At 36.4% G+C, this 103,529-nt stretch overlaps 3 protein-coding genes across 6 annotated transcripts; 1 reads left to right on the forward strand and 2 right to left on the reverse strand.

The window, feature by feature from the left end:
- Positions 1 to 9,774: 9,774 nt before the first annotated feature.
- LOC128243073 (uncharacterized) lies at positions 9,775 to 61,076 on the forward strand. Of its 4 annotated transcripts, XM_052960575.1 has the most exons (24): positions 9,775 to 9,963; positions 33,046 to 33,156; positions 33,864 to 33,995; positions 36,688 to 36,794; positions 39,401 to 39,704; positions 39,931 to 40,011; positions 41,240 to 41,465; positions 42,066 to 42,254; positions 42,450 to 42,644; positions 42,964 to 43,145; positions 43,398 to 43,617; positions 44,153 to 44,275; positions 45,047 to 45,166; positions 45,987 to 46,166; positions 46,408 to 46,566; positions 50,063 to 50,263; positions 50,493 to 50,671; positions 51,231 to 51,390; positions 51,767 to 52,009; positions 52,714 to 52,837; positions 54,466 to 54,699; positions 55,245 to 55,399; positions 56,092 to 56,427; positions 56,633 to 61,076. In XM_052960575.1, exons 5-24 carry the CDS (start codon positions 39,472 to 39,474, stop codon positions 56,639 to 56,641), a joined length of 3,549 nt encoding a protein of 1,182 aa, XP_052816535.1. In that variant the 5' UTR covers positions 9,775 to 9,963; positions 33,046 to 33,156; positions 33,864 to 33,995; positions 36,688 to 36,794; positions 39,401 to 39,471; the 3' UTR covers positions 56,642 to 61,076. The 4 variants fall into 4 exon arrangements, with proteins under 4 accessions (XP_052816535.1, XP_052816537.1, XP_052816536.1 ...); XM_052960577.1 differs by lacking the exon at positions 45,047 to 45,166; XM_052960576.1 differs by lacking the exons at positions 33,046 to 33,156; positions 33,864 to 33,995; positions 36,688 to 36,794.
- LOC128244395 (uncharacterized) lies at positions 28,340 to 31,700 on the reverse strand. The gene is made up of 3 exons (XM_052962405.1): positions 31,603 to 31,700; positions 28,693 to 28,996; positions 28,340 to 28,466 (listed from the first exon to the last, which is right to left on the reverse strand). The coding sequence occupies exons 2-3, from the start codon at positions 28,923 to 28,925 to the stop codon at positions 28,340 to 28,342; spliced, it is 360 nt and encodes a 119-aa protein (XP_052818365.1). The 5' UTR covers positions 28,926 to 28,996; positions 31,603 to 31,700.
- A 20,766-nt stretch (positions 61,077 to 81,842) lies between the features above and the next one.
- On the reverse strand, positions 81,843 to 101,973 carry LOC128242073 (uncharacterized). The gene is made up of 12 exons (XM_052959108.1): positions 101,836 to 101,973; positions 99,825 to 99,982; positions 98,676 to 98,876; positions 98,236 to 98,414; positions 94,783 to 94,942; positions 89,519 to 89,761; positions 86,861 to 86,984; positions 86,413 to 86,646; positions 85,741 to 85,875; positions 84,958 to 85,141; positions 84,162 to 84,504; positions 81,843 to 83,920 (listed from the first exon to the last, which is right to left on the reverse strand). Exons 2-10 carry the CDS (start codon positions 99,924 to 99,926, stop codon positions 85,047 to 85,049), a joined length of 1,473 nt encoding a protein of 490 aa, XP_052815068.1. The 5' UTR covers positions 99,927 to 99,982; positions 101,836 to 101,973; the 3' UTR covers positions 81,843 to 83,920; positions 84,162 to 84,504; positions 84,958 to 85,046.
- Positions 101,974 to 103,529: the final 1,556 nt, after the last annotated feature.

Consider the following 103,529-nt stretch of genomic DNA (forward strand, 5'->3'; position numbering starts at 1 on the left):
AAAGGTTCAATCCCAGTCAGAAAACTTTCTTGTGGACTTAGTATTGTATCTTTATCATTTTTAGAGCTTTCATCATAGGTTATTTATGCTTAAACTTGTACACAAAGGGCTTTTCTCACTGGTTTGTTGGGCATTTAACTACTTAAAGAGATATTTTCTGTAATTTTTAACTATACAAAATGAAAGTGAAAACCATGTTCATCGCATCATGTTCTTGTGACCTTACCGTCGTGTTTTCTAAAAAGGGAACTTTAAGAAATTGAGCTCTATATATCTACTTGAATATGTTTGGGTTTATGAAGGAGTTTCTTAATGATGAAAAATTGTTGACTGTGTTGAGCATGCACCCTATATAAATGCATAAAGTGATTACTTTTGATTAAGTAAAAGTCTTAACACATTGGAAAGGCTATTATCACATTGGTACAGGCAAAATGAAAAACAATTATTATAAAGAGTTTAAACACAATAAGTAACTGACTGATTATGACACAAAGATTAAACATAAACAAAAGGAAAACATATAAATAGATTGAAGAAAATAATTCATGACATTATCTTCATTAATTTTCAAATGAAAATTTGACAAAACAGGAATTGTTTTAAATTGCTTAGGATAAGACTTTTAGAATAGATAATATAGATTATTATTGCCTTTTGTTTAACAATAAATTGAGTAGTGGTAACACAATACGATAGATTTATTGTCAAACAATGTGAATACTTTGTTGTTGGGAAAACCTGAAAAGCTACTGACCAATATTGTTTGATCTGGTTTTTCACTTTATTTTATCAATTCCACTTTTTTTCCATATTCAATTCAAGTAGCAAGACCTGTCCCTGTAAAGGCCGGCACCCTTTCTGGAATGCCTTGAACCGCCATGTTTGAATATGTATACCTCAACATCCATTCCCTAATGTGACACTCTTATTCAATATCAATACATACACATGTATACAAATAATAAATATAAATTTTGAGTGATACATCATAAAACTACTGCCTCAATAATGCATTTATAGAAACGTTTAAAGTTGCACTCTCACAGATTGAACATTTTGACATTTTTTTTTTTAATTTTTGTCCTATAACAAGCCAATTTATGCGAAAACACATGAAAACCGGTGATATAAGACTGCTGGCAAAATATCATATCGCAGATTTTCGTTATTAAGTTAAAAAAAGATGATTAATGCATTTTTCTTTAACCGTTAAGCGTATTAACGCTTTTTGCCATAAAAAATAAGTGTTGGAATGGAAATTTGAAAGTCTTTTATCATACACACGTTACTTCGGAAACAATAGAGTCATTGGACTGCTACATATTTGACTATCGATAATTGGTTCCAATCAAGAAACCGACTACTCATACTTCAATCGTTTTGTTACAATAACTTTATTGTCATTTTATTCCTGTAAAACACTGGCTATTCTTAATTATGTATATGTCAGGTGTATGTTTGAGGTTATTTAGTATTGTTGTTGTTTTCGGCCATATTGTTAACAATAACAGCTGAACACCTCAAATGTAGAAAATTCATTGAGCAAAAATAATCAGATGAAAGATGACAGCGGAAAAGCAACTAGCTGTTTTTTTATGATTTTTTTAATGAATGATTTTAATAATGATGTCATAATCAAACTAAAATACATATGATTAAACTAAAATAATCATTTGAAACAGTTGAAAAAATGTAAATAACTGTGTTACCATATTTTTAAAGTTATCTTGTCTCAAAAATGAATTAATGTTTAGAAAAAGGTAAAAAGACAAGACACTTTATCAAGGAATGGACATTCTTAAAATCTTGAAAAAACAGTTGATACCATTTATTATGTTTTCCTGTTTTATTTCTTTGAACATTATTTTACCAGTCATTATCCATAATTGCTAGTGAAGTGTCTGCATCATGTAAAGTAAATGAAGACAGTGTTGTGTGTTTTCAGAAATATGGTAACAATATGTGTGTACAAAGAACATTTGAAATAAACAAACAAATTTACGCTGTGGGTCTTTTTAATATCTGTACAAGTGTACAGATGAGTTATTTTTTGTTCTCTTAATTAAATTACATTGTTACAATAAGCACTCATAATTAGTGAATACTACCACACTCAAAAGGAATATATGTCATCAATACATCCATTTGACTTGTAGTCCCATGTGGCTTGTTTTATTTAATGCATACATACCAACAAGTATGTATGTTTATTGTCCTAAGTCACAATAAGGAATACATATCTCTTTAAAGTTACTTTCTCTTAATGCATCTTCTAGGGATAAACAGAAAAAAACATCAGTGGTGCCTGTATTTTGAATCTTTCAGTTTTGGTGTTTTTTGCGATTTCCTTTGCTGCGCCATTTGTCCCAGAAGCAAATAATTTGGCATATAGTGGTGTTTAGACTGTCTATAAACACAAAATCACTAAAACAAATTGTTAAACTGAACAGTTCCGTTACCTTTGTGTATCAGCTGACTAGAAAAAGTATAAATTTGACTAGTTGAAGCATTTCAGTTTGGCTCTATGTTAATTTTTATATAAAACGCTAAGCTGATAAAGTGGAAAAAATCTTATTTTGTCCTGAAAAAATCTTAAAAGGTTAGGCAGGCCATTTTTGTGGTGCTGTTTTATAGACACCATTGAAAGCTACAAGGAAAACTTTACTTGGTCAGATTATTTCAATGCATTAAGGAAATAATGGCTCTTCAAAAGTTTGCGGCTTAACATTTGATGGAAATGGCTATTTCTGCTTTTTATGAAACACCACATGTGCTTATACTCATTCTTTTAGTGTTTAATATATCATTGCCAAACTTTCAGTATGTGTTGGATATAGCCTGAAATTGAACTATAGGAGTTTTAAAGTCTGTTTTTCAACTTTTTGCAAAAATATTATATGCAAAGACTGTTTTGAAGAGATAAGCCGGGTTAGTGTCTATGTGAAACATATAGTTAAAATAACTGTGGTCTTAGGCCATATTTACATATTTTTAACAGCGGTGACTTCATTTGTTAGTTTGATAGCCTCTTCATCTGTGTCAATGTGAACAAATTGACCCTTGTGTATTACTTCAGTTAGGTGTTAATCTGTTTCAGATTGGGATCCATCACTTCAGTTTTTATCCAGGATACCAGAGTGGCATCTGGGATTGATTACTTCAGTACCAATGTCGCCAATAACGATTTATCCAGGATACTATATTGGCATCAGGGAATGATCAATTCAGTACAATATTCACCAGTAACACTTTATGCAGGATACCAGAGTGGCATCAGGGATTGATCTCTTCAGAATCATATTCACCAGAAACGTTTTATACACGATACCAGAGTAGCATCAGGGATTGATCTCTTCAGAACCGTATTCACCAGTTACGTTTTATCTAGGATACCAGAGTGGCATCAGGGATTCATCACTTCAGTACTGTATTCGCCAGTAACCTTCTATCCAGGATACCAGAGTTGGCATATGGGACCGATCACTTCAGCACCATATACCAGAGTGCATTAATTATCTCGAATCAGTGACTTCAGTACTGTAATCATCAAGAACATTTGAAATAAGAGACAAGAATTGCATATGCTTCTCAAAGTGATCTCAAAAGAGCTATAAGCTATATTGAATATCTTTTAAGTTAAGTTGGTTGAATTTTGTGAAAAAAAATCATTAAACACTAGTGTTGTTTTTTTTAAAGTGTTTGTAGAAGATCTTTATTATGCCCCCCTTCGAAGAAGAGGGGTATATTGCTTTGCACAGACATGTCGGTATGTCGGTCGGTCCGTCGGTAGACCAAAGCTTGTCCAAGCGATAACTCAACAATTCCTGGACGTATGGTCATCAAACTTCACATGAAGGTTGGGCCTGACCAGTAGATGACCCCTATTGATTTTGGGGGACATCGGGTCAAAGGTCAAGGTCACAGTGACCTTTAATGGTAAAATAATTTTAAAGCTTGTCCGAGTGATAACTCAACAATACCTGCACCCATGGCCCTCAAACTTGACATGGAGGTTGGGCCTGACCAGTAGATGACCCCTATTGTTTTGGGGGGTCATCAGTCCAAAGGTCAAGGTCACAGTGACCTTGAATGGTAAAAGGTCGTCCGAGTGATAACTTGACAATGCCTGCACCCATGGCCCTCAAACTTGACTTGGAGGTTGGGCCTGACCAGTAGCTGACCCCTATTGTTTTTGGGGCTCATCGAGTCAAAGGTCAAGTTCACAGTGACCGTGAATGGTAAAAAGTTGTCCGAGTGATAACTCAACAATTTCGGCACCCATGGCCCTCATAATTGAATTGGAGGTTGGGCCTGACCAGTAGATGACCCCTATTGTTTTGGGGGATCATCGGGCCAAAGGTCAAGGTCACAGTGACCTTGAATGGTAAAAGGTTGTCCGAGTGATAATTCGACAATGCCTGCACCCATGGCCCTCATAACTGAATTGGAGGTTGGGCCTGACCAGTAGAAGACCCCTATTGTTTTTGGGGGTCATTTGGCCAATAGTCAAGGTCACAGTCACCTTGAATGGTTAAAGGTTGTCCGAGTGATAACTCAACAATTGCGGCACCCATGGCCCTCATAATTGAATTGGAGGTTGGGCCTGACCAGTAGAAGACCCCTATTGTTTTTGGGGGTCATCTGGCCAAAGGTCAAGGTCACAGTCACCTTGTACTGTAATCATCAAGAACATTTGAAATAAGAGACAAGAATTGCATATGCTTCTCAAAGTGATCTCAAAAGAGCTATAAGCTATATTGAATATCTTTTAAATTTACTTTACAAGTTAAGTTGGTTGAATTTTGTGAAAACAAATCATTAAACACTAGTGTTGTTTTTTTGAAAGTGTTTGTAGAAGATCTTTATTATGCCCCCTTCGAAGAAGAGGGGTATATTGCTTTGCACAGGCATGTCGGTATGTCGGTCGGTCCGTCGGTAGACCAAAGCTTGTCCAAGTGATAACTCAACAATTCCTAGACGTATGGTCATCAAACTTCATATGAAGGTTGGGCCTGACCAGTAGATGACCCCTATTGATTTTGGGGGTCATTGGGTCAAAGGTCAAGGTCACAGTGACCTTGAATGGTAAAAGGTTGTCCGAGTGATAATACAACAATGCCTGCACCCATGGCCCTCATAATTGAATTGGAGGTTGGGCCTGACCAGTAGAAGACCCCTATTGTTTTTGGGGGTCATCGGGCCAAAGGTCAAGGTCACAGTCACCTTGAATGGTAAAAGGTTGTCCGAATGATATTTCGACAATGCCTGCACCCATGGCCCTCATAACTGAATTGGAGGTTGGGCCTGACCAGTAGAAGACCCCTATTGTTTTTGGGGGTCATCTGGCCAAAGGTCAAGGTCACAGTCACCTTGTACTGTAATCATCAAGAACATTTGAAATAAGAGACAAGAATTGCATATGCTTCTCAAAGTGATCTCAAAAGAGCTATAAGCTATATTGAATATCTTTTAAATTTACTTTACAAGTTAAGTTGGTTGAATTTTGTGAAAACAAATAATTAAACACTTGTGTTGTTTTTTTGAAAGTGTTTGTAGAAGATCTTTATTATGCCCCCTTCGAAGAAGAGGGGTATATTGCTTTGCACAGGCATGTCGGTATGTCGGTCGGTCCGTCGGTAGACCAAAGCTTGTCCAAGTGATAACTCAACAATGCCGGCACCCATGGCCCTCATAATTGAATTGGAGGTTGAGCCTGACCAGTAGATGACCCTTATTGTTTTGGGGGGGTCATCGGGCCAAAGGTCAAGGTCACAGTGACCTTGAATGGTAAAAGGTTGTCCGAGTGTTAATACAACAATGCCTGCACCCATGGCCCTCATAATTGAATTGGAGGTTGGGCCTGACCAGTAGAAGACCCCTATTGATTTTGGGGGTCATCTGGCCAAAGGTCAAGGTCACAGTCACCTTGAATGGTTAAAGGTTTTCCGTGTGATAACTTGACAATGCCTGCACCCATGGCCCTCAAACTTGACTTGGAATTGGGCCTGACCAGTACATGACCCCTATTGTTTTGGGGGGTCATTTGGCCAAAGGTCAAGGTCACAGTCACCTTGAATGGTAAAAGGTTTTCCGAGTGATAATTCGACAATGCCTGCACCCATGGCCCTCATAATTGAATTGGAGGTTGGGCCTGACCAGTAGAAGACCCCTATTGTTTTGGGGGGGGGTCATCTGGCCAAAGGTCAAGGTCACAGTCACCTTGAATGGTTAAAGGTTTTCCGTGTGATAACTTGACAATGCCTGCACCCATGGCCCTCAAACTTGATTTGGAATTGGGCCTGACCCCTTTTGTTTTTGGGGGTCATCTGGCCAAAGGTCAAGGTCACATTTACCTTGAATGTTAAAAGGTTTTCCGAGTGATAACTCGACAATGCCTGCATCCATGGCCCTCAGATTTGACTTGGAGAATTGGCCTGACCAGGAGATGATCCCTATGGTTTTGGGGGGTCATCTGGCCAAAGGTCAAGGTCACAGTGACCTTGAATGGTAAAAGGTTGTCCGAGTGATAACTCAACAATGCCGGCACCCATGGCCCTCATAATTGAATTGGAGGTTGAGCCTGACCAGTAGATGACCCTTATTGTTTTGGGGGGGTCATCGGGCCAAAGGTCAAGGTCACAGTGACCTTGAATGGTAAAAGGTTGTCCGAGTGTTAATACAACAATGCCTGCACCCATGGCCCTCATAATTGAATTGGAGGTTGGGCCTGACCAGTAGAAGACCCCTATTGATTTTGGGGGTCATCTGGCCAAAGGTCAAGGTCACAGTCACCTTGAATGGTTAAAGGTTTTCCGTGTGATAACTTGACAATGCCTGCACCCATGGCCCTCAAACTTGACTTGGAATTGGGCCTGACCAGTACATGACCCCTATTGTTTTGGGGGGTCATTTGGCCAAAGGTCAAGGTCACAGTCACCTTGAATGGTAAAAGGTTTTCCGAGTGATAATTCGACAATGCCTGCACCCATGGCCCTCATAATTGAATTGGAGGTTGGGCCTGACCAGTAGAAGACCCCTATTGTTTTGGGGGGGGTCATCTGGCCAAAGGTCAAGGTCACAGTCACCTTGAATGGTTAAAGGTTTTCCGTGTGATAACTTGACAATGCCTGCACCCATGGCCCTCAAACTTGATTTGGAATTGGGCCTGACCCCTTTTGTTTTTGGGGGTCATCTGGCCAAAGGTCAAGGTCACATTTACCTTGAATGGTAAAAGGTTTTCCGAGTGATAACTCGACAATGCCTGCATCCATGGCCCTCAGATTTGACTTGGAGAATTGGCCTGACCAGGAGATGATCCCTATGGTTTTGGGGGGTCATCTGGCCAAAGGTCAAGGTCACAGTGACCTTGAATGGTAAAAGGTTGTCCGAGTGATAACTCGACAATGCCTGCACCCATGGCCCTCAAACTTGACTTGGAGGTTGGGCCTGGCCAGAAGATGGTCCCTATTGATTTTAGGGGTCATTGGGCTAAAGTTCAAGGTCACAGTGACCTGGAATGATAAAAGGTTGTCCGAGTGATAACTCAACAATGCCTGCACCCATGGCCCTCAAACTTGACATGGTGGTTGGGCCTGACCAGTAGATGACCCCTATTGATTTTAGGGGTCAAAGGTCAAGGTCACAGTGACCTTGAAAGCGACCTCGACAATTCCTGGACCTATGGTCATCAAACTTGACATGAAGGTTAGGCCTGTCTAGTAGATGACCCCTACCGACTTTGGGGGTCATCAGGCCAAGGTCAATGTCATAGTAACCTTTAACGCAAAAAAGTTAACAAATCTCCCACTGATATCTCAACAATGCCTGAACCTATGATCATTAAACTTGACATGGATGTTAAGCCTGACCAGTAGATCACCCTTATTGATTTTAGTATTCATAGAGCCAAAGGTCAAGGTCACCGTGATCTTGAATGGTAAAAGGTTGTCCGAGTGATAACTCAACAATGCCTGAACACATGGCCTTCAAACTTGACTTGGAGTTGCATCTGACTTGTAGATGACCCCTTATGATTTAAGGGGTCAAAGGTCAAGGTCACAGTGACCTTGAACGAAAAAAAACTTGTCTGTGTGATAACTTGACAATGCCTGCACCCATGGCCCTCGAACTTGACATTTAGGTTTCTGGTGACCAGCTGATGACTCTGGATTTTGAGTTCATAGAGTCAAAGGTCATGGTCATAACACACTCTATCCTCACACTTTAATGGTCATAATCTTAAAACTGCCTTAACGGCAACAAATCAGCTGTCGTTTTGGTCCATGCATATTTCATTCAATAGTCCATATAATCCTGACAACATAGCGCTCAGGGGGGGCGGGGCATAATGTTCGACAAACATCTCTTGTTTCCTTTACTTAACAAATCTTTCTCATCATATTATAAATTATTGAAATTATTTTTAAACATCTTGCAGAATTGTATTGTGTCAGTATCATAGAATAACAAGTTCATGTTTTTGTACCATATGATGGCATATCTTCTTTAGCTGATAAAGCATCCTGATTCCATTATATTTCAAATTTTCATAGATATGTGTTTAATTTGTATATTAGCAGAAAAAAACAAGTTATTGGATGTTTATATTTAAGTTGTATAAAATAATGTGAGAGCGCATTATATAATGTTTGAACTTAATAGCTCAGGCACAGATTCAGCCCTGGGCTTTAGGGCAGAAGCCCTTCACAGCTGGGCTTGAAGATATGCTTAGGGGAGGGCTGGTCTTTTTTGAATTTATTTGTTAACATATGCAGGGTGGACGTGTCATGCAGAGTATCCTTTATCACTAGATCAATACATCATGGTTTATTACAGTCATCTGGTCAGTAGGCCACTAAACCCTTGCCGGGGAGGGGGGGGGGGCGCAATGTAATCATACTTATAGTACATTCTTGTTCTGATCATATTGTGAACTGTTGTTGTTGAATGTTTATAATTCAGTTTAAAGTCTCATACTTTAAATAATTAAATATTTTCATACTTTCTGCATACATTGTTATACATATATATATATATATGGAATGGTGCTAACAACATCAACTATACAGGGAAATTGTATTCATTTCAAACTGCTGAGGGGGTCAAACCATTTTCAAGGTTATTTGCAGAACCTTAAATATCTAAAATATAAACAATGCTGTTTTACATATTAAAATAGTAAGTAAACTCAATCTGTTTCGATTACCTTGTTATGTTTAAAGTAGGAATCATTCTTTTGTACTGTAAATGCTTGTATGATATTCAGTATTAGGTAAATTATTATAATTGTGTTTGTAATATGAGTTTTCTTACTTAATTCCATTGTTTGTTCATAACTTGATATTTATAATCATAGAATGCACTTCAACATTTATAGTGTTCACTGACTTATATTTGGAAAATAAAATGTTATTATTTTTATTGTTCAAAGTATGTATTATCCATCATTTAAATGTTTAACTGGTGGTTACGAAATGACCAATCGATTTGTCAACGGTTTCGAAATGAGTTAATGACTAACACAATGGTTACGTAATAACCAAGAATGAGCGGTTACGAAATGTAAGGTACGAAATGACCATAATTCATTTACATCAGGATCCCCTGAATTTCAGAAAGTCGTGACCCGGACAATTTTCTGAAAATCGGATGACCCTGATAAATAAGGGAGAGAAGGATGTAGTAATGTGAAATAGACTATAGGTTGATTTATGTATTCAGTTGTATTGGGATTTTCTGAAAATCGGATGACCCTGATATAAATAACATGAGCACATTTGTTTGCACTAATTTTAATTTTGCCAATCGCTATTATAGCTTCGCCGCAGCATTTCCACGGTTACAAAGTGTTATTAAAACTATGAACCAGAAGATTACAGTTGTAAAAAGTTTTTGATGGATTTACAAAACGTTGAAAAGCAAAAATACGAGTAACTCTTCCTTGAAATCACAATATTGAAGGTATGTTCTTTAAATCTGAGCATATATTATTACACGACCTGTAAACGCCAGCTCCACCACTGTACGGTGGTGCAAAAAAAGGGCTGTCGACACTTCCGTGGTGGAGCTGTGCCCTATGTATACATGGACAAACGTGAGTATGATTTATATCTTATTTGATAATTTCATTTAACGGACATATTTCGAAAATCGGAGAATGTGGTACCGTGTAAGAAAACTACTGTAGGCTGGTTACTATTTCGTTTCAATATTGTGCATACTGTGGTGCCAGGAGCTTTTCTCCCGAATCAGGCTTGTGCATATTTTGAGATCTGATTGCATAGCAAGTACATTTCAGTGCTTACACACCCCGTAAGAACACACGCATGCAAACATAACTGTTATGTAAAGTACCTATGCCGGAACACAACAATACTAATAAGCACTTCTTAAAAAGGAAAAATGCACATATTTATAAAAGTGGTGGCGCTGTTGCCCTAGTGGTGGCACTGTCGAGTAGTAGTGGCGCTATCGAGTATGTTTTGCGCATGAAGTAATATAAAAAGTTAACGCTTTTGGAATAAATACTTAAGTTGCTATGTTTATCATTTATTGAACATAATGCTGGTTATGCATACTACTTGCGGAAACAAAACTCTTCGCGAATTATCTTAACCTTACTGAAAACAATTTCGAAAACAAACGGCTAGGTGCTGTTAATTTACCATATAACTATAAGTATCTACCATGTGTGTCCGGTACGGATAGAAAAATCTGACCCGAGTGCACGCGCGTAAGCCGGTCACGCAGCTTGACCGAAGGACGGATTTTCGGTCCGGACCGGAAAAACATGATTGATATTTTTTCTTGCAATTCTAAAATTATCAGTTTGTGTAAGAATTGACGTAGAAAACGCACTTTTGTACATTTTACCAAAAAGCACGTGAAACCTTGTTCACTGACGTCATAAAGCGCAGTAATTATAAATCACTATTGATGTCAAAAAGTAACTATTTAAATCGCGTTTTTACGATTATTCATTATCAATTTTAATTAATTGCATACTTATTTATTTGATTTCGCTTTATTGAAATTAAATAATGTACTTTTCATAAACCATACAATAAATTAAATAAGAAGAAGCGCGTTGTTGCGCGTAACTCATCTTACATGGGGGTTGTAAGATGCGTTTTTCCAGCACTGGAAAAATGACCGGAAACACACGTCCGTTATGCAAGAATACCTCCCTCATAACCGGACACACATGATAGATACTTATAGTTCTATGATAAAAATTAACAGCACCTAGCCGTTTGTTTTCGAAATAGTTTTAAGTAAGGTTAATGTAGCTCGCGAAGAGTTTTATTTCCGCAAGTAGTATGCATACCAGCATAATGTTCAATGAATGATAAACATAGCAACTTTTGTATTCATTCCAAAAGCGTTAACTTTGTATAATACTTCAAGCGCAAAACATACTTGATAGCGCCACCGATACTCGACAGCGCCACCACTAGGGCAACAGCGCCACCACTTTTATAAATATGTGCATTTTTCCTTTTTAAGAAGTGCTTATTAGTTTTGTTTTGTTCCGGCATAGGTACTTTACAAAACAATTATGTTTGCATGCGTGAGAATGTTCTTACGGGGTGTGTAAGCACCGAAATGTACTTGCTATGCAATCAGATCTCAAAATATGCACAAGCCTGATTCGGGAGAAAAGCTCCTGGCACCACAGTTTGCACAATATTGAAACGAAATAGTAACCAGCCTACAGTAGAAGTGTTCTTACACGGTACCACATTCTCCGATTTTCGAAATATGTCCGTTAAATGAAATTATCAAATAAAATATAAATCATACTCACGTTTGTTCATGTAAACATAGGGCACAGCTCCATCACGGAAGTGTCGACAGCTCTTTTTCTTTGCACCACCGTAAAGTGGTGGAGCTGGCGTTTACAGGTCGTGTAATTAAGTAGCCAGATATATTTGGCAAATGAATATTACCTAAATATCACAAATCAGGTTTACCTGTTTCATATAAAAAATAGTTATATGTCAATGAAAAATTGGCAGTCAGATGTAAGTAGTAACCTGCGTAGATGAAGAATGAGATAGCTAAAGAACTTCAGTGAACACGTTATATATTACCTTTTTGGATGTGTTTAATGTGTTGTAAACATCAAAAACATAAATATCAACATTAAAGTTATGGAAGCCAGAACTAAGAAGGGGAAAGTTATTCAAAAGAAATATACAACACACTACATATTTGAATTAGGCCAATACGACCAAATTTATGTTATACAATGGCTTATATATACATGTATGACGGAGCATATTTATAAATAGTTTTATCTATATCACAATGTTAACAATTGGGGAGCGAGACAAATCGGCCCCTTACCGAATCGGCCTACTACCAAATCGGCCCCTAAGACGTTTCGGCCCTGCCATTTCGTCCCCTTAATCTAAATGACTCGAGACGTTTCAGCCCCTTACTGAATTTCAACATTTCATTTTATACTTCCGTTTTCGGGTATTTTAAGAATTGTTATGATTGTCAGTGACTTTTCAAAGAAACATTGACCTCTCATGCATCGACGGGTACAACTTTTATGTACTATTATGAAGATTTTCTGCATGTAATTTTACAAATACTAATACAGGAGATAAACATGCTGATTAACATGGCCAAATCGAAAGAGAATACGAATGCACCATCGAATTTCTAAGAATTCAATCATTTTTGAAAGAAGCCCAAAACTAGAACAATTTGAGGACTCATAAGGCATGCAACCTTAAAAGCCGAACGTATCCGAATTAACCAGGAAGGTTTTTTGGTATACTTAAAATGTATAGTATAATAATGTTTATTCTGCATGTATTTTACAAAAACTAAAACAGGAAATAAAAGCGTGCTGATTTACACGCCCAAGCTACGGAATGCCGTTAGGGCCATCGCTTGTGAATGTGTTGATCTGATACGCGAAACTCGATAGTACGATGGTGAAAACGCGAATTCACGAAACTACAATGGTGAAAACGCTACAGTACGATGATGAAGACGCGATAGTACGATGATGAAAAAACGACAGTACGATGATGATAATGCGATAAAATATCGTGTTTTAACCATCGTACTGTCGCGTTTTCACCAGTGTAGTTTCGTGATTTCGCGTTTTCATCATCAAACTATGGCGTTTTCATCATCGTACTGTCGTGTTTTCATCAATGTACTTTCACGTTTTCACCATCGTACTATATCGCGTATTCATCATCGTACTGTCGTGTTTTTATCATCGTACTATCGCGTTTTCACCATCGTACTATCGCGTTTTTATCATCGTACTGTCGTGTTTTCATTATCGTACTATCGCGTTTTCACCATCGTACTATCGCGTTTTCATCATCGTACTGTCGTGTTTTCATCATCGTACTTTCGCGTTTTCACCATCGTACTGCCTTGTTTTCATCATCTTTCACGGGTGCTTTTATTAAGTCATTGAATCATGTCTTCAACTGAATTTTTATCAAGCATTTTGAAATGATCTGAAATACTGTTCATTAAAAGTTTAAACAACGATTGACACAATAGTAGTAGTTGTAGCAATAGTAGTGGTAGTAGTAATAGTAGTAGCAGTGGTAGCAGTAGTAGTAGTAGTTGTAGTAGTAGTAGTAGTAGTAGTAATAGTAGTTAGTAGTAGTAGTAGTAGTAGTAATAGTAGTAGTAGTAGTAGTAGTAGTAGTATCAATAGTATCAGTAGTAGTAGTAGTGTCTTTTTTACGAATGATAATTCTACTACAACTACTATTGCTTTTGCTACAGCCACTGCCACTACCACCACCACTAACACAACAACCACTTTTACCAATCACCACTACTACTACGATACTACTACTACTGCTACTGCTACTGCTGCTGCTGCTGCTGCTGCTGCTGCTACTGCTACTGCTACTGCTACTACAACTACTACTTCTTCTACTACAACAACAACAACTACCTACTTCTACTACTACTACTACTACTACTACTACTACTACTATTACTACTACTACTACTACTACTACTACTACTACCTCTACTACTACAACAACAACTACCTACTTCTACTACTACTACTACCACTACCACCACCACCACCACCACCACCACCACCACTACTACTACTACTACTACTATTACTTCTACTACTACTCCTGCTGCTGCTGCTGCTACTGGTACTGCTACCACTACCACTACTACTACTACCACCACCACCACCACCGCCATCGCCACCGCAACTGCCACTGCCACTACTACCACTTCCACTACTGCTACTACTACTGCTGTTACTACTGCTACACCTACTAGTACTAGATCTACTACTATCACTACCACTAACACCACCACCACCACCAATACTACTACCACTACAACTGCCACCACCACCACCACCACCACCACCACCACCTCCACTACCACTACCACTACCACTACCACTACTACTACTACTACTACTACTACTACTACTACTACTACTACTACTACTTCTTCTTCTGCTACTACTACAACTACTTCTACCACCACCACCACCACCACCACTACCACTACCACTTCTACAACAACTACAACTACCACTACTACTACTACCACCACCACCACCGCCACCGCAACTGCCACTGCCACTACTACCACTTCCACTACTGCTACTACTACTGCTGTTACTACTGCTACACCTACTAGTACTAGATCTACCACTATCACTACCACTAACACCACCACTACTACCACTACAACTGCCACCACCACCACCACCACCACCACCACTACCACTACCACTACTACTTCTACTACTACTACTACTACTACTACTACTACTACTACTACTACTACTACTACTACTACTACTACTACTACAACTAATACTCTTACTACTACGACCACCACTACCACCACAACCACTGCCACAACCACTGCTACTACTACTGCTACTACTACTACTTCTTCTGCTACTACTACAACTACTTCTACCACCACCACCACCACCACTACCACTTCTACAACAACTACAACTACTACTACTGCTGCTGCTGCTACTGCTACTGCTACTACTACTACTACTACTACAGTTTTCAACATGATTCATTTACTTTATAACAAGCACTCTTCTATGCGCATGCGCAACGGAAGGCGATAGTACAATTATGAAAACACGACAGCACGATGGTAAAAACGCAATAGTACGATGATGAAAACACGACAGTACGATGGTGAAAACGCGATAGAACGATGATAAAAACACGACAGCACGATGATGAAAACGCGATAGAACGATGGTAAAAACGCGATAGTACGATGATGAAAACACGATAGTACGATGATAAAAAAACGCGAAATCACGATAATACGATGGTAAAAACGCGTAAGTACGATGGTGAAAACACGATAGTTTATCGCATTATCATCATCGTACTGTCGTATTTTCGCGTTTTCGTTATCGTACTGTCGCGTTTTCACCATCGTACGCAGTTTCGTGATTTCGCGTTTTTATCATCGTACTATCGAGTATCGCGTTTCATATCAACACATTCATAGGCGATGGCCATAACGGCATTCCGTACCAAACCCAGTTCTGGCTTTCATAACTTTAATTTATATATTTATTGTTTTGATGTTTACTACACAGAACAGAACAGAACAGAACTTAAAGTTACTACACATTAAATTTATGGCGTAACTCCCATACCAATGTCAAACAGAAACAACTGACTACGCTGATCCAATTAAATGGCTCGACAATCACATGACCGTGATGACGTCGATTGATTCTAATTTAAGCATCACCTTCTCATAGTTTATTTTGTTGAAACCAATTCAAAAGCAGTTAGGTTGAAAATAAATTTTAATAAATAAAAACGATAAATATATTCCAAATTTGTTTTTTCTGTCAGATTTGTTATCATTCAAAATAGAAAAATAACAGCAAAATAAACCTTACATTTGGGAGATCAAATGAAGGTCACGTGGGTATTTTCTGAAAATCTTGTTATCACGTGATTAAATTTGAACAAAACTATGACCTATTTAAGGAATGTTTGTAATCGGATTTATTATAAAGGTAAACTACATTTTACTTCATTTATCTGATAATATAGTTATCTTGTCTGTACAATGCTTACTAGTGAAATAACAGCGTGACATAAACATGTCACAAATACTGGTTGGGTTTGGATACCGCGTTTTTTTCAGCGAACACGTCCCATTTGGGTCAAAAATAAAGTTATTTTCGCGGAAATAAGATTCTGATATAAATATGAAAATAGGGTTAGTTTTGGCAAAAATAACCTTTTTTGACAATAATTTATTTAGTTTTTACTAAAATAAAGTTATTTTCGCGAAAATAAGATTCTGATATAAATATGAAAATAGGGTTAGTTTTGGCGAAAAAAACATTTGTTTACAATGTATTTTGTTTTAACTAAAATCAAGTTATTTTTGCGAAAATCAGATTTTGATAAAACTTTGAAAGTAGGGTTAGTTCTGGTGAAAATAACATTTTTGACATTTATGTGGTTAGTTTTGGCGTGTGACTTCATTTCTTTCCAGATTTTTACCAAAATCTTATTTTCGCGAAAATACCTTATTTTAGCCATAAACTAACTACATGTTTGTCAAAAATGTTATTTTCGCGAAAATAACTTATTTTCATCAAAAATAACCTTATTTTCGTGTTTAAGTCAAAAACGCTATTTTCGCGAAAATAGCCTATTTTCGTATTTTAGTCATACCCCCCAAAAGGTCATATATAACGTGTTCGCTGAAGTTCTTTAGCTAATCCTAATCGAAAGAGAACACCAATGCATCATCGAATTTCTATGATTCAATCATTTATCTACACAGTGATACCATCCATTTGATTCAGTAATCTATCGCTTTTTCCGCAAGGGTTGTTTATAAACACATCGTTTTTTAAAAGTGTCCAAAAACTAGACCAATCTGATGACTCATAAGGCCGAAGGTATCCGAATAAACCAGGAAGTAATGTCTTGTTTACTTCAAATGCCAACCTCTGTAAATAGTAAATTATTTTGAGTAAACATTAAGGTAGGTTTATGCATATCATGGTTTTATTATACTTAAGATAAGTATTTAATATGGGTTGCCCATTCTTTGAATAAAATTTGGTCAACTGTTTTATAATTTAGATAAATTAGTCAATTGCAATTGTTTTTAATTTGGATATTGTGATCGGTTTAAAAGAAGTCAACAAACCCCGTTCTTTAGTAATCTGGTCACTTTCAGCTTTAAAAGAGGTTCCTGCATCAATTTCAAAGACTAACTGATGATTATTAATCAGTTTTGCTTAATTTAATAATATAAGGCATGTCATGATGAAAAGTGCACAGAAATTTGGCAGTTATTTTTATGTGAGCCATAAAAGGTGCACGCCTCTCTAAAGATCCAAATTCCAGGATTTGTGCTTGAACTGCTCAAAAATAAACCTATGACTTAATGGAGATTGGCGGTTATTTTTTTTATAAAAGCCATTCTAAATAATTAATTATTAAATATGTCAAACTGAAGTTTTTTAGTGTTCAGGCGCATGCTTTTGCCAATGGGATTGCCGGACAAATCCATATTTAATAACGTATGCAGGCTGGCTTATAAACAGGCACTTCACAATTTAAAATAAGTAAGCTTTTTTAAGTGACTCATGTTTTTGGACCAAAAAATTAGTTTTCACTGTAATGCATTGAAAACACTTATTTTATCATTACTCTATCTATGATATCGAAATTGCAAAAAATATAGTCATAACATAACAAAAAGTATTCTGGTTTTAGTGGAGTTGAAACCCTCGCCGGTATAGTCAAGAAAACAGTAGAAAACAGCCGGCTAGTCCACACGGCCCCCGGGACTTTAACCAAAGTGCTGGATATGTTGACCTGTTAAGGATACATTGATAAACTAACGTGATTATGTCAATCAACCAATCATGCAACAGCCTTTATTAATTTTCAACCGCTCTTAAAAATTGTGGTTATCAAAGACATTTGTTGAAGGGTTCCAGCTTTTAGTATTTTTGTTTTAACACTCCTTATGATTTGCCACAATTTATTTTGTGATTAAAAGAGTCCATTTTACAAACCATGAGCGAGTTTAATCTTCTAAACAGTTAATTGGATGCCGGGCTGTGCCCCGCTTACCAATTTTAATTGTTTATACATATAACAACGTTAACTTATCACTTAGTAACTAATCATTTGATTATGATTGGAAAGTTTCAAATTTCAACACATCAATGATTTAACATGTTACATTCAGAAGACATTTTTATGATCTGTATACTTTGATTCTAAAATCACTCCCTGTAAAAATTATTCAACTTTTCAAACATTACTACTCTTTTCGAAATTTATTGGAATTCCTGAAATGATATGACTTCAATTGCTGTCATTACTTTTCAACTCAATGTTGTGATTATTCATTTGAAATGATTTTAAAATTCACATACCATGAATGGCTGTTCTTACTTTATAACTAATTAAGTACATTGGTAGTCTGTCAATTCATGGATGGTCAGTCTTGTCATGTATTGTTCTTTAGGCCACACCAAATTAATGTTTAGTTCCTCGGATTTTTGCCAAAAAAAATTGGAGCGAGCGAGCGAAAAAAAAAAAAAAAAAAAAATTTTGTCAGTTTTCATAAAAACAGAAGCGAGTGAAGAGCGAAAAATATAGTTTTCCTTATATTCAATATATATATATAAATAAGGAAGATTGTTCAAAATAATTGCCCTTAAACCCATTTTAATGCCATCTTGAACTGAACCTGTATTAAATGGACATTGGGAAAATGTCGGAATACATACTATTTATTCATCCATGTTTAGTACAAACATTATATGGATAAATCTAATTTCTTATATAATTAAATCGTACTTTAATATGACGATCATTCATAATAATAAATAACCCTGCTTTTAGTAAAAAGTTTGAAACGACTTATATAAATCTACCTGAATCAGTTTAAAATCATATGCAACTGTATTTAGACATAACTTAGGATTGATTTTGGATGTGTAAAAAATGATCACTTACGCAGGCATCATCAAACATCAGACTCCATATACATAGACTAAATTTTGTTTTTATTATCACAGGAAAAGCAATGACATATATACATAGACTAAATTTTGTTTTTATCATCACAGGAAAAGCAATGACATGTGCTTATTAAAACAAAAAGAACAAGGGTATTTTTCAGAGTACTTTTTTTGGTTATTTAGATGTTTTTATCAATTGTATATGCCCCCGCCCCCAGTCCGGAATCGCGGGGACGTTGACTTCCGGTCTCTCAAAACCCGGGTAAAATACCCGACCTGCAGGGACACACTGCTGGTAAAATCCCTGCCAAATGGCCCCGCAACCCCCGAATACCTATGTGAGGCCCATTCCCGACTATTTTCAATATGAAGACAAAACCACATTCACTAGGGTTGTGGGGCCACCTGAAAGGTAAAAACACAGCCCATTGCCTCTGCTGTCCCCGGTATACCCCTGGAACAAGGGCGAGGGGTGGGCGGGGCAATGGTTACAATTGACAAGTGCATTACAATCCTGAATTATGCTGCAAATATAAACAAAATATAAGGTGATAAACTTAGGCTTACTTATGTTGAGGTATATCCAGACCAGTGTTTATATCGCTATTTGTGAAAAGATATTTGTTCAAAACTGTTGTTTTGTCAGAATTTGAACAAAAATGAGCTTGATAAATCAATTTGGACCAAACAATGACTCATGTTCCAGTTAAGTTGATCTTCAGCATCGTCCTAACGAGGTAAAATTTTGGTCCCTTGTATTATGACTTGAATAAAATAGTACTAAGTTGATCATTCCGATTTCCATTCAAAACGAGTCACTAATTACGCAATATAATCGCTACTAGTCTCAGATACACATGCTTTATTGCCTAATGATTGCTTTAAATAATGATCCTTTAGTGCATGAGACGATCAACAATGATATCAACATGCTCAAAACATAGTTATTGTCAAAAATAAGATTTAATTTCCAAACTTCGAGCCACATTGTTTATACCGGAAGCCGCCATTTTGATTCGGTCCCTAGACTTACCGAAATACGATTATTTACCGAAAGACGGATAAAATTACCGAAATACGCATGAAAGTTACCGAAAGACGCCTTCTAATGCATTTATTTTATTGTTTTTATATTAATATTATATAAATACATTACCAAACCAAATTTTAGAGAAAAATATTGAAATATAATGATGTAATAGGCAGTTGAAATTTCAGTGTTCGAGATCGAATTCCGCGTGCCGACTCGCCAACCGAAAGATAGATAAAAGCTTCTAAAATAATCAATTATTCCAATTAATGATGATCTCATAATATTCATATAACTAAAACACACTCATAAAAATGAAAAAGTTCATGAAAATGATGTATTGTATGGTTTATATCTCACAGAAAGGAAGAAAAGATTAAATAAAAAGAAGAACGGAAATAAGGCCACACCAAATTGATATTTCGTTCCGCGGATTTACCGCTCCTATTTTTTTGAAAATGTAAAAAAAAAAAGATTTTTATTTTTTTGTGCGCCCGCACCTCCATTTTGATCGCCATGCAGATTTTTTTACCGGGTAATACTTTATTAAAAGGCTAAAAATAATCAAGTATAATTTTTCTACGCTAGTTTTCGTGTTTTTGTAAAGGGAAGTTACCGATGCGTAGTGTTTTTATACTGTATATCGATCGGTTTAGCATCCATGTTTCAATAAATACAATCAAAATTCATAATCATTTTCATAATACAACAACTCATAAGTTATTTTTACCTGCGTTAAATCGTCTTTCGGTTGGCGAAGGGAGACAACTATTTCACGGACATATTGTCTTTATTCAATTGAACAATAAGTAAATATTTTCATGAACTTTTTCATTTTTATGAGTGTGTTTTAGTTATATGAATATTATGAGATCATCATTAATTGGAATAATTGATTATTTTAGAAGCTTTTATCTATCTTTCGGTTGGCGAGTCGGCACGCGGAATTCGATCTCGAACACTGAAATTTCAACTGCCTATTACATCATTATATTTCAATATTTTTCTCTAAAATTTGGTTTGGTAATGTATTTATATAATATTAATATAAAAACAATAAAATAAATGCATTAGAAGGCGTCTTTCGGTAACTTTCATGCGTATTTCGGTAATTTTATCCGTCTTTCGGTAAATAATCGTATTTCGGTAAGTCTAGGGACCGAATCAAAATGGCGGCTTCCGGTATAAACAATGTGGCTCGAAGTTTGGAAATTAAATCTTATTTTTGACAATAACTATGTTTTGAGCATGTTGATATCATTGTTGATCGTCTCATGCACTAAAGGATCATTATTTAAAGCAATCATTAGGCAATAAAGCATGTGTATCTGAGACTAGTAGCGATTATATTGCGTAATTAGTGACTCGTTTTGAATGGAAATCGGAATGATCAACTTAGTACTATTTTATTCAAGTCATAATACAAGGGACCAAAATTTTACCTCGTTAGGACGATGCTGAAGATCAACTTAACTGGAACATGAGTCATTGTTTGGTCCAAATTGATTTATCAAGCTCATTTTTGATCAAATTCTGACAAAACAACAGTTTTGAACAAATATCTTTTCACAAATAGCGATATAAACACTGGTCTGGATATACCTCAACATAAGTAAGCCTAAGTTTATCACCTTATATTTTGTTTATATTTGCAGCATAATTCAGGATTGTAATGCACTTGTCAATTGTAACCATTGCCCCGCCCACCCCTCGCCCTTGTTCCAGGGGTATACCGGGGACAGCAGAGGCAATGGGCTGTGTTTTTACCTTTCAGGTGGCCCCACAACCCTAGTGAATGTGGTTTTGTCTTCATATTGAAAATAGTCGGGAATGGGCCTCACATAGGTATTCGGGGGTTGCGGGGCCATTTGGCAGGGATTTTACCAGCAGTGTGTCCCTGCAGGTCGGGTATTTTACCCGGGTTTTGAGAGACCGGAAGTCAACGTCCCCGCGATTCCGGACTGGGGGCGGGGGCATATACAATTGATAAAAACATCTAAATAACCAAAAAAAGTACTCTGAAAAATACCCTTGTTCTTTTTGTTTTAATAAGCACATGTCATTGCTTTTCCTGTGATGATAAAAACAAAATTTAGTCTATGTATATATGTCATTGCTTTTCCTGTGATAATAAAAACAAAATTTAGTCTATGTATATGGAGTCTGATGTTTGATGATGCCTGCGTAAGTGATCATTTTTTACACATCCAAAATCAATCCTAAGTTATGTCTAAATACAGTTGCATATGATTTTAAACTGATTCAGGTAGATTTATATAAGTCGTTTCAAACTTTTTACTAAAAGCAGGGTTATTTATTATTATGAATGATCGTCATATTAAAGTACGATTTAATTATATAAGAAATTAGATTTATCCATATAATGTTTGTACTAAACATGGATGAATAAATAGTATGTATTCCGACATTTTCCCAATGTCCATTTAATACAGGTTCAGTTCAAGATGGCATTAAAATGGGTTTAAGGGCAATTATTTTGAACAATCTTCCTTATTTATATATATATATTGAATATAAGGAAAACTATATTTTTCGCTCTTCACTCGCTTCTGTTTTTATGAAAACTGACAAAATTTTTTTTTTTTTTTTTTCGCTCGCTCGCTCCAATTTTTTTTGGCAAAAATCCGAGGAACTAAACATTAATTTGGTGTGGCCTAAAGAACAATACATGACAAGACTGACCATCCATGAATTGACAGACTACCAATGTACTTAATTAGTTATAAAGTAAGAACAGCCATTCATGGTATGTGAATTTTAAAATCATTTCAAATGAATAATCACAACATTGAGTTGAAAAGTAATGACAGCAATTGAAGTCATATCATTTCAGGAATTCCAATAAATTTCGAAAAGAGTAGTAATGTTTGAAAAGTTGAATAATTTTTACAGGGAGTGATTTTAGAATCAAAGTATACAGATCATAAAAATGTCTTCTGAATGTAACATGTTAAATCATTGATGTGTTGAAATTTGAAACTTTCCAATCATAATCAAATGATTAGTTACTAAGTGATAAGTTAACGTTGTTATATGTATAAACAATTAAAATTGGTAAGCGGGGCACAGCCCGGCATCCAATTAACTGTTTAGAAGATTAAACTCGCTCATGGTTTGTAAAATGGACTCTTTTAATCACAAAATAAATTGTGGCAAATCATAAGGAGTGTTAAAACAAAAATACTAAAAGCTGGAACCCTTCAACAAATGTCTTTGATAACCACAATTTTTAAGAGCGGTTGAAAATTAATAAAGGCTGTTGCATGATTGGTTGATTGACATAATCACGTTAGTTTATCAATGTATCCTTAACAGGTCAACATATCCAGCACTTTGGTTAAAGTCCCGGGGGCCGTGTGGACTAGCCGGCTGTTTTCTACTGTTTTCTTGACTATACCGGCGAGGGTTTCAACTCCACTAAAACCAGAATACTTTTTGTTATGTTATGACTATATTTTTTGCAATTTCGATATCATAGATAGAGTAATGATAAAATAAGTGTTTTCAATGCATTACAGTGAAAACTAATTTTTTGGTCCAAAAACATGAGTCACTTAAAAAAGCTTACTTATTTTAAATTGTGAAGTGCCTGTTTATAAGCCAGCCTGCATACGTTATTAAATATGGATTTGTCCGGCAATCCCATTGGCAAAAGCATGCGCCTGAACACTAAAAAACTTCAGTTTGACATATTTAATAATTAATTATTTAGAATGGCTTTTATAAAAAAAATAACCGCCAATCTCCATTAAGTCATAGGTTTATTTTTGAGCAGTTCAAGCACAAATCCTGGAATTTGGATCTTTAGAGAGGCGTGCACCTTTTATGGCTCACATAAAAATAACTGCCAAATTTCTGTGCACTTTTCATCATGACATGCCTTATATTATTAAATTAAGCAAAACTGATTAATAATCATCAGTCGGAATACATACTATTTATTCATCCATGTTTAGTACAAACATTATATGGATAAATCTAATTTCTTATATAATTAAATCGTACTTTAATATGACGATCATTCATAATAATAAATAACCCTGCTTTTAGTAAAAAGTTTGAAACGACTTATATAAATCTACCTGAATCAGTTTAAAATCATATGCAACTGTATTTAGACATAACTTAGGATTGATTTTGGATGTGTAAAAAATGATCACTTACGCAGGCATCATCAAACATCAGACTCCATATACATAGACTAATAAAAATCAAAGCTCAAATAACTTTTACAAAATAACTCGAACAAAATATCAAGATAATATTCATAATCAACAATACTACACGTCTTATGAAATAGCATATCAATTATCAACAAACACAGACAAAAACAAAGCCTCTTTACCTGTTTACATGTTTCTCCACGTTAGCCAGATCCCTCTGAGCCTTGGTCTCGTGCCTGTTGTATATATTCGTCTCAGTACTGGGCCCAGGGTTGGGATTCAAACTCGTGTAGTCATCGTCCCGTCTCTCCTCTTTCAGCTGTTTCTTGGCTTTCAACTTTTCCAGCAAGTCCTTGACCTTGACCTTTTGTGCCTTATCTTGCTCAGTGACTTTTGTCATCGACGGGTCATCCATATTAGTTGTCTGCGTGCTGTCAAACAGTTGGGTGCATGGACTATTCGGGGAATCGGACGATGTGTTATGTTCTGTGTTAGACATAAAAATAGATTGTGGAGTTTAAATTCGTATAATTCTGGAGTTGAATTTATGCTTTTATTTTTGTAGATTCATTATCTAATCGTATTGCTTTTAGCAGTTTGCTGGAATTTTATCATTCTCATCATCCGAAAAGTGTCAAGTAAGAACACTTATAGTATCTCCCAGATCAGTTTTCTTCACTTTAATTTAATTGGCGTATTTGAGCTAATTCTATCAATGACTGGAGACGGTGTTTGCTTTGACACTTGACGTATTTTAATAGGACGTATTTATTATAATATAAAATGCTGAAATTCGTTGTTTCACAGCTGTCGAAATACTGAAAATTTAAGGTTTGGTATACGATAACAAAAAAACATTAGCTCAATGAGCTATTTTCCGGCATGAATAACAATCATACATTACATATTAATGAGCTTTTAAATTTAAAGGATATAGTTTAAAATATGTACATATATTGGAACAAGAATTCACAAAAGCTGTTCCTTATTACATTCATACATAGTATTGCAAAGGTTAAGATGGATTTGAGCACTGAACATAGTGATTACACCAACTAGTTTTCCCGGCTGAACGGGCAATCCTCACGCGCACGGTTCCCTTAGGCCAGAGTTTTTTATCTTTAGATTTACGGGAGATTTTTCAAAAAGTTGGGTAAGGAGGAGGAAATAAAAATAAAAATAAAATGTCCCAAAGGAGATTCTGATGTGAACAGTATTTGACCAATTTAAAGTGTTTATTTATTTTTAATGCACATTGACAAGAACAACACCTTTTTTCAGATGCAGAACGATGATCTCCGACGTGAAGGGACTGTTTGATGGGCACCCAGCCCTGTCCCTTCCAAGGGAGCAGGCATGGAGGTTTGTAAAGAAATCCTGTCTTCGTAATCCTACAAAAATGTATTAATTTCACCTTTGTTAGTCTAAGATGTTTGTCATTTTCTCTAAAAGCAACAATAATAGTTATTTCGTGTTCATTCTTCAGAAAACTGGTAATAACAATATTATAGATTTTAAAATATTCATGATATTGTTTTCCTCACATGCCAAGATGGTTGAAACAATATTTATCATATTAACTTCATCAAACAATATTTAAATATCCCGGTAATATTACCCTGATACATGTTAGATGTTCAGCCTCACACGCTTTGCTGTTATTGACGTCGTTTGCGATAGGTATCAATGTTGTATCATGAAGGATCACGTGATCAAAATGGACCAGCCAACATTATTATTGTAAAATAAAACTATAAAATATGTTTGATAAAAAAATAACCTTCATAAACAAACAAATGTATAAACTGATTAAAGAAAAAGGAAACATCAAGATACCGTTGTCTTATACCGTTATTACAACTATTGTGCAAATATAATTGATATTTAATAATTTGTCCTCAAACTCGTAGGCTACGGATGTTTTATATCTTGGTTTACGAACCTTAGGACCCGATTCATCAAACCTCAGAAAAAAACGTTTTAAACGTGTGTAAATCATAGTTTGGTAAAGGTCCATGACATTATCAATGATTTAATTCTTAGATTTTTGCTCACATTGGAGTAGGGATATCAACAACACATATTGTTGAACCTTTAATTATAGATATTTATTGTAAAAACTAATAAATAAATAAAAAAATAAATAATAAATATATAATAAAAATGTCGAATCGAACTTTTGATATCAATATGGTCTGGGACCTCTTCCGGATAATGATATATGGTCGACTTACGGACCTTCAGATCAATGTCGTGATAACCTTAAGCTAACATTCAGCTGAATATCGGTTTCCGATCGATATATGAAAAACGCTAAGGCCTAGAGACCTTGAACTTTGTAGAGATCCCTAAAACATGACCAGTACCTTAACTATTGTTATGTCAGTTGGTCAAAGGTCGAGGTCGTGGTGACCTTAAGCTTAAAATCCTATGTCGTTCAATAACTGAAGAATGCTTATATCTACATACATAAAACTTGGTATCCTGATTTAATGCATCTGCTACTTTTTATTCATGTTTCAAAAACATTTGCGACGTCTTTGATTCTTTGCCTCAATATTAGTCTTGTGATCACTTCAAATGTATACAGGCAAGAGCTAGCTGACGTTGAGAAGGGACTGACGTTCCCCAAGACGGTGATAGCTGTGGTAGGGAACACAGGAGAGGGAAAGTCCAGCCTGATGAACGCAGTGCTCGACCATGGCAATGTCCTGCCTACTTCCGGCCTGCGGGCGTGTACAGCTGTCGTGGTAGAGGTTGATCAGAATACAACTAGCAACAGTTTCGAGGCAGATATCGAGTTACTACAGAGCAGGGTATTTAAAGTATTTATTTTGACAAATTTTGGATTGTTTGTAACTCAAATAGATTGCCGCCAAAGTAATAATTGCAATATGTCGAAATCATTTAGTGGAGGTTTACCATGCAATCTATTAGAATAATGCAATCAAGTGTTTATATTTATTTACCAAATATAATCCTATTATTGATAACATATTATTTGATTGAGAACTGGCGACTGGTCAATTACCTGCTTATTTAGTTGTATATAATATTCAAGCAATCAATGCCGGGCAATAAGAACAAATAGGAATGAAGTTCAGGGTTATGAGCTTTTAACATCAGACCATCATACGATTGTAAATGGTGTTGTTTTTTGCTGGATATTTACATTTAAAATGGTGCGAAATTCTGGTGGTATAAATGACGTTGGAAACAAGAGCCAAAGCCACTATACTCAGAGCCCTTCATAATCAACGTATTTACAGATTTTCACGATTGGTATTTTTGGTCTATTGTCATCCCTGATTTAAAGGAAAAACATGAACATTTTATTTGATGAAGATACATGTCATAACATGTGAACGTCTGTTACATTATAACTTAACTAAATCTAACGGTAAAATGTGTTTTAGGAATGGTTTGACGAGCTACAGATACTGCTGAAAGAGTTACAGGACGACACAAACAAGAAGAATGATGCGTCCGCCTCCTACTGCAAGGTGAAGGCCGTGTATGGTCGGATTGGCTCATTCGAGATCCTGTCTGAAATAACCGACGTTACCAACATGCTTGGCAGCATTATTCACATCCAGGAAAATGACGTGAGTAAAATAATGAGGATGATGAAAATGCAAATCTAAAATGTGCAGTATACCCAAAGTGATTTGAAGTTGCGTGCAGTTGAGTGCACTAATTAAACCTTTTAATATGTTGAAACTAGTAACTTGTTAATGGACATTCACTGTATATTCTTGTACATCTTAGAATACAATCATATATGCCATCACATATTTTAGCCCGAGGAATTCCGCCTCCAAATAGAAAAGTACATTGCGAATCTGGACTCACGTACCGGAGGTCAATACTGGCCGATAGTGAAGCACGTAAGACTACGAATGCCCCATTGTGATGTGTGCAGTAGTGGGACCACACTGTTTCAACCATCTTGGCATGTGAGGAAAACAATATCATGAATATTTTAAAATCTATAATATTGTTATTACCAGTTTTCTGAAGAATGAACACGAAATAACTATTATTGTTGCTTTTAGAGAAAATGACAAACATCTTAGACTAACAAAGGTGAAATTAATACATTTTTGTAGGATTACGAAGACAGGATTTCTTTACAAACCTCCATGCCTGCTCCCTTGGAAGGGACAGGGCTGGGTGCCCATCAAACAGTCCCTTCACGTCGGAGATCATCGTTCTGCATCTGAAAAAAGGTGTTGTTCTTGTCAATGTGCATTAAAAATAAATAAACACTTTAAATTGGTCAAATACTGTTCACATCAGAATTAATAAAAATCAAAGCTCAAATAACTTTTACAAAATAACTCGAACAAAATATCAAGATAATATTCATAATCAACAATACTACACGTCTTATGAAATAGCATATCAATTATCAACAAACACAGACAAAAACAAAGCCTCTTTACCTGTTTACATGTTTCTCCACGTTAGCCAGATCCCTCTGAGCCTTGGTCTCGTGCCTGTTGTATATATTCGTCTCAGTACTGGGCCCAGGGTTGGGATTCAAACTCGTGTAGTCATCGTCCCGTCTCTCCTCTTTCAGCTGTTTCTTGGCTTTCAACTTTTCCAGCAAGTCCTTGACCTTGACCTTTTGTGCCTTATCTTGCTCAGTGACTTTTGTCATCGACGGGTCATCCATATTAGTTGTCTGCGTGCTGTCAAACAGTTGGGTGCATGGACTATTCGGGGAATCGGACGATGTGTTATGTTCTGTGTTAGACATAAAAATAGATTGTGGAGTTTAAATTCGTATAATTCTGGAGTTGAATTTATGCTTTTATTTTTGTAGATTCATTATCTAATCGTATTGCTTTTAGCAGTTTGCTGGAATTTTATCATTCTCATCATCCGAAAAGTGTCAAGTAAGAACACTTATAGTATCTCCCAGATCAGTTTTCTTCACTTTAATTTAATTGGCGTATTTGAGCTAATTCTATCAATGACTGGAGACGGTGTTTGCTTTGACACTTGACGTATTTTAATAGGACGTATTTATTATAATATAAAATGCTGAAATTCGTTGTTTCACAGCTGTCGAAATACTGAAAATTTAAGGTTTGGTATACGATAACAAAAAAACATTAGCTCAATGAGCTATTTTCCGGCATGAATAACAATCATACATTACATATTAATGAGCTTTTAAATTTAAAGGATATAGTTTAAAATATGTACATATATTGGAACAAGAATTCACAAAAGCTGTTCCTTATTACATTCATACATAGTATTGCAAAGGTTAAGATGGATTTGAGCACTGAACATAGTGATTACACCAACTAGTTTTCCCGGCTGAACGGGCAATCCTCACGCGCACGGTTCCCTTAGGCCAGAGTTTTTTATCTTTAGATTTACGGGAGATTTTTCAAAAAGTTGGGTAAGGAGGAGGAAATAAAAATAAAAATAAAATGTCCCAAAGGAGAAATAAATAAAAATAAAACGGATTTTTCTCCGATTTTTTTGATTTTTTAAATCTTCTTATATCATGAAGACAAAACACACCTTGCTTGTGTCAGCTATTTCATAGGCTGAAAAAAGGGTGATAGATCACCATAAAGTTTCAAAAGCATAATTAAAAGATCCTTTTAATGACTGAAAATATTGACCTCAACACTGTGAGTTCAAGTGCTCATTGAAATTAATTGTATATATTTGTTCGAATGCATCTATGCATATGAGGTGCATATATTATCAACCCATGGATTTTATGAAACATGTCAGTGTAATAAAGAAGTTTAAATGGCCAATTCTAACATTTTGCCCACAATATAAGCATATATCCTTTCCATTGTGAAGTAATCAAACATTGAACACAGTTTCAGACATGGTATAATAAGGAGGTCAAATGTGTTTTTCTGTCTTTAACGAAATAGCACCGTGACAATTTACCGTGATGTGGTATATATAGAAAATATAACCAAAAAAAGTAGAAGCCCTGATGGAAATTCCTCTTCACTTCAAAGTTTGACAGGGCTTACGGATACACAGACAGTCAAAATCTACATTTATGTACTTCACCAAAGAAAATTCGGGAGCATTAAGATAAATTTTACAAGTGTTATATGTTTCAAAAAACCAGGTCTAAGAACTGATTTTAGAATCAGTCCTGAAAAATATCCTTCTAATTCCAGCTATGCCCGTTGGCAATGAGTTTTACTTCCTGCTCTGATTGCCAGATATCGTATGTTCAGATTTGTTCTGTTTTATCGGAAACACACACCACATGTATGTTATTATTACATCATTTTCAGTATTCTATAACGATTTAAATTCTAAATCATTATTAAACTAATTAACAACTACGAATATCACGATACCTTGTGTTTTTCTCTTCAAATATGTGATCGTGAAGCAGTGTGTTCAATGCTCCTCAGAGTCAAATTCAGAAAAAATATCCATTTTGACTATGATGAACACGATATCATTTTGCAGTTTGTGTTTGTCAGAAGCTATACATTTTTGCGCTGTAATCCATTTCATCCTTGTTAATATACGACGTGCGCCAACGACTTTTAATAGACAATACAACCCACGAATTTCTGTCTCCTTATTTTGACCGGAAGTTTCGCAATCATTCCACGAAACGCGAACAACATACTAAATCTACAAAAAAATCACAATAAACACGCTCTAACTTCACCACGGTTTGATTTAAATAATGAAACATAAACATCGGAACGTTTTTGAAGTAAAACATTTCTATATAGCTGCAGAAATTGTGAGAAATAAGGGACATGACAAAAAGTACTTTCACTTTTGACAGGACGTTGTTATGGTAACGGGTACCTGTTCTGTTTCCCCGCGTATTTCCGACTGGTTTACGTGGTTTGTGCGGTATAACATGGTTAAAAAGACCGATAATGAATGACAATTGGTACACCAGTTGGTTCTGATATATGGGTTATAGAACACTAATTTTATTTTTTTCTTAACATTGGAGCAACGTTCGTCGGAAAAAATAAAAATAAAACTACGAAAATGAATTTTATTTTTATTTGGGTTTTGCAATATTTAGGTACGGCGCTCCCGTAAATCTAAAGATATAAAAACTCTGGCCTTAGTTGACATACCACTGCTAAATGGTTAGTTCTTTTAAGAGCGTAACTTAAAAGATTATCGAAAACATTTAAATAGCAAAATTGTTGGTAGTATCATATACATGGGAAATAACACCATGGTACATTGATGTGCATTTGGTAAAAATGTTATAATTAATGTAGCTTGAAAGGAAATATCTTTTACTAAGAGGAGGTTTTGTATTTATCATCTAATTTAAAAACAACTATATTTTGCTGATATTATCAGAAACAACTTACTTATCGTACATAGGCATGGTTTCTCCCGTGATTACGTCAATCCCTACCCACAGGTAACCACACAAACCTCTGCCCGGCAACTGTTCTGACAATATCAGCACCTACCACTGTGTAAGAATGTAAAAATGTTGGTATATGTTATACGACCCTTTAACACAATAGAGTATGAACCCCAGCCGTACCAACCCCTTTGCATACTCTATTGTGTATATTTATGAACATAAAAGTGTTTTACGGTTTATCTATTTTCCGGAAATTCCACCGACATCCTTCACCTTTTTTTTGGGGGGGGGGGGGGGAGACGAAAACAACAGTTCAAACATAAATACGATGTTAAATTATCGTTTAAATATTTTTTGAGGTGTTTGTTGTTTTAAAGACAAAACAAACTACCCGGAATATTCACAACACAATTTAAAGATTAACTGATGATTTTGTAACCCACTACTCAAACTTTGTTTACAACATAGCGTGGTCTCACTCAACACCAACGACATGTCTTCAAACGAATCAGATTGGTCTCTGTTGGATTACAGAATACCCGTGTATCTTGAAACAACTTCTAGAACTAAGAAAAATGATTTTATCCACTGATTATCAACAATTGTTTTGCTAACACGTTCAACCTTTCAAATTGCATTCAATAAATGGTGGCGTAGTAATTTGGTCATGTTTTCATGCCCCGTTTAATTTAAAGAGCTTTCGGGAATTAACTGTTATTATTTGGAACATAGATGCATTAATAAAAAATCATTGCTTTATGGTCATAAAATATTTGTGCTAACATACGAGTAAATCCTAAACCATAAAAAATATCGGAGAATTTTTCTCCACGAGAAATCAGCTATTTTGCGTGAGGGGCGTCCCACGGGTTGCGTCGTAGAAATCACTCTTTTCAAAAAGGAAGTATTTAGAAAACAAGTACAAATTAAAGGACAAGTACAAGAATAAAGGAACCAAGCATTTGTTGATTTCAGTATGCCTCCGATTTAACACCCCCAATAATTTATTTGCTAGCTACGCAATTGCACTTGAATCTCAATTCCGCCCCGATGACAACGACGATTTATTCATAAATGCTATGGTACAGTGGTTTATGATAGTACAACAGGGTTATCCTTTACAGACACTTAAAGAACTGTTTTCGATACCGACTATTGAAAATTGTTTCTGGTTCTCATGATGTGACGCATTCTTGTACATTCCTAGATACGTTTAGAACAATAGACGATTAATTCATATTGCTCTTACAATAATATTCTTCCCATTTATGTATAGAGCTGCTGTAATTACTGTGCCATTGTTTCGATAACAAGGATTTGTGTTCAAATGCTAAAGGATATAATTATGCTACAATACTTAGGTTAGTGTTTCCTGGAAATTTGGCGGATCTTTGGTTCGATGCCCTCCACGTCGTAGTAAAAACAGTTTTTGTTTTAACAGGGGGTACACGTATTCCGAACTGCAACGGTTTAAGTAAGGTTTTGGAGTCTAATATGCAAGATGGCGGAGAAACAATGACAAAATAGGATTTTCGGGACCTGTTTTCGCCTGGTAAGTAGTATAAAGTATATAATTCCAAAATATCATGACGCACATTCGGCTCTACAATTACCATGCTTCTCTCGGCCTTCATTTCATGCTTCTAGGTTACGGAATAAAAAAGTTATTGAAGGAAAACCTTCGGCCAGTATGTTGTTTACAACTGTGGGAAGCGAACATTTGATACTTTTAAGGATGTTCAAACACTTGTTTGCAATGTTTTATTTCCTTTGCTGTACAAGAGCCTTCATGGTCATTTCATTTTTGGTTTAACCACCTAAATGTGTGGTTTATAAATGAAAACAAATTGTGTTGCAAATTTTACTTGTGACAAACTTTCATAATATTATGACAAACGTTCCATAATATTATACTACCACGTGTTGAACACTATAAAATATTTTTAAAGCTATTTATTTGTGTATTGTTTACTGTCGATTTTTTTTCACATTTATTAGTACTTATAACAAACTGATAAAAAATAGAAATTAAAACAAACTATAATAAAAAAAACTTAAAAAAGTATCTGTAAAAGGTTTCGGTACCACAAATATGTCAAATGCCTGGTGACCCCATGGGATAGGCAATCTTAGCAACACAGTGATTGGATATTTTTATATTTGCTATTTCACAATGGTCACATGAAAAGAACCAGTAATCAAATGAAAATACTGTTTATCATTAACAATGGGATTTAAACGTCATGCTTCTATTGGTAGGGCCAACGATATGCCGAGATACATAAAAAACCATCACTGAGTGAATACAGCTCTAGAAAACGGGAAACGGACAGTCCCTGTACCAGGCAATTCAACTTCAACAACTCGAATTGGAAGGATTGCAGAACTGCGGTAATACAAATGCATAATTACCATAGAGAATATCTCATAAACATGCCATTTGCTTTTAAATAATTTTTGGATATATACCTTATTGTAAATAATTGAGAACTCTTCATAAACTTTGACATACATTTTGTATGATGACACATTTTATGTTTTGTAAAATAAATGCTTTAATTTGACCATTTGTTCTGAGCTGAGAAGTTGAATTAATTCTTAAATTGATTCTGATAAGTACAAAACGTGTTAAGACAACAAACCTCACTTCAGTTTAACCTTCCTTTTCTTTAAAGAGACAAAGTCGGGTTTTCGCACAGAAAGTTTGATTGGGGTTGCAACAGATACGTCTGACGCTATATCATGAATATCGTATTTAAGACATTTCGAGCTTCTGTTTGGTGTGAAACTGAAACTCTTTCGGGGTGTGACGGTAACTCGAAATTTCTTGAATTGCCTGGTACAGGGACTGTCCGTTTCCCGTTTTCTAGAGCTGTATTCACTCAGTGATGGTTTTTTATGTATCTCGGCATATCGTTGGCCCTACCAATAGAAGCATGACGTTTAAATCCCATTGTTAATGATAAACAGTATTTTCATTTGATTACTGGTTCTTTTCATGTGACCATTGTGAAATAGCAAATATAAAAATATCCAATCACTGTGTTGCTAAGATTGCCTATCCCATGGGGTCACCAGGCATTTGACATATTTGTGGTACCGAAACCTTTTACAGATACTTTTTTAAGTTTTTTTTATTATAGTTTGTTTTAATTTCTATTTTTTATCAGTTTGTTATAAGTACTAATAAATGTGAAAAAAAATCGACAGTAAACAATACACAAATAAATAGCTTTAAAAATATTTTATAGTGTTCAACACGTGGTAGTATAATATTATGGAACGTTTGTCATAATATTATGAAAGTTTGTCACAAGTAAAATTTGCAACACAATTTGTTTTCATTTATAAACCACACATTTAGGTGGTTAAACCAAAAATGAAATGACCATGAAGGCTCTTGTACAGCAAAGGAAATAAAACATTGCAAACAAGTGTTTGAACATCCTTAAAAGTATCAAATGTTCGCTTCCCACAGTTGTAAACAACATACTGGCCGAAGGTTTTCCTTCAATAACTTTTTTATTCCGTAACCTAGAAGCATGAAATGAAGGCCGAGAGAAGCATGGTAATTGTAGAGCCGAATGTGCGTCATGATATTTTGGAATTATATACTTTATACTACTTACCAGGCGAAAACAGGTCCCGAAAATCCTATTTTGTCATTGTTTCTCCGCCATCTTGCATATTAGACTCCAAAACCTTACTTAAACCGTTGCAGTTCGGAATACGTGTACCCCCTGTTAAAACAAAAACTGTTTTTACTACGACGTGGAGGGCATCGAACCAAAGATCCGCCAAATTTCCAGGAAACACTAACCTAAGTATTGTAGCATAATTATATCCTTTAGCATTTGAACACAAATCCTTGTTATCGAAACAATGGCACAGTAATTACAGCAGCTCTATACATAAATGGGAAGAATATTATTGTAAGAGCAATATGAATTAATCGTCTATTGTTCTAAACGTATCTAGGAATGTACAAGAATGCGTCACATCATGAGAACCAGAAACAATTTTCAATAGTCGGTATCGAAAACAGTTCTTTAAGTGTCTGTAAAGGATAACCCTGTTGTACTATCATAAACCACTGTACCATAGCATTTATGAATAAATCGTCGTTGTCATCGGGGCGGAATTGAGATTCAAGTGCAATTGCGTAGCTAGCAAATAAATTATTGGGGGTGTTAAATCGGAGGCATACTGAAATCAACAAATGCTTGGTTCCTTTATTCTTGTACTTGTCCTTTAATTTGTACTTGTTTTCTAAATACTTCCTTTTTGAAAAGAGTGATTTCTACGACGCAACCCGTGGGACGCCCCTCACGCAAAATAGCTGATTTCTCGTGGAGAAAAATTCTCCGATATTTTTTATGGTTTAGGATTTACTCGTATGTTAGCACAAATATTTTATGACCATAAAGCAATGATTTTTTATTAATGCATCTATGTTCCAAATAATAACAGTTAATTCCCGAAAGCTCTTTAAATTAAACGGGGCATGAAAACATGACCAAATTACTACGCCACCATTTATTGAATGCAATTTGAAAGGTTGAACGTGTTAGCAAAACAATTGTTGATAATCAGTGGATAAAATCATTTTTCTTAGTTCTAGAAGTTGTTTCAAGATACACGGGTATTCTGTAATCCAACAGAGACCAATCTGATTCGTTTGAAGACATGTCGTTGGTGTTGAGTGAGACCACGCTATGTTGTAAACAAAGTTTGAGTAGTGGGTTACAAAATCATCAGTTAATCTTTAAATTGTGTTGTGAATATTCCGGGTAGTTTGTTTTGTCTTTAAAACAACAAACACCTCAAAAAATATTTAAACGATAATTTAACATCGTATTTATGTTTGAACTGTTGTTTTCGTCTCCCCCCCCCCCCCCCCCCCCCCAAAAAAAAGGTGAAGGATGTCGGTGGAATTTCCGGAAAATAGATAAACCGTAAAACACTTTTATGTTCATAAATATACACAATAGAGTATGCAAAGGGGTTGGTACGGCTGGGGTTCATACTCTATTGTGTTAAAGGGTCGTATAACATATACCAACATTTTTACATTCTTACACAGTGGTAGGTGCTGATATTGTCAGAACAGTTGCCGGGCAGAGGTTTGTGTGGTTACCTGTGGGTAGGGATTGACGTAATCACGGGAGAAACCATGCCTATGTACGATAAGTAAGTTGTTTCTGATAATATCAGCAAAATATAGTTGTTTTTAAATTAGATGATAAATACAAAACCTCCTCTTAGTAAAAGATATTTCCTTTCAAGCTACATTAATTATAACATTTTTACCAAATGCACATCAATGTACCATGGTGTTATTTCCCATGTATATGATACTACCAACAATTTTGCTATTTAAATGTTTTCGATAATCTTTTAAGTTACGCTCTTAAAAGAACTAACCATTTAGCAGTGGTATGTCAACTAAGGCCAGAGTTTTTATATCTTTAGATTTACGGGAGCGCCGTACCTAAATATTGCAAAACCCAAATAAAAATAAAATTCATTTTCGTAGTTTTATTTTTATTTTTTCCGACGAACGTTGCTCCAATGTTAAGAAAAAAATAAAATTAGTGTTCTATAACCCATATATCAGAACCAACTGGTGTACCAATTGTCATTCATTATCGGTCTTTTTAACCATGTTATACCGCACAAACCACGTAAACCAGTCGGAAATACGCGGGGAAACAGAACAGGTACCCGTTACCATAACAACGTCCTGTCAAAAGTGAAAGTACTTTTTGTCATGTCCCTTATTTCTCACAATTTCTGCAGCTATATAGAAATGTTTTACTTCAAAAACGTTCCGATGTTTATGTTTCATTATTTAAATCAAACCGTGGTGAAGTTAGAGCGTGTTTATTGTGATTTTTTTGTAGATTTAGTATGTTGTTCGCGTTTCGTGGAATGATTGCGAAACTTCCGGTCAAAATAAGGAGACAGAAATTCGTGGGTTGTATTGTCTATTAAAAGTCGTTGGCGCACGTCGTATATTAACAAGGATGAAATGGATTACAGCGCAAAAATGTATAGCTTCTGACAAACACAAACTGCAAAATGATATCGTGTTCATCATAGTCAAAATGGATATTTTTTCTGAATTTGACTCTGAGGAGCATTGAACACACTGCTTCACGATCACATATTTGAAGAGAAAAACACAAGGTATCGTGATATTCGTAGTTGTTAATTAGTTTAATAATGATTTAGAATTTAAATCGTTATAGAATACTGAAAATGATGTAATAATAACATACATGTGGTGTGTGTTTCCGATAAAACAGAACAAATCTGAACATACGATATCTGGCAATCAGAGCAGGAAGTAAAACTCATTGCCAACGGGCATAGCTGGAATTAGAAGGATATTTTTCAGGACTGATTCTAAAATCAGTTCTTAGACCTGGTTTTTTGAAACATATAACACTTGTAAAATTTATCTTAATGCTCCCGAATTTTCTTTGGTGAAGTACATAAATGTAGATTTTGACTGTCTGTGTATCCGTAAGCCCTGTCAAACTTTGAAGTGAAGAGGAATTTCCATCAGGGCTTCTACTTTTTTTGGTTATATTTTCTATATATACCACATCACGGTAAATTGTCACGGTGCTATTTCGTTAAAGACAGAAAAACACATTTGACCTCCTTATTATACCATGTCTGAAACTGTGTTCAATGTTTGATTACTTCACAATGGAAAGGATATATGCTTATATTGTGGGCAAAATGTTAGAATTGGCCATTTAAACTTCTTTATTACACTGACATGTTTCATAAAATCCATGGGTTGATAATATATGCACCTCATATGCATAGATGCATTCGAACAAATATATACAATTAATTTCAATGAGCACTTGAACTCACAGTGTTGAGGTCAATATTTTCAGTCATTAAAAGGATCTTTTAATTATGCTTTTGAAACTTTATGGTGATCTATCACCCTTTTTTCAGCCTATGAAATAGCTGACACAAGCAAGGTGTGTTTTGTCTTCATGATATAAGAAGATTTAAAAAATCAAAAAAATCGGAGAAAAATCCGTTTTATTTTTATTTATTTCTCCTTTGGGACATTTTATTTTTATTTTTATTTCCTCCTCCTTACCCAACTTTTTGAAAAATCTCCCGTAAATCTAAAGATAAAAAACTCTGGCCTAAGGGAACCGTGCGCGTGAGGATTGCCCGTTCAGCCGGGAAAACTAGTTGGTGTAATCACTATGTTCAGTGCTCAAATCCATCTTAACCTTTGCAATACTATGTATGAATGTAATAAGGAACAGCTTTTGTGAATTCTTGTTCCAATATATGTACATATTTTAAACTATATCCTTTAAATTTAAAAGCTCATTAATATGTAATGTATGATTGTTATTCATGCCGGAAAATAGCTCATTGAGCTAATGTTTTTTTGTTATCGTATACCAAACCTTAAATTTTCAGTATTTCGACAGCTGTGAAACAACGAATTTCAGCATTTTATATTATAATAAATACGTCCTATTAAAATACGTCAAGTGTCAAAGCAAACACCGTCTCCAGTCATTGATAGAATTAGCTCAAATACGCCAATTAAATTAAAGTGAAGAAAACTGATCTGGGAGATACTATAAGTGTTCTTACTTGACACTTTTCGGATGATGAGAATGATAAAATTCCAGCAAACTGCTAAAAGCAATACGATTAGATAATGAATCTACAAAAATAAAAGCATAAATTCAACTCCAGAATTATACGAATTTAAACTCCACAATCTATTTTTATGTCTAACACAGAACATAACACATCGTCCGATTCCCCGAATAGTCCATGCACCCAACTGTTTGACAGCACGCAGACAACTAATATGGATGACCCGTCGATGACAAAAGTCACTGAGCAAGATAAGGCACAAAAGGTCAAGGTCAAGGACTTGCTGGAAAAGTTGAAAGCCAAGAAACAGCTGAAAGAGGAGAGACGGGACGATGACTACACGAGTTTGAATCCCAACCCTGGGCCCAGTACTGAGACGAATATATACAACAGGCACGAGACCAAGGCTCAGAGGGATCTGGCTAACGTGGAGAAACATGTAAACAGGTAAAGAGGCTTTGTTTTTGTCTGTGTTTGTTGATAATTGATATGCTATTTCATAAGACGTGTAGTATTGTTGATTATGAATATTATCTTGATATTTTGTTCGAGTTATTTTGTAAAAGTTATTTGAGCTTTGATTTTTATTAATTCTGATGTGAACAGTATTTGACCAATTTAAAGTGTTTATTTATTTTTAATGCACATTGACAAGAACAACACCTTTTTTCAGATGCAGAACGATGATCTCCGACGTGAAGGGACTGTTTGATGGGCACCCAGCCCTGTCCCTTCCAAGGGAGCAGGCATGGAGGTTTGTAAAGAAATCCTGTCTTCGTAATCCTACAAAAATGTATTAATTTCACCTTTGTTAGTCTAAGATGTTTGTCATTTTCTCTAAAAGCAACAATAATAGTTATTTCGTGTTCATTCTTCAGAAAACTGGTAATAACAATATTATAGATTTTAAAATATTCATGATATTGTTTTCCTCACATGCCAAGATGGTTGAAACAATATTTATCATATTAACTTCATCAAACAATATTTAAATATCCCGGTAATATTACCCTGATACATGTTAGATGTTCAGCCTCACACGCTTTGCTGTTATTGACGTCGTTTGCGATAGGTATCAATGTTGTATCATGAAGGATCACGTGATCAAAATGGACCAGCCAACATTATTATTGTAAAATAAAACTATAAAATATGTTTGATAAAAAAATAACCTTCATAAACAAACAAATGTATAAACTGATTAAAGAAAAAGGAAACATCAAGATACCGTTGTCTTATACCGTTATTACAACTATTGTGCAAATATAATTGATATTTAATAATTTGTCCTCAAACTCGTAGGCTACGGATGTTTTATATCTTGGTTTACGAACCTTAGGACCCGATTCATCAAACCTCAGAAAAAAACGTTTTAAACGTGTGTAAATCATAGTTTGGTAAAGGTCCATGACATTATCAATGATTTAATTCTTAGATTTTTGCTCACATTGGAGTAGGGATATCAACAACACATATTGTTGAACCTTTAATTATAGATATTTATTGTAAAAACTAATAAATAAATAAAAAAATAAATAATAAATATATAATAAAAATGTCGAATCGAACTTTTGATATCAATATGGTCTGGGACCTCTTCCGGATAATGATATATGGTCGACTTACGGACCTTCAGATCAATGTCGTGATAACCTTAAGCTAACATTCAGCTGAATATCGGTTTCCGATCGATATATGAAAAACGCTAAGGCCTAGAGACCTTGAACTTTGTAGAGATCCCTAAAACATGACCAGTACCTTAACTATTGTTATGTCAGTTGGTCAAAGGTCGAGGTCGTGGTGACCTTAAGCTTAAAATCCTATGTCGTTCAATAACTGAAGAATGCTTATATCTACATACATAAAACTTGGTATCCTGATTTAATGCATCTGCTACTTTTTATTCATGTTTCAAAAACATTTGCGACGTCTTTGATTCTTTGCCTCAATATTAGTCTTGTGATCACTTCAAATGTATACAGGCAAGAGCTAGCTGACGTTGAGAAGGGACTGACGTTCCCCAAGACGGTGATAGCTGTGGTAGGGAACACAGGAGAGGGAAAGTCCAGCCTGATGAACGCAGTGCTCGACCATGGCAATGTCCTGCCTACTTCCGGCCTGCGGGCGTGTACAGCTGTCGTGGTAGAGGTTGATCAGAATACAACTAGCAACAGTTTCGAGGCAGATATCGAGTTACTACAGAGCAGGGTATTTAAAGTATTTATTTTGACAAATTTTGGATTGTTTGTAACTCAAATAGATTGCCGCCAAAGTAATAATTGCAATATGTCGAAATCATTTAGTGGAGGTTTACCATGCAATCTATTAGAATAATGCAATCAAGTGTTTATATTTATTTACCAAATATAATCCTATTATTGATAACATATTATTTGATTGAGAACTGGCGACTGGTCAATTACCTGCTTATTTAGTTGTATATAATATTCAAGCAATCAATGCCGGGCAATAAGAACAAATAGGAATGAAGTTCAGGGTTATGAGCTTTTAACATCAGACCATCATACGATTGTAAATGGTGTTGTTTTTTGCTGGATATTTACATTTAAAATGGTGCGAAATTCTGGTGGTATAAATGACGTTGGAAACAAGAGCCAAAGCCACTATACTCAGAGCCCTTCATAATCAACGTATTTACAGATTTTCACGATTGGTATTTTTGGTCTATTGTCATCCCTGATTTAAAGGAAAAACATGAACATTTTATTTGATGAAGATACATGTCATAACATGTGAACGTCTGTTACATTATAACTTAACTAAATCTAACGGTAAAATGTGTTTTAGGAATGGTTTGACGAGCTACAGATACTGCTGAAAGAGTTACAGGACGACACAAACAAGAAGAATGATGCGTCCGCCTCCTACTGCAAGGTGAAGGCCGTGTATGGTCGGATTGGCTCATTCGAGATCCTGTCTGAAATAACCGACGTTACCAACATGCTTGGCAGCATTATTCACATCCAGGAAAATGACGTGAGTAAAATAATGAGGATGATGAAAATGCAAATCTAAAATGTGCAGTATACCCAAAGTGATTTGAAGTTGCGTGCAGTTGAGTGCACTAATTAAACCTTTTAATATGTTGAAACTAGTAACTTGTTAATGGACATTCACTGTATATTCTTGTACATCTTAGAATACAATCATATATGCCATCACATATTTTAGCCCGAGGAATTCCGCCTCCAAATAGAAAAGTACATTGCGAATCTGGACTCACGTACCGGAGGTCAATACTGGCCGATAGTGAAGCACGTAAGACTACGAATGCCCCATTGTGATGTGTGCAGTAGTGGGACCACACTGGTCGATCTGCCGGGGGTGAGGGACTCGAATGCTGCCAGGGATAAGATTGCCAAGAATGTAAGGAAAATCCATGATCATAATTACAATAAGATATTGTAAATGTTTAATCACAAGGCATGTTATGCAAGTGTTTGCTACTAACATGATAGCAAGTATTTCAGAACAATGGAAGTTAAACTATATTCTTTTAAATATATATCCATACGAAAATTAAACCCTTGCATGTCATACCTTCCATATTCCTGAGTTTTTTTATATTCGTTCTTATTCATTGCTAAGTGTCACGATCACTTCCAGTCATGACATTCAACAATTGAAAGGCCTTTCATAAGTCTTAATGATCTAGAAACAAAAACTAAAGTGAGTTCTCTTACAGTACCTGAAGAACTGCACGGCAGTATGGGTTGTGTCTAGTATCCACCGAGCCATCGATGACAAGACGGCCAAAGACTTGCTTGGGGAAAATTTCCGGCGCCAGTTGCTCATGGATGGACAGTACGGCAGTATCGCCTTCATATGCACCAAGACTGATGTCATCACGCCCTCAGAAATCATCAGGTAGAACAAACAATTTCAAAGTACGATCAGTTGTTATAACAGGTTGCATGACTGTATACTAGCACCTTGTACATCTAAGAATTTAATAATTCAAATCACAAACTTGCTCCTTCATGTGCTTTTAAGTAAATTGTTCATGTATAATCAATAATATAAAAAAAGTAAGTACACGAGGGTTTGAATAAACAAAAATTGAGCATGCATGGGAGTTTTCATTTGCAGGATTTATTGTTCATTAATATTTTTTTCAAGGTCACTTAATCTAAATGAGAAAACAAAAGAATATGAGGAAAACGTGAAAAACATGGAAAATATGAAGACCGCTGTTGTCAAAGAGATCGCTAACGTCAACAATGTGTTGCGTGGACTAAGAAAGAGTATAGAGGATCAGAAAAATGAAGCCCGGGAACTGAAGGACACTCTGGCTAATATTGACTCCCTGCTCGAACCAGCAGAAGGAGAACAGGTACAGGTATGTAACACGTATGTGTAAATGTGTATTATTATGAACTTAAGCTGATCCAGATTGCATACTTTTTGAAGATTCTGTATTCTGAATTTTAAAAAGTTGTTTATTTTTAGATCCTTCCCTCTGTTTAATTCTTAAGGGTGAGGCGACTATTGCTGTAACATGGGGGAGATGTGCGCATGTACTTTGAAAGTTACATTACAGGTACTTTACAGCGTAATTGTACCTGCTGAAGTATACGGAAAAAGGTAGAACATAGAGGCTCTTGATAGTGAACATTTAAAATTAAAACTAGTATATACATCATATTTTGCTTTCAAAGTCAGGAGCAGGAGTACGATGAAGACTTGATGACTTAGAATGCACGCACTGATAAGGGACCATAAACATGATCAAAATACATGAAGGTGACATTTAGGATTCAGAGAGAGAGTAACAGGAGGCCCTTCAGGAGGATATGGGGCGTTGTCGACCAAGGGGAAACAGTTGGACGATCTTTACATAATCAAGCTACATATAGATGACTTTTATGTTTCAGAATGAGGAGCTGGAGATTATTCAGGAGTATAAGGAAGAGTTGAAGACCAAGGATGCCCTGATCAGGGAAAACGAGGACCGGGAACAAGAACTGCTTCAGCAGCAAAAGGAGGCCTGTGAGAAGGTATAATAAATGTAGAATAGTGTTGTTGTTTTTTAATCTTTTTGACAACAAATGGCTAGTATATGGCGCTCAAAACTAAGACGGATAACATTATGTTCAGTGTTTAAAAAAGTCTGCGCCCGACTGTGCCCAGATTGCCGAATTAATAGTTTAATGGAACAAAGAGAAACATTTGCTTGCAAAAGCCTTTTGAATATTAAAAGTACAATGAATATAACAGGGACAAGCCAAACATTTAAATATAAACCTTGTTTAGAGGCACACGATTAGGGTCCAAACGACACTGAACGAGAAACACTAACGAACATACACTACATACAAACTAACAAACACAATACAAATACTACACATGCACCTGAAGAGCTTACCAATTAATGTTGAGATTACTTCCTTGAAACGGTCTGTGAAACCCGAGTGTATTCGCACACGGGTCTACTGTGGGTTAACGCTAGTTAATAGTGATACAACACCGATCGATCAACCGACTTACATATGAATAATATCCTCTTTGTATAACCATTCAAAATGCAAGAATATCAATGTACTGGGTCTGTTTTGAGTATATTGATCATACAATAAGAGTAGTAAAGGGAGACAGTATTGTTTTAAAAAGCGTAAGTTCTTCGTCAGCTTTGTCCGTATTGATACAGATTGTAGCAACTGGAAAATGTATTTCTTAAGCAACACTAAATACAAGTACAATATTAATGTCTTAGCAAATACAAGAACAGTTGATATTTGTTTGCATAATTACGGACCTTTTATCCCCAGAAAACGTCCCTGGAGAAAACAATTTCCCAAGAGAGGAATAAGATAGTCGCCATCTGCGCCCTGGCTAGGAACGACTACTCTAGCTCACATATCAAACGAGACTTCAAGGATGGTTTAAGAGTAGGTTAAATGTTGCTGTTTTTCTGATTGTTTAATGTTACGTATTTAGGCTAGAAAAATGAACAATATGTGACATTATGTTAGAAATGGATATCAAACGCAATTTATAAGAGAATAGTTACAGTATTCAGAACTGTATGCCAAAATGCGTATAATAAAGTGGTCAATGTTTATAAAAATCTTCTGTTAACCAATCAAATCGTTTAAATGTCAAAATTAGCTAAACGGTAACCTTTAGACAACAATTTTGATACAAATGTCTGCTAATGATAAAAAGGAAATATTTTGTTTATATAAATGTGACATAACTTGTCATGCATGAGGTCACAGAACACAGCTGACAATTTCCCTGAGACAACCCTGACATACTTGAGAACAAAGCTTTCATTTTTATCAAAAGCGTTTGCTATCAGGTAGCTGGGTAATGATAAGCCTTCATGTTTGAACGAGTTTTAGTTGCTTCCGTCTACACATGAACTCCCATATCTAAACGGTAACAAGTAAAATGAGCCTTCTATGACTGATTTGTGCATATATTAGAACGCCTGTTACGCATACCTTACGCTGTTTATCTAACGGTGCCATTGACAACACAACACAAAACAGTTATTTCACCCGCAACCCTTTTATTTGATTTTATACACCAGCCCTGATGTAAAATCTCAGTAACACTGGTAATGGGTGCCGTAACTATTACATCGTCGTAAAAAGTTAACACATTTATTTTGGCAGCACAGAGAGTGATGCTCTAGAGAGTGGGTGGAAAAATGGATAAGTTAATCTATATAATATTATCAGCCCTTATATCTACCCTATGCAGGAGATGAAGCGTCAGAATGGGATGTTGAACACTGAAGACCCCGAGGAGGAAGAAGACCTATATGTTGATGACAGCGACGACGATGATGGCAGTACTACTAACAACTTACGGGTATTCTGCTGCAGCTCCACTGAGTATCAGAAGATGAAAAACCTGCCCGCGTATGATGGGCCTCCGCAGGTGTGGAAACATGCTGAATATGTAAAATTTCTTGATAAGAAATACATTTAGTTTATGAAAACTTGGTGACTAGCGGTACAGATTCTTCTGAATTAAAGATAAACGTAAGCAGACAATTTGATTAAAACATAAAAATGATTTGGCAATTGAACTTGGCACCTTTGTCGTACTGAAGAAGCTGACGAACCAAAAACAAAACAATTTGGAATCATACACTTTAATCAATGTTCCTGACTTCCAGGTGTTCAGTAACTTGACGGACACCCAGATTCCTGCCCTGCGGAATTACGTACACGAGATGACGTACAACCGGCAGCGTCAATCCTTGGAGAGGCTCATACACAACCTGGGCAGGCTCGTGTTTGACATGCACATCTACGCCTCTGAGAGGTTAAACATGGTAAGGCAGACACATGTTTAACATGCATGTCTGCACATCAGAGTGGAAATACGGTAAGGCAGGCTCAAACGTGACGTACATATCTACACATCGGAGGGGAAATATTGTAAGGCAGCCTCAAACGTGAAGTGCATATCTACACATCGGAGGGGGAATACGGTAAGGTAGACTGATGTTTGACGTGCATATCTACCCCTCGGATTGGGAAATACGGTAAGGAAGGCTCGAGTTTTACATGAACATCTACGCCCCCAAGGTGGTGGGGTAGAGCAGGCTATTGTGTGACAAGGATATCTACACGTCGGAAAGGTTGAGTACGGTGATGCAGATTCGTGCTTGACCTGCAAATCTACACACCAGAAGGAGGAAAATACGATAAAGCAGGCCCGTTTTTTACATGAACATCTACAATTTGGAGGAGAGAAATAATGAAAGATAACCTGGGATTGGAAATAAATATAAACGTTGTAAAGGGGGAAATACGGTAAGGCAGGGTCGTATTTTTGCATAAATATTTACACATTGGAGGAGGGAAATCCGGTAAGGTGGGCCCATATTTGATACTAATATCTACACCTTAGAGGGTTGAAATACGGTCAGGCAGGTTCGCTTTTACATATTTATCAACGTCTTGTAGGAGGATAATATGATAAGGCTTGCTCGTGTTTTACATAAATAAAATAATCCTTGGGAAATACGGTAAGGCGGGCTCGTGTTCATCATGAACAACTACACTCCGAAGGAGGAATCACGGTTAGGCGGGCTCGTGTTTGACATGCACAATCAGACAATGAAAGGGGAACAGTGTGAGGCGGGCTTGTGTTATACATGCAAAACTACACCACGTAGAGGAACACGGTAAGGCGGGCTCGTGTTTAATATGCAAAACTACACCACGAAGGGGAACACGGTAAGGCGGGCTCATGTTAAACATGCAAAACTACACCACGAAGGGGAACACGGTAAGGCGGGCTCAAGTTAAACCTGCAAAACTACACCACTAATGGGAAAACGGTATGGCGGGCTCGTGTTTGACATGCACAAGAACACCACGAAGGAGGAACTAGATAAAACGGGTTCGTGTTTAACATTCACATCTACACAACGAAGGGAGAACATCGTAAAGCGGGCCCGTGTTTGACATTATCATCTACACTACGAAGGAGGAAACACGGTAAGGCGGGCTTGTGTTTGACATGCACAACAACACTATAAAAAGGGAAACGTAGTAAGGCGGGCTTGTGTTAGACATGCACAACTACACTAAAAAGGGAGAACATGATAAGGCGGGCTTGTGTTTTACATGCACAATTACACCACGAAAGGGGAAACATGTTACGGCGGGCTCGTGTTAAACAAGCTCGGCTACGCCACGAAGGGAAAAAACTGTAAGCCGGGCTCATGCAAAACATGCATAACTACACCTCGGAGGCGGAAACACGGTAAGGCGTACTCGTGTTCGGCTAGCATGTCTACCTACATGTATAAAGGAGGGGAATACGGTAAGGCAGGATGTCTACATACATGTATAAAGGAGGGGAATACGGTAAGGCAGGATGATATAAAACGTTGCAAGGGCACATCTACACCTCCAACGATTATAAACGACAAGACTGGCTCACGTTCGACATGCGCTTCAACACCTTCGAGGGTTAGAAAGGGTAATGTAGGCTCATGTTCGACATGCAAATCTACTCCTCCTAGGGGTAAAACGATAATTCAGGCTCGTTTTTTAACATAAATATTTTCACATCAGAGCGGGTAAATATGGTAAGGTAGTCTCGTGTTCGAAATGCACACATACAATTTGGAGGGTAAAATACGCTTGGGCGGGCTCGTTTATGACGTGTATATCTTTCAAGGGTAAATTACGATAATGTAGGCTCAAGTTCGACATGCACATCGTTTACATCTGAGTGTAAACTATGGTTAGGCTGGCTAGTGTTCGTCATGCACCCCAACACCTCGAGGGGGGGGGAATACGAACAGGCGGGCTCATGTTCGACTTAAACATTTTCACCTCCGAGGATAAGAAAACGGCAAGGCGGGCTCATGTGCGACATGCACATCTAAATCTCTGAGGATTAAAAACGGTCAGGCGTCCTCATGTTCGTATTAATCCTCTACACCTCCGAGGATTGAAAACGGCCAGGCGTGCTCATGTTTGATATGCTCATCAACACCTCCAAGGGTAAAAAAAGAGTAAGGTGGGCTCATAATCGACATGCACATCTACACCTCCGAGTGTAAATAAAAGGTAAGATGGGTTCGACATGCGCATCAACAAATCCGAGGGTTTAATACGACAAGGTTTGATATGAACGTCTGCACCTCCGAGGGTTAATGAAAGGTTAGGTGGGTTCATATTGGACATACACATATACACCCCCGAGGGTTAAAAAGAGAAAGGTGGGCTCATGTTCGACATGGTTAAAAAGGGTAAGGTGGGCTCATATTCGAAATAAACATATACACATCCGAGGGTTAAAAGGGGTAAGGTAGGCGAATGTTCGACATGCACATCAACACCTCCGAGGGTTAAAACGGCATGGCAGGCTTATATTCGACATGCATATGTTCATCTCCGAGGGATAAAAACGGCAAGGCGGGCGCACGTTCGACATACACATCTACACGTCCGAGGATTAAAAACGGTAATACTGGCTCACGTTTGACATCATCTTCATCTCAGAGGGTTGAAACGGTAAGGAGGGCACATGTTCGAAATGCACATCTACACGTCCGAGGGTTTAAAAACCGCAAAGAGAGGACATGTTCGACTTTAACTCCTACATATCTGAGGATTAAAAACGGCAAGGCAGGCTCATTTTCGACAGTCACATCTACACGTCCGATGGATAAAAACGGTAAGGCGGCCTCATGTTCCAGATACAAATCTACACCCCGTAGGTACAAATACAGCAAGGCTGATTTTTGTTCGACATGCAGATCCACATCTCCGTAGGTTTAAAGGCAAGGCGTGCTCATCTTCGATAAGCACATCTTTACCTCTGAGGGTTGAAACGGTTAAGCGTTCTCATGTTCGACTTAACAGTATACACCTCTGAGAATTAAAAACGGCAAGGCAGGCTCATTTTCGGCATGCAAATCTACATCTCCGACGGCTAAAACGGTATGGCGGCCTGATGTTCGACATGCACATTAACATTTCGTATGGTGAAGCACGTTAAGCGGGAATCCTGTTATTAGTGTCTCGAGTTCAAAGTTTAAAATACGTCACTCAACTGCAAATTTCAATTATTTTATTAAATAGCTCATGGAATTGTTCCCATGATAAATGAAAGTACAGTCACGATTTTTACTGCTATCTGCGCAAAACAAATAGAATTATAAATCACAGAGTTGTGTATTTCGCTTTAGTCCGTCTAACACTAAGTTACCATTGAAAGTCCAGTTTGAAATGTTAAATATCTGCCACTGTCAAAGACAAAACTTTAAAAGTATGTTTTATTGGTTGAACAATGCCCTTAACCAGATTGAAAGAGGCGTTCAAGCTGCCGGGAGTGCCATTGAAGATGAGCTAGAGAGGCTGGACACCGACCTGGGTAACGCATTACAGAAGTTGACTGCCGACATTGACGATATATTTGACGGCAGTCTTAGACCAAAGATTGAGAAGGGAGCGTCCAGTGCCTATGAGGAGGCTAACAATACATGTGCCAAGTGGGGTGCGCCAGTATGTAATAACTTTTTGTCGAGCGATACTCAAGATCTATATGAACATGTGAAACCGCAAGTGTTTCTTTCTGATAGAAATAAAAAAGAAAACGCTGGAAAATAATGAGATCATGAATTAACAATATTTAAATTGAAACATTCTGCATTAATGGTACTTTTAAACTAAATTGGACAACGAAGTCATTTCTGACTTGAACAAAAGCGTGACAAACACATTTTGTTTTCAGGCTATTCGAGATAGAACAACGGACAGGCGTGAAGGAGGTCTCAGTTGTAAAACCTACATAGCCACCACCCGTCGGAATGGGGTGTATTACTCACCCACATTTGGACCAGTTGATTTCAATGAGGACCTTGCTGCACCCATGTATCGGAGCATGGCCATTGTCTGGGATACGGCATTCAGGTTGGCGTTTACAAAGACCTTATAATGTTTCTTACTTGCCGAAGTCACTCTCTTACGAGAATAAAATACCATTAATTAACTTAGTTTAAACTGTACTTATTTTACAACAATATTTACAAGTTGTTTTTATTTTTATTAAGTCATTCTCGTTGACACGGTTTTGCGCGAGGGTGTTGTCTTGTGTAGTTGGTACATGTTTTGCAAGAGACAAAACACACATGTATAGCAATGCCTTTCACGTTCAATTTTATAACTACCGAATTACTTGAGAAAAAAATGGAGTTTTTTTCCGCAGCACCCCTGTCTGAATAAACAGTTAACTGCTTACAATAGCGTTTATGTTCTTACGACTAAGTATGTCAGAATTTTTACTGGGTAAGTAAGGGAGTATTGTACAAGCTCTTTATAACAATTGCATACAGCACCGATTATTGGGTATACAGTTTAACAATGTAAACATGAAATTCAAAACTGTATTTTGCATTTTCGTTATATTTATATCATGTTAGCTGCATATTAGCTGTTATTTTGTTACATGTGCATATTTGCAATTCTCCAGTGAGATGCTGTGGCGGTTGATGGATCAACTGCATGCTGACATAGTGGCCCGGATACTGGACTTCAATGACAGGCTACAGAAGCAGCTTGAGTTACTTGGAATTTCGGCCATGCGGACTGACCGCCTCGCTACGCAGGCCAATTGCTCTGCAAACAACAAGGTAGGCTGGCATTTATATCTCCCAAAGTGTATTTAAGATAATGATATTTTTTTATATTTAAACAGCCTTATGCCTGGCATCTCCAATAAGTATTTTCGTGTGAGTGATATGAAACTGCGAAAATGCCAGAAGCATGGTACCATAACTAAAAACTATGTTTCTTGCTACCTTGTTCTAATTACCCAACAATATCAATTGTTATCAGACTTAGAAACATGTAACAAATATTAAGTTAACAGTTATTGTCTTGACAAAGTAATTTACACTTAAAAGTTTACTCACTACTAGTTTTTTTTTCGAACTTGTATTATAGCTAAAAGTGCCCGAAACAGTTCTGAAACTTTCACCTTTACGTTTTCTTTCCTTGTATTTTTAGCTGACGGAGATGGTAAGCAACCTAAAGGACGTGGTCACGCCTTGGCAGCGGGAAATTTCCCGCATTGTGACGCCCCACATACAGACAATGATGCTTGACGAGTATGGGCAGTGTGCAGCTGACTCCGGCAAGGATGTGTTTGTCCGCATGAAGACGTACATGGCCCAGGGTATCGACAGCAAGCGGGGCTCCATGTTTGACGAGGCAAAACAGATGCTTATGGAACAACTGATGAAACTGCGGGTAAACATTGTTGTACCGTCTTTCTTAATTGTCTGAAAAGTAATTAATAGTGGAAAATTGAACCTATCAAAAGGTTATCAATCTCTTGACAGGGAAACTGCAAATACTAGTAACCGAAAAGCCTGCATGCATATAACCAAAGACGTACAAGGCACTGCATTTTAACACTTAATTTTAATGAATATTGAGTAAGGAAGTTTTCTTTTGAACGGCGTTTGTTTACTCTTTAACAATTCGTCTAGCTATATGATCATCAAGGCTCCTGACTCTGACATAGGCTGCGGTATGAGTCAGTTATGGTGATTTTTGCTTATCAGTTTTGCAAAGAAAATAATGTCGAAATATTTTGATATCCTTTGATAAACATTCCAGATATTCCAATGAACCTTGATGTAAATGTTGCCCCTCGTATTCATTTTCTTTTTCTCAGTGATTGTAACACAATAAAACATTATTCGGCTTGGGTGTATGTGAATTTTGTTTGTGGTCACCAAGCTGAACTAATGGGTTTTCTCCAAGCTCTCCGGTTACCCCCACAACACAAGACCACACTCTCGCGGAACGTCGTGCCAACTTCAGTACCGTAGCATAAGTTTACGCAACTCTCCTCACAATCATTGTATATCAAATGAAGTTTAAAATAAACCCTATGAAAATAAATATTGCATTTATATGTTGTTTACGTTTTGTTTTTTTTGTTCTAGACAGAACTAGTTCAGGATGTTAAGAGTGTGAAAGACATCCTCATCACAGACTTGAGGCGGGGCTTCGAACCCCTGTGGGAGGCCCCATCTAAGTCATTGGTTGCCCGACAGGCATTTGCAAAAGGTAAGAACATTTTGCATTTTAGAAATGAGCAGACACAAATTGTTATGCAGAGATAGAATATTAGTTCGGACAAAAGGACGCCATAAAATTACCCCCCGAACAAAAATGAATATTGGAAACACCGGTCGTGTGAGGACCACATTTTCAACCTTTACCGAATCATCAAGAATTACGCCAATGTGCTTACCCCCTTTATCGACCCGAAGAAGGCCTTTGATTTTGTGGACAGGGACCTGATGCTCTACAAACTATGTCGACGGTAACAAATATAACAGCATTAAGTCAATTTATAATTATAATTTTAATTTAACAACAAGTTGACAGAATCGTTTGATTGCAAGTCTGGAGTACCCAAAGGAAATAATTTGTCGCCGACAAATTTTGCCGCATTTGTTAATAACCTCGTCACTGTAATTAATAGTCTTGGCATTGGTGTGCAAGTTGGTGATCATCCCGTGTCCATATTACTTTATGCTGATAATACAGTGCTAATTGCCATACAGACAGAAGTTTACAGACCTTGCTCAATACTCTTAACGTTTGGTGCAAGAACGGCGAGTCCTCAAAAAAATAATGTGCATGCATTTCCGGCGTCCACGTTCGAGATAAACAGACTTGCGTTTCCAGACGGTTGAGAACATGTCCTAAAAAGTTTCTGAATAAAGACATGTTGGAGAAATCCTGACAAAGAAAGGTAACTTTGTATCTCACGCTCAAGCGCTTACCCGCAGAACAGGAAGAGCCCTAGGTAGCCTTATTTTCAAAATACATACCCTTAAAGACTTTGGCTTTATTTCATATGAACAGTTATTCAACAGTTGTATTGTACCAATACTGGATTATTGCTCAAGTATTTGAGGGATTTAAACATTACCAAGCCAGTGATGATGTTCAACACAGAGCCATACGTTACTTCTTGGGTGTGCATCGTTTCGCTCCCTCTGCTGCCATTTTCTGTGACATCAGATGGCTCCAAGTACAGTCGCGTAGAAAGTTAAATATGTTCCGTTTTTGGAATAGTCTCATACCTATGGTCAGCAGTAGAATTATAAAAAAGGGTGTTTGGAATTGAATATGATAACCCGCACACGAACAATTGGTGCAGTGCGGTAAAATCGAACATGAATGACCTTCAGTTATCCAATCACTACAGCTCCAAATCTAAGAAAAATGCAAAATTCTTAGTGTAAGCGTTTGCTATTAGGAGACGCGGAATATGAGGTCATGTTTAAAATAAGAATAAATTACATAACAATAACCATGTTGTATCTGATATGCGAATTGTATTGCAATGCCAAATTAACGTATCGACTGTATTATATATAATGATGGTGATAATAATTGTACATCTTTAGCTAACTTTGCATAACGGTGACCTATAGGTGATCTCCTTTTGTTTTTATAAATCCATTTACTGATGTATATAACACATTTCACGGGAAAAAAACAATTTACTTACTTACTTACTTATTAGTTGAGGTTATAGGTTAAAAGGTCTTTAGGTTAAGAAGTGTATTCAGTGCAAAATAGGTGTAAATCATATACATGTATACACTGTATAGTGCGCTTGAAATTTTAGTTTTAAATGATTCAAACGAATAGCTAGGTTTTAACACGTTCTATTTCAGTTCTTGATGAGTTTACAGTCAAAATGCGAGTCATTTACCAAGAAGCTGGTATTCAGAACACAGAAGATGGGCACAAACTCCCTGCCCCAAGACGGGGACACTCTGGTGGTGCTGCCCAGGGGTCCAGCAGTGTTACCACTGTAGCTAGGGTACAGGGAGATTCCACAGTTGCCAGGCAACCAGAGTGGCCGACATACACTGCTACAATTCACAAGATGGAAGACACTTCGTATGGTAAAACGTTTATACGAAAAATAAACAGATATGGGATACTAGTTTTGATTTTTGAGAAAACATATTTTCATTTGTTATCATGGTGAACTTAAAACAGGTTATTATGATATAAAATGAAAAACATATTATTTAAGCGCACAAATGTTTGTAACTTGGTGTTAATACTGGCCCATGTGGAGAAAGGCGCAAACTGTATTGACTTTATTGTGATGCAGTGTATATACAACATAAATAATACTTTTCAAAATCCATTTTTCCCTACTCCCGTTGTCAAACACTACGCATTCAACAGGCGACACAGACAACAGGTGATTTGTCATCAAAGCAATATATTATATTTCTTAATCAAATATCATTGGCCAGTTAAAATGATTATCTCCGGAGTTCGACTTAGCTACATTGAGTACTAAAATAGTTTGAAACGTTATTGATTGTCATTGTTGAAATGATTTTCATTCCTTCATTTCAATATTATACAGTATACATTTTGTTTCGCTAGAAAAAAAATATATTTAATTAATACTGCATTTGATCTTTCTTTCCAGACACAGCAAGCACTGAGGCACCCCTTATGGCAATTGGACAACAGACTCTGAATGACGTTTATCAAGATACTCTGGAGGACAGCCAAGCGGCCGTGTCACTATTACCTAAAATAGAACCCGATGAAACAGCTACGTTTTCCGAACCACCAGCAAAAGTAATACCTATAATCATTCCTGGTCAGTCATGTTATCCAGTACACATAGGGGACATATGTCATGTAGACCAGACCACTGGACAAATGACTGTACTGAATCAGAATACAAACATTGTAAAAGGGCCTGACAGTAATGCAGGCTCTTATGTGATTAGGATAAATCAAGGTATATGGAAAAGCACCAGGAGCTATGTCAAACATTCCTGTTGTAAATGAACTAAAGCCTGGTGGTAATAGCATACAGCAACATAATAGTAGTTATCCTGGTGAACAGAAGTATGGTATCTTATACAAGCTTCCAAATGTACAACAGATAATTTTGCCCTGCAGTATGGGCACTAGTAACACACGTACAACTTTTGCACATACTGCCCATTATCAAGATAAGACATAGATGATTCTAACCACGATTGGCACGACTACTACTACTGGTGCACACAGACAGTATGGGACGGTTGTTCAAAACTGTGTTAAAGTGAATAACGTGATCAACGACATCATTGTTTATTTATAAAAGTAAAATATTTAGTATAATATAAGTACAGCTTAATAGTTGTCTCACATCTTGTTAGAAATACTTTAGATTACTCTCATATCCATTATAGTTCCAGAACAGCAAATATTTGAAAATTAACAAAAAATACGTTATCAACGTTGTTAACTTTAACAAAGGTACCAATCCTTCATTACAGAAGTCGAAACAGGAGAACAATCAGAGAACAAACAACCAGGCTAGTCACATTGCCGGCCTGCAGACTCCTAGCCAACAAGTATCAAGCACTTCCTCGACCAGGACAATCCAGTCTACAAATATGAACTGTAGCCAACCTGCCCGAATTGGGGAGAAAGGCAAGGGACCGGGAAAGAGTAAAGGAAATATGAACAGCCCGTTGCTCTCCCAGACGACCACGCCCAAACAAACTATTCCAACTAGCACTGTGGTAACAGAACCACAAGACAGGCCCATACAAACTACACCAACTGTCACTGTGAAAGCAGAACCAACAAACACGGGGTACAAAGAGCAAGTAAGTATCGGAAGTGAATTCAGCTATAAATATGAGATTGAATAATTAAACGTTCACAGATCTTTAACAAGTTCATGTTAAATCATAGTTTTTGGTGGACATGGTATGATAGTTAGGTTAAAAAAAAAACTTCTTATGGAATTATTTAAAACTGCATACTAAAACAACAAAAACACTCCTCAATCTTTCTTTGGCATTTTTTCAGTGGAAATGATACATTTCACAGATGAGGAATAAGAAAAAACAACAATGACACAGAACATGAATACGAATCGTGAAGTGTCATTAATTGTATGGTAGATACTGTTGTATATGTGTGATGTGATGCAACAGACTCGATTGATATGGGGCTGCTGTGTACAGTGTGGACAAACCATGGGTTGTGACGTCACATTTGGTAAATGCAGGAAGCAAAATACCTCTCGATTAAGATAGTATTATTGCTGTAGTGTGGTTATTTTTATATCATTTTTTACAAAATATAGCGCAGGCAGGAACAAATGTTCACTGTACTTGGTTACTAAGCGAAACGTTGAGCGACTTATGTTTTTTTTCAAAACAAATCTGGATTGCAAACTGCTGAGAGCTACGAGATCAGATGTCTATAACTATCTTTAAATAACCAAACAAAGTTTATCGCCTTTTAATTCAAGGTAACTTTGGGTGACAAACAAACCCTAAAATTGGCCCAAAGTGTAAAAATCATACAATTTAAACAAATAATAATCTTATAGGGCTCTTATATTAACATATATGTAGGAGAAAACATATGTATTTTAATTGCTGTAAAACATAACCGATGTTCATATCTACTGTCTTTGCAAACATTTATTAGAAAACATGTTTTAATCGGGCGTATGGCAAAAAGGAGGGAAGTTGACCATTGTGCCTCCAAAAAATGCTTTTCGCTATAACCAAATAGTTTTAGCTTTTGGTAATAACATTATATGAGTCTCATTGGTAGGTATGCATATACCCTGTGGATAGAATATGCATTCCGAGAATTCTGTCTAAACGGCAACCATGGTATATAAAAAAATTGGACCAGAAACGTAATTTGCTTTTCGCTATAACAAACAATATTTAATACATTCTGACCACGATTTCTGAAAACAAAAAAGATATTGCGTAGCCACCGAGTATAGTGTACAATTTTTTCTCTTAGCCTGCGCTATGTTTTGTAAAAATTGTTATGAAAATCACGACCTTCAGCTTCCCGCAATAACCAAATGTGACGTCACAAACCACGTGGTATATTCACTCTATGTGTACCAGCTTTAGGTGGTCTTCTTCATGGTTAATCTGTTGCAAGCACCTCGTGGATAGACAATCCATTACATTTGAAGGCATGACTAGCAGAAGTAGTTCTTGAAAATATGACTTCGTACCTTGCTGTTGATTTCACAAATTGTTTGTTGCAGTATTTGTTAAGTATATCTTTAGTGATCTTAATATTTTGCTGTCAATGTTATGATGTAGATAAAAGTATGGAATGATATTTTTATGCCCCCGAAGGTGGGCCGAAGGTGGGCATATTAAAATCGCACCGTCCGTCCTTCCGCTCGTCCGTGTGTCCGGCTCAATAACTCGTGTCCGGGCTGTAAATTTCCCATGTATGGACAGATTTTAAAATAACTTGCCACATGTGTTCCACATACCAAGACGATGTGTCGCGTGCACGACCCGTGTCCCTACCTCTAAGGTCAAGGTCACACTTAGTGTTTATTCACAATGGAGTGCTGCATATAGGACATAGAGTATAGGTTGTCGTGTCCGGGCTGTTACTTTCCCATGTATTGACAGATTTTAAAATAACTTGCCACATGTGTTCCACATACCAAGACGACGTGTCGCGTGCAAGAACCATGCCTCTACCTCTAAGATCAAGGTCACACTTAGAGTTAATTCACAATGCAGTGCTGCATTTAGGACATAGAGTATAGGTTGTCGTGTCCGGGCTGTAAATTTCCCATGTATGGACAGATTTTAAAATAACTTGCCACAGGTGTTCCACATACCAAGACGATGTGTCGCGTGCACGACCCGTGTCCCTACCTCTAAGGTTAAGGTCACACTTAGTGTTTATTCACAATGGAGTGCTGCATATAGGACAAAGAGTATAGGTTGTCGTGTCCGGGCTGTTACTTTCCCATGTATTGACAGATTTTAAAATAACTTGCCACATGTTTTCCACATACCAAGACGATGTGTCGCGTGCAAGACCCGTGTCCCTACCTCAAAGGTCAAGGTCACACTTAGTCTTTATTCACAATGGAGTGCTGCATATAGGACATAGAGTATAGGTTGTCGTGTCCGTGCTGTAACATTCCCTTGTATGGACAGATTTTAAAATAACTTGCCACATGTGTTCCACATACCAAGACGACGTGTCGCGTGCAAGAACCATGCCTCTACCTCTAAGATCAAGGTCACACTTAAAGTTTATTCACAATGCAGTGCTGCATTTAGGACATAGAGTATAGGTTGTCGTGTCCGGGCTGTAAATTTCCCATGTATGGACAGATTTTAAAATAACTTGCCACATGTGTTCCACATGCCAAGACGACGTGTCGCGTGCACGACCCGTGTCCCTACTTCTAAGGTCAAGGTCACACTTGGGTGTTTATTCACAACTTAAGTGCTGCATATAAGGACATAGAGTATAGGTTGTCGTGTCCGGGCTGTCACTTTCCCTTGTATGGACAGATTTTAAAATAACTTGCCACATGTGTTCCACATACCAAGACGACGTGTCGCGTGCAAGAACCGTGTCCCTACCTCTAAGGTCAAGGTCACACTTAGTCTTTATTCACAACGGAGTGCTGCATATAAAGACATAGAGTATAGGTTGTCATGTCCGGGCTGTAACTTTCCCTTGTATGGACAGATTTTAAAATAACTTGCCACATGTGTTCCACATACCAAGACGATGTGTCGCATGACAGACCCGTGTCCCTATCTCTAAGGTCAGGGTCACACTTGGGTGTTTATTCACAATGGAATGCTGCATATATAAGGACATAACAGTGTCGGTTGTCAAGTATGGGTGGTATTTTTTATGTTTAGAGGCAATTTAAAATAACTTGCCATATGTATTTGACATGTAAAGGCAAAATCAACTTTTCATGTACTGACCTTGTTCATAGGTCAATGTCACAATCGGGGGCATTCATCACATACTGTGACAGCTCTTGTTTCTTGTGTATATTACTTCTGCAACATTTTATGTTTAATGTGCTTTTATCACCATAAATTGTTGGTTTTTAAGGATGCTTTTTATAATTTCTTTGAAAAGAACAATATTGAATATACAAGTGATTTAACCCACTCCTTACAATTGAATGAATGTGAACACTTGGAATGCAGACATGCCTTATTTTAGTGTTATGGTCCCTATGATCTTATTTATAATGTTATATCAATTGTCAAACAGGTGTACTTATGTTTTGCTGAAATTGTTCAACTAGTATGTTTTATTAAAATGGCATTATACTTTTAATAGGATGTTGATTAGTTTTAGTTTTTTTACAAATTTAATTTTAGCAATAAATGAAATCACGTTATTAATTAGCAGTTAAAATCAGTGTTATCATTCTTCTAAAATAGTCATTGTAACTGTTAATATATATATAAAATATAAATATTTATGTAATTCACCACAATTTGATCACTTTTCAAGATTGAATTGTTGTTCATTTTATTCTGTAATCTTCACTTGGTATGTCGTCTTAGTTCGGTTTAGATTGTTGCTGGTTTGCCATATATAATTGTGGTCCTTTGTGTTGGTCATTAATCTTTTACCTGTCCAATACAAAAGCGATTCGAAAGTTTTCTTAATAATTATTATTTGCTTTAAATTGTTTATTCTTTCAATAAAAAGTCGTTCCATTTTGTACAAGAAGCTTACATAACAAGTGCCATGTTGGTTAAGAAAGCCAATTTGAGTATACAATAATTTATTTGAACCAATCTGTTGACAATTGAATAGATAATATTATTAATATTTTTTTTATAAATAAACCTGTTCGGAAATGTATTCCACAGTATTTCAAAAAAGGGAGGTATCTGTGTTATTCTATAAATATAACGCGACCATTCGCAGTTTAATATTAAATTATAATGAAGTCGTTAGAAAGGTGCGAACGCCGTCCATCGGTGACTTTTTCAGCGATTACTACTACTACAATAAACTTCGTCCTATAATTTATGGAGATTTTTAAGTTTGTAGAAAATAATTTACGGATGAAAAGGTCCTATCGAATATCATCTGATGTCCATTTATAATCCTTCATTGTTATAATATAGAGTTTTATAATTCTTATCCTTCTTCCAACATATATTATGGAAGTGGCGTGTATTGATCAATACAGACAGAACCAAGTGAATCCACTTCCGAAAGGGGCGGACGTCCGCGACATCAGACGAATTGGTAATAAACTGTTAGAAGTTGTTGACACTTACAAAAACCTTGGTCATCTTTCAATCTAAAGGCGATTTTACAAACAAAGCTAACGCATTGGCGAAGGGCGCCGGAAGAGCCTAGGGAAGCAGTATTCATAACACCATTCATACTTTGTAATTTTATAATATATGTGTATGATCATGTTTGTATATAGCGCATGTCACGTCAATAAATATTTACTAACTTACCTTCTTATATTACAATTACCCCTTAAATAATTACAGATACCAAATCGTTATACAGAAAGTTTGTGTTTGTTCCAGCACACAACGCTGCTAATAGTATTGTAATTGTCTCTCGAGCATACTTTGTAATTGCTCCAATTCAAGAATAATAATGTACTAGTACTTACATTCCTTGCCAACTGGTGTAATTAAACACCATACTGAATCCAATGCTCAATTCCAAGTAGTGTAAAATTCCTAGCCAACTAGTGTAATTAAACACCATACTGAATCCAATGCTCAATTCCAAGTAGTGTTGAAATCCTAGCCAACTAGTGTAATTAAAGACCATACTGAATCCGAAGCTCAATTCCAAGTAGTGTTGAATTTCTAGCCAACTAGTGTAATTAAACACCATACTGTATCCAATGCTCAATTCCAAGTAGTGTTGAAATCCTAGCCAACTAGTGTAATTAAACACCATACTGAATCCAATGCTCAATTCCAAGTAGTGTTGAATTCCTAGCCAACTAGTGTAATTAAACACCATACTGAATCCAATGCTCAATTCCAAGTAGTGTTAAATTCCTAGCCAACTAGTGTAATTAAACGCCATACTGAATGCTCAATTCCAAGTAGTGTTAAATTCCTAGCCAACTAGTGTAATTAAACACCATACTGAATCCAATGCTCAATTCCAAGTAGTGTCAAATTCCTAGCCAACTAGTGTAATTAAACACCATACTGAATCCAATGCTCAATTCCAAGTAGTGTTGAAATCCTAGCCAACTAGTGTAATTAAACACCATACTGAATCCGAAGCTCAATTCCAAGTAGTGTTGAATTTCTAGCCAACTAGTGTAATTAAACACCATACTGAATCCAATGCTCAATTCCAAGTAGTGTTGAATTCCTAGCCAACGAGTGTAATTAAACACCATACTGAATCTAATGCTCAATTCCAAGTAGTGTTGAATTCCTAACCAACTAGTGTAATTAAACACCATACTGAATCCAGTCCTCAATTCCAAGTAGTGTTGAATTCTGAGCCAACTAGTGTAATTAATCAATCTATTATACCATTTTGAAATAAAATATTTTTACATCAAACACGTCTGATGAAGATGCTTTGTGTTTATTTCTTCAGCTTGGGAAATAGCGGGACAAGCGGGATGATTTTAACTTTAAAATTGTAAACATTTCTTCTTTGGACGGCGATGTTTTAATTTACCAGACATACAGTATATTTATTTATTCGCAAGACTATTTCTTAAAACCGACAAACCTTTTCACAATACGGTCTTCTGACGAACCATTGTCAAAACATATTTTTTGAAAACAGGTTTGACGAAGTGTTTGGTGGAACTAATCACTTTATCAAACCCCGGTAATAAAATGAAGGCATGGCTCTTTAAGCGGCATAGACTGCCTTTTGACTTGTTTTATTTAAAATGGTGTAGTTAAAATGGTGTTCCTAATTTTATTTTGTGTTCTTTTTATATTTTCATTTTTTTTCCTCCTGGTTTGTACACTGATGCATTAATTATTAGACAAGTTTAAGACATAGTTTTAACCTTGAATTTGCTAGGACGTGCTATATCAGATAACTTTCTTTGAATAACTGCATCGCACCTTTTAAGAGTTAGCTTTCGATCCGCCTTAATTCATTCTTCTACATGTAATGTTTGTATGTAGTGAATGAGTACTCGAAATTACTTTATAAATTTATTTGTTATATTTACCATATTTTTTACATTGGTTAAAGCTGGCTCTCATGGGGCTTATATGTTTAATTATTGATAAAAGTTGGGACGAGTATAAGGCTACGGAAATATAAAGTACTTTGAACCCTAAGCTGGAAAGCGTTCCATTGAACTTGAGTTTCACTGACCCTTTCAAGGCGGTTCTCCCAAAATCTCCTGGAAAGCTATGTCGGTGCGTTTGGGGCCTGTTTGTGGTGTTTGTAAGTTTGTGTCTCACGTTTCGTCTGAACCATTACCTTCTGTCTCCACAAATGCTTGCCATTGGAATGTTTGGGCCAGAACCTTGCATCTCTACAAATGCTTTTCACTGGAATATATAGGCCTGTATCGTGTGTGTCTAAACGTGGTTGTTATTGGAATGTTTGGGCCATAACTTTGTGTCTTTAAACACGGTTTTCATTTAATATATGGGCCATAACCTTGTGCCTCTAAACAAGGTTGTCATTGTAATGTTTGGCCATTCACTTGTGCCACTTAAGAGGGTCGTCATTGTAATGTTTGGGCCAGTACCTTGTGCCTCTAAACAGGGTCGTCATTGTAATGTTTGGGCCAGTACCCTGTAACGGTTGTCCTTGCTATATTTTGCCAGTACCTTGTGCCCCTCAACACTTTTGTCGTTGTAATGTTTGACCAGTACTGTGTACCTCTAAAAAATGGTCGTCATTGTAATGTGTATGCCAGTACCATGTGCCTCTAAACAGAGTCGTCATTGTAATGTGTAGGCCAGTACCATGTGCCTCTAAACAGAGTTGTCATTGTAATGTGTTGGCCCATGCCATGTGCCTCCAAACGGGGTTGTCATTGTAATGTTCGGGCCAGTACCTTGTGCCTCTTAACAGGGTCGTCATTGTAATGTTTGGGCCAGTACCTTGTGCCTCTTAACAGGGTTGTCATTGTAATGTGTGGGCCAGTACCTTGTGCCTCTAAACACGGTTGTCATTGTAATGTTTTGGCCAGTACCTTGTGCCTCACAACATGGTTGTCATTGTGATGTTGTGGCCAGTACCTTGTGCCTCTTAACAGGGTTGTCATTGTAATGATGGGGTCAGTACCTTGTACCTCTTAACAGGGTTGCCATTGTAATGTTTGGGCCGGTACCTTGTGCCTCACAACGTGGTTGTCATTGTGATGTTTGGGCCAGTACCTTGTGCCTCACAACATGGTTGTCATTGTGATGTTGTGGCCAGTACCTTGTGCCTCTTAACAGGGTTGTCATTGTAATGATGGGGTCAGTACCTTGTACCTCTCAACAGGGTTGCCATTGTAATGTTTGGGCCGGTACCTTGTGCCTCACAACATGGTTGTCATTGTGATGTTGTGGCCAGTACCTTCAGTACATTGTGCCTCTCAACAGGGTTGTCATTGTAATGATGGGGTCAGTACCTTGTACCTCTCAACAGGGTTGCCATTGTAATGATGGGGTCAGTACCTTGTACCTCTCAACAGGGTTGTCATTGTAATGATGGGGTCAGTACCTTGTACCTCTCAACAGGGTTGTCATTGTAATGTTGGGCCAGTACTGTGTGCCTTTAAACGAGGCTGTAATTATAATGTTGGGACTCGTACCATGTGCCTCTAAACACGGTCGTCATTGTAATGTTGGGGCCTGTACCCTGTGTCTTTAAACAAGGTTGTCATTGTAATGGTTGGGCCATACCCTGGTGCCTCTCAATAGGTATGTCATTGTTATGTGTGGGCGATTACCATGTGACTCCTAACAGGGTTGTAATTGTAATGTTTGGGCCAGTACCTTATGTCCCTACTCAGGGTCGTCATTGTAATCTTTGGTCCTGTACCTTGTGCCTTTAAACAGGGAAGTCATTGTAATGTATTGGCCAATACCTTGTGTCCCTGCACAAGGTTGTACTTGTAATGTTTGGGTAAGTACCTTGTGTATCTAAACAGGGTGGTCATTGGCATTTTAGGGTCATAACCTTGTAACACTTAACACGATTGTCCTTGTTATCTTTTGCCAGTGCCTTCTGCTTCTCAACACGTTTTCATTCTAATGTTTGGCCATATCCTGGTGCCTCTAAACAGTGTTGTCTTTGTAATGTTCGGACATTACCTTGTGTCTCTAAACAGGGTCGTAACTGTAATGTTTGGGCCATTAACTTGTGAACCCACACAGAGTCGTCATTGCAATCTTTGGGCCTTTACCTTGTGCCTTTAAGCAGGAGAGTCATTGAAAATTCCGGGCCATTACCTTGTGTCGCCACAAATGCATGTCATTGTAATGTTTGGGCAAGTACCTTGCGCCACTCAACATGGTTGTCATTATAATGTTCGGGCGAGTACCTTGTGCCACTCAACATGGTTGTCATTGTGATGTTTGGGCAAGTACCATGTGACACTCAACATGGTTGTCATTGTAATGTTTGGGCAAGTACCTTGTGCCACTCAACATGGTTGTCATTGTAATGTTTGGGCAAGTACCTTGTGCCTCTCAACATGGTTGTCATTATAATGTTCATGCCAGTACCTTGTGCCACTCAACATGGTTGTCATATGTAATGTTTGGGCCAGTACCTTGTGCCTCTCAACATGGTTGTCATTGTAATGTTCGGGCGAGTACCTTGTGCCACTCAACTTGGTTGTCATTGTAATGTTTGGGCAAGTACCTTGTGCCACTCAACATGGTTGTTATTGTAATGTTTGGGCAAGTACCTTGTGCCACTCAATATGGTTGTCATTGTAATGTTTGAGCAAGTACCTTGTGCAACTCAACATGGTTGTCATTGTAATGTTTGGGCCAGTACCTTGTGCAACTCAACATGGTTGTCATTGTAATGTTTGGGCAAGTACCTTGTGCAACTCAACATGGTTGTCATTGTAATGTTTGGGCAAGTACCTTGTGCAACTCAACATGGTTGTCATTGTAATGTTTGGGCAAGTACCTTGTGCAACTCAACATGGTTGTCATATGTAATGTTTGGGCCAGTACCTTGTGCCTCTCAACATGGTTGTCATTGTAATGTTTGGGACAGTTCCTTGTTCCTCTCAACATGGTTGTCATTATAATGTTCATGCCAGTACCTTGTGTCACACAACATGGTTGTCATATGTAATGTTTGGGCCTGTACCTTGTGCCTTTCAACATGGTTGTCATTGTAATGTTTGAGCAAGTACCTTGTGCCACTCAACATGGTTGTCATTGTAATGTTTGGGCCAGTGCCTTGTACCTCTCAACATGGTTGTCATTGTAATGTTTGGGCAAGTACCTTGTACCACTCAACATGGTTGTCATTGTAATGTTTGGGCAAGTACCTTGTGCCACTCAACATGGTTGTCATTGTAATGTTTGGGCAAGTACCTTGTGCCACTCAACATGGTTGTCATTGTAATGTTTGGGCCAGTACCTTGTGCCACTCAACATGGTTGTCATTGTAATGTTTGGGCCAGTACCTTATTCCTCTCAACATGGTTGTCATTGTAATGTTTGGGCAAGTACCTTGTACCACTCAACATGGTTGTCATTGTAATGTTTGGGCCAGTACCTTGTGCCACTCAACATGGTTGTCATTGTAATGTTTGGGCCAGTACCTTGTGCCACTCAACATGGTTGTCATTTTAATGTTTGGGCCAGTACCTTGTGCCACTCAACATGGTTGTCATTGTAATGTTTGGGCCAGTACCTTGTGCCTCTCAACATGGTTGTCATTGTAATGTTTGGGCAAGTACCTTGTTCCTCTCAACATGGTTGTCATTGTAATGTTTGGGCCAGTACCTTGTGCCACTCAACATGGTTGTCATTGTAATGTTTGGGCCAGTACCTTGTGCCACTCAACATGGTTGTCATTGTAATGTTTGGGCCAGTACCTTGTGCCACTCAACATGGTTGTCATTGTAATGTTTGGGCAAGTACCTTGTGCCACTCAACATGGTTGTCATTGTAATGTTTGGGCAAGTACCTTGTACCACTCAACATGGTTGTCATTGTAATGTTTGGGCAAGTACCTTGTACCTCTCAACATGGTTGTCATTGTAATGTTTGGGCAAGTACCTTGTGCCACTCAACATGGTTGTCATTGTAATGTTTGGGCCAGTACCTTGTGCCACTCAACATGGTTGTCATTGTAATGTTTGGGCCAGTACCTTGTACCACTCAACATGGTTGTCATTGTAATGTTTGGGCAAGTACCTTGTACCACTCAACATGGTTGTCATTGTAATGTTTGGGCAAGTACCTTGTGCCACTCAACATGGTTGTCATTGTAATGTTTGGGCAAGTACCTTGTGCCACTCAACATGGTTGTCATTGTAATGTTTGGGCCAGTACCTTGTGCCTCCCAACATGGTTGTCATTGTAATGTTTGGGCAAGTACCTTGTACCTCTCAACATGGTTGTCATTGTAATGTTTGGGCCAGTACCCTGTACCTCTTCACATAGATTTCAAGTGTTAGCATCTAAACACGGTTTTCATTCTTATGTTTTGCCAGTACCTTATGCCTCCTAACAGGGTTGTCATTGTAATGTTTGGGCCTGTACCTTTTTTCCTTTCTACATGGTTGGCATTGTAATGTTTGGGACATTATCATGTGCTTCTAAACACGGATAGTATTGAAATGTTTGGTACATAACCTTGTGTCTCTAAACAGGGTTGTTATTGTAATGTGTGGCCATTACATTGTGTAACAAAACAGGTCTGTTATTGAAATGAGTGGTCATTACCTTGTGCCGCTAAACCTTATACCTCTAAACCTTTTGCCTCTAAAACCTTGTGCCTCCAAACAGGGTTGTTATTGCAATTGTTGGCTACTCGGCTTGTATCTTCATTGCATTACCTCTTTTTAAAAGGGTATTTCTAAGTAATAGTGTTTATTTTTATTTTCCTTGATCATTGAGTCGGTAAACTGTGCACAGTCCGGCACCGACTTTGTTATTAAGAAGGCCAAACATAAATACTAACTGTCTTAGTTTTGAGCGCGAAATGCCTCCATACTAGCAAGCGCATGAATAACCTAAATTATAAAAAGAATGAATGGCTAAATATAAATTTGGCGCTTGTATTCTGCTTATTGCATTTCTGGTGGTTTTGGTTTCGTTAGGGCTATTCTAAATGATTAAAGGTTAATCTGTCTGGTGATATCATTGGTGGAGGCATAAGTCTGGGGCTGTATTCAAAAAGCTTCTTAGTGATTCTTTTTTCAACTTATTGAAATACTTTGAATCTTTAACACTGAATATTATGAATACTCTCTATTTTTCATCAGATTTATTCATATGCCTATATTATTTGGAACTTTATTCTTGCGTATTTTCAAGATTTTTATTTAGAGGGGAGTTGGGGCATAAACACATTCTTAGTTTCCTTTAAATTTATCTTAGAAAAAAAGATTGTGTTCACTAAGATGAATTATTAATCTAAGATACTTGATGAATACGGCCCCTTAACACTCGGTGCTCCTTCCGGTGTTGTCAAACCTGACCTCAATTCCTGTATTTGAATATATTTAATTGTTTTAGAAGCGCACAGTTGACTACCTCATCTGAAAACAATAGGCATATCATATCTGGTATGTTATTGCTTATTAAGATCCCAGCTTTAAAAGTGCATATAACTAATTAGAAAGAAGACAAAGATTGTTGATTTTGTCTTGTCCCCTTTCCTTATTATAATTTTGTGGAAACGGATTAGTTACACCATCTGGTGTCATAACACATAAATTTAAATTCAAATACATATAAAACGTAAATCTTCTGAAAACAGAAAAAGCGCCCTCTTTCTTGAAATATGTTTATGTGCCATGGCTTATAGACGAAACATAAACTTTGCAAAACATGCCTTCTGTCTCTTTAACTTCTGTCTCTTTACTCAAAATGTAAAAGTTAAGATTAACATAACTGTTCTACTTACGAGCAAAGCATACTACGATATTATTTTGTTGTTGTTGTTTTTTCACCCGGAACCAAACTATCGTTTTCACTCTTCTTCCTTTTTCTATAATTAACCTACATTTATATTCTTTAAATAATCTCCTTTCTTAGCAACAGCTTTAAATATTGTTCACATGTATATAACTGAAATATCACTTGTTCAATACCATTATGTGTATACTATTTACTGACGTCAATATGTATACAAAAATTGATAAAAAATGAAACACGATAGGCACATAAAACAGCGTGCAAATTGAATGGCTGGTCTGCACTGGTACGAGAGACGAAAATTTTTTTGGTCACAACTGTTTACGAATTACTTATCATTTGGAACTCCTCGGCCATTCTTATCGAAAACAACCTCGGATGTATGTCAGTACATCAGTAGATGTAGTTCGTAAATTTTTTTAATTATATGATTAATGAAATGGAGTGTTTAAGAGTTGTATTTAATGATCCAAGTTTAATTTATTGCCAGTGAAGTATATTCCTTATAGTAAAGTCATAAAGTTGAACTGCTAAATAAATTACTACGCGGTCTACTTGCAGCGGACTTAAACGTACCGCTTTTGAGTATGTATCCAAATACATCCGAGGTTGTTTTCGATAAAAGTGGCCGAGGAGTTACGAATGATTACTTATTTGACGATCCGTTTACGTTCTTGTTGATTTCGACGTATCTACAAGGCTAGCCCCTGCATACATCACTGAGTTGTTGAACAATTTATTAAGGTGAAATAATAAGTGTACAAATGCATAATAGATTAGGTATTTGAACTTATTAAATGACCTACAGTCTACACACAGGTTCAAGACACTATTTTCGATAAGAGATTTATTTTACAAGCTCAAAATAGGACAGGAGCTTGTCGTTATTATGACAATGTGTTGGCTGATACTTGTTTTTCTCAGCTGCCGTAAGTTTCTTAGTTGTTTCCTTATTAAATATTTGTTCTCAATGAACACGGATTAAGTGTTTGTGTCAAGGGGGGGAGCAGGCTCCTATTTAAGCTAATATGATATAAAAAAAATTAGCAGAACTAAAAGTACATAAATATGCATAAAACTCTTCACTTAGATCAACACAATGTGTGTTGAAGGGGCTGAGCATCAAAACCTCATCGTTTGTTGATGTATCTATTAGAATGCTACAATGTTATCAAATGTATATAGGCGGTCATTTTGGCTCCCATTTAGGTTTAAGGCAGACCATATTTACCACTTTCCGCAAACACCGAAGCCCGCTTTTTAGAATTTAAAAAAAATAGAGCGCCTTTTGCAGTCCGGGCTGCAGCGTCCCTGGAATGTCGGCAGTGTAATGACGCCCTGACTTGGACTGACTGCTTGGCTCCGGTGCACTGTCATCACGAGGTAGGGACTACTTTACTGTGCAATTTATTGTATAGGACGTATTAACTGCACCGATTCATTAATGCTATTAATACACAGTCGATAAAAACATTAATTAAATTGAACAACACTGCCAAAAACTATCGTTGTGCATTTAATACACGGTACTTCCCGGTCAAGGTTCAAACACATAAGATAAAAGAATATTACCCTCAATATGACGAGTTAGTGTAACAAGTCTAGTCTGATTCAAAGCAATGTTGTTTTTATACAAATGTATATAAAATGGACACAATATGCATCTGTAGCAATCGCTTTTGTGTAGCCTAAGAGTGCTTTGTCGAGTACTTCTTCTGGCATTTACAAAATTAATGTACTTTTAGGATGAGTGCATTATGACAGTGACACTGGAACATCACGGGAACGCCTTCTCTGTACACTGTGGTAAACTTGACCACGTATGTTACACTTCGATTATAATATCAAAACGATCTTCATAATTGTACACACATATTACTATTTTTAATTACTAAGTATACTAACTCTGTTAAATGTTAACACATTTTCGCTTTTCATATATGTTGTTTTTTCAGGTGCTAATGTTGCAAGGGCATTTTCTTTCTAAGTTTGAACATAATACACTATTATCCATGACATCACGCAAAACGGGTTGAATGTTTAAGTGTGGACTACTCTTAACGTAATACGTCATCAAGTTATGTGTATTATTTATATATTGATTTATAACTGACTTGTTTATCTCATTGATATTAGAGTAGCATCGAACAAACGGATATATTTTGTAACGACCTCCATTACAAAAACAACTGGGAAAGACAAACCAGCAAGAAATTTAAAACAACAATACACTGTTTTTACAGTTTACCAAAAGTGATTTTAAATAGATAATGTGCAAAAGAAGAACCTGATATGACGAATCCTGTCCACAAGCTTACAAGATACATTTACTGATCCTGGTACTTTATAATGTCCAAACAATTTTGCACGGTTAAAGTATTGAACGCTGTAATTGTTGCCACAACAATTTTACGTTGAATGTCTTTACAATCCACCCGAAGGTTCACCACGAAAAGCACACAGTCTGTGTGGACTCCTGTAACACGCCGGGCTGCGAACACACCCTATGTCGTATGTATTACCTCTCTACCATATGAAACATATACAAAATAAACTTCAAATAACCTCAATACACATACTATATTTTATAATAAAGTATTGTTGATAATGGTAATAAAAAATGGCTGGACATTATTTGAAAGTATATGGTCCTAAACAATTGCGTATCCTTACCATCATTGAATTGTTTGAAATACAGCTGAGTGGTTAATCGAAGCATCACTTGGGCAAGGCCACAATGCGCACGTCCACAACACACATGCCCCGAAAGAGACCGTGGCACCAACTACAGACGGTAGGTGTAGTTCATTATGCGCCTTACGCTCTTTCATATCAGACGACGTTACTATGTGTGCAGTACTTAATTTTATTATATACCCGTCATAAATCCACACGCAATACATATCGCAAAATACGGTAGTCCGTATTCCTCTCCAGTGCAATACGGCCGTCATAACAAGTATCGTTGCGCGATGTTAAAATGACATCATAAAACAAAACACTGCGTCGTTAAAATGACATTTACCATGAAAACATGTGGCTTTTAAGTGATCTAACCGGTAATGTATATATTAAAAGGGTTATTAGTGCTGCGTTTTGATCCGGAATGTTGTATTCGACCGTCGAGGATTTTTTCAGATTTTGATTATACTCGGCTTACGCGTGAAATCCGATTCTGAAAAAATCCACTCGAGTCGAATACAACCTCCCGGATCAAAACGCAGTACAAATAACCCTAATATATATGTTTGATCTTTTACTCATGCGACAGAGCGTTTAAATATCGATATTTCAAAACATGTATCTATCTGTAACAAGTGGTATATATACACCTTATGTAGGGGAAATGATATTCATTAATCATTTACAGCTTCAAAAACAAATTTGATATGGGTAAGGGTCTGGCTTAAAACGTCAAGAATTTTAAGTTATTTCTATATAAAAACAGCATCTGTAGCAAAATTCTAGGATTGTACCATGTAATGGTTTTGAGGCTATTTGGATATACTATTTTATTTGTCATAGATTTGATCATATACATATCGAGGGGGTGAAAGCGAAAAGGTTCTAAGTGACATTAAATAAAGAAGCAGATAGAACCTTATTATTAAGTTATTTTATTGTATTAGTAATTGCCGTGACAAGCATAGGATGTATTCAGTGTTGTTTCAATGTTATGCGTTGCAAGCAACATATTGAAACTACTCAATGCAGCCGTAATTAGCGGTTTAATAAAAAAAGATGACAGCTTTGTTGAAAAATGGCTTATGTATGGTTCAAGATCCACTTCCATTCACGGACTTGAAGAAGACATCCTCTTGTTAGCCAGTACCGCTAAAACATGCAATTCCACCCTTTCATTATGTACAGCGATCAACCACCATTATCACAATGGCAATTTCATTGAATATTACAAGTATCAAAGGTCGTTCGTCGTGGATGGGAAACACATCAATATACTTCGTATACTACGTCTGGACTAACTGATTGATAACATTTAAGTCGCTAGTATTAACATATTTCTTTGAATGGACTTCTGCACGCGAGTTAGCATACATGTATGGGCTTGTAGTTGTCATCAAGTGGACACAGTAATCAAAAGTCTGTGAAAGTGTGTTGAAGGGGCGAGGCATGAATCAAAACCACATCGTTCACTGATGTATTTATTAGAATGCTACAGTTCAACGGAATAAATATTTGCTCCCATTTAGGTTTCAGGCAAACCATTATTACCACTTTCCGCCAAAACCGAGATCTGATTTTTGAGCATGTAGTTGTCATCAAGTGAACACAATAATCAAAAGTCTGTAAAAGTGTGTCAGTTTTAACATTTAACACCTACTCCATACTTTTGTTAATGATTAAGCTACTAACATATCTACTTACATACATATCGCTTTATTGGAAAGCCGAATATTCGTAAAAAGTGTGAACCTATCACTTATATGACTGACATACTTCAAAGATATTTTTGTGAATGCATAACGGCGAAAAGACTACGTTAAAACACCTTTGGAGTGCTAAATCAGAATGCTCAAAGATGTTAGCGCGATACGAATTGGGCTTATGATCGAGCTTATTTACATTACGCCTTTTTATTTACATAAACCGAACGTTCACTTTAGTTCATGAAGCGTCAACTTGTCTGTAAACAGGCAGATCTAACGACAATCATGACATCTTTCTTGTTATACTAACGTTGTACATAGTAAACCGTTGACGGGGAGGTCGCTTTAAAATGTTTACGAACGCAACATTCAAACTAATACAATTCATGGAATTTAAATACTTCCGACCGCAATGTTTCCAGGCAATTGCCATGCCACCACGGTGACTAAAATGAGGTTTAAAAGTTTCCCCTTACAATTCAGTTGTTTACAGTAAAACGTTATAACCAACAATATAAATAATCCAATACAAGACTGTAGCTTCCTCTGTTGTATTCGTTGTTATATCGACAGCAGCGACACCGGCCCAAACACAAGCGATGACAACGACGGAAACGACCAAAACAACAGCTTCCCGATTGCAAACAACGAATGTTCAGTACATTTTAACAACTGGTAAACAATATGTGTTTATGAAATAAAACTTTTTGTTTTTGAATGCATTCAATTTCAAAATATCAAATTTCTGGGATATTAAAATAGACACTGGAGATATTTTAAAACAAACATGTATCCATTCAAATAGTCCGAAGATATTTTGTCATACAAAACGAACTTAGGTTTAACACATTTCCCCCACTTTTGATGACATTTGAATAAGACAACGACTTTGATGCCATTTAGTGTGTGCACCACACGTGCATTAATTACAGTTAACATTGTTCTAATTTATTTGCAGACAATCAGTGCACCGACCACGAAACTGACATCTTTAAATGTGAAATGTTCAACCACACATACAACGCATGTCAAAGCAGCCAGTTGTATCTAAAAAGCATCGTACTTTCAAAATGTCTGAGGTATTGTGGACTTTGTGATGCCATTAAAATAGACTCCAAGCAGCTCACAACAATTTCCAATCCTGGTACGACTACACAGAAATACACATTCGAAACAACAACAGAAAACTACTTCACTGATACCACGAGAGTAAAGTACAATTTTGACACTACGACAGGGAATTACTTTCCTGATACCACTACCGAAAATGATATTTTTGACACTACGACAGGGAACTACTTTCCTGATACCACTACCGAAAGGAAGATTTTTGGCACTACGACAGGGAACTACTTCCCCGATACCACTACAGAAAGGAAGATTTTTGACACAACGACAGGGAACTTCATTCCTGATACCACTACCGAAAGGAAGATTTTTGACACAACGACAGGGAACTACTTCCCCGATACCACTACAGAAAGGAAGATTTTTGACACAACGACAGGGAACTACTTCCCCGATACCACTACCGAAAGGAAGATTTTTGACACAACGACCGGGAACTACTTGCCCGATACCACTACAGAAAGGAAGATTTTTGACACAACGACAGGGAACTACTTCCCCGATACCACTACCGAAAGGAAGATTTTTGACACAACGACAGGGAACTACTTCCCCGATACCACTACAGAAAGGAAGATTTTTGACACAACGACAGGGAACTACTTTCCCGATACCACTACCGAAAGGAAGATTTTTGACACAACGACCGGGAACTTCTTCCCCGATACCACTACAGAAAGGAAGATTTTTGACACAACGACAGGGAACTACTTCCCCGATACCACTACCGAAAGGAAGATTTTTGACACAACGACAGGGAACTACTTCCCCGATACCACTACCGAAAGGAAGAGTTTTGACACAACGACAGGGAACTACTTCCCCGATACCACTACCGAAAGGAAGATTTTTGACACAACGACCGGGAACTACTTCCCCGATACCACTACCGAAAGGAAGAGTTTTGACACAACGACAGGGAACTACTTCCCGATACCACTACCAAAAGGAAGATTTTTGACACTACGACAGGGAACTTTATTCCTGATACCACTACAGAAAGGAAGATTTTTGAAACTACGACAGGAAAATATGTTCCTTACACTACCACTGAAAATATCTTTTCGGACACTACGACATGGAACTATCTTCTTTACGGCACAACTGAAAAACACTTTATTGACACTACGACAGGGAACTATGTTCCTCACAGCACAACTCTAAAGAGTTTTGTTGACACAACGACAGGGAACTATGTTCCTTACAGCACAACTGCAAATAACTTTTTTGACACTACGACATGGAATTATCTTCTTTACGGCACAACAGAAAATAACTTTTATGACACTACGACATGGCACTATGTTCCTCACAGCACAACTCAAAATATTTATTTTGACACAACGACAGGACACTATGTTCCTTACAGCACAACTGAAAATAACTTTTATGACACTACGACATGGAACTATCTTCTTTATGGCACAACAGAAAAAAACTTTTATGACACTACGACATGGCACTATATTCCTCACAGCACAACTCAAAAGAGTTTTGGTGACGCAACGACATGGAACTATCTTCTTTTCGGCACAACTGAAAAGAACTTCTATGACACTACGACATGGCACTATATTCCGTACAGCACAACTGAAAATAGTCTTTTGGACACTACGACAGGAAACTATTTTCCTTACACGACTACTAGAAAATACATGTTTGACACTACGACAGGCAAATATGTTCCTGACACCACAACTGAAAAGAACTATTTTGACACTACGACATGGCACTATATTCCTTACACAACAACTGAAAAAGACTTTTTTGACACTACGACAGAAAACTATTTTCCATACACGACTTCTAGAAAATACATGTTTGACACAACGACAGGCAAATATGTTCCTGACACCACTACAGAAAAACGAACCACAAGTGCAACACTGAAAACAACCTCCCGGCTTCATGGTTCACAGACATCTGATTATATTGAGACCGCAACCTCCGCTATTCGAGACCAGACTGCTGCTAACACCCCTTCACTACCAGCCGACGGGTTCGGTAAACCAAACTATTCTTCATAGGTTTTTAATTAATTGGTACATTTTTACATTATGTTGACCTTGCATATCGATTCCCTTGATATAACGATATAACGATGAGGATTATGTTCAGTTCGTTTCAAGATGGTGTTGTATGCAAAAAGTTTTGGACCGGAGTATATGATCAGTAAATAGTTTTTGTACGAATCGTGTAACCCCAATGTCGTCTCTTCCAATAGTTGAGGTAGGATTTTAAACTCTCACAGGACACCACCAGCACCCATTTGTATAAATCTTGGACAAGATGTCCACAGGTTATCGTTTGGCTCGTTTGCACATTTAAAGGTTAATAGAAGTTATTGGATAACTCCTGGCCAATCAAAAAGCGTTTTGGCTAACTTTGACCAGACCAAAGAATAAACCAGCTTTATACAATTGGTTGCAGGCAATTAATAGTGTGTGTGTACCACGTGATAAATTACGTCATATATGCTACGTCAGAAGGCAGTATTTTAAGCAAAAAGAAGATTTTAAACCAAGATAACTTTTCTTTTTCCTCACCATTTTAAATGAAACAAAGGACAGTCTATGACGCTAAAAGAGCCAGTCTATGACGCTAAAAGAGCCACGCCTTCGTTTTATAACCGGAGTTTGATAAGGTGATTAGTTTCATCAAACACTTCGACAAACCTGTTTCAAAACTAATTTATGACAGTGTTCCATCAGGCGGCGGTTAAATGTAAGAAGGTTTGTCGAAGTGTTTTAAGAAACTAAATCCTCAATCAAACTCTGGTAAAAGACCGAAGGCGAGGCTCTGTAAGTGACTGCGCAATTTTTCATTTAAAATGGTGAAGAAATTGTAAAGTTATCTGTGTTTAAAGTCTTCATTCAGATCAAAATAGTGCCTCCCGGCGTAGCATTTATGACGCAATTTATCACGTGGTATACACACACTGATTAACAGTGTGCTGGAATGCACTAATGTGCAGCCACCTTGGCATGATGCACCATCACACTCAGTGATAGCTAGCCAAACTAACGCTACTTTGTTAAATACTACGTCTGATGCCCCGATTACCACTACAAGCCGCTCCAAAGCTCCAATATTCACTGTTTCCTCATCAGAAACTTCCACAGCCGTTGATTCAACAACACCGTTTCCTTCGAAATCAACTTCAAGCTCCGACAAAACGACGACAGACACTCATTGAAGATGGCGAATTCAACTGTAATCAGTGACAGTCATTGGGTTTCTTCGAGCCTAGTTCTTAGACGATATATATTATAGGAACCTAGTCGTGAATTTGCTTTATCGTTTTTTAAATGAATAATAAAAGAAAAAATGGCATTTTTACTCCTCTCTATATATAGTTCTTAAGTGAAAGTGGTCGTATCACTGCGCCGAATCCTCAAGTTTCTTGCATACCGGACATGTGTGTTCGTTCAATTGGAATTGGCTTGTACACTGGTATTTGTAAAATACTGTCGGCCGGATCCCTTCGAGAAATGTTGATATATGGTCAAGTATTGTCTTTGAAGTCCACAAGTTTGAAATGCGTTACTAATGCGATTCAACAAAGGCTTAAAAGTGGTTGGTAATGTTACTAATGTTTTCAGTACATGTTTAAATATCCGTGGGTTTAGTTTGAGCCGCTATTGGCGACTGGATATGGTATCAGCTTTCTTTTTTCTTTTCGCGGTACCGGCATGGGTTCGCTCCCCACTACAAACAGAGTTTTTAAGTACCTCAATAATAATTGTATTTTATTCTGCAATCTCGGCATCAAAGAGTAAAATAATTATAAGTTTTTAAGTGCTTTTAGATGCATTACCGGTGGAATTATGAGAAAGGACATCGGATGGGGTAACTAATTCGTTTCCATGTAATATAGGTATGAAACAGTGGGACTGGCGAACTTCGACAATCCTGTCCTCTTTTTAATGTGTTGTCAACCCTTTTAAAGGATAATTGTTGTTCTGGTATCTTCATAATCAATAAAATACCAGATACTATGTGTTTAATGTTTGCACATGAGGAGGACAACTGTGCAGAAACCGCTTGTAAATTAAAACAATTTAATATAGTGGGTAACTTTTCCTCAAAGAGAGGAATGGAGATCAACATTGAGCATTGACAAGACCAAAATAACTGCTTTTAGAAACGGTGGCCATTACGAAATAATGCAAATTGTATATTCGTGGTATAAACGCTAAAACAACATCTGTTTAAATACCTTGGGCTACTGTTCAGTCCACACATGTCTTAGACACATGTTCAAGAGGGTTTGTTTGTTTATTTGAGTTTATCAACGTCTGCCCGCGCCCATTGGCTGCATTATGGCTTGAACCCGCCGTAACGCCATGACAAGTTAAATTGTGTTTTAATATGCCATGATAAGTGACATGAGATAGAAGTGACAGCAATTCGCAGTGAAATCCAGACATTGGAAGACTTGAAGAAACAGAGTGAGATACAAGAGATCCAGGTGCGATACCCTAGCTCTTTGCGAAGAGACCTCTTGATTCTTTAACGTGCTCGCACCGATTCACGGGATACAACTTTCCTGGGTTGAACCAGTACTGAGTACACCATTTTTTCAAGCACTACCCTTTAATTGCCGAGCGCCATGCTAAAGAGGGTGGTGTGTAAGCTTATTTATACTCGCACTCCGGCCCATTTAGCGAATGCCCCAATAATAGTGTTAGTCATGTAAGGTTTTTGGAGCATTCTTAAGACTGACAGCTCAAGCTTAAAAAGCTAAGGTGTTGCCATTAACCTACTATTTCAGCCCATGAAAATGCAGATAGGCAATCAACAAATAATAGGCTTAATCATTAATAATTTCAACTTACGCGGGTTTTTTAAAGGTCCGCCTAGTGCCACATGTGTCAGCCAATGGGATTGCATTCTAAGTCAGTAAGATGAACTGAAGTAAAATCTTACTCATTAACAATGGGCAAAGTGTGAGCGCAGCCAACGAACCCTTCTTAATCATTATTTTTTTCCTTCATGTCATCGAACAAATAAAAAATGCATTCGGTTATATTTTCAAACAACATAGTTGTTCAAGGTTCATCCATCATCAGTGCAAAAAAGCTGACGGTAAAGTATCATTTAAAAGTTACATGATGTTAAGTTTGAACTTTTTTCACCGAGAGTTTTTCATAGAGGCATATATATGTTTTTCTAGAAATTAATAAAATTGCTATATTGTGAACTTGTGTTCTATTAACTCATTCAATATATCATATCATAATTGTAGCGTCATTATGACGTTATTAAAAATGTTATCCATGCAAAAATAATATAATGGCTTAACAAAATAAATAGATCATATGAATAAGCTTAATGTTAATATCAAAAAGGCACTAGCACATCTCTGCATCTTAAAAATGGATGGCTTACTTAAATTATTTAACACAATGATTAAAGCTATATTATATTTCTGGTCCCTGATCTGGGAGTATGAAGTCTTAATATTGTATTACAAACAAATTTATAATTCGCAGGAAACATCTTTGCGTTAATAGAAGTACTAATACGAGTATGGTTCTTGGAGAGTGATAAAGATTGTTTATATTTTTTTAACTGTACCAGATATATTAAGGCTGTACTCTAACAGATTAACCGTTTTGACAACTTTTTAATTTTTTGTCCTAGAATGAGCCAAATTTTGCGCAAGTGTCTGAAAACTAGTGATATAAACCTTCTGAAAAAGATCAGATCGCAGATTTTCATAACGATAAACGTAGCTTTAAAGTTTCTATATTGTTTTACGACTGCCCTATAAAAAGTTACCTAGACAATGTTATACTCAATCCTTAAGTCTTCAATTACAGTATGGCATTCGTGTATGGCTTTTCAAATAAAAGCCTATTTTAAGACATGGGTGATGTAAATATTTTTTTACTATTAAACAGACTTGTTGTTTTAATCAGTAAGCTTGAACATTGTTTATATAAAAGTAAGCCTGAATCTAAACAGTCGAGGTCGGTGTTACCAATATAGAAATTTTAAATCTTTGTCAAATGCAGAACGTTATCTGCTGTTTCTGTACAGGCTTATGTCTGATGCCTCAGACAATGGAAGCGCCACATTTAGAACAGCTCTCACGAAACCGAAATCATCATCCATTAAGCAGATTTCAACAGTCAAATTTGTAGTTAGTCATTAATTGGTTTTGTGACAACTGTTATTTAGAAGCTTGCGCATCTTCTCTGGCTGGTATAGAGGCATTGTGCGCTCAACACTATAAACGTTTGCATTTATCTTTAGTATTCTAAACAATTAAGTACGCACTGAGCTGTGCCCGGCCTGTCGACAAAATAGCTAAAACCCAAAATAAAACCATTACTTCGAAATTCTTATCAGTAATTTTGAACTGAAACTGGCAGACAATATTACACAAAAAATATAATAATGTATATTGTGTGTTACTGTGTATTGTCAAGACACTGAAAATAGTTTAGTTTAGTACCATGCAATATTCAAATGTAGAACATATATGTACGAACACAGCACTTATTTTAAGTATTCTGCGGGGACAGATTTAAATAATTTGTATAATGTTTTGAAATCAAACCATTTTACTGACACAACTTTTCCTGTATATGTTTCATTTTGTATGCAAGGATTATTCCATAAAAATCTACGACACACTCCAGGAAAGCACTTGGACCATTCCGCTTTTAAGCTTATAGCAAACAAAACAAGAGCTGTCAGAGACAGGACGCTCAACTATTTCGCCTTTTTATGTTAAAGGATTGCAAAATTTTGGGAATACATGTCTAAAGTTTCAATACAATACACGTTGTACTCGCCGAGATATTGACTTAAATGCGGTTACATGCAAAACCTTAACCAGCATATATCTTAGTCAAATAATAAAGGGCCATAATTTGCATAAAAAGCAAAATAGAGTTATCTCACTTGGTTATTCAAGTAGGCTGGATGGTTGAGTACAATTGTATAGTCTCACCATGCCAGGGTGATTAGTACAGCTCTCCTTATTCTTCTAATACTAAATAGTCCAGCTAGAAAGAACAGGATGCTCTCCCTATAAAATTTCTTTCTTTTGCCTTCCTGATAGGGGTTGAATGTTAAATGGAATAGCCCTTATGCTTTTTAGGTCAGTAACATTTACAACCTACTAAACAATTGACTACTGATCATTTATAATACCTGACTGGCAAAGTTTTCCCAATATGGTATATAACCAACTTCTATTCTTCCTAAATATCTTTTTTATATATCCTTTATACAATAACTTGTGCTTATTTTGTATCTATTATATATCGTGCCTGAACTATCGAACCTATAACTAAATACACAATCCTTAGTTCTGTAACATTCTTTCTCGCATAAAACATATATATCGTCTAACCGTCAATCATATGCAATTTGTCTGGTAAACTAAGTAATTTAATTCCTACAGAGAACAACTCTAAAAGCTATGCTTTCATTCCAATCTATTTCAATAGTACCGGTTTATACAACTTGTTAGTGTGCATATTGTGTAGTGTGTTCGTATCAGTTGAATAAGATATGTTTAAAACTTGACCATGTTTGCATGTGCAGTATTTACCTATTGTTATGCTTTTCTAGTACATTGTAATAGTTAAATCCAAGGTTAGGGGCAGTGAACAAAACAGGAGATCATCAATATGTTTTATATCAAAATAAACAATCATTTGTGTATAGTAACAAACATGTCTAGGCTACTAAATTAAACAAGTGAGTGAGAAAGTCAACAGAAATTGAACAGTATACATGTACATTTGTATGCATGTATTAACTACGAAAGTGGATTTTTTAAGCAAAACTGATGACATCAATGATTTTGTAAAAAATAACATTTATTTTCAAAAAATAATTTCGTCTTATAACCTCCCAGAATTTAATAGCAGAATTTAATGTTAATTTAAAATACCTTTTTTTAAACCAGAGTAAATATTTAAAAAAAAGCATTGTGATTGATTTGTGCAGAAAATTGGCTAAAAACTAAAAAAGCAAAATAAATAAATCATCTATTTCCACTGGCATAATCTTAACAATACAATGGATTTAAATTAATTACCCTTAATTTGTGCAGAATATCATTATGGTCTCAAAAATCTTTTTTTCAATTTCCAAAAAAATAATTTAAATGAATTTCTGTATATTTTCAATTGGTCTTTTATGACAGACTTGATACTTTTTATGAAAGCCACTTGTGAAAAATGCAATGCCTATTTTAATATTTAAAAAAATAAACATTTTCATACAAATATATAAGTGATAGTAATAGGACTTATAGATGAACAAGCTCAAAATCTTACACAAGTGCTTTAAATGGAATAACAATCATTTTTTATTAAAACCCTGGCTCCGATTTCTTCCCTTATAACATGATTAAGCTAAGCTCACTAATTTTGTTTTTCTATAATATGTGTAATATTACTTCTAAAAGAATTCTTAGACGTTAAAATGGAATTATCGTTATGATTATCACAAAAAAACATTTTTCAGTAAACAAATTCAAGTATGTATTGGGGCCTGAATATTAAATCCAGAATTTTAGCAAGTAGAGAAATCATTTAACTGGCAAATTTCAACAAACCCCTATAGGTATAACATGTACATGTTTGATATACAACATAGTGTATATATTTGGTGGTAAAGCAGCAAATAATCTCAACCAAATTGAGCCCACAAACCAAGCGAAGTTTAAAGAACAAAATGAACAACAAATCAAACTTGAAAAGTAAACAAACTGTGGTGAAATACAAGTTAAAAATATTTTTAACAGTTTTCAGAACTAATTCTTAAGTAAAATAAAACTGATTTAACTGGTTATAAACTTTTTAAAAAGTTTAATACTGAAATTAAAATGGACAAAAACTAAAACTAATCAATATTCTGTTAAAAGTTCTATAATAATATATCTAATTTAACATTTAAGTTAAACAAATATGGCAAAATAGGAGAGGAGTTTCAACCAAAATTTTGGGAAAAAATGTATTCCATAGCTTGGAAATAGGGCCTCATATCAGTCCAAAAATATGCGTAAAGAAAGCCCTGTATTGCTGAGGCATTACACACAAGAAAAACCTTCTCACTTAAAAGAACTTGAAAAACATTTCTTGCTTCCATATACATGGAAAAAAATATATTTCATAAAAATCACAACATGACTAGCAAACAGATTCATAAAAATATAAAAATGAACATCACGAAAAAAGAAATGTTAATTTATGAAATTCTCTTGATTTTGGAATCATATTATTATGAACACAAATATATACACATTAAACCACTACAATAAACTTAAATGTATTGCATAATTTGACTCTGAACAGGTCATGTATACAGTGGATATGGCAATTCTGTTTGCAGACTCATCAAGCTACAACGCCGTGTTGCCTATAAAAACTGCTATTGCTTGTCATGCTTCAAATTGTAATAGATTGTCCGACCACAAGGCACAAACAATGCATTTACAGTCTGACATAATCCATCTGGCTCGTGCACAGCAGCCACATATCACCGTAGTCTGTAGTATCACAAGCATTCAATAATCACACACATACTACATTTACATCGTATATTATTAGTGTCTATTCCATATATTTTATGATAATTCACGTGCCATATTGTTAATGCTGTTACATTCAATGATCAGTCATGCCTGTGTCACAAATCATGCTTTTTTCTTCTGCGACTAGTTCAATCATCCTCTGTCAAATCTATATAAACTGAAAGAAGGCCAAAGAAAGATGAGATGGTAGCGTTGTAATTTCTATTTCTTTTTCAAGTATCTTCAACCTCATACATAAGCAAGCAGTCTTTAAAACAGTCCATATGTAGCTTTTTGTTTACTTCAACCCAACAAACTATGTTCAAATATGTTTGTACAATGATTCAACATGTATAACTTGTTAAAGCTATGTGAACGTTCAATTATCCCATCTAATATGTTCAGCTTAATTCACTTACGATACTTATTTGCTCTTTTGAGCCTTGCAGAGTATCCTGTGTCTGGTGGTTCTGTTTTCACAGTGACAGTTGGTGTAGTTTGTATGGGCGTGGTCATCTTGGAGAGCAACAGGCTGCTCATCGTCCCTTTCCCCTTCCCTGGTCCCTTGCCTTTCCCTCCACTCGGAGCAGGCTCGGTACAGTACATGTTAGTAGATTGTGATCTCCCAGTTGAGAAAAGGCTTGGTACTTGTTCACGAGAAGTCTGCAGGCTGGCAATGTGACTAGATGGGGCTTTACCAGACGGAACTAAGATGACCTTAGCCTGGTTGTATGCGCTGTGATTTTCCTTCCCTATTGACTTCTGCAATGAAGGATTGGTACCTTTAATACAAAATGTCTGTGAGCCCGCATTGGCAGTTGTGTTTTCCTTGTCTTGTAAAGGGGCAGTATGTGCAAAAGTTGTACCTGTGTGACCAGTGCCCACACTGCAGGGCACAATTATCTGTTGTCCATTTGGAAGCTTGTATAAGATACCATACTTCTGTTTACCAGGATTACTATTGGTCTGTTGCTGTATGCTATTTACACCAGGTTTTGATTTATTTACAACAGGAATACTTGACATAGCACCTGGTACTTTTCCATACACCTGAGTAATCTTAATCACACCGGAGCCTGCATTACTGCCAGGCCCACTTACAATGTTTGTATTCTGATTCAATACAGTCATTTGTCCAGTGTTCTGGTCTACATGAAATCTGTCCCCTATGTTTACTGGATTACATAATTGATCAGGAATTATTGTTGGTATTACATTTGCTGGTGGTCCTGAAAATGTGGCTGCTGCATGAGATACTGTCTTATAATGTAGGAGTGACTTGGCTGCAGGGCTAGATTTGACAACTACATCCATGGGGCTGACTCCAGACGACCCTGATGAAGGTCATTCAGAGTCTGTTGTCCAAATGTCATTAGAGATGCATCAGTGCTTGATGTGTCTGAAAAGAAAGAAAATTTCAAATGCAATAGTATTCAGATATAAAATTAAAAAATATCAAAACTGAAACAGAAACTTTCTGAAACTAAACTGCATCATTGAAATAATACCGATAAAATAACAAACACATACACATTGAATTTAGTCCAACTCTTATATGATTAACTTGGTCACTTTATCTTCTATTCTTGTCAAAGCCACATAGAATTTCATCATCTAAGTCTGTTATTTTTTATTATTTATGTAATTCAATGTCTTTTCTTGATAACCCCACTGTGATAATTAAACATACTGTTTAAAAGTCTTCCTTTGTCACTCAATACTTTATTTCAAGGATGGCAATGAAAATAAGAGTTTTATTTAAAAAAAAAATGTGATATCGTTAACATACAATAAATAAATGTTGATTGACAAAGCTTTATCAATTCATACATATTGTTTTACAACTGTATTTCTTAATTTAAATTTGCATTTCATGACCATATAAATATATCTGTCTGTCTGTCTGTCTGTCTGTCTGTCTGTGTATCTGTCTGTCTGACTGACTGTCTGCCAGACTGACTGACTGACTGAATCTTTCACTAGTTCAAGACTAATCACCTGCTGTCTGTTTCTCCTGTTTAATGTGGAGTGTGTGGACACGGGAAACAGTTTCCATGGTTTCCTTGAGACAGTTGTTGCTAACAAGCTCAGTCTTCACACGCACACCCATCTCGCCATATCGCTCATGACTACCTGTGGGGTTAAATGGTATTGGAGAAGTAATGATTATGTTATATATATTTAAGAAATATAACACACCACTGAGGCCATATGAAATTATAAGGACCGGCCAGTCAGCCAACAAAGGTGTATATGGACTGAGGTGTAAACTGAGATCCTTCATCTTCGTCGGCTAACTGACCGGTCCTTATGCCATATTGCACGCAGTAGTGTGTTATATTTCTTATATTATATTGAACATTTTATATTACTATTTAATATTTTGAAAGTGCTATTAATGTATTTCATTGAACAAAGCAATTTATGTCCAATTGCGACAATTATTAGCATTTGTGAAAATCACATGTCATACTCACCATTTTTATGACGTCAGCGGTCCATATTATTTTTTGGTGAGGTCTGAACCGGCTAAAAATATGATATGGAATGCTGACGTCATAAAACTTGGTTTTGGATAAAAATACACTGATATATGGACCGATCGACTTTATATGTACATACAAACGACACATTTATGTAAGGTATTATATATATATATAAAATTTTTACCATAAGAAGTGTCTTCCTTCTTGTAAATGGTCTTCGAGAATGTCTGCCACTCTGGTTGCCTAGTAACTGTGAAATCCCCTGTTACGCCAGCCACACAGGTAACACTGCCGGACCCCTGGGCAGCACCACCAGGTTGTCTCTGTGTGGGGGCAGGGATTATGTGCCTCTCATCTGTGTTCTGGATACCAGCTTCTCGGTAAATAACTCGCATTTTGTCTGTGAACTCATCAAGAGCTGAAATCGAACATGTTAAAACCTAGCTATCAATTTGAATTACTTATTACTAATTTTCTTTTAAAAATGTGAATCAAAGATCAGTTGTAAATTCAAGAAACCTATGTTGTGTATACAAACTATACATGTATATGGAATGCATGTATTTTGCACTGAACTTCTAACCGACTGATAATTTGTGTTTCTTCATGTCTAAAATGCTGAATTTTCTCACCTTTTGCAAATGCTTGTCGCACAACATAGGAGTTAGAAGGATCCTCCCAAAGGGGCTCGAAAGCCCGCCTCAAGTCTGTAATGAGACTGGCTACCACACCCTTCACATACTGAACTAGCTCCGTCTGGAACAAGAGTATTATATTTTTAATATAATATAAATGAAAAAAAAAAATCATACGGTTTGATGAATAATGTTGCACTGTGTAACGAACTCTTATGTCAATTAAAGTCACACTGTAAAAATAAATGAGAACAAACAACTGGGCCTAGTAAGTAAGGCCATTTTTGGTCACAGACTTGATCAGGGATGGTGAAATATTCTTGTACATTATTTTATATTTAACAAGCACTATGAAATAAACACAAAAACTTGTTTTTCTTTTAAACAAGGGACATAAATCCTCAATAATCTAGGTCAGACCTTGCTATACTGTAACAGAGTTTAAACCTAACAAGAACCTGGCAGTCTCCCCAAAATGCTGTCAGACTAGTAGAAATAATACTAGAGCAGTCGTAAGACATCGCGCTCAACTACGCCGCTTTGACTAAGAATACAATAAAGATGTAATAATACCAAATTTGGTCTCTTTATGTCAAACCTAACTAAAATTATTCGATACATAAGGTGACTTTGATGCTGCCCTCCCACCAGCCCGCCCAAACAATGACACAAGTCATTCAAATAACTTGATTTCCCATTATGAAAATATGATTAAGAATATATACAAATATGCCTTTCAAAGGAAATTTAATTTTTTTTTTTAAATTTCAAGGGCCATAATTTGCATTTAGGCTTAAAATGGAGTTATGTTTCTTGTTGTAGATGGTTGTAAATAATTTTGAATATTATTTAGTGCATTTAATGAACGGTATAGAAGTTTTTTTATTAAAATCCCAACTTGCCCTTAACTTTTACTTGCCTAAAACTTTAACCTAAGTCAATCAGGGGCCATAACTTGTATTAAGGATATGGAGTTATGTAACCTCATTGGGTGATGGTCCTGAACAATTGTGTGAAGTATTAAGTCAATTGAATGAAGTGTATAGAAGTTATCAAACAATATCCCAACCTGCCCTAAAACTTTAACCCAAGTTCCATAGTCAATCAGGGGCCATAAATTGTATAAAAGATAATATGGAGTTATCTAACCTCATTAGGTGATGGCTCTAAACATCTGTGTGAAGTATTAAGTCAATTGAATGAATGGTATTAGAGTTTTAAGTGAAAACCCCAACTTGCCCTAAAACGTTAACCTGCCCTAAAACTTTAACCTAAGTCAATCAGGGGCCATAACTTGTATTTAGGATAATATGGAGTTATGTAACCTCGTTGTGTTATGGTCTTGAACAACTGTGTGAAGTATTAAGTCCATTGAACCAAGGATACAGAAGTTATTAATAAATATTCCAACTTGCCCTAAAACTTTAACCTAAGTTCCATAGTGAATCAGGGGCCATAATCTGTGTAAAGGATAATATGGAGTTATCTAACCTCATCATGAAATGGCCCTGAACAACTGCATGAAGTATTAACTCAATTGAATGTAGGGTATTGGACTTTTAAGGCCTAAAAAAAAATACATTTGGTTCGGGTTACCCGACCCTACCTACGGAATAGGCGCCGACCCTACCGTTTTTATAGTCAGTTTGAAAAAAAAAAAAAAAAAAAAAAAAATTTCGTTTTTTTTTTTTAATTGCTTTTTAATATTAAGTTTAAACCTTAAATGCTTGTACAGAATATAGCTTTAAAACCATTCTCCAATGATGAAAATTATATTCTTAAATAAAACCTAATAAAAAAAAAAAAATAAAAAAAAAAAAGCCTACCTACCCTACCTATTTTTTTTAAGGATGTAACCCTAACCAAACAATTTTTTTTTTAGGCCTAAGTGAAAATCCCAACTTGCCCTAAAACTTTCACCGGACACCGACACTGGGGCGAGTAGTATAGCCCACCTATTCTTCGAATAGTGGAGCTAAAAACAGAAGTCTGACGCCTTCATTTTCCAAATTTATATCTGTTAAATTCTTTTTTTAAAGGCACCATGGATAGGTTCGTTAGAATACCAATTTGTATTAGCTCAGGTGTAAAATGCAGCCACCAGTAAATGCAATTCAGCCACTGTAGAACTGTTGATCGCTTTACGTTACCAAGTAAAAATTTAAAAGTAAAACTGAAAGTTAAAAAGTAATGCAAACAATGTACACAATCTCTTAATATGAAGCAACAAGCACTGTGGAATTATGCCAGCAGTGGTTTCCAGCCTCTTCCTGCATTTTTTTTTTATTAAATCAGATGAAGAAGGAAACAACCAAGGAAAAAAATATTAACGAAACAATTATGAATGGCAGTCTGAATAATTTTGGAAACAAGAATTCATGCGGCATACGTACTCTGTCAAAGTTAATATGTCAACCTGCATATTTTGGAGGACTCCTTAAACTTTATCATGTTAACAGTCCAATGGACTTCTAATCAATGGTAGTTTGGTTTAAATACATGAGCGTATTATCATTGGCACCGTGAATACCAAGTTTCATCTGAAAATCTGGAATTGTTTTAGAATAACAGCCAAGGTTAAATTTTATACACAATGACTCAGACACCGACAAGACCAACGCTATCACAGTAGACAGTAACATCCACAATGTTTACCTGCAGATCCATCAGCTGTTCCATGAGCATATGTGTGGCCTCATCAAACATGGAGGCTCGCTTGTTGTCGATACCCTGGGCCATGTACGTCTTCATACGGACAAACATCCCGCTCCCAGACTCAGCTGCACACTGCCCATACTCGTCAAGCATCTTTGTCTGGATGTGTGGCGTCACAATGCGGGAAATGTCCCGCTGCCGAGTGGTGACAATGTCCTTCAGGTAACTAACCATCTCGGTCAGCTAAAAAAAATACAGGGGTGGTAAACAGAACATAAATGTAAAGGCGAAAATTTCCCTCTGCTTTGAGTAACTTAAGCTACTGAAAAATTCATAAAAACAAGAGGGCCCTGAAGGCCCTGTATTGCTCACCTGATAAAATTCAAGTGTTAGAATTATCAGCCTTAGACCACAATTTTAAACATGGTTCATACAGACTTGTCATCATCAAATTCCAGGACTTTTCCAGGACTTAAAATATTTTTTCCAGGAGTGTATACCGTGTTCGATTTAAAGGTGCTAGTGTTGGTTACTTACCCTGCCTAACATTGTTTAAGAGCTGCAAGCTGCTTATCAAGCTCTTGCAGCTGTTCTTGTTTCTCCTTTGCAGTGATCTTTGATGAAACATTGTTATTTTGATCCCTGGACATGTTATTTACATGCTTATCTCCCTTCGCATGCGATTTCAGTGCAGCTTCTCCCATATTTGATATGTCAAACAGTTTATCGCAAACAATACAAAGCGCTTTTGTTTTGTCGGCCTTAAATGGACGAAGCCATCGTCTACAGTTTTCATTCGCCTCCCATTCACTTCTAAACACACATTTTCCTCGCGAAGACATTTTTATCGGATTATCGGAAGTACACAACCGGAAACATGTATTCTGCGCGCGGCACTATAAAGGCAGTGTTAAAAAACGGGTTTAAAACAGGCAAATCACGGCACTTTTTACGGCGTCTATTTCGTCGATGAAATTTGACTTCCGATGGTCAGCAATGTAAATATTCATGATTATTTTAAATAGACAGTGTTTGTCCGACCAATTTCAAGGAGAATTATAAATTTTCATGGGAAATTTTTATTATTTCAGGACATTTCAAGGATATTTCTGACAATGTCATTTTCAAGGAGTTTTCCTGGACTGATGCCGAATTCAAGGAGTTTTCCAGGACTTTTCCTATCCTGTGCGGACCTTGTTAAAGGATCATCTTCATTTCAGCTACTTTAGATCATATAAGCTAAAATAAGATGGTGAATTGGTTATATGGGCTTAACCGCATACCAAATCAGGTTATAGGAATGACGTCACCATTACGTCATATGTACTTCCGTTGTGTGGAAAATTCTCAAAAAAAAAAAGAAAAGTTGTTATGATCAATTGATAGACATGTTTTCACATGCTCAATACACTGTAAATCAAAACTATCATTATTCCTGAAACTTTTCTACCTTAAGTATCTATTCTTGCTTGATTTATCATTTAGAGTAGAGATTAAAGCATAAACCGCTGCCCTATAGTTGAAAGGTCATTTTGGAAGATCTGTCATGGCGGACGGTGCAATTTTTAGAGTTTGTTTTTCAAGTGGAGTGATTTTTCTTAGGAATAACTTGACCCCCCTTTTTTACTGGCTTAAAAGGTAATTTAAAGCTTGTACTTTAAGAATATATGTGGTTATCATAGCCTGCATTCGCTCGAAATGCCTTTAAATGTTGTCTAAAAATTATAATTTTACATTGAATTATATAGGGAATAACAATGGTGGTGTGTAACCTATATGGTGCCAAACAGGACTAAAGATTTGGGTTTCACATCTCATTCACTTCCAAAGATTATCATGAGGTATGGAAACAAAACATTTATACCTGCTGGAATTAAACAAGAGCCGTCGTAAGACAGCGCGCTAGACTACGCTGCTTTGACTTACAATACAATAACGATGTATTAATACCAAGTTTGGTCTCTTTATGTCAAACCTAACTAAAATTATTCGATACATAAGGTGACGTTGATGCTGCCCTCCCACCAGCCCGCCCAAACAATGACACAAGTCATTCAAATAACTTGATTTCCCATTATGAAAATGTGGTTAAGAATATACAAATATACCTTTCAAAGAAAATAAAAAAAATAAAAAAAAATTCAAGGGCCATACTTTGTATTTAGGCTTAAAACAGAGTTATGTTTCTTGTTGTAAGTTGGTCACAAATACTTTTGAATTTTATTAAGTGCATTTAATGAACGGTATAGAAGTTTTTTTTATTAAAATTCCAACTTGCCCTTAACTTTTACTTGCCTAAAACTTTAACCTAAGTCAATCAGGGGCCATAACTTGTATTAAGGATATGGAGTTATGTAACCTCATTGGGTGATGGTCCTGAACAATTGTGTGAAGTATTAAGTCAATTGAATGAAGGGTATAGAAGTTATTAAATAATATTCCAACCTGCCCTAAAACTTTAACCCTTGTTCCATAGTCAATCAGGGGCCATAATTTGTATAAAAGATCATATGGAGTTATCTAACCTCATTATATGATGGCTCTGAACATCTGTGTGAAGTATTAAGTCAATTGAATGAATGGTATTAGAGTTTTAAGTGAAAACCCCAACTTACCCTAAAACTTTAACCTGCCCTAAAACTTTAACCTAAGTCAATCAGGGGCCATAACTTGTATTTAGGATAATATGGAGTTATGTAACCTCATTGTGTGATGGTCCTGAACAACTGTGTGAAGTATTAAGTCAATTGAACAAAGGATGTAGAAGTTATTAATAAATATTCCAACTTGCCCTAAAACTTTAACCTAAGTTCCATAGTCAATCAGGGGCCATAATCTGTGTAAAGAATAATATGGAGTTATCTAACCTCATCATGTGATGGCACTGAACAACTGCTTGAAGTATTAAGTCAATTAAATGTAGGGTATTGGACTTATAAGTGAAAATTCCAACTTGCCCTAAAACTTTAACTTTAACGCTGGGGCGAGTAGTATAGCCCACCTATTCTTCGAATAGTCGAGCTAAAAATATATTACTTAGATCCTTCCTAGTGACCAAGTTTTTTTTTAATATCACATATGATTTTTTTAATATCATGGATGACCCAGTTGCAAACCCAGGGTTCCCGCTGGCGATCACCATTGTCGCCATTTGCGACAAAATCGCAAAAGTGGCGACAACTTTTCAAATTTGGCGAATTTATGGCGACAACGATTTTTTTCTAAAATATTTTCTTAAAATGACGTAAGTGGTGACCATGCGGCCTGCATGATAATCGATTCTGTCACTGTCATAAATCAAGCGCATCTGCTGGTGCGACAACAAAAATTCCGATCATTAAAGCAAGCAGTCACGGCCCAGTCAACACCTCGCTAATTATTGCAGAATTTTATTGCTTTCACGGATAAACAATGACATCCTTTAACTGTTATGTTTAATATTTAGCTCAACAGCCTTGTTGTTGCGTAATTATCGTGTTAGTTTTAAATATGCAAATCGTAGAATTTTATGTTGTCGGAAAGTCACTTGATATGCAAATTTCGTAATGACGTTTACGCGCTAAAAATAGACTTGCTTTCGGTTTTGTCGCAATTTGTAATTGCTATAAATGCAGCATTCTAAGAGTTCAAAAAGTGTCAAAAAGATTAACAGAAATCAAATAAATAGGAAAACCCCATTTGATAAGGCTTCTAATATGTTGGCTGGAGTAAAGAGTAGGTAGACAAATTTCTATTAGGAAAGTTATGGCCCTAGTTTGACAATGTATATTTCTTTGAGTTTCCATTTATTCTAAATTTATCTCATAATTTCACAAATGTATTCTTTTATTGTATGCAGGCATTAGACTGAAATCAACATATTGATGTTTATGTCACATTTTTTGCAATATTTATTTATTTATATACTAGTCCATATACAATGAATTTTGTCAACAGAATAACAATTTGCTATTAATATCTTGTGCTTCATGTACAACAAAATGTTATGATCTGCACGACAATGTGCTAATTAAATGCAATTTAAGGCTCTTAAAATGCTTAAACCCCATGAGCTTCAGGGGCTTCGCCCCCTTGGCCCCCACAAGGGCGCTGCCCTGGACCAGTAAGGGGGCCTATCGCGGCCCCCTTAATTCCCCGCGAAATAGTGGCGACAACTTTTTAGAACCCAGGGGGAACCCTGCAAACCTGACCTTGCTGTAATAAGTACATTCTGACCAGGTTTTATATAGATCAAGTAGAAAATATGGCATCAACTAGGTGTTTTAATAATGTTTTCTATGATTTGACTTCATGACCTTTTTTTTGAACTCAGGATACCCAGTTTCAAACTTGACATAGACTTCACAAACACAAACATTCTGACATAGTTTCATGGTGATCAAAGAGAGAATGTAACCTCTACAGTGTTTTCAAATTTTTTCTATGATTTGACCTAGTGGCCTGGTTTTTGACCTTTAATTACCCAGTTTCAAACTCTACCTGAAGATCATCAAGAATAACATTCTGATCAAGTTCCATGAACATATGGTCATAAATGTGGCCTCTAGAGTGTTAACATGCTTTTCCTATTATTTGACCTGGTGACCTAGTTTTTGACCGCACATGACCCAAGTAAGTTTCATGAACATACATTCTTAAACGAGACCTCTATAGTGTTAACAAGCTTTTCCTTTAATTTGACCTGTGACCTACTTTTTAACCCCAGATGACCCAATATCGAACTCGTTCTAGATTTTATTGAGGGTAACATTCTGATCAAGTTTCATTAAGATTGTGCCAAAATTATGACCTCTAGAGTGTTAACAGTCAAATTATTGATGTTGGACGACTACGACGACGGACACAGGGCGATCACAATAGCTCACCTTGAGCACTTCGTGCTCAGGTGAGATAAAAAATAGTAGAAACTAAACATGCAAGTTCGAATGAATTTGTCAGGAGTCGCACAGCAGGGGATTATCATGCCAAACATTCCTTAAACTAGGCCTAACAGTTAACATTTTTTATCTAAACAGACTGATGCGAAAAGAAAAATTTACATAAAGAGCCTTCTTATTGGTATTGTTTGGATTTTGGAACGAGAAAGCAAGGAACATTTGAATTTGTGCTCTGTTCTTGAATCTGACCTTCTGACATCAAACCAACAGTATATCACTCGGAGAAAAAGGAAAGATTAGAGACACCAGGCAGAGGCAGTTCATATCTCAATACAACTTATCCTTATGTTAAATAAGCATGGAGAGACAAACTAAATGGTAGCCTACCTTATTCTGCGCAGAGCCCATGACCTGCGTAGCGAGGCGGTCAGTCCGGATGGCAGCAATCCCAAGTAACTCAAGCTGCCTCTGTAGTCCATCAGTGAAGTCCTGTATACGGGCCATGAGGTCAGTCTTCAGTCCCTCCATCACCCGCCACAGCATCCCACTGGATAATTGCATACATACAAATGTAACAAAATGTATAACAGCTAATGAAGTTGCTTAAATCAAACTACGGTCTGATCACATTGAGTTATTTAACAATCTGATTTTATTCATTTAACAAGTGAGTATTGACTTAACAATCAAATCATTAATCATCATCATTAAGATGTTGTTGATTTTTATTATTTATTTTCAAGCATAGAATAGAACAAAATTCAACACAAAATAAGGATCAACGATTGCATACTAAACAAGAGCCGTCGTAAGACAGCACGCTCGCTACGCCGCTTTGACTTACAATACAATAACGATGTAATAATACCAAGTTTGGTCTCTTTATGTCAAACCTAACTAAATTTATCGATACATAAGGTGAATTTGATGCTGCTCTCCCACCAGCCCGCCCAAACAATGACGCAAGTCATTCAAATAACTTGATTTCCCATTATGAAAATGTGGTTTAGAATATACAAATATGCCTTTCAAAGGAAATTAAAAAAAAAAAAAAAAAAAAAAAAATATTCAAGGGCCATAATTTGTATTTAGGCTTAAAACGGAGTTATGTTTCTTGTTGTAAGTTGGTCACAAATACTTTTGAATTTTATTAAGTGCATTTAATGAACGGTATAGAAGTTTTTTTTATTAAAATTCCAACTTACCCTTAAATTTTACTTGCCTAAAACTAAGTCAATCAGGGGCCATAACTTGTATTAAGGGTATGGAGTTATGTAACCTCATTTGGTGATGGTCCTGATCAATTGTTTGAAGTATTAAGTCAATTGAATGAAGGGTATAGAAGTTATTAAACAATATCCCAACCTGCCCTAAAAATTTAACCTAAGTTCCATAGTCAATCAGGGGCCATAATTTGTATAAAAGATAATATGAAGTTATCTAACCTCATTATGTGATGGCTCTGAACATCTGTGTAAGTATTAAGTCAATTGAATGAATGGTATTGGAGTTTTAAGTGAAAATCCCAACTTGCCCTAAAACTTTAACCTAAGTCAATCAGGGGCCATAACTTGTATTTAGGATAATATGGAGTTATGTAACCTCATTGTGTGATGGTCCTGAACAACTGTGTGAAGAATTAAGTCAATTGAACAAAGGATATAGAAGTTATTAATAAATATTCCAACTTGCCCTAAACATTTAACCTAAGTTCCATAGTCAATCAGGGGCCATAATCTGTGTAAAGAATAATATGGAGTTATCTAACCTCATCATGTGATGGCCCTGAACAACTGTGTGAAGTAGTAAGTCAATAGAATGTAGGGTATTGGGACTTATAAGTGAAAATCCCAACCTGCCCTAAAACTTTAACCAGACGCCGACGCTGGGGCGAGTAGTATAGCAGTGTACGAAATTCGGATTTGATTCCACTAGCCCATTCGGGCTACCAGATAGGAAATTTTACTAGCCCAAAACCAATTTCACTAGCCCAAACTTAAATACTATTTATAAGTATCACTTGTTCATAATAATTTTTGGAAGTTTAAATACAATTCCACAACGATTCTGATCATCTAATCCAGCACGCTCATACAGTTTATATAAATGTTCCCCAATCTGAACAATGCGTCAATAATAAATTATAGTCATACATATTAGTGTTGTCATCAAAAGTTCAGTAACTAATAAAGTTTTCAAAATGGTGATAAAAAGAGAAAACATATTTTCTGAACATATCATTTATTAAATGGAAAGAATTATGCATGTACTTTCAGTTCCGTTATCCAATGCATCCTTGTCAAAACCGATACCCACCAGCGATTGTGCAATGACATTTTTCTCTTTTCAACTTTCAGTTTCACTTTCAAGTTTCGGAAGAAACAACAAAAATATATCGATGTTTATATTGCCAATATTCCTATAATTGTTCTTTAAAATAAATGGCAAAGCAATTCAAAGGTATAAAATAGAACCTTACTGTAATGTACACTGACAACGAGTACTATATCTGACAGTTTTCCTTTCACTTTGATTAAATTTGTCAGGAAGTAAACGGGCACCTGTTTTCTGCGCATTTAAGACGATGTTTGTAGAATGTTTTTTTCTGTTCGCATTAAAAATCTTTCTTTTTATTTTAGCAAATAAATAAAATATATTTAAACGAAATAAATACAATATCAATGTTGATATTGTTATTTTAGCATTGTTGATTTGCATAGTCATCGAAGTTGTCGAAACTGCCGATGTTATCCGTTAATTTACATCATGGGCGGAGTTATTGACGTCATCGAGTTTGACTGCTGCTATAAATAGACACACTTACTGGTTAGTAATATTCATTGATTAAATAAACAAACATTCAGCACATGGCTTGAGCCCTGAATCGCAGAGCAATTAGCTTTTTGATCATCGTAACTTTCGGGGAATCCGACTTCGCCGTTGTCAAGGCAACTTAGTCGCTCCAGTCGTCTTGAAGGACGCATTCTTGAATAATAAAGTTTTGCGTACAAAAAATACGATGTGTTACGCGTTTAATTGGTAAGTGTTTTTTTTAAATCACATTAGGAAAAAACGGTAGCCCGGTCGGTAATAATCATACAAATTATAAACATAATTATAAGCAATACATAATGTACTCATTCTTTAATCAGTAAGAAGTTACAAAGACACTTGCCAGTAAGCTATACAGTCAAAATTCACAGGGCTTTTTCTGCCCATTTTGGGAAAAAGACCCTAGACATTTTGGGAATATTTGTGTTGCGAATTTAGAAATTTTAAAGCTAAAAGAACAAGTTTTTCAGTCTCCTGCGAATCAGGAAATTATTAAATATTAGTTTCTTTCCCTTTCAAAAGACCTGATACGGCTGAAATATCAGTCATTGCAGTGTAAATACCGGTATCTATTGCAATAAATCATGACAGTTACATTTCACACTGATGTCTAAATGTGATGAAAATAAGTGATTTCTGAAATCAATTATCTCCAATAGTTTGCAACGCATTATTTATAAGAATGTTGAACAGTACAGGTAAAGATTTTCATAAACAAAAAAAACAAAACACCTGACAATTGGGAAAAATATCATATATTTTGCTTTAGGGATTGGTCTGATAGTCGGACCCGTGGGTACTAAAGAAAAAGCCCTGGTTTACTATGTCAAAGTCTTTGGGACCTCAGGAAATACTTTGAGAAAATGAATATTCGATATAACCGAAATACAAAAAGTGAATAACTAAACCAAAAGAAATCGAAAAAGTTGGACTTAACCAGAACATTGAAATAACAGAGTTCGACATAGCGAGTTACAACCCCATCAGAAAAATAAAGTTTACACCAACCTGAATGCCCTGTCCCAGACAATGGTCATGCTCCTATACATAGGTTCAGCAAGGTCCTCATTGAAATCAACTGGTCCAAATGTGGGTGAGGTATACACTCCATTCCGACGGGTGGTGGCTTTGTAAGTCATAAAATGAAGACCTCCTTCACGCCTGTCCTTTGTTTTATCTCGGATGAACTGAAAAACAAAATATTAATGTCACGCTTTTGTTTAACAGAAATATCTTCATTGTCTGCTTTTTGTTCAATGTGACCTTCACTGCAAAAAATTAAAACTTTAAGAGATTGTTCCCCCCCCCCAACACATTCTCAAATGATTTCTCTGCAAAAATTGTGTTTTTTGGTTTGTTTGTTTTTTACTGTCAGAAAGAAACAACTGCTATTTAAGATGTATATAAATATTATTTTTGTCAAACTTGGTCAAGAAGTTGGTACATACTGGCGCGCCCCACTTGGCACATGTATTGTTAGCCTCCGCAGAGGCAGTGGACGCTCCCTCCTCCATCTTTGGTCTCACACTGCCGTCAAATATCCCGTCTATGTCGGCAGACAACTTCTGTAAAACGGGACCCAGGTTGGTGTCAAGCCTCTTCAGCTCATTCTCTATGGCATACCTGGCATCTTGGCCACCTCTTGCACACTGGTGAAAAAGACAATAATTTGTTGACGGGGATGCCATGTTGACTTTGAATTGCACACAAAAATACATGATAGCTGTACGTAAGTTTCGCGTTTTATTTTATTAGTGTAGATCTTCTCTTTATAATTTCTTTAATACCCTTTGAATTATTATTTCTTATTTCTGTATTTGTGTTCTTTTCAAAACATTATATTCCCTTAAAACCTTGACAAGAAGCATTCTCCATTCGAACACCGCACACTGAATTGAATGCTAGCTCTGTATGAATTAACTTCCGCGTAACGTATTTCGGACATTTCGGATAAACAATGCATTGTATATTTTTTTCAAACAGCCACAATATTTGCTGGAATTGAATTAAATCATATTGTTTTATTCTTTTATCAAATTTTGCACTTGAATCGTGATCCAGCGATCTCAGCACTGGCGTGTATTTGTGTCGAATATTTTGCTATGACTCGCGATTACTCAGGTACTCGTTACAGCCCTACTACACTCAGGTAAAGCTAACATAACCTTTGAGCATATATGCAGACGAATGATTGTTGATTCAAGGCAGTGGTTGAGCGATGAACTAAGAGGTTAAGAACCAGGGAAATGCATGCAACACATGATATAATGACCTGCATCTTGCACCTAACATGTTGTCTTTATGTTCCGAACATCTGTTCCATGTTAATTCAAAATATCCCCATGCATGACAAGACCAACTATTCTCTATGTACATATATGCAGCATCTTATTATGATAAATCTCAAAGTGTGACCTGGACCTGAAGGAAGGTGGGACTTGCACACAAAATGTCAGGTTATTCAAAACCGCACAGAGCATTACATTTTTAATAATTCTTATTTCTGCATATAGTAAAACTTTTAAAACTGAAAGAGGTTTAGTTTGCATTTCATACATAAGCCTGTCCTCCGCATACCAAACATGAGAATGCCTTACTGTATTTCCCCCCTCTGAGGTGTAGATATGCATGTCAAACACGAGCCTGCCGAGGTTGTGTATGAGTCTATCCACAGATTGACGCTGCCGTATGCTCGTCATCTCGTGTACGTAGTTTCGCAGGGCTGGGATCTGGTGTCCGTCAAGTCACTGAACACCTGCAAGTCAGGAAATATTAGATGAAATGTACGATCCTGCAAGTCAGGAAATATTAGATGAAATTGTACGATCATGCAAGTCAGGAAATATTAGATGAAATGTACGATCCTGCAAGTCAGGAAATATTAGATGAAATTGTACGATCCTGCAAGTCAGAAAATATTAGATGAAATTGTACGATCATGCAAGTCAGGAAATATTAGATGAAATTGTACGATCATGCAAGTCAGGAAATATTAGATGAAATTGTACGATCATGCAAGTCAGGAAATATTAGATGAAATTGTACAATCATGCAAGTCAGGAAATACTAGATGAAATTGTACGATCCTGCAAGTCAGGAAATATTAGATGAAATTGTATGATCATGCAAGTCAGGAAATATTACATATCATGCATGTCAGGAAATATTAGATATCATGCATGTCAGGAATATTAGATATCATGCATGTCAGGAAATATTACATATCATGCATGTCAGGAAATATTACATATCATGCATGTCAGGAAATATTAGATATCATGCAAGTCAAGAATATTAGATGAAATTGTATGATCATGCAAGTCAAGAAATATTACATATCATGCAAGTCAGGAAATATTACATATCATGCATGTCAGGAAATATTACATATCATGCATGTCAGGAAATATTACATATCATGCAAGTCAGGAAATATTACATATCATGCATGTCAGGAAATATTACATATCATGCAAGTCAGGAAATATTACATATCATGCATGTCAGGAAATATTACATATCATGCAAGTCAGGAAATATTACATATCATGCATGTCAGGAAATATTACATATCATGCAAGTCAGGAAATATTACATATCATGCATGTCAGGAAATATTACATATCATGCAAGTCAGGAAATATTACATATCATGCATGTCAGGAAATATTACATATCATGCAAGTCAAGAAATATTAGATGAAATTGTATGATCATGCAAGTCAGGAAATATTACATATCATGCAAGTCAGGAAATACTAGATGAAATTGTACGATCATGCAAGTCAGGAAATACTAGATGAAATTGTACGATCCTGCAAGTCAGGAAATACTAGATGAAATTGTACGATCCTGCAAGTCAGGAAATATTAGATGAAATTGTACGATCATGCAAGTCAAGAAATATTAGATGAAATTGTACGATCATGCAAGTCAGGAAATATTACATATCATGCATGTCAGGAAATATTAGATGAAATTGTACGATCATGCAAGTCAAGAAATATTAGATGAAATTGTACGATCCTGCAAGTCAGGAAATATTAGATGAAATTGTACGATCATGCAAGTCAGGAAATACTAGATGAAATTGTACGATCCTGCAAGTCAGGAAATATTAGATGAAATTGTACGATCATGCAAGTCAAGAAATATTAGATGAAATTGTACGATCATGCAAGTCAGGAAATATTAGATGAAATGTACGATCCTGCAAGTCAGGAAATATTAGATGAAATTGTACAATCATGCAAGTCAGGAAATATTAGATGAAATTGTACGATCATGCAAGTCAGGAAATATTAGATGAAATTGTACGATCATGCAAGTCAGGAAATATTAGATGAAATTGTACGATCATGCAAGTCAGGAAATATTAGATGAAATTGTACAATCATGCAAGTCAGGAAATATTAGATGAAATTGTACAATCATGCAAGTCAGGAAATATTAGATGAAATTGTACGATCATGCAAGTCAGGAAATATTAGATGAAATTGTACAATCATGCAAGTCAGGAAATATTATATTAAGTTCATGATCCTGCAAGTCTTTATTAGATGAAAGTGAATGATCCTGAACCAGAAAATATGAGATAAAAGTGCCAACCTGTGGAGGCCCATCGTCCTTGAGCAGGTTTCTCATCTTCTGATACTCAGTGGAGCTGCAGCAGAACACCCGTAGGTTGTCAGCAGTGCTGCCAATGTCATCATCATCGTCACCGCTGTCATCATCATACAGATCCTCCTCCTCCTCTGGGTCGTCGGTGTCCAATATCCCCGCACGACGCTTCATCTCCTGGAATGGATGTGTAAGAAGGTCAACATATAAGGCAAAAAAAAAAAAAACCTGTGTTTCTGGGGGCCTAATTTCATTGATTTTGGCATTCACTCTATGATTTGGTTTCAAATTCAATTGTAATTTCAAAATGTTTTTCCTAAATTGAGTTGAGATATAATTTCTAACATAATGTTACATATTGGTACATCCTTCTCAAGCATTTAATTGACATTAAAAAGTCAAAATAAAAAAATAAGACAACACATTCAACCTACTCGTAATCCTGCCTTGAAGTCACGTTTGATTTGTGAGCGAGAGTAGTCGTTCCTGGCCAGAGCACAGATGGCGGCTATCATCTTCCTCTCGATGTTTAGTGTCTTATCCAGGGACAATATCTGGATGGGAAACCAGTTTTAAATCATAATCCTACAGTTCTTGTATTTGCTGAAGGAATTTAATTTTTTCCCCCATTGCATTACTGCTTTAAAGTGGCCTGCTTTTGTGTATGTATGCATCAACAAGACTTTTAATATGTTATGTCTAATAGCAATATGTACCTGTTACCACATGCATTTCGATTTAGATATAATTCTGTAAAGGAAAGTATTTGAATGGGTAATTGTATCCATAGCGAAAATTCCCATAACCCCTGCGCTCAGAAAAAAATAGGTTCCCTTTTCACGCCAAGCTAAACTAATCTGTCAACAACAACAAATTATAACAGCTTAAGTTACTTCATATCATTTCATATTTAGAAAAAAACCTTTAAAGACCCTGACAACTTCTATATGGCTCTTTGTGAAAAACTTGCTATGAATGTAAACTACAGTTAACATATCAACATCAGTCAAACTAGTTTCAGGCCCTTTAAGACTAAATTGTCACATTCTATTAAAGGCTGTAGTTTGCTTTAATCCATATCAATACAAACAAAGCACGTAATGAATATCTATGGAATTTTATAAGGGCTCATGTTACAGGATTGATGATAAAAACAATTAAGTAATGTGATCATTTTAAAGTAATGTGATCGTTTTAAAAGATTAAAATGTCTAATAAAAGTATTCACAAATATTCTTTATTTTATTTTACCTTCTGACTGGCCTCCTGTTTCTGGTCAAGCAGTTCCTCCATCTGAGCCTTGTGTTCCCCTATCAGGGCCTCCTTACTCTTCAACTCTTCCTCATACTCCTGTAGGGCCTCATGCTCCTCAGTCTAAAACATTTATGTCATCTACATGTAGCTTGGTTATAAACCTGATGTCCCCATCCAGCGCCTCCTTGCTCTAAATTTCTTTTAATACTCCAGTAGGCACAATTACATTCCCCACTACCAGTACAAATGTACATGCAAGATTGCTCTCACAGAACTTTTAAATATAACTATGATCAAAAGCATCTGCTTTAAAATATAACATCATTATATCCCATTCAATCACACAGATTTATCAAATATCATGGCAGTTCATAATGATACACACAAACAAGTTACATAACTGTACCTGTTCTTCTTCTGCTGGTTCA

Source organism: Mya arenaria, chromosome 8 (genome assembly GCF_026914265.1).
Source record: "Mya arenaria isolate MELC-2E11 chromosome 8, ASM2691426v1".
NCBI classification, from domain to species: Eukaryota; Metazoa; Mollusca; class Bivalvia; order Myida; family Myidae; genus Mya; species Mya arenaria.

Bases quoted from the DNA above. Each gene is read 5' to 3' on its own strand.
- LOC128244395 (XM_052962405.1), bottom strand. From the start codon at position 28,925: ATGGATGACCCGTCGATGACAAAAGTCACTGAGCAAGATAAGGCACAA. The intron at 28,467-28,692 runs GTAAAGAGGCTT...ACCTTTTTTCAG, and splicing joins GTGGAGAAACATGTAAACAG to ATGCAGAACGATGATCTCCG.
- LOC128243073 (XM_052960575.1), top strand. From the start codon at position 39,472: ATGGATGACCCGTCGATGACAAAAGTCACTGAGCAAGATAAGGCACAA. The intron at 43,146-43,397 runs GTAGAACAAACA...ATTTTTTTCAAG, and splicing joins ACGCCCTCAGAAATCATCAG to GTCACTTAATCTAAATGAGA. The intron at 43,618-44,152 runs GTATGTAACACG...TTTATGTTTCAG, and splicing joins CAGAAGGAGAACAGGTACAG to AATGAGGAGCTGGAGATTAT.
- LOC128242073 (XM_052959108.1), bottom strand. From the start codon at position 99,926: ATGACGAGCATACGGCAGCGTCAATCTGTGGATAGACTCATACACAAC. The intron at 89,762-94,782 runs GTAGGCTACCAT...TATTTTTTTTAG, and splicing joins TGGGCTCTGCGCAGAATAAG to CTGACCGAGATGGTTAGTTA. The intron at 85,876-86,412 runs GTAAAAATTTTA...TTAACCCCACAG, and splicing joins GAAGGAAGACACTTCTTATG to GTAGTCATGAGCGATATGGC.